This window comes from Glandiceps talaboti, chromosome 1, assembly GCF_964340395.1.
Source record: "Glandiceps talaboti chromosome 1, keGlaTala1.1, whole genome shotgun sequence".
NCBI classification, from domain to species: Eukaryota; Metazoa; Hemichordata; class Enteropneusta; family Spengelidae; genus Glandiceps; species Glandiceps talaboti.
This window is the reverse complement of record NC_135549.1, coordinates 9,203,955-9,309,056: the sequence shown is the minus strand read 5'-3', so window position 1 is coordinate 9,309,056 and position 105,102 is coordinate 9,203,955. Positions and strand designations below refer to the sequence as shown.

Genomic DNA, 105,102 nt, shown 5'->3' with positions numbered 1-105,102 from the left:
CCAATGATGGCGTTTTTGTGTTGTTGCACCCTCTAGCAATTTTCCTTCCGAGGTCATGTGATGGTGCTATCACAGTGAGGCAAAACTACCATGACATCATACAGCCACTTAGATACACTGTGTATTTTGCTACTGAAAGTCCAAATATCTCAATACTTGTTAAACATACCAATTTTTCTATGATTCACACTTCAATGAATTTGTAGGTTTGCAGTTTCGAAGACAAGATTTGATTGAGTGCCATAGGTAGTCACCATTGCATGGCCTTATTTAATGGAACTGTTGCAGATTACGCCACCTTGACCTGTTTGAGGTCAGAACAATTGGTTATCGTCCATTGTTGTATGTTAAGACATGGAATATGCTCTGACGCAAATGTGAAGAGATGAATCCTAATCTCAGATTTGTATCCAATTTTAATCCAAGGGAGAAAAAAAAATGGAATTCTTAGGGAAGCAAAAATCACAATTTATTTGAGCAATTATTGTTATGTCTTTATCACTTTAAAATATTGGTGCAATGCTATCAGGAAATTGCTACAGTAATACAATAGCATAGCTGCAGTACCATAGAGACATTAATGCAATGTGGTTTTGACATTACTGCAGTACCATTTAGCCTCACTGCTGCAGAGCGACTGGATTATTACTGCAACGCTATTGGACATTTCTGCAGCCCTACTGCACCATTGCTGAAGTGCTACCTGACCATTGTTGTAGACTGTTGCTGCAGTGCTACCTGGCCATTGCTGTAGACCATCCTCTGTAGACAGTTGCAGCAGTGCTATAACACTGTTGCTTCAGTGCTACCTGACCATTGTTGTAGACTTGCTGCAGTATTCCTGACCTTTGCCATAGACTGTCACTGCAGTGCTGTCAGACTGTTGCTGCAGGACTGCTTGACCATTGCTGTGGATGGATTGGCCTGTTGCTGCAGTATTACCGGACCATTGCTGCACTGCTACCAGGACCATTGCTGCAGTATTACTGGACCATTGCTGCACTGCTACCAGGACCATTGCTGCACTGCTACCAGGACCATTGCTGCACTGCTACCAGGACACATTGCACAAGTGTCATTTCTTTGAATGAGAATATCATGAAAGACATGATTATGAACAAGATACAAGGCCATTTTAATATTACCCATAATTTTCAGTTTTCTGAAAGTCTAAACAAGTCATGTTAATTTCCCAATGGAAATGATACTTTGAAGAGGCAGTATGGGTAAGAAGGGAAGTGTTTTTCCAGTCTATTTAGTTCTAAAGTGTAATTTTGTAAGTGTACTGGTCAATGAGGTAGACAGTGTGCGTTGCTACTCTTGACGCTGTCAAGGAAACAAGGTCCATCCGGTTGTACTTCATGTGGAAAGCAAATTATCGACAAACTAAGATAAACAGAAACTAAACCTATTAGTGCAATGCATTGAAATAAGCTAGCAACACATGTTGATGTAATTATATTCACAGTAGGATGGTGTCTCTAATAGCAAGTTTTCTTGAAATGACCCTACATTCGACTTCATTTAGTGTTTACACTATCTTGATGATTGCAGGGTGATTACACCCACATAACCAAGCCATCATTATCATTACTTCTATTACCTACTTGTGTAATCTACCCTGTCATGCAACAACATTAGCTGTAGCTTGAATCTATCTCTGTTAGCTGATAGCCTGTTTTCCATAGTAGTATCACTTGATGGACAATCCATAAGAGGACCAGGCAAATAGAAACAGTAATAAGAATTTAGAAATGCGTGTCTTCTCTTACCCATACTGACTATAAGAAATATCAAAAAAAATCCAAATAATATTTTGTAGTTTAACCATGTAGTAATTATTTACATGGCAAATAATAATATTCATGGACTGGACCTGTTAAAGTGTAGAATTGCAATTATGACAACCTATTTGTAGCGTTGCAACCATCACAACATTCACAGAATGTAATCTGAGAAGGTGTAGCGTTGCAACCATCACAACATTCTCAGAATGTATCTGAGAAAGTGTAGCGTTGCAACTATCACAACATTCACAGAATGTATCTGAGAAAGTGTAGCGTTGCAACTATCAGAACAGTCAGAGAATGTATCTGAGAAAGTGTAGCGTTGCAACTATCACAGCATTCACAGAATGTATCTGAGAAAGTGTAGCGTTGCAACTATCAGAACAGTCAGAGAATGTATCTGAGAAAGTGTAGCGTTGCAACTATCACAGCATTCACAGAATGTATCTGAGAAAGTGTAGCGTTGCAACTATCACAGCCTATTAATCCAGTTTACATCATGAGTAAAAGTAATTACAAATGCTTTCCTTGGCTGTCAATTGCACTCAGTGTGGTTGTGCAACATAGTTGCGTTGCCGCTAGAGATTGTAGCATTAACTTAATTGAAACCGTCAAAGTTATGGGTAATATTCCCTGTAGTCAAATGACATTTCACTCTATTTGACAGATGGAAACCTCACAGGCATTGAGTTTATCATGAAGTTTCATTCATCTCTTTTATCACCCTTAGTAGAATTGTTAGTTTTGTCAGTTTGTTTTAGTATAAACAATGGTTTGGTTTTTTTGTAATCACGCACATCAAACCAGAATCTGTACCTGAAAAGAATAACACACAAAAATGATCCCTTTACATGTTATAATGGTTTAGCTTTTTCCTGTACACTCTCATTACTTGTAAGTATAGACAAGGTACAACCATTCAGGACCATTTAGCCGATGCAAAGAGGTTGACCTAATTGCTGTAAATATCAAGAAATCAATTAGATTTGTTAGATTCCGTCATGATGTCTCCCCTTAGCACAGCTTTAATTCTGAGAAAGCATATTTGCTGACAAGCCTTTCAGAACATTGTTGTACAAGTCCAGTCACACATGCAACACACGAACAGCGTGGTGAATGCATGTTAACTGACAAGCCTTTCAGAACATCGTTGTACGGTCACACATGCAACACACAACCAATGTGGTGATTTGTCGTAATCAATTTCAATCAAAACAGTATTAAGAGACGATTGCTATGTAAATAAATAATATTAATCACCGTGGAAACCAGATGTGAGCAATGTATCATACTGTATTAGTACAGCCTTCACCTTGAGTGAATCTGTACACTTTCATCTAGTAAAGGTCAGATCAGGTCAAGTGAAATGAATTGATGTAAGTCACCCTTACTTGGAGAGAGGAAATTGTGCCAAATTGTATTCCATCAAAATCAAGCTATTATAAAGAAGGTAGGAGAATTTCACTCTTGCAGATGGCTTCTCCTCAATCTACTTTCAACCCCGGGTCTCTGATATTTCTCATGACCCAACCATTCTTTGGGTGAAATCACTGAACTAAAGATTAAACCTAAAGGGATGAAAGTGGTTTATTTCATATGACAAGAACTTGGTCCTGACCTTGACCTTTAACCTATTGACTACTTGCTTGAAAGTGAGGTAACCATCTTGGACATGTACAGTTAGCAAGTCTCTGATTGTTGCAAGCAAATTTTAAACAAATTCTATGCAAAAATTCTCACTTATGATTGAATGAAAATACTAAATACTTCTGAAAGCTAAGTTTTGCAAGGCTTGATGGCAGACTGGCTATATATGTCTCAGATTTGCAGATGTTACAAGTAGGTTTCTCTTTTTGGGCTGGAAAATGCTGACAACCTGAACCAATGTAGCCTTTCTGTAGTTTAATTTCATCACATTCATTACCGTCAAACATTCCTGCCAAGATGTACATTTTTCCCCCCAATGTTTGTGAAACTTTATTTTGTGCTAGATTTACTTGTGATACAAATCCAAGTCAAGAAGATGAAGAATTTGATGGGAAGAGGTTCTATTACTAGTAATGTAGGTGGGGAAAGTGTTATATATCAAGACAAATTGGTTTGCAAATATTCTGTTGTGTTTTGGCGGGAAATTGTTTTTGTAGTTTGAATGTTGAATTTCAGACAAGGCAATGAGCAGGATAGGAATATTAACACAGCACATTATGTAAATAGATTGTAATACTCTCAACACAAAATACAAAATTAAGACTTGTTTTTAATTGAAATACTGGTTTATAGGCCACAAATACTAGATTTTGTTGTGCACTTATTTGCAGCTAAAAATGAATCAAATTGTTCAATGAATTCATAAAGATGCCGCATTTCCATAAAACTAATACATTTTATAGAAATCTAATTTTAGATTACATCAGGATCAATTTTATGTGTTTTTATGGTCGGCTTATTTTAATAATGAAGTGTCCAAAAATTTGTGAAGATTTTGATTTTAATTTGTGCCATGCTAATGAGTGAAATTATGTCAGGTTGTGGTTTTTTTAAAACTAATATATGTATATAGTGAGTTTCAGGCTCAAAGAGAGAGAGAGATTATTTTCCTTCACAAATACATGTATTATTTCATTTAACGTCATTCCAAAGTTTTATAATTTCAAATTATAGACAAGTGATAGCAGATATTCATATACCTCCATTATTTTCATTTTTACTCACAAATATAAATAGGAAGATCAAATGACACAAACTATCACAATCAGTCATTCTGCTTGTATCTAGTTTTGCGCTAGGTTTCTAGTATGACATGACATTTTCCTGTTCCTGTCTTTCAAAATGGCAAGGTGACCTGTAGTCATTTGGCATTCAGTGATATTTCGCAGACAGTTAGTAATGATGAACAAAGGCAACTTTCATAACATATTCATGGAGCAAATTTTTGGGCATTTATAGATATTTGTAAAAACAAAAGTCTTAATGTTTAGGTGACTACTATTGTCAATGTTTAATGATGTTGTAATGGGATGACCCTAGTGTGGTGTGTCCTTTAATACACCTCTGTGTGTTAATAGAATAATCCACCCCAATTGAAATTAGGTTGTGGTAGGGTACCTGTTTAAAGTTGACCCAACATTCCCCAAAACAAAGCAACTAGTGTCTGGTAATGTTGCAGTCTTGCATTCTTGGCAAACATTAATCGTCTATAATGGTGAATAGGTCACCATGGTAATACATCTTGTCTACACTATTAGTATGATGGCACATGTAACATTTTATGCAAAAAGACTATAAAACATCTCTTTTTATCGAAAACGTTTCAGCTGTAAAATATATGTATTGTAGTCATTTCTATGGCAGAATTTGAGTAACATCCTCTTCAATTTAATAGCTTGGTCTGTGTGCCAAAAAGAGGGATGGGGAGGGTATTCAAAAACTACTGGTACTGTCAGTCTGTTCACGGTGGCATTTTGTGTTAGCTGGCCATACCTTTGAAGGCTAGAGGGTGTAACTGTAACATTCCTTAGTCTGTCATCCAAATGACTTATCCAGACTGTGATAAGGAATGTAAGCATTTAGCCAGATGTTCATCTATTGCAGGACACATATCTTTTCTGTCTTTCAGTGATAGTTTATAGCAAATGTCTGTCAGAAGTTTATAAAAATGTCTCAGTTAACCTTTTACAACATTTATAGTGTGAAATATTGAATGGTAATAACAAGATGGTAAATTGGTGTTGACAGGACTGAAAATCATGATAGTAAAGACTGATCAAAACACATCAAGTCACTGCTCAAGTTTAGTTAAACTAAGTCTGCCCTTTATAGTCAAATTGCCAATATGACAACTTTGAAAATATGACAGTAAGTCATTTCAGGAAGTCCATACTGTCTCGTGATTGTTTACATTGAAGCCATATTTTAAAGTCTCACCTTTTGCCAAGTTGGTGTAGCAAACTATATAAGGAAGTCATGCATGTTGCATACAGGCCATATTAGGAAATCTTTGCCAAGTCAGTGTAGCAAACTATATAAGGAAGTCATGCACATTTATACACAAAGGCCATATTAGGAAATCTTTGCTTAGTCAGTGTAGCAAACCATATAAGGAAGTCATGCACATTTATACACAAAGGCCATATTAGGAAATCTTTGCCAAGTCAGTGTAGCAAACCATATAAGGAAGTCATGCACATTGCATACAGGCCATCTCCGGAAGTCTTTCTGCCAAGTCAGTATGGCAAACCATATTAGGAAGTCTCACTTTGCCAAGTCAGTATAGCTAACCATATATGGAAGTCTTAGTCTCGCACTTCATCAATTTAGCATAGCCATCCATATATGGAAGTCATGCACATTGCATACAAGCCATGTTAGGAAATCTCATACTTTGCCAAGTCAGTATAGCTAACCATAAAAGGAAAAAAAATGTTACACTAAATACTGTCCAAATTATTCCATCAATCTGAAAGGCATTGTACAATCTAAGTAATATGTAGATTACAATTTAGAAGTGCCAATTTTGCAGTAATCAAGGAAAAAAACAGATTCCATCTTGAGTGGTAGCAGAGTAATGGAGTGATATAAAATATGTCATTTTAGAAGATGCTAGGTCTTTGCCTGTATTGAATGACATCAGTCATGTGGTTTTAAAAGCCATTTGATGTATGGATGGCTAACCTCGGTGCATTAACTCTGATCAGTAGCTAGTTCTCGGAGACATTGAATACAATAAATGGACCTAGGGTTGTACAGTTTAATGGTCTCATTTCAAATAACATGCATTGTATATGCAATGTATGACTTGATAGATGGGATTCTGTGTTTCATTTCACATTATTGCATTCACTGAGTTGATACTCACAAGGAAATGGGAAGCGTAGACGGCAGATGGACTATAAATCGAACCTGAGTCTGATAAAAAAATGACTTGTGCATTGCCGTGTGTCATCATTTTGATTTTATTGATTTTTTAGTTTACATGTATCATTGAGGAAAACTCTCTTTGTATCAAATTTGTGATCCATTTTCCAATACATCTATTGATCTTATGGAAGGTTTCAGTCCAGTTTATGTTTAGTCCGTCTATAATGATTATCCCGTATGTTATCATAGATAGTGATGATTGTAGTTTGGCATTATTTTGACACCGATACTGTGATATACATCAAGTACTTAGTATACTTTATACAACCAATACTACTGTACATGCAGTGTACTTAATAACGTTTTGAAAACACAGTGAGAGACAGAGGAACTGGGGAAATCAACTAAATTTGATATAATATACGTTAGGATGAATAATTTGTCAGGGGAAAACCCCTGACTACAACCTATAAAGACCTCCGATAAACTTTACTACCCACTCACACATGTATCATATAGGGGATGCATTCACTGCTTGGAAAACCATTAACACTTAGATTTAAAAGGCATGCATATGCCTACATGATGTGTTTGCTAACACATGCAAACACACACACACACACACACGCACACACACACACACACACACACACACACACACACACACACACACACACTCTCTCTCTCTCTCTCTCTCTCTCTCTCTCACACACACACACACACACACACACACACACACACACACACACACACACTTAGACAGGAACTTGCACATACAGAAACTTGTGTACAAACACACCCACATATACCCTAACTCATGCATTATAATTGTGTTGCATCTTATGGTGTGCAAGACTATATATCTATAAACTGTCTACCTGTTTTCTCTACTTTCTATGCCAAGACAATCCATGATACCTAGCACTTGTATGGCCTGCTGCTGTATGTTCATATATGATACGCAATGTTTGAAATGCGAAAACAGTGAGTTGGAAATCCATAGTAGTTTAAACACCAGCCATGGGCACAATAGAGATGTCTTCCTTTGAGGCTATGTAATGTGATATGATGGAAGTACAGATTTTAGTACACTTTCATTTGAGTGACCTTACTGTATACAGTATAGATGTATCTCTTTATGCATGGCTATTAACCTTTTACTAATCCTGTACTGTCTAGGTTGTATAGAGCATATATTAACAGACAATAGTATCTATTTAATACTGGGTCATGACCTTTTATAATACAGACTTTCACAGACGTATCTCTTTAATGCTGTGTCTTGACCTTTCATAATTTGACTTGTATAGATATATTGGGGTCACCGACTTTCATAAATGGCAATGTATCTCTTTATTATTAGGGTCATGAACTGTTCATACTTGGGTAGTTTTAATCCATTAATTGTGTGGGTCATACCCTGGTAAATAACGCTAATATGATTTTTTAAACTGCGGGACTGCTGATCACTTGACCCTTTTAAACCTAGTTCAATATTTTTACATGTATAATAAGGATTTGATCAGATATTGAAATGCAATATTTGAAATTTTTTTTTTAAGTTGTGTGTGAAATTATGTAAATTTCAAGTAGCTGGAGTGCTGGACATTGCTTGTAAAAAAGTAAACTGTATCTAAAAAAATGAAGAAAACAAATTATAAAATTAATAGTGAAGTGGAAGTAGAGACACAGAAACTAAAACAGAAACCATCTCAAGAAATATAATTCCAGTGTGAAAGTAAGAGTTGTAAAGCCGTGCAAGTGAGAGATAAAGAATCATGAATGGATAGTGAGTATTAACAGATGACCCAGTCTAGTTACTTATAATCACCGTGCCAACAATGTTTGCCTGCAATTCACGGAAATTGTCTACTGTACACCTCAAGTCTCTCAGAGTAAATAGACCATTCTGATGTTGTTTCTAATACCCCACTCTATTCATTGCCATCCAGTGCAGAGTCTAAATACCGACAACACATCAAGTACTTGTGACTAAAGTGTGAACTATTAATGTTCTATTTATATTGGCTCACAATCCAGGGATTGTGTACAGTATTGATTAATTCACACACTGTCAATGGCATTTAGCATTAGACTGTGTTAAAATTTAGTATAGTGGCAGCTTTATGTGTGAATTTAGGTCTGTGTTGCCATTAGATGGAGCTAATGACGTTGAAGTGCTGGACAGGGTTAGCATTTTACTACTTGTAGCTATAAATAGCATTCCAGTCTCTTCACTTTCATGTGTGTGTGTATGGTGTTACAGTGAATACTGCCCTCTAACAACAATCAGTGAAGAATTTGGTGATCATTTGGTAAACAGCAGCTGATATACATACATGCAGACATTTAAACTCTTCTAAAAATTCAGGTAAAATCCAAGTTCCAAGATGATGTGTCTTTGATGACATATTTTTTGCCTGAATAAACAAAATACCTCACTGTGTTACATTCTTACTGTTTTAGCTCAAGTACATTGTCCATGATCTCATTTAATACATCGGCATATTCTGATTATCAAGGTATAGTCTGATTATCAAGGTATAGTCTGATTATTAAGGTATAGTCTGATTATCAAGGTATAGTCTGATTATCAAGGTATAGTCTGATTATCAAGGTATAGTCTGATTATCAAGGTATAGTCTGATTATCAAGGTATAGTCTGATTATCAAGGTATAGTCTGATTATCAAGGTACAGTCTGATTATTAAGGTATAGTCTGATTATTAAGGTACTGTCTGATTATCACACATAGGGCATTGATTATTATACTAAAGTATTAAAATGTTGAACTTTGTAAAATACAGCAATTGCTTGTCATAGTGAAACAGTGAAATAAGGAATGGAAATGAAATGAAATGCAAATTATATGTTATCAATAATAGCAAAATACAGTATAAACATGAATGCTACCCTTTTTGCCATAATACTAATTACAATGAACATCCAATATGTAGCATGATAAATCCAGTGAAGTTTCCTCTCAGATGATTTACTGTTTGAATCTAGATATTAAGATATATATCTGTACAAATATTAAAAAAAGGTAGTATATATATATGCTGAGTTCAGGAACAGTTTGACTTTCCTTTCTCTTTTTAGATCTCACCATCATTTCATAAAATCCAGTTAGGTCATGTACAGTTCAAAGGTCATACATACACAGAGTTCAAAGGTTACACAGGGATGCATTTTCCAGCCTACTACCCCCAGTTGTAAATGGATGCATTCCAGTGCATTGGAAGAATCCATTTGCTGCAGGAGGGGAGCTGTCTATTATGTTTAAATTCATTTCAGCAGTTGGGTACAGATTTGGTTTTCAGAGATTTCTTTCTAATTTGAATAAGTTTAATAAGTCATTTGCAGCAAAATGAGAATACAAGTGATGTATTTTTTTGTGTTTTGTTTGTTATATTAATAAGTGCAAGAGTAGTAAATGCAAGCCAATCTCATGCCAAGATTTTACTGTGCTGTTATGCCGTGTTTGCTTACCTTGAGTTGTATTATTTTTGTTCTTACAGTACAGACACATGACTGTCTTAGACTGTACACTACATAATATGGTCACTTTGACTGTACTTTCTATATCACACAGTCACGCAATTCTGAAATATTCAAGAAATACTGTGTGTCTGCCCAATTTACAATGACCTTCCCATTCAGAGCAAAAAAAAGAATAAACAACCAAAAAAAAATGATAATACAGACTCAAATTTTCTCATGCAATTTCATAGAAAAATTGATGTAGAATTTCACCCCATCTTTCTAGGCGGTGAAGATTTTTTTATCACAGGTGTTTACATAGAGCGCACCCGCATGTGTACGAAGATTGGGAGGATTTTTGAAATTTTTCCTGTTGTAAACTTTTTTAAATATAAGAAAATTTTAAGTGGTTTTGAAAAACATCTGTCGATGTCTGGATAGGTTTTCTGGGTAGAATTGTGCAAATTGTGTGACAGAAACTTAAAATGACAAAAAAAAAGACTTTTTACTTCTCTGTGTCAAAAGTATTATGGATGAACCTTGACCTTTTGATTATCCAATCATGTGAGGAAATGTTAGGTGTCATGGTGTGAGGTTAAAGGTCAAAGAAACAATTGTAGAATGTAGTATGGATAGTTTGTAGACAGTAGATAAAGTCTTCAGTTTGGTGTATTATTTCACACCACAAACACCAAAACTTTGAAAATAAAGCTTGTATCATTCCTCATTACACATAAAATTTCACATAATTTTGGGGTTTGGGTGTAAATAATGAACCAAATAAAGACACTGTAGAACCATTTGTATGCAGAGTGTAAGCTGTACTGTGATAAACTCTGCTGGTACAAAGTATCCTATCATCATTAGCCTTACTGCAGTATTTGCCCATTTTGCTGGTTCATTTGCATGTAAGTGTACAGTGATGCATTCATATTGGCTAGCATTGCAGGTGAATACATTCAAAACACACACACAAAGTGGTACACAGCAAATCACTTCTCAGTCATGGAACTTTTTAAAAGATAATTTTTGTTTTTGTCACATTAACTTTATTTCTGCGTACTTTTTGGTATGGCCTTTTAAAAGCCTTTCACTATCATTTCTGTTTCACTCATTGGTTCTTTTTAAAAAGTGTACAATTTTCAGTATGGAGGCTTCTGTTACTTGCACATATTACAATTTGTTTGCCTTCTTTTTTGTGTAAAGTTGTTTCAACATGACTGTACTAATGTCTTGTGGACATGTTGTTGGTTTTTTCCAATAAATTGTACATATTTATTTCAAGAAAAATTAATGTCTCCATTTAGTTTTTCCTGCACATTTTATAAACAACCAAGTAAAGTTATTTCAAAATCGTTTATAGCATTCACATTAGGTGTAAAAGTACTGTACAGCTTCAATGATCTGATGGAGAGCTAAAATGTAATCATGGTTGTTATAGTGGTATCTTCACACTGTAATTAGTCAGATTGTCATCAGCTGGCAACGTTACAAATTGATTAGAAGGGCCACTTACAAGGGATTCTGTCTTATTTTGCACCTGATATGAATGCTATAAATGAGTGTGGCACACTTTCAAATCACTTTACTTGGGTGTTACATATTGTAAATAGACTATATATTCATGACCTTTTTAGTAGAACACTTTAGTAGAACCACTGTTATAACAGAAACGTTCAACCACATTAGATTACATGTGGATTGATAAAATCACTCTGTAAAACACCCATTACCAAAAATGACCGTATATCCTCCATTTGTATTTCTCTTCAATTCAGTAACTTAGTTTACCTATTGAAGATGAAAACAATTTGAAGATTGACTTAAATAGTCATTTTTGGAAAGTTACTGGTATTTCTGAAACAACAAAAATAGTTTGATGCAAAATTTGGATTGGACAGAGTGCCGTGACATTTATGACATATAGAATTTCATTCATCATACAAGTTACTTTGTCAGGGCTCCATTTTGATGTTACACTTTATAAAATTCAAGAGTAATCATGAAACAATAACCCTGTGAGAAAGGCAAGTATGCTATCCTCACCCACTAAACAGTTGTATGCTGTGATGGAAAGGTAAGCAGTTTTTCCTTTATATATGCATATCAAATATACTGTAACGTAGACACACTGCTCTTGTCTGTGGCTTTGGAGTTCAGATGAGGAATGATGGTCATCCATTATGATACATGTACATGATAAAACTTCATGGTCCACAATGGAATCCTTTGATAAATTGCACCCTCTAGAGGTGAATCAGAGAAATACAGGAATGAGTGAATAAAATGTTTTATGGTTGATAATCATATTTATGTAGTGATCTCATCCTTCTAAGCTCTATAGACCAAAGATTCAAAGGTGCAACCTGTCTTCTTGAACTTAAAAAACCCAACCCCACTGGAGTAGATTCATTATTTCGGTTTAATACAATGCTAACATGGTCAGGGGAACACCTCATATTTCCATCCATTATATCACTAGAAGGCATAATCTATATCAAAATGTCTATTGAAATGTGGCTGCTCATCTTTGTGATAAAAATAACCCAATATTTGCCCAGTTTATGGTTGCCTGCTTATCTAATGAATGAAAGAGACACTGCACTCAAACAGTGTAATAAAATAATGGTTACAACTTACTGATTAGAGCCAGGGTGGTCAATGCTCATGGAACAAATTTGGCAGTCAGACACTGGGATGAAATTTTTGGCTTTACTCTGAGTTTGACTAACAAGAGGTATCTGATTTGTTGTTCATCTTTCGAGAAAGGAAAATGGTTGCAGTTGAGCTACACAGCGCCCTCTATAGTTTTTTGCTGACCACTGCTTTTCTGAGGAAGCCTTTCTCCAACAGAACCACATCAACTGCTTGGAGTACTACACAGATAAGTGGGGCATGGTTTAGTTATTTGGTTACACCTGAGAGCATTGACCTGAAAGTAATAAATCTTCATAACAATGCAACCAATTGTTTTAAAAGTAATTTAATTCATTCAGGTAAAAAATACACATAAAAGTGTGACATATTTTTAATTGTATTTGAAAAAAAAAATAGACCGGTTTATATATATGGTAGGAAACATCAGATAAAAGTAAAAATACTGTCAATGTGAGTTTTTATCTAATAGATTTGATTGGCCACGTTGACTCTCTAGTTTTGTATTGTCAAATTTTTTTCTGTCTTGGTAATGATTGAAATGGTACAAAAGAGAAATAATGTTAGGTATGTTTCCTTTGATGTCATCTCGCTTCTGATGAGGATCTCTTTAGAAGCTCCTGAAATGGACACAAAATAAGTGAATGAATTATAAAAGTACATGACGTATAGTATGATACAAGGATTATTAGGTAAGAGTTGTGGTGGAAATTTTACAGATTATAGTGAACCCGGCATGATGAAAATTTTAGCAGTCACACCACTATGATTGATGTAATGTAAAACACAGTAACCACATTAAAATATTGACAGAAATCCAGTACTGTATATCAGTAAATTTTAATCAATTTATCAACATCTCAACTCTAAATACATAACCTGTTATTATTGATGGTGTGAAAGTTTTCTAACTTTGTGTTGGTTAGAAGAAGAAATTGAAGATCAGCAATCACACTGTCTTCCGACTCCCTCCCTCCCTAAATGAACGAAGTTCATTTTTTTTTGAAATTGTGACATCGTGCAATCAACCCTAAAAGTAGATCTGTTCTATGAGAAAGTCTTAAAACATTTTGTCTTACACCAGTAAAGTCCTAATACAGAACTTCAAAACATTACCTGCTGGATTTCAGCTGGAAATTCATCTTTATTCTCCTCAACACATGGCAAGCAAAATCTCTTAGTATAAAATAGACTGCAACCCTGCAAAGGTGGAAAGTTACAGTTACTGCATGTAGGATATTATCAATAATTTTGAGCATACTTATCGAAAATGGAGAAAGTTAAAAAAAATATACATTAAAGTGGCCATATGGCTGAGGATTGGGTATTTATTTTGGATTTTTAATTTCTAAAACAACTTTATCCTGGCTTTCTACTTGAAAAAATCAATGTGAAACAACATATGCCAAGCCCTTGTCTGTAACACAATAAATTGCACAAGATTATTAATGTGTAAAGTCTTTGTTACTGTACAACACAAACAAACATTTTACACATATTTTAGCTTATTGCAATGTATTGAGTTACAAACACAGACGTAGCCAATGTTGTTTCACATTGATTTTTCAAATAGGAAGTCATAATAAAATTGTTTTATAAAATTAAAAATCCAAAATAAATACCCAATCCTCATCCATATGGCCATTTTAAATAAATGTCTATAATAGAATATTGCCATTATTACATTATCAAGTGATGCTTTTTTTTTTCTTTTTTTTTTGGGGGGGGGGGGTTGATGATGAAAAAAACAGCATGGTCATGTACTCCTATAGTCTGTAAGTTAAGCATTGTTGGCCTGCCCTCATGCATTGACCAACCCTTGTGGGGGGGGGGGGGTAAGGCCGTCGAGGACCTGGTAACATTAAAATGTGGTAAAATTGGAAAAAACTGAAAGGATACAGTATTTTTTTACCATGGCAGGGAATACAGCAACATTATAATGACTGGTGAACTTTAGTACCAGTAGATATTATCTCTTTACTAACCATGACAAATACAATTCATGCTGATAAGGGTTATATGGCATGTTGTTATAGCGCCCTCTATTGGCAAACTTGTCAACAGTGAACATGCAGATACAAAATTATACATGCTACATGTAAATGAACAATGTCAATATGGAACAAATTGCTATCAATTTCCAAATTTATGCACCAATTTGTTCAAATTTTAAATATTACAGATTTCTTCAGAAAGAATTGTTATTTAATATTTTGCCAAAATCAATAATTCATGACATATTTACCTGACCAACACAGACAACTTTGTTGCATACTGAGCAATGTGAACCCAATGTGAGATGTTTGTATTCAGGTGTAAATGGATCTCTCATAACAAAGGCATCTTCCATCAGACTAGAGGGGAAAAAACATGGTTGCCATAGACATCATCATTGTCATTGTCATTGTCTCTCATCATCATCATCATCATCATCATCATCATCATTATCAGGTCACTATCAATTACTGCTTATGTATTCTCCTGGTACCACAAATGGCCCATTTTCAACTTCATCTGTACAAGTTCCATTTTGTGTCACTTCCATGTTGTACATATAAGCTACATGTAAGCGATACATGATGTTTTACTAAACAATACTTACATTACAGACTTTGCAAATGGTGGCATATTTCCATAATAATCATAGGGAGAAGTGAGATTACAAAGTTCACAAATAAAAGTTCCTATTTTCCTAGATTTCTTTTCAGGTGCCTCTGTTTTTTCCATTGAATTTTGATATAAAGTGTTGTAGTTTCATTTAATATACCTAGAATATAACGGAAACATGATAGTTACAGTCTGTAAATTGTAATTGATTTTCACCAGCAACATCAAAATATAGCGTTGAATGCTAACTGTCTTCAACTGTGAATTAGTCACTAGTGTCTCAACTGAAACTGAATATGGTCAAACTCAAAATCCCTTGAAATATATTTTAAATATTCAATTTATTGTCAAAGTTTCAAAAATGTCTTATCAAAGAAAGATGACGAATCCGCTCGTTACAATAATGATTTACCACCATACCTCTGTCTTCTAAATTATCTTCTTCAACTTTTCGAGCAAAGGAACAACAGCGTTTCTTTAGATCATGATCGAGCACATCGAAACGTCTCTCTCATCGAATGCGACTTGTTTATTTGACCTTTCAACATTGACCTGGGGAAGTACATTCGTTTTATTAGTTTATCAATGGATTAAGCATTCCGTAACAGCAGATATTGCTGTATAAGAAAATCACCACTCTTATAAATTTACGCTAACTTGACTTCAAGTAGAAAGATTTGTTGTAGTCGAGATGTGAGAGGTCAGATGGGTCATAGGTGACTCACGCATGGCGGGAAAACCAAAGATGGCGGAAGTGAATTTACCACCGTGCAATATCTAGAGCGGACACTTTTCCCAATTTTCAAAGAATTCTCTTCAGACTTAACGCTAACTGAAGGTATATCATGTTTGTTTTATCTTCTTAGTAGAAAGGCTCTTTGAAAAATGGCAACACCACTGAAAAGTTTATTTATCTGCCTTTGCCTTTGCCGAAGTTTGGGTTTGTTTACATTTGACTTGACCGGGGCCGGGGCACAGGCATTTGTTTCCCGAGTTATGGCTCAGAATATTTCTATCAGAATACATTAAATGACGATAATATCGTTAATATTGACGTATTAAACCAACACTATATGAAAGGGGTAAAATTACACTTGTTTCTGTGATCGCGCAGTTTCACTAAGTTTCATTTAGTGAAACTGCGCGATCACAGAAACAAGTGTAATTTTACCCCTTTCATATAGTGTTGGTTTAATACGTCAATATTAACGATATTATCGTCATTTAATGTATTCTGATAGAAATATTCTGAGCCATAACTCGGGAAACAAATGCCTGTGGGCCGGGGATGGCCGATGGCATTATAATTTGCAGTGTCTTGTCGCCGAATATTTGGTATGAATGAAGCAATGTTTATGTTGATGTATATATCGAACTTGTGGCTTTTATTTCTCATTTTTGCAAATCAGTGAAATGTGTGACATCAAATTCCGTACACTGACTGATTCTTGTACTTCTTACGCAACATACCCACCACCGATCGTGTTACATGACATGCAAGTTACAGTTTGGAGCGAGTACGCCACCAATTTTGTCTTGAAATTTTCTTTTCTTTTTCTTTCTTTTTTCTTGTAAGTCATCGATAGAAAAGGTCTATCTTGGTGTTTTTTTCTGACTACTTGGGGAATAAAGTTATTTGTTTTCAGTCTAATCCGGACAAGTATGCCAAAATCTCGTAGTAAAAAAAGACGAACTTCATCTGATGGAAGAGAAAATGAAGGACAAACATCACCAGGTAAGTTGAACAAATGTTTTACTAGCTTTGATACTCTGGTAACAGAGGAGGTAAAGTTGCATAAATTTCCACACCACAGCTTGATTGGTCCACCTAGCTAAACATGAAGTGGGTAGAATGATTAGATTATTTCCAAATATTTTTCTTTCGTTCAGCCAAGCAAAATATGAGTGACTCAATGGACTTCTCACTATGAGTTGCTAGATGAGTCGGTGCCAAACCCTTAGGGTCCTGAGTATTTTCTGACTGAATGGAGAAAAATATTGAGGAAATAATATATTATATCTCCTCAAGCATAATTTATGAAAATCAGAAAAAATAATGGTGATTTTGAATGTGACTCAATAACTGTCGGTAAACAAACCTGGTACAGTGGTAGTAGACACGGTATAGTCATGATGTAGAACAACCAGGGTATTTTATAATCCATACTTTCTGTTCAAAGCCAACAGCTAGGCCTGTGCATGGAATAACAACATGTACAATTATTTAGGACGTGAATTAGAAAATGATTAATGTATCTTGACTGAGTTTGATTGAAAAAGAAATCTTGTTAATTTCATCATAACACTTCTTTCTAAGTGAGGTTTGACAGCAAGCTAACAATCACTTGACCAAAATGTGTAAACCTGGTGATAATACCTTTCTAAAGTTAGTCTGGATGATTTATTGGAATTTTTAAAACTTTTATTTGGACTTATATTTCATATTTGAGTAAAGTATACATTGTGAAAAAGAAGAAAGTATTAATATTCAAATTCAAAGTGTCAAATATCAAATGATCCTTACAAATTTCTAAAAGTTCAAAGTTCAAAGTTGAATATTATTTTGATAATTTTTAACGTTATTTTGTTTCAGCTAAAAAGAGTAGGACTGGACATCATGGAGGTAAAGAGAAGAGAAGGCTGCTGGATGATGACTCTGTGTTTGGTCAGCTAATGAAGAAGACTGGTTTTGTACTGATGGCTGGTGATGCATCCAATGAAATCAGTGAGTGAAGTCTGCCATTTCTGTGCAATAAATCATGTTGACATTGTATACAATCTGATTAAAATATCCGATGTAGATGTTGGCTAATCGTTCATTGTTGTAGAGAAGACGGTCATCAGGATCAAAACATAAACATGTATCACGAAGGTCAATATTCAAGCAAAAATACCAACATAAAATAACAATGAACGATTAGCCGACATCTACATCAGATTTTAATCAGATTGACATTTGATATTGATGTACATGAAATGACTGACTGGATAATTAAAGAGAAAATAATTAGTCCTATACAATGATAAGAGTTCTCTATCTGTAAAAATTATTCAAAATGGTAAGAAAGCAGTTCCAATGAGAATCATTATATCTTATAAGAGTAAAAACAGTCAACCACGACATTTTTTGTTAATCTAGATAAAGATGAAAACAAAATGTCTGTGAATCAACATGAGTTATTTGAAAATAAGATGCAATAAAAATTTGTAATGCAATCACTGTCAGACTCTCACTAGAAATATTTTGATTTGAGAAAGAGATATTGTTTGCACTTGAATTTTTACTCAGCTGTTACAACAGGTTAACTGGATTTCACAAGTGTGTTGATTGTTGTATCAGTGATCACATATTTTACCTTCACAGATGTAGATCAGTCAGTGTTTCAGAGAGATCTGACCAAAGCAATCAAAAGACATCCTGATTACCCAGAGGTATACATTATATAGTTTTATATCACAATTTGTTTTATTTCCTGAGTACATCCTCTCAATTCTATGTTCTTGCAAGTGGTAGGAAAACATGAACTGGGAAGAAAATAGCATCATACATGATTGTATAAACATTCTGTAAGTTTACTTGTTCTTGTAAGCAACAAGAGACTCTCCCTCTATCTGAAAGATAACTAAATGATTGAATATTTCCATCATGGAGTGACATGTGGTAATGAACAACATGACGCTAAATAATATTTATTAATTAAGAATAGTAGTAGTAGGTATTGATTCAAGATATGGGTATAATTTCTACTGAATAATTAGCTACTTTACTTTACAATGGTAAATGATGAAATACCTTATTGATGAGAGAGAGACAGAGACAGACAGAGAGAGACAGACAGACAGACAGACAGAGTAAGAGAGCACACACGAGAGAGAGAGAGAGAGAGAGAGAGATAAAGAGAGAGAAAGAGAGAGAGAGAGAAAGAGAGAGAGAGAGAGAGAGAGAGAGAGAGTTGTATAGCAAACTTAAAATGTTAATATAAGTAGTTTTTCATTTTTAGTCTGAACATCTAGAATCTCACTTTTTCATTGATTTGTAGGTTGTTGAAGAATTCATTACTGCATTGCAAAACCACCTAGAAGACCCAGTCAGGTTAGACAGTTACTTACCAATTAATTGTATATTTTATATCCCTAAACTACAATACTTTGATCCATGTAGGCATAGAAACTTATGGAAGAGAATATTTTGTATTGAAAGATTTCATTAATATAAACATTTCAAACGTTAACCCTTTGTTGTAAAAGTAGTAACTCATTATTTGTGTACATCTATTCTTACTTTGAGTACTTGGTAATGTGTGCAAAGAGAAAGTTAAAGTATGTACTATATTACAGTAACTTTTTGTGTTTGTATATCTTGACTTTCGGCTAGGAATATAAAATAGAAATTATGTGTGGTAGAATTTGTGAAAAAGTTATTCCTGAGAATAACCTCACAATATTCTTGGTACATTATACATGTAACTGTAAACTATTAGAAGCAGTACATTACTTGCATGTCCAAGCATATGCTCTAGTTAGTAAAATTGTTGTATGACTATCTTTTCAGATTAAAGTACAGCCTTCTCCCAACTATCACATCCAATGAATGTGACAGGTAAGTAAAATCATATTGCTTTACACATGGTAGATTTAATATGCTGCTGTGTGCAAAAAGTATTGTGTATGTATAGTTCTACATTTGATTGTGATTGTTGAGAATGATGTAAGAGAGATGTTATGTGAAGAGGAGCTAGCTAGCTAGGGAGGGATGTATTTTATACTTATTATTGAAAAGAGCATTTGAAGGGAGTGTTTGACATTTGCTGTTGAAAAGGGCTTGGGAAGGGATTATATGATATTTGTTGTTTGGAGGGCTTAGGGAAGGATGAATATAACCGTTGTTGCTGAGAGGGCTTGGAAAGGGATGTATATAACATGTTGTTTGGAGGGCTTGGGGAGGGATGAATGTAACCTGAGAGGGCTTGGAAAGGGATGTATATAACATCTGTTGTTTGGAGGGCTTGGGGAGGGATGAATGTAACCATTGTTGCTGAGAGGGCTTGGAAAGGGATGTATATAACATCTGTTGTGATTGTTGTTGTTAACATCTCGCAAGAAATTCAACTCTTCAGCTTTCTATGTAAATACTAATTTTATAAATTTCAGTTCCCGAGGCTCAAATCAAGACAGTATGTTAAAGATACTTCTTGGCATTGATCTTTTACAGGTATGATATGCCTTCATTGATTTACAGTCACATATTTATTTATATGATTGTGAATTGAGATTTACATTTATCTTTGACTTGATACTACAGAGTCAACCATAGAGGATGAAGATTTATTGTGTCAAATAACATGTATTATGTCTTCCAGAACAACGTTAACAGTACTGACACATCACATATTCTTTAATGAACAAAGTGCAGACACTTATAGCAAATACACAATCGTGTAGTTAGACCCAAACTCTACCTATTCTCACGTAGCATAAGTAATAGTAATGTTGACCTGTGTCCACAAAGAAATACAATGTATACAATATATTGATATGTACTATCAATAGCTATATGTTCTCTATGTAATTAATTGGTAGAGAAAGAAAACAAAAGAGAAAAGATAGGTGTAGCCTAATTGTCTCTGTTTTGGTGTTTTTGATTTTTCAGTACTTCTATACACACACAGATCACACAATCTTTAACAATTGTAGAGATCCTGAAAATTGTGTATGATATTTATTTAATCATGATAAGAGAGTGTTTTGAGTTAATTCGTGAATATTCATGAAAAATCAAATTCCAAGAAATTGATAGGTATTTGTAAGTTGATATCATGAACAGTGGTTTAGTTCAACTTTGATGGTTGATTTCCCACACTATATGTGAGCCACATCATATATTAATTATAATTCATTCTTTCATCAACATATCAAAATAGATGTATTAAAACATGTTGTGGTATTTCTTCTTCTTTTCATCAGCCTCGACTTGCTAACTTACTATTGGAAAGACTGCCAGAATTCACTGAAGAAGAGTAAGTTGAATCCACCAGTAATTGCTACAATAAACTTGTCTGAATCAGAAATGGAAATGAGGCTTTCATACTTTATTGTGTTCTTAGAATACTATATCTACTATGATTTAAAGATTTTGCTACGCACACACACACACACACACACGCACACACATACACACACACACACACACACACACACACACATACATTACTTACACATACATACATACATACATATACATACATACATACATACATACATACATACATACATACTTACATACACACACATATGTACGTAGGTATGTACATACATGCACACACACATACTTACATATATAGATAGATACGCACATACATACCCACAGACATGCACATAGAGACAAACAAACAGACACATTTGCTCACACAATGAATTATATAATTATTAAAGTTTCTAATCAGTGCAGGGAGTAGACTGAGAGATAACCACTTCAGATCTGTGATCAGTGGTTTTTACGATAAAATAATCACTATCGATGATTACATATTTGACTCAAAATCAAAAACATGTTAGACATTTTGTTAAGTGGAATGCAAAGACTGCTGATATGGCATGAATTGTGGCTATTGATTTTATATACAAATAAAAAAAAAAAGGTGTAGTTAGACTTTTAAGGTTAGTACACTTGTAATTATTGAATACTGGAGAACAATTCATGAAAAAATTAGCCAAAGTGACAATGTTATCATAGCAAACAAGAAAAACTTAAATAAATGTGGACATGTTATAAGAGCTGCCATACATCTTTGGCATGTAATATTGACAGAGTGGTCTTACTGCTTATTTATTGGGTATGGTTCCAATAAATGATGAATTTCAGACTAGTTGAGGTAAAGCAATAATGTCCATCAAATAATTGCAAAGATTATAATGCAGAATCTTGGACCAAGACAGATGAATGTGCAATTTTAAAAACTTGAACTGCTTGTGCATTATAACATTTGTATTCAAGACATATAACCTGTCATGTATATTTTGACCATTATCACAGTCATGGAATCAATATACCACATCTTATTGATTTCAGTCAAGTGTTTGATCACAGTCATGGCGTCAATATACCACATCTTGTTGATTTCAGTCAAGTGTTTGATCACAGTCATGACATCAATATACCACATCTTGTTGATTTCAGTCAAGTGTTTGATCACAGTCATGTCATCAATATACCACATCTTGTTGATTTCAGTCAAGTGTTTGATCACAGTCATGGAATCAATATACCACATCTTGTTGATTTCAGTCAAGTGTTTGATCATAGTCATGGCATCAATATACCACATCTTATTGATTTCAGTCAAGTGTGTGATCACAGTCATGGAATCAATATACCACATCTTGTTGATTTCAGTCAAGTGTGTGATCACAGTCACCATCAATATACCACATCTTGTTGATTTCAGTCAAGTGTGTGATCACAGTCACCATCAATATACCACATCTTGTTGATTTCAGTCAAGTGTTTGATCACAGTCATGGAATCAATATACCACATCTTGTTGATTTCAGTCAAGTGTTTGATCACAGTCATGACATCAATATACCACATCTTGTTGATTTCAGTCAAGTGTTTGATCACAGTCATGGAATCAATATACCACATCTTATTGATTTTAGTGAAGTGTTTGATCACAGTCATGGAATCAATATACCGCATTTTGTGGATTTCAGTCAAGTGTTTGATCACAGTCACCATCAATATACCACATCTTGTTGATTTCAGTCAAGTGTTTGATCACAGTCATGGAATCAATATACCACATCTTGTTGATTTCAGTCAAGTGTTTGATCACAGTCATGGAATCAATATACCGCATTTTGTGGATTTCAGTCAAGTGTTTGATCACAGTCACCATCAATATACCACATCTTGTTGATTTCAGTCAAGTGTTTGATCACAGTCATGGAATCAATATACCACATCTTGTTGATTTCAGTCAAGTGTTTGATCATAGTCATGGAATCAATATACCACATCTTGTTGATTTCAGTCAAGTGTTTGATCATAGTCATGGAATCAATATACCGCATCTTGTTGAATTCAGTCAAGTGTTTGATCACAGTCATGGAATCAATATACCGCATCTTGTTGAATTCAGTCAAGTGTTTGATCACAGTCATGTCATCAATATACCACATCTTGTTGATTTCAGTCAAGTGTTTGATCACAGTCATGTCATCAATATACCACATCTTGTTGATTTCAGTGAAGTGTTTGATCACAGTCATGGAATCAATATACCACATCTTGTTGATTTCAGTCAAGTGTTTGATCACAGTCATGTCATCAATATACCACATCTTGTTGATTTCAGTGAAGTGTTTGATCACAGTCATGGAATCAATATACCACATCTTGTTGATTTCAGTCAAGTGTTTGATCATAGTCATGGAATCAATATACCGCATCTCATCATGAACCAGTTCAGATGGCTAGACAGAATTGTGAAAAGCAAGGTAAGGTTTAAAATGTGATAATGATATTTATACCATGCACGAGGCAAGTCTAGTTCCTATACATTATCGTTATGATTCATACCTTCACTCATACAGTATAGTCAAGACCCTGATAAGTTGAACAAAATATATGGAATATATACTCATTTTACGTCATGACAGCATGCGTCTATGATGTCATGACAACACGTGTCTATGTCACTGGTTCTGCTGTGTTCAAAATATGAGTCAAAACATTCAAAGTTGTCATTACTTTCCCTGATTTTTCTGTGATATTACTGGTGCTGGTACAATTATGTTGTTCTCCAATATTTGCCTTCATTCAGCCAGAAAATACACGTGACCTAAGGGTTGTCACTACGAGTCACTAGACTCATAGTGACAAGACCCCTTAGGTCACTCATACTTCATTGGCTGAACAAAGACAAATATTGGGGAATAACATCTAAATGTCTAAAATATGTAAATATCTGATAAGATTATACAAGTATTTAAAATGTAAATATCACATTTAGGCGTGGACTTTGATTTAAAACAATTCTCACTTTGATTATTAGAAAGTGATTTGTTGCGTAACATGTTAATAATTACCAAATATTGTGAATTTTTAGTTTCAATTATTTGTTGATAAATGAATGTGAAAAGTTTCCTCTTTATGAAAGTTATAAACTGATATTCATTTTAATTGGACAGGATCTTGTTGATAAGATGTTTGAGGTGATTGGAATAACCTCCTTAGACATACAGAGAGAAATTATCACCTGTATTCCAGAAGTTGTTGAAGATTGTGAACATGGTGACGTAGCCAGACAATTAAAGTAAGTTGAACTCCATATCAGTGTTTTATAAGGGTGATATGTTGGTTAGATTGATAGATTTGTTGTAGTGGGTGCTCTTTTAATTAATCACACACCCCCCCCCCCCCCCCCCACCTACAAGAGTGGGGAGGTGATGAAAGGCACCCACAATGATGTATCTTTCAGTCTGGGTAAAATAGTCTGTAAGGTACGCCATGATGATGCCCTCACACATCGGCCGACCCCTCCCAGAGAAGAGGGCGGTGAGGACTGAATGTCATGACATATCTTACAGTCTAGATAAAACACAGGAGGTAAAACCTACATGAATTCCACCAGGGTTCTTCATTTAAATTAATATGTACATGATATGGAAATGTATGTCAGTTTTACCAGATTTCCCTCGGGATGGAGTCAATAAACCTTTATAAACAGCTTGTGTATAAAGCTCTTTATTGCTTAGTACTTGAAAGGTGACACTGACAGGGTGAGGGGATGCAGGATTTTATGATACTGAAAGTATTCTGATGTATTTCCTTTTATGTGTTGAAGTGTGTTTTACACATTTCACCATGTAGAAACTTACCTATTTTGATGATCAGAGTTTTCAAGTTGACACCAGGATATATATAAAACGTTTGTCATTTATTTGTTGAAATACTTTTCGCTTCTTACATTATGTAGAGACTTATTACAACAAGATAGTCAGCTTACAGTACCAGTTTTAGATGCATTGGCTAATCTTAACCTACGCACTGACCTGATGGCTGAGGTGAGTGTCCAACAATATTTGATTATTTTAGGGTGTTCAACATCAACCATTATTCTGAGGCCAATGTCAGTCTAGGATTAACATTTGGGTGTATGTGAAAGACAGTAAGACGGTGGTGGGATGATGGTGTGGGATGCAGGGGTTCAAGGTTCATTTGAGTGAAAAACAGTAATCTACCCTACCTATTTAGCTTTGTCTGTACTACATTTTTTTTCATTGATTCTCTTTCTCCCCAGGAGGTACTAGTATTTGTACACAAATTAGGAGAAATAGAAATGATATGTTGAACCCTAGGTTTACAGAAAGAGCCTGAGCAAAATGCTGACTTTGCATCTTTTACAGGTGAGGTTGTCTGTATTACAAATGTTACCATCAGCAGAACTTGATGATTTACCAGTGGTTGTCAAGTTTATTTTACAGACAGTCACTTCAACTGATGCATTGGAGGTAAGTCATCAGAAATCACAACTTTTTGACATCCTTAGAAAAACTGGTGTGCACTTTCTATTGTGAGTTAATAGAATGATTATATGTGGCATGCATATACTGGGCATAGTTACCATCAATTTGTAAATAACATGTACATTTGATGAATAAATGAATGAATGAATGAATGAAATTGATTTCACCAGATAACGAAATAAGCTACACTTTCAAAGAACATGCATATGATACAAATATACAAAATGGATACAAAAGAAATACATTACAATTCTGCTGATGCTAAAAGTAACACCTTTTAGCACCTTCTTACACCTGTACCCATATGGTGAATAACGCCACCAGCCTATGCTTTGGGGCTATGTGTAAATAAAACTTGTTTGTCTAAACTAAGCATCTTGCTGGAACTCGTTGACACCTCTCAATCCGATAATGGTCAGTCGTTGTACCTCAGATCACAGACAAGAAACTGTGTTCCTTCTCTGTGCTCAGATGTTGTACCATGGCTCACAGTCCTGCTTGCAGACGGTGCACGCGTTTCGCTCAACACCGTCCTACGAAAAGTAACCGTCCTATAGCGAGTGCGAAAACAATATACTTTCGCACCAATAACAAAATAATTACATATAATTTTTTAAATAAAGCTATCAAATATTAGCAATCGGTCGAATATGTACTCATTTTAAATCTTTTTGACGATAGTAGTTGCTGGTACGATCACAAAAAGTGTCGAAATCGGAACTTTTCCAGTTCCGACTGATTTCAAAGTCCCGCCTTACAAACTCCGCCACATTTGATCGGGCGTCCACTTGGGCATAAATTTTACGATTGAACTTGTGATTTCGGGATTTCTCGTCCTCCGGACTGGGACTCGTACTTTTGTAGCCAAGGCGAGGTAAAATTACTAAATAGTCGATTTATTGCTGATATTTGAACACAGATGCGTTAAATCTTTAGTTACTAGCATTTCAGGTAAGCCCAGGTTTCACAACTGTCTCTTTGTAGGCGACTTACTCCGTATGCAAGCAGGGCGACATGGACCCTCAGACCACTAGTGGTCAACCGGTCTGAGATGGATCATAGACCCTACGAAATGGATGTAGCCTAGTAGATATGTCTGTATTTGTGAACAGTAAGGAATGTCTCTCAGATAGACTGTGTCCATGACTGTACAATCTTGTGTCAATTAAAGGCCTCTTCGCAGGTTTGTGAAAATGATGCTGGGGACTAATCTCCATTTCAAAAAGGGAAGTTTTTCTAACTGAAAAAGGTGTTTGTCCTGAATGTTCGATAACTTGTATTTCCGTCATTTTCTCGTGTCTGTTAATTTTAGCGACGAAGGGATATGATATTCTATAGAACGCCTTTTGTTTTATCAATTACAAACAATAGCATGTGAAGGGCGATACAATGTTGCCTTGTCCGAGAAACGGGAAGTACACTAGCTGTTTTCACTTCACTGCTCACACTTACATTGAAGAGCTATGTAGTCAGTAATCTTGGCTAGTCTATTCTATTGTCAAACAGAATTTTCCCTCAAATTCAACATCACTGTCAGAATATATTCGAGAAAGGTTTACAACGTTTAAACTTTATTCATCCTGGATTCAATAGCAAGTGTACATTCTTTGATCACGGATTTGCGAGTGCAAAACATTATAAAAGCACGGGACTGCAATTTTGTGTTCCTTGTCTGTGTAACCTCAGATCACTGAAAATATTCATTAGTGATCTGAGTCTGAGTTGGAACACATCTCCGTTTATAGTACTAGTTGTGTGTATTCACTAAGCCGTTTCAATATAATAATCATATGGACGTTTTATTTTCAACATCACGCAAACCATTGGCCTCTTTTCATGGTAGCGATTAGTCTATCTGCTAGACCACGGATGTTCTTCCGATACAATACGACACACGACCGAACATCGCTATCGAGGATGGAACATCCAAGGCAAGCCCTCACTGCGAACTTCGTTCGCTTATAGTAATTAATATCGAAAGAAAGCACGAACATCTAGCAGCAAGACTAGGTAGCGATTTGACAGACGCCAACAAAATCGAATTTTAGACTCTAATATTACTCTTCGCACGTACAGACTTCTTTTTATAGGATAATATCATAAAAAGTGAATCAGAGCAAGCATCTAACCTAGAGTCTAAAATTTGATTTTATCCGATAATGGATATTTGTGTAATGGTTCGTCTTCATGGGGTCAGGTGTAAAAAAGACGGGTCAAAGTTTGGAAATGTGCACTCAGAGAACTGCGACACAACTGCTGACAGAGAGTTCTCAAATCATATTTCAGAGCTAAGGTGGCTATTGTCCTGCGTGTTCATTATAAAGCGGCCAAGTTCGCGTCACAATTTGTAAAATAACGCTACGACATTATACTAAACAATAAAGAATAAATAAGCCTTTGAAGTTTCTGTGCTCCTACTATAAATACTTCCTATGAATCTGGCCACAGCTACTCATGTCCTAGTCTAGCTGCTAGACCTCAGGTGTTAACACTGTATTCCGAATTTACAATACGACAAGGATGGGCGTTCGCCATCACAGCGAACTTCGTCGGGAGAAAGCCCGAACGTCTAGCAGCAAGACAACTTTCTATAGTGGTCTGAGCGCACCATGCATACAATGAAAAGATGGAAAAGAAGATTATGCAAATACCCGACACTTCTTTATTTCTGTTGATATAGATGATGAGGCCAATTAACACATTTCTACCAGCTTAGCATATTAACTAACCTCGGATTTTCGAGGTTGGGAAGTTCTCAATTGGTCATACTTTAGCATCGGAGAGAATTGTAATGTACACAGTTCTTATCTGATGTGGACCATGGAAATAGTTCAGTGGAACTAGTCTTGTCCATGGCCTGTACATTTTTCTATATTTCAAAACAATAATGGACAATTTGAGTATTGTTCAAGAATAAAAATCTTTCTTGATAAACAAGTTTGATATGTGTGTTTTGTTAGAAATAGCAGTACTAGTCCAAGTATAGCCACAATGTAGCACAATTACATCTCATTTTTGTCCCAATGTATTTATGAGAGTTTATTTCTGCTCATTATGAAGGTGATCAGTGATGTCAGAAGTAACTTGGATTTTCAAGGCAGTTTTCAACCCATGTCAAGTTCTACTCAAAGAAACAGACACAGAAATAGGTATGTAGACTTTCATTAGGATTATCTATGCTGTAGTATGACAATATCAATTATAATTTTTGCATATTTTGATTTGTTCATATTTTTATATAGTGAGTACATTATTAGGAATAAACCAAGCATGAGTGATGCTATCAATTTTCAATATCATATTCATGACTGACAGTTATATACATGTAGGCAGTGTGTATGTCCCTTTATATATATATATCTCACCGATTCAATTTCTCATTTACATATCCAGTTTTTACAGTAATAGTTTGTTATATTTCTGTTCTGTTGAGTATTTTCTGTACAATGTACTGAGAGATAAGAAATCCAATGATACTTGTCATAATGTATGTATTTACCAATGCTTTGTCATCTGCTCAGATCCAGTACTGACCAAGATAAAGGTAGTGAAGTATTAACATTGGATGCTATAAGGTCAGCTATCAGGTTTCAAAAATGTATTGCCGAAGCCTGGATTAAGGCAATAGAGAATATATCTAGTGCTGCAGAACACCAAGTGAGTAGTACAGCTCTTAGAAGTTCAACTTCTGTCACAGGTTTGAAAGACAGACATTGTTGTCATAGAAGGGAAAACATGATAATATAGTGAATGTCTATTTTTAAAAAGATAACATTTTGGATGACAACATACAATATGAATAAAATAATGATAACAATATGACAGTTGTGGAAAAAGACACAAGAAAGTGGATGGTCTCAATAAAACTCAACTGTACATGTTTTTTAATGTGGCTTAACCTTGTATATTACAAACAAACTTATTGAAAAAGCCTGCAAATTTAGTTGAAGAGTCAAGCTGTTTTTGTTCTGAATTACTATAACAAGCAAAGTCACATTTTTGAACAGCCATGTCGTTGTCGTAGTCTAGTTCCTATTCGGAATCGTTACGATTTACACCTCCACTTAGAGACTATGTTGGCATCCAGACTGGTGTTGTCACCAAGTAATGCTAGTTTGCCCTCCACTGGCTGACATATTCAACTGTCTGAAACTAGTCACATTTCCCACAATTTTGCCAAGATTCTAGTTCACAATATTTTCTTTTTCCATAGGTAATTGATATATTTGTGCTGCTGATTCTGCACTCTACTGGAAATCGTAAGAAGATGGTGGAAAGTCTAGTAAGGAATAAAATCAGAGCAGGTCATTTCAATGAAGAACTTCTACAAGCTACATTTAGCTTACATGCACAGGTAGGAGATACTGGTTATTTGGATATCAATTATGAAAAAGTATCATTGCAATCCTCAATAAGGCTTGTGAAAAATGGTGGAACAAAATGTTAGAAAAACCAATGTTTTGATCAAGTGATATCTTTTGTTGACATGGTACCCAATTTCATCAATAACGTATAAGTTAGCACACTTCCCTAAAAATCATATTTTGTATCTACAAGTACAGTTTTCCCTTGATTAGTAACTATTGTTGGGGTAGACTACTCATCTTCTTAGCACAAATAGCTCTACTGACATGAACGCTTCATTATCCTATCAAATGACATCCTCCAAATGAACAAAACTGCTACTAAATTCTTACCAAGGAAATACAACATATAGTATTCATAGTCATGGTTACATGTACTACTCTTTCATGCAAAATTCAATAATAAAAATTTAGATTTAAAAATTGAAAAAATTCTCCCTTTCATTATAACTGATATTTTATCCAATGCATTGCAGGTTGTGAGAGAGTACTTCACATCTATTATATCATTAGCTGAAGTGTTACTGAGATCACCAGAACCACCTATCAGTCATTTTGGTTGTACATTGTATAAACAAGCCTTTATGTACTTTGATCTCTACTGTCAGCAGGTAAGGATTCACACTTTATCTCTCAATGCTATCATTACAAGTGTCTGTGAAAAAAACCCCAGGATTTACGATCTTCATTTTCTTCAACTTGCTTGAAACTTTAATAGAGATATGAGAATAGTCCAGGTCTTTTACTTATAACTAGTATGTTGATATAACAAGGTGTATAATTTGGATATCTCATCACGAGACACTTTCTAACTTTCTAACTTTCTAACACTGTGCTACATTCATTTCATGTCACATAGTATTTCCTGTTCAAAAAATGTAATCATCATACAGAGCTGGGAATCGTCATAAATTTTGAACACTGTAGTAGAACTATAATAAGTGATGAATTGCTGTGTGCGACAAAATGATAATTCATATTGATATGTAAACTAACTCTGAATACAATGTCTATCATATTCTTATTACAGGAGATTGTAGGCAGTCTTGTCACTCACATTGGCAGTGGATATGCTGGTGAAGTGGACTCCTCTCTAGATATCCTCTCCGACTTAGTAGAAAGTAAACCAGCTGCTATGGCACCATTTGCTATATTCATCAAGGTGAGTCTGTCTGTCTGTCTATCTGTCTATCTGTCTGTCTGTCTGTGTGCATGTGCATGTGTGTGTGTGTGTGTGTGTGTGTGTGTGTGTGTGTGTGGAGTCACTTCCAACTGTCAGGCTACAATAAATATTCCTAAAGATGCATTTACTATATTTTATTACACATGTAATCATGATTACTTGCATCAGTGTACACATATACAATTGGTATTTGTACTGCATCATAGTACTGAACTCATTATTGCATACCCGTGTAAATGAGCCTGTGATTTGTCCATTACATGAAATGAAATCTTTTTGAACATACCATTATTCTTTTAAGAAATTTCAGATAGAACTCAGATTTTCATATCAAATTAAAATACATATTAGCTGTAGTATTATAATCCAGCCATATAAGCTGTATTGTAATCCATCCATATTGTTATGTCTTTTTTCAAATGAAGGGTGTGTTGGACTACTTGGATAACTTATCCATACCTCAGATTAGAAAGCTGTTTTCTATGTTGAGTAACTTAGCGTTCAGAAATAACCATGATGGAAGTCTAATCCAGGTTAGTAGAGACAGAGAATATCAGATGAGCAGTGACTTTCTTAACACTATGATCTAATGTTTGCATAAATTAAAATATTTGTTGTTGTGAGTGTACTTTGTCGCTCACTCACTGCAGCATTATATAACAAACAAGTGAAAACACAAATAAGTCTGTGATATATGTGTTCTTTATACTCAATCATGTAGTCCGCATCAATCATGTCATTAATATCTAAACTTCAAGTGTTGTTTGTTACAGCAAGGTTGCTGACGAGTTTCAGCTCTGCAACTCTTGAGATAAGGTTGTCACTGCCTTTCAATGTCTTTAGTAAAGATTTGTTATATCATAGACATTGTCTATGATTATATGGACATACAGTGGGACACTGTGATAACAGAGAATCTTTTAGATGTGGTAGTGAACTTCAAAATTATAGAATGATAAACCTAGCTCAGTTCTGAGTGAAACAAGGTGGTTTCCAAATGTTTAAAATAGTTTTCAATAATTACTCCATACTTTTTTTACCTGATTATAGGTGGCATGATCAAATATTTCACATTCTATTTTTTCTTTATCTCTGAAATAAACACCACCTGGTAGGATGACATGCATATAGTGATACGTAAGCAGCTGTCCAGTAACACAGCCAAGTACAAAAGGATTGGTGTAATTGGTGCTATAACTATCATACACAACATGGCACACCACACCAAGACTGTATCACAGGCTGATGAACAGTCTGAATCACTCAATGTTTCATCTATGAGTAATGACAACTATAAACAGGTAAGGACAAGGTTGAAAAAGTGTTGAACAGTCACTGTAGCTGTGCATGCCTGGATGATACAAATTTATGCATCCTCAATTTATGTACCGATAATAGGGTTCGACCATATTCTTAACCCTACATGCTAACCCTAAGTGCAATTAAGATATTGTTGGCCAACTGGTTAGTATTTGGCCAGTGTTAGTTGGTTTAAAGTTTGGGTGTAAAAAAATAGTAGTTTGGGTGAGCTGTAGAAAAAGTTGGTCCCCAACAAAAGAATGATTCTATCTAAATCCGTACTGGTTCTCTTACAAGACAGTTGTAATTCCAAAACTGGGATTCAAGCAGTGGGTTTAATCCTTGAAACATACAAGTTCAAGTTTGAACTTGTTAATTTGAAATGAAAATTTGTGCAATCAGTTTTCATTGTTTTTATGTGTAGGTGATATCTCTATTGGAACTGGTTAGAAGTAGTAGTGGTAAGATGCCAGAGACTGCTGCCTTGTTCTTTGATGAGTTAGCAGCTGTTGTACAGAAAGGTGACTTAGATCCTCAGGTTGAGGTAAGTCTAGGGCACATGTTTCTACAACTACACATGATGCGTTGATTGGTTACTTCATCAGCTGGCTTGGATGAAGATAGCAATATTGAGTCACTGCTGGAGACAGACTGAACTATGTGTAAAATTGCAAAATTGTTGTACACTCACAGTAGTAGATGAAATATGATATGCACAGTATGAAACAAACATTTTAATTACTTTACATAGTTGAACTGTATGACTTTTTAATATTCAATACTTTTTAATACTGGCCGAAAGTTATATGATTTTGACAAAGGTATATATATTTGAGTTGATACTCGCTAACATTTATGTGTTGTTATTATTATTATATTCACCTAGGCATGTATAAGTGAGTCAATACTTGCTGATTTTCAAGATGACTTTATTATAGATGTAGAAGGAGAAAAACCAGAAAAGTAAGGCAAAATGAAAACAATAATTTTATTATTGTGTTTCCAATAACCTGACCGACCCTAGTTAAGCTGCCGACCCGAAACATATTTTAAACATTTACATAAGAAATTCCTCGTCTTCTTGATCTTCATGCATGTCTGTTTTCTTTCCCTAGTGGTGCCTAAACACATTTCATCAATCTATCACAGAAGGTGCATTTTGACCAACATTTCTTTTGTTTTTGGGTCGAAGCAATATTTTTCAAAATAGAACAATTAAAATGATCAAATCAAATCAAATCCAGACCTACCTAGCCTATTCTCTGAGGTCATGTTATTGGAAACACACAATTATTTTGTTAACGCCCAAGTGATAGTTTTCATATTCAATTTGTCAGTCAGTCATACACTAACTTTGATTGTAGTCTTGCTGCTAGAGCCCTTGGGCTATTCTGCTCACAGTGAAGGTGACCAAAGGTAGCTAGCGAGGGCGATAGCCCGGTGTTCCATCCTCGATAAAGCAACCTATGGTCACTTGTCTTATCATATCAGAAGAAAGCCCAAGGTCTAGCAGCTAGACTACTTTGATTGTTGATTGAGAACATGAATCCAGAATTGTACAAAATGTGTTTATGTTGTAGATATTACCCCTTTCTAGGTTTTGAGAAGTCAAATCCAGATATCCAGATCTCTAAATTGTATTTTGTGTGTTTAAGAACCATGGACCACCATGGTAACTGAAGCCAAGAATGGGATAGACTTCCCTCAGTTTCTAGATTTACAATTTATAGTTTCCTTTTACTCATATTTAAGCATGTGTTACAGGATCTGACTGTATTTCTATTCCTAAGTGTAACTCCCTGGCTGTCGTTGAAATATGCATTTTTTGTAGTCAGTCCAGTGTTCTACAATCTCAATTATAAATGCTGATCATAACTTACTTTGATCTTTGTGCATAGTGATGGATCAGTTCCACTAGAATTGATGTATGGTCTAGAGGAACAAGACAATGAAACTGGAATAGCTGTCAACTTAATCCCATTACTACAGAAACTAGAGAAGAACAAACGAAACTCAACAACACTTAATAAAGAGACAAAAGAAGATGAGAGGTAAGGGGTCTTGATATATCCCCCCTTTAATTTAAACTACAAAGACTGACGAAAAATAAATATGAATCTGTTTAAATTAAAACATGACGTCATGTATGCTGATGATTTTCAGTAAATTGTGTTTACTGGAAAGAGTAGTTGCCTTCATTGACTTAGATATTTCTAAAACTGTTTTTAGAAGAACTGCTTTCAAAAATATGTATAGAAATGTCAAGGTGAAAGTGTGACAGTCTATTGGATGGTTTGGTATGTTTCAAAGAGTTTAAAAATAAAGCGGGGGGGGGGGGGGGCATGACTGGTATATTTCATAAAATCATTGATTCTTACACATGACATTTTATAGGCTTCAAGGATACTCTTGCTGAGGGCTTTACATTGCCTTTTACATTTAGCTACCCCCTGGGCTGTTTTAGTTTTCTTACATGAATGCGTAAACTTTAATATTGTGTAATGTGTGGTGTTGTATGTTGTATGATTGTATGCTGTAATACTCCCTGGACTGAGAGAATGTACTAAATATTTGATATGGTTTAATGATAATGATATGGTGGTGAATTACCTCATTATTTTAGCTAAGATTTGGTAACCTAGTAACAAATGTAAAATCTGGTCAAATTTAGTATTTCCTGTACTGTCATTTTATCAATTAACCATGGTAAAACATCTTGGGAATGCAGGCAAATTTTATGAACTTGTTACCCCACACAGTACTTGTGTTTGATAATAGCGACTTACTTTGTATTTTGTCTTGTCAGAAGTGTATCACCAATCTGTTTGTCTCCACATTTCCGACTACTACGTATATGTGAACAGATTGAACACAATGGTGACTTGGAAGGTATTGATGCTTTACTGGGTTGTCCAGTGTTCATGTTTCCTGAACATTTTATTGACAAGATGGAATCTTTATCTATACCTGAAAGGGAACTTGTGTGCTCAGCAGTGTTTTACAGCTTGAATTGGTTTAGAGAGGTGAGTATCCAGAAATGCTGAATGGGCTTTTATCGTAAGGCAGTGCTCTCAAAAATCTTTCACAAGAGTGCTAGAAATATGCAGTCAACCACTGTTGCAAGAATGATTGAAGCTTAGGAAGGGAATGTGTTCCCATCAGAAGCTGATTAAAAAGCTTTTGACATGTGATATTTAGCTATAAAAATGGGTGTCCCAGCGGCGTTTGTTCTGATATTTAACTGATGTTTGATGTATGGGACTAGAAGTGAATTGATTGAGAGTAAGTTGTATACTGTGACAGTGAAATGGTTCAAAAGTACCTTTATGTTCATTTTGGGCACTGTCTTCTATGATAGTTGTTTTATACATACTGACTTTTAAGACAAATACTGTTTATGTATTTATGGGGAGGTATATAGTTGCAAGTTTCTCTGAAATTTTTGTGTGTTTGTGAATTCTATGTACATTGTATCTAGATCTCCATTCTTCTAATGATATAACCACATTTTGTACTTTCAGGTGATCAATGCATTTGCTGGTCAGACTGATACAGAGATGAAAGGAAAAGTGTTGACTAGATTACAGAATATAACAGAAACACAGAATCTGTTGGAGAAGTGTCTTGCAGGTTAGTTTAAGAACTATAAAGATATTTGTTCATCCCTTAATCTACCAATTCATTCGTCCATCCATTATTTTATTGATCCTTCCACCCACCCAATCACTCCCACCCTTCCACCTATTCATCCAACCAACAGACCATCAATAATCTATTCCCTCTTTGCAACCGTCCATCCAATTCCCATCCATCTGCCTGTAATCCCATCTATTCATCCACCCCACCAATTCATCCATCTAACCAACAAATCAATATCATCATCCATCCATCCATCTATCCATCCATCCATCCATCCATCCATCCATCCATCTAAACAACCATCCAATCATCAGCCCATCCTTAAATCAATCCCTCCTAAAAACATAGAATATTACTAATTATTACTATAGTTAAAAAGAAATCTGACATCAATGTATGTTTTGTATTACAGTTACCCCAGGATACATTCCACCACTGGCTAACTTTGACAGTGATAATGACATTGTTATATGGTTTCTTTTACAGTTACCCCAGGATACATTCCACCACTGGCTAACTTTGACAGTGAGAATGACATTGTTATATGGTTTCTTTTACAGTTACCCCAGGATACATTCCACCACTGGCTAACTTTGACAGTGACAATGACATTGTTATATGGTTTCTTTTATAGTTACCCCAGGATACATTATTCCACCACTGGCTAACTTTGACAGTGATAATGACATTGTTATATGGTTTCTTTTACAGTTACCCCAGGATACATTCCACCACTGGCTAACTTTGACAGTGACAACAATGAGACTCCATCAATTCCTGGTGGACCTAGTACATCAGGCACAGCAGCAAAGAAGGGCAGGAAACCAAAAGGGTATGTGCTAACTTATCTATTTAATATTGAGTTCTTTTTCTGAGAGTTTTTTAAAGTTTCATAAAAAAAACTCTGGTGAAGAACTAGGAGTGAGTGATGTTAAAAATAATGATTATATTATGGGGGCATATACATATAATGATATGAAAGATTATGTAAATTTATATATTAAGTGAAAAAAATGAAAACAGTCCCGATCAATAAATGCAATCCGACGTTTTGGCTAATATCTTAACAAGGATAAAGAGAAGATATAAGTAGATACAAAACCTGACTTACATCTGTGTAACTGAAAAGGAACGATACACCACAAGTTCTAATAAACGGGAAAGTATGCATAGAAAGATCTTAAAATCAAGTACACCATACAGAACCCAAATACATAAATAAAAAGCATGACAGGTTGCTGGAAGCATTTGATTGAATAAAGTAAACATTGAAAAATTTAAACAGTGAGGTACCCATGCTGTTGTAAAACTACACAAAAATGATATTAACAGCTTCAGTATAAAGAATGTAAAATGCTCAAAACTTGTTCTGCAGTATTTGTTGGATGCCAATTGCATGGCCAGGCTTTACAACAAGGCAGTAAATAAAATGTGTGTAAAAGAACTTTGTAGGTACCTAAACTGCATTATTGAAAATATCAAAGTAATGATCAGGCCACAGGCTTGCTTCGACTTTGTCTTAGTTTAAGAATGGATTAAACTTTAGCAAGAATCTTTTTCATGTCTATGTTCCCTACAGGAAGAAAGCCAATGCCGAGAAAGAGAAAGAGAATGCAAATATGACATGTAATGAGTCAGCATTGAATACTACTACCTGCAATACACAGGCAGAGAAGGACTCTCCAGTTAAAGACAACCCAGTTGAAAGTGAGAAACCAAGTGTTAATTTGACACAGTATAGAGCCTACTTCAGAGAGCTGGACATTGATGTCTTCTCTATACTCAACTGTGGATTGGTTACCAAGGCAGTCTTAGATACAGAAATGCACACCAAGGTAAGTTTTAAATTTTGCCTGAGTTTGCTTACTTAGTTTCCATCATTTCAGTGTTTCTCTCTCTCACACACACACACACACACACACACACACACACACACACACACACACACACACACACACACACACACACACACACACACACACACACACACACACACACACTCACACACACACACACACACACACACACACACACACACACACACACACACACACACACACACACCAGTCACCTTGAAAGACAGCTTTGTGAACTTGTGAAATATTAAATCTCTGATAAGATTAGATTAAAGATTAAAAAGATTTAAGAACCTATAATAACTGAAGAGGTTTATGGCAACGCTACACATATTATTAACTGATGGGCCAGGGTACTGAATTCCTCCTAGTCAACTTGGCTGAAATATGTAAGAGTTTATGTGAAGAGCTTCCCTTTCTATTTATTCCATTGGCAAGGGTATGCAGGCTTTCCAGGGTTGAAAACAAAACAGGTTCTGCAATATCAGTAGTCTTGGACAAATTATGATGGATACCTGCTCCATATTGAAAACTCTTCTTTTATTGAAATGCAAAAACTCCATATTTTGAAAACAGAGGGTCTTTGTTCATGTATATTATTACTGTCAAAGGAAAACTGTGAGTTTCTTTTGTAGCTTCTTTTAAAACACATTTCCAAGATCTTGAGAAGTTTAGGTTTTTGCTTTGCCATGAAACTTAGGTTTATGAACTGCATAAAACCAGGAGCTTTTTAAATAAGTGCTCAATCAGCCACTCAGAAACTGCATACATGTGTCAGTTTGCAGTCTTTGACACATTATAAAAAGAGAAAGCAGTATGACTTGTTTACATACTGCTTTACTATAATGATATGTAATCAAGAAAAAAAGCTGAAGGTCTTGCAAAATTTACCCTTTACCATGGCAAGCCTTAATAAGAACAGTAGGTCCAGTGTGTTGCCTCAAACTAAACAGGCAATATCAGGATTTGGGTTTATTTTATTATTTATTTATTTATTTATTTGGGTTTGTTTCTTATTTCTTATATTCCCATTATGTTGTATTTAGATTTGCAAGCAAAAACTGAAATCTTGAGTGACCACAAAATCTCACGTGATTGCATAACACGGTTTGTTGATGATTTTAGAGGGAGGTACTCCCGCCCATTGGTCTATACATATGTGCTGCCCTTTGGGGCATGTTTTCTCACCCTTTTGTCTACAATGAGGGCTGTCTTTGTCGAACTAGAGTCTAAAATGGGGTCCACTTTATACTATTTTCAATTATGTTTGGTCGAAAATGGGATCCCTGAAGGAAACGATATTACATCATATCATAAATTCTCACCTAGATCCCCTCAATTGCTGGTCAAAATGGGGTCTGGGGTTGGAAGTACTGGCTGCACACTGGGTTTTCACCAAAATCCTGACTGGCTCAGATTACTATGATACATGCAATTGGAAAAAAAATGACAGTAAATCTGCATCAATTATTATCCTGACTGAATGTTTGGCAGGTACAAAGACCAATCAGGTGATGCCTTTGGAGTAACATAATGTGAGCTTTCACCTCACAAATTACCATGGCAGCAATTTACATTTGATTCTGAACATGTGGCATTTGAATAAAGATTATGAAAATGGATAACAACATAGATTTTGCACTCAGTAAGTTAATTTTAGTCGTATTTAATCTGTCCAAAAGACTATTATCGAAGGCTACTTCTCCTGTAAAGATTTGTTTGTTTTATTCCACCAAAGAGTGGTACATTTTTTGGGTAGAAATAAGTTTCGTGAATAACCAGTGACCATGGAGTATAAGGCTGGTTTCAAAGAAAACAACTATCAACTTCGGAAACAATAACAATGCCGAAAGGAAAGTTACAAGGTGTCAGCGGGACAGTATCTGAAACAAAAACTATGCCTTAAGGAAAGGTATAAGGTATCAGCAATAGATACTGTACCTATATAGTGAAGTGATAAGATGTCAGTGGGACAACTTCTGAAACAAAACATGTGCCTTAAGGAAAGTTACCAGAGGGACGGCAAACAAGTTAGAGACCACACAGTCAGTGGAGGAGCCAATATATATTTTCAAAACTGAACTCATTCGACCATGATGTACCATCGATTTGTATCTTCTAATTAAACAGCTATCTCAAAAAAGTGGTAATACTACCCTAAAGTTTAACACTGTCAACCCCTGGATTCATAGATAATATCAAAGTCTTGCACATCTGTTTTAATGGTTTTGACAGTAATCCCTACAAGGGATTTGGTATTTACCAAAGTAGGGGAATTGGCAGTTGATGGTGGTCTACCCAAGGACCTAGCCTGTGTGATCTATGTGATATGGATACCTCATTCACATTGGGGATTTCATAGTGGAATTTATCATACATCTATCTTTTATCTGTGTTGTTAGGGTGTGAGACTCTAGTAAGAGGACAAAACTTGTTGAGATCAGAGTAGGTCAAGTAGACAAATTTTCAAAGCATTTCTCAGCTTAGTTCAGCAAGAAATATTTGTGTAGTGATCAAAATTTCATATTGTTCATGTGTTTTTCAAAGATGTACTTCTTCAGTGTTTCACACACAGACAGTTGATATTCACACCAGCCCCATAAGTTTGATGTAGAGTCCACATTCTTGTGTATTTTAATTCATAAGATTGATGTCTTGTGAAGGTGATATTTCATATGACAGCCATTCAATGTTCCTCATCAGAGACCCAAGTACAACTGCATGTCAACATCAGGTGGACAAATGGAAACTTTTTCAAATAGGGAAAGCAAACGACTGAATTGGATTAATAACACTAGGCACAGCATGTTGGACATACAAAAACTTGTATAACATTTCATAAGAACAGTTTTATGAACACTGTACGTCATGTTCACAAAAAAATTTCCAGTTCCCCTGCCATTTCATGTACACATTAAAGGGCCACTGCAATTCTATTTTTTGCTTTTCATCTAATCAATAAAAAATAGCCACTTAACACATTTCTATAGCGTTGAGGAGAAAAAAGTGACCACGAATAGTGAAAATCTCGTTAGAAATTATGCTGCTTCCACATTCATGACACCCTCTGCTGAGCGAGTATTTATATTTGCATATGAAAGCATTCCTGTTATGTCGTCATAGTAGGAACATATAACCTTGAACTTCACCTCCCTAACATGCATTGCTATGGAGGTTCAGTCACAACAACAAGTTCTAGAAACTGTATCTTTCGAACGGGACGGCGAATGTTCGTCAGATTTTTCAAGTGAAGAGGATCACAGCCTAGCTTTCATCTTTGACGGTGTTATTGAACCCTATTCCTTTGAACCGGACGGTACAAGGGAAAGTTCGGCAGGTACATGTGGTTCTGGCGATGATGATCAAGCCACCTACACAAGATCAAGACAGACTTTTAAACAAGAATTGGTATTAAAGTTGTCTTCTAAGTTCTATAGTGTCCTGTCCTGTCCTGTCTGGTACTAGTATGTCGTAACAATGTGTTGTGTAGTCGTGTTCTGCAGTAGTCAATTCACTCCAGTGTTTTCTAAGCAAAGTGCCACAACGAAAAAGAATGTTTGAGCGATGGCGATGCGACGCGTCCTTTGTTACATACGCTTACCAGCAATACAAATTGACCTTTGCTAGCTTTGGCTTCTTCAAAGTTGTACATACATTTCGATGTGTTATCTATATAGTATTGTGGGCGGCAATGCACCGACGCAAATGTTCGTATATCGTCTGGTTCGTCATGTTGTCACTGTTCTGTCACTTTCTACCTAAATACTCGTAAATTCATGTGCTGTTACTGTGATCTGCATGTATTGGAGTGTGTTTTGACATGACGTGGTAGCCTACATCATGTTCCCGGAATTGTAAGAGGCCTACACTGTAGTGTATTATGAATGCAACTCTTACATGCTTGATGCACTTTGGCGAAGGTCAAAACCCGGGTCCACATCTAGCACCTCGTACGTGATATTGACATTCAGGTTTGGGACTTTTCTGAATTAAGTCTGGGTTAATAGTGTAATTTTTCGTGTTTTGCACAATTATATTGAATAAATGTTATAGCATGAAATTTGCAAGTTGTCAAATTACGGTCGATGCTAATGATTGTAGCTGTGTTGTGTCTGTGTCGAACTTTGTCCTGCCGGCAAGGTGCGTTGCGAAGCTTGAAACAACACAGGATTTTCAGGACTGAAATTTTAGTTTATATTCATTATCTGTGCCAAATTTGGTGTCGCTATCTTATGGGGTCTATATTTCATACAGATTTCAATCTGACCTTGCAAGTTCTCAAGTTAATGATTGTGAGTACATATGTACGTCTGTGTTGAATTTAACGTGGCTGACAAAATAGGTTCACAATGCTCGAAACAACACAAAATTTGAAGACTAAAATTCCAGTTTATATCCATTATGTGTGCCAAATTTGGTGTCTCTACCTTATGTGGTCTATATTTCGTATAGATTTCAATCTGACCTTGCAAGTTCTCAAGTTAATGATTGTGGGTATATACATGTACATATGTCTGTGTTGAATTTACCGTGTCTGACAAAATAGATTCATAACGCTCGAAACAACACAAAATTTGAAGACTAAAATTCCAGTTTATATCCATTATGTGTGCCAAATGTAAGGTGATCGAATCACTCTTTGTGTTACTGCAGCCTCCAAAAACACAACGTCGAACCATTGTCGACTAATGCGGTACTGTCAAAGTGAACCGCTAGGCTAACAACACCAAGACCAGGTTGGCCTCAAGGATGACGTAATATTACAAATGTAAACAACACCTTTGGCTTTGCTAACACGTGAGTGCTCGGCATATTCCGGAAACACGAAAAAAGTCGAAGTAAGCAGGCTGGGAGGTACAGATTTTCCCCCTCCCATTTCTATATGACGCATGCAGTAAATCAATACATTCCTTTCATTAGGGGGCAGGATGAACATATTACTTATTAGTGTAAAGAAAGAAATAGAATTGCAGTGGCCCTTTAAAGAGTTCTTATCAAACCATAGTGTGTAGTTCAGGTCTCTGCTGTTCAAAATGTTGAGCCAAGTGCTATTATTAATCCAATTCAGTTGTTTACTTTCCCTGTTTGTAACAGGTTCTGTTTATAAATAGTCTGATGTCGGTAGTGGTATTTCAGTTTGATGAAGATTCTCACTAACTTCAAGTTTATCATTTCTTACAAAAGATTAGCCCACCAATGTTCCACATGAGGTTTGATACAGACACACAGGCAGACTAGATGATTGTTAACAGTAACAATTAATTAACTCTGTGTTTGCGTATTGTAAGTTTGGTTTCTTCTGAGAATTTTGTCTTTTCACAAAGTGTCGTCTGATGTCACAGTGATGTGATCCATTGTCTGCTTCTGTCTTCTTTCTTGTTAGTTCAGCCAGCTGTACACGTGTACAACATGTAACATTACATGTAACATCGTTGTTGCAAAGCATCAACGCACTAGAATTTACACATTTAATAGAGCCTAGAGGTAACTTCTGTAAAATTTACATTGACTCTAGACATGTAGTTCAGCTTGTAGCTCTTTTGATTCAAAACATGATGTAATCTGTTTATTGTTACAGGCCAGTCAGTCTGTGTGTGTTGTCATAGCAAAGTTAATCAACAAGTCAGTAGAGCCTGAATTAAGTAATTAAATACCCTGTAATTGAAATATTTACTTAGGTAATGCAAGACATGATTTAGCTGGAGGTGGTTCCTGTATTTTAATTGGTAAATGTTGAGAGTCATATGTGTGTAGGTTGGCAAATTAAAACACTTTTTGAGCTACAGATGTTTTAATGTTTAATTGATAAATAGAGAGACTTGCATGATTGTGTATGTTTGACAATTAGACACACTTCCATGATTAAATTGTTTATTTTTAAGTAAGTAAGGAAGTATTCTTATCCAGTCATTTATTTTATGTAAATATTCAAATGTTGTATAAAATAAACAATCATAAATCACTCCAGAGTCTTTGGAGAAAAAACTGATTTAATGAAGAACTTTGGTAGTAAATTCCATACCTTAGCAGTCTGTACCTTGTAAACACTGTGCTGTAGATTCCTAAATCAAATACTCTCTCCATACCCTTAAATGTGTCTGAAGTACAAATCTCATGTAGGCAGTGGTGCAGAATAGTGGACTGACTACATTATTATACATTGTATATATGCATTTTTGTTGAGTTAGGGAGTTTAGTTAATATCAGAATAGAAGTTGGGCATTATGTGTACAACTCTTACTGAAGGAAGATATTGGATTGATCTGATGATTTAATAAAAACAGTCGCTAAAGTTATATAAGTAAAACAGTGATTTGTTTTGAGAAACACCCTAGTGTCATGTTCAAATGGAAAATTAATTCATCTGTGCAATGGTAAACCATAGTATTTCAGGTACAATTTTCAAGTTGTGTTTTGAATACCCTATTGATGTATTGGGAGCATGGTTTCTATTTGCCAACAATTGCTACACTCACCACATTTGAAAGGACCATGATTATTTTGTAATCTTGCACTTTGAGTGTTTTAGTTTGATAACCTAGCTAGTAATCAAAGAAGCCAATAAAATCTGAGTACCATTGAGGTCTTTCCATTTCATTTACAGACGTGTTTGAACACCAAAACTACATGTTAGACTCATTGCCATTAAAAGTTATTAAATGGAGAGGCTATACTATATATCGATGTCTTTCTTTTCATTGAATAACTTTTGTAGTTCATTAGTTTTATTATGTTATGTAATGCTTCTTTGAGATAGTTTATTTGTTTTGTTATTATTTTCATGTTATATTTTGTAGCATTAACGACTCCCCAGTGTTTTGTTAAGTGTACTCAAATAAACATACTAAATACCATTAAAGTGAGAGGCTACATAGCTTCTGATAAAATGATCTGTTTTCAGTCACCATCTGTACTGTCACATATATCATTATATGTATTGTATAAATATACAGTAAAAAGGATTTGATGTCAACTGTATTAGTCTCTTTAGATGAACAGAAAAAATCTTATTTGGCAATTACATGCATGCAAAATATATTTATTATTCCTAAAGTTATTTATTGACAATACCTATCTTATTCATTCATTTCATGCATTGGTTTTTGCCAAGAATGCCAGTAATCAGAGGGGCAAATTTGAGGAAACTCTCCTGGTTACATTTTCTGAAATGGTTGGTTGGGCGGGCGGGCGGGGGTGGGGGGGTTGGGGGTTGGAATAAAGTGAATGTGACTTGAATGAATTTTACTCACTGAACATGTTATGAAACATTGTAATGCTAAAAGTTTCCAAACCTCTGTTAAATTATGCGATGGGTTGGAGGTGAGGGTAACATGAAAACTTCACTGGAAATGGTTCAGTCCCTTGATTTAATAACTAAATTATGTGTCGCTCTAGTTATTTACAGTACTACAACGGCCTGTATATGTTGTAAACAGTATGAATTAATGAGGCTAGACCATGTCATCATTTGTCAGTATGTTGTAAACATGTTGGATCTGGCTTTCTTGCAGTATATGTTGAACACAAATACAACCAGTCTGAGATGTAAACTGAATACCTTCCAGGACAAATGCAAGCCATTTGATTGTTGTTCCTACATCCTTTGTTACCATCTATGACTATACCAAATTTGAATATGAACATTTGAAATATGTATTGTTAAGATATATAGGACACATTCAATTTGTCATTGTTTAAAAGACACATCTATATGCTTTATAGGACATGTGCATTGTATCATCAATGAATTGAATGAAATTATATGAAAGTTGAAGCTTGCTTTATAGCCTTATTACCAAAATGATCAGTGGTGCGAGTGATTCATTAAAACTATAAACTACATCATTCTGTATGTAACATCAGCAACATGTTATAATTGATATGTGTACCAAATTATATGGAATTTGAAGAGTACATTCTGAAGATATAGCCAAATGATCAAACCCATTAATTATGCAAATGACTCATTTTTTAATATTCAGTGGATATTTACCAAAATCTAATCATCAGTTCTTGGCAGTATCATAAGATGTGTAGCAAGTTTCATTAGAATTGATGAAGTAGTTTTTGAGATAAATTGTCGACAGACAGACAGACAGACAGACAGACAGACAGACAGACAGACAAAACCACTACATTACATGTCCATTAAAATGATGAATAGCTCTGGATACAGTTACTGTAACTTGAACATAACAACAAAGGTACAAAGGGAAATTGGTAGTTATTTTGTAATATCAGTAGTCAATTGAATTTCAGAATGGGATGAGATTTTTGAAAGCAATATTACCACAAGGAAAGACAGAACAATTTGATAACATTATGCAAGATGAGTATTTATTTCAAAATAACTAACATTTGACAAGAATAATCATGCCATTATCAAAATCTTCTATGAAACTCAACTCAAATTTTGTAGAAAAAAAAATTTACATTTCTAAACTTCTTTGAATTTCTCACAGAGGTTGACATAAGAGTTTGTGTCCTGTAGATGGTTGCAGTAAAGGTTACGTGATTCTTGTGTAAGCTTGGAAAGAGAGCGTTATTCCACATGTTTATTCAAGCAGACAAACTGAGGTATGGTTCATAGCAAAAGAACAAAACAAAGTGAATGCAAATATTATGGTACAAGTAAAGAAGTTGGGACACCTTTGTGCACCCTTGAAGCCAATTCATGCCCCATTAGTCTAGTTACTATTTGTGGAGTTGTTCTCAATGATCTCCTTGTAACGTACGTATAGTCAAACGGACAAATTCTGTCAAAAATCTAGCTAACTTGTGGATGGACAGTGCATGTCAGTAGTAATCCACCACACATTGACAGGAAGTTGTAATTGATTTCATACGCACTGATGTGCGGACGTGAACATCATCACCATTGTTGTTGGTGGTAAAACAGAATTCTGTGCAGCTGCTAAATAAATCGTTTTGACTATGCAGTGGAGATGGTCATAAAGTGTTTCGGATTAGACTAATGTGCCATCCACACACAACCATTTCTTGTGATGCACCAAAATTGTGTTTAAAACCCTTATTATGTATTGACATGTGAGAAACATTTTTCGTGTGATGAGAATTAGAAAATTAACCCATACACACAACATAATTTGATAAGCTTCAAGCGCTTTGGACTTTATACTCTCAGTCTTGTTCACTCTATAAATGATGGCACTTCTTTCATCACAGTGATCCAACAACAAAAATGTTTGCCTTTTATTCAGGGCACACTGACACCAAGCTCACTCGATCAGTTGTCATGGAGGCTTTCTACCAGTTTGCATAAGCATGGAACATGCCTATTTCAAGAAACTTCTACTCTTTTTTTTAACAGGGGAATATTATAGTGTTTATCTTCACATGGATGGCAGCATATAAGCTTAATTAAGAATCACATGTTCTCACACACAAAACTAGTTTACTCCAGTTTTCTGAGTACACTCCTTTTTAAAGTCAGGACCAATCAGGAGGGGGGTCAAAAACATAGTCGTGTTTCCATAGACATAGACTGTCATAACTGTTACTTGAGGTGTCAATTGGGAGATTTCAACCAAAGACAATAGAAGGGGAGCTCTCTATCACCTCTGCTTAAATATTCAAGGCTGCATAGTGAGAATTCCTTTTTTCATTTGGGGGGACAAAAATAGAAGCAAATCTGTAAAAGAGAACAGATCAAACCAAGATATACCTTGAGATTACATGTAAATTTTCGTGTAAAATTCTTGTTTGTAAATATCTGAAAACATATGCGCACCACACGACTTCTGAGCTTTTAAGCATATCTGTGTGAACAAGGGTATTGATACAAATTTTCACTGTGTTTAATAGTGGGTCCATTACTATCCCTACATAAAATTGACCTTCCTAACCTGATTACAATTGCGTGGTAGTTGTCCACAAACTAGTCTTGCTAACAAGCTAACATAAATCAGAGCAGATAGTATATTTGATGCTATAGTATAGAATATTGATTGATAATGAAAATATTGGAAGAATTTATACAAAATAGTAGACAATATTTGATAGAATACATATATATTTGATTATCTACACTCAACTATTAAAGTTACTAACAATTGCAGTGTTCACAATAAAGTGTCGTCTACATCATTGCAACTATTGTTGTAATATGACAGGGCCACAGAGATGGGCATTTAGTCAATGTACATAATTTTACTTGGAGATATAAACTTTTCAATATGTTGATCTTCACAATATTGAAATTGAGACAAGTGCTGGTCGCTTTGAGGGAACTATGGACCTTTCTTAGGTATTAGGCCCTCAGGTGATGTACTGGGTTAATAAAACTTTACCAGAAATGAGGAAAGGTTCTCAGATTTCAAGCAATTGATATTAAAACTTCTGAATCATAAACACTATTTCAAACTTTGGATAATTTGACACATACACAGTGAAATGTATGTGTCACTATTCAACTCACCATTTTCTACATGACCAATTGTCATTTCAACTGATTTACATCACTGCGTTATTGGACCACCAAAGGGCATAATTTACTGGAAAGGTTTATTGATTTGTCTTTCAACCCATTTACATCACTGCTGTACTTGACCACCATGCCAGAGGGCTTAATTTACTGGAAAAGTCTATTGTGTTTTTCCATCAATTTATATCATTACTGTACTTGACCACCAGAGGGCATAATTTACTGGGAAGGTCTATTGAGTCTCCATCATTTACATCACTGCTCTACTTGACCACCAGAGAGAATAATTTCCTGGAAAGGTCCATTGACTTGTCTTTCCACCTATTTACATCATTTACATGATTTATTTGAGTTACTTCCACTGTTCTCCTTATTACTAGATTTATTGGCATGGTCGACCATCTTTTCAATCTTTTATTTTACATCACTGATCTATTTTATCACTAGAGTCTAGAGGGAATGATTTATTGGTAAGGTCTGTTTTATTTTCATCCATTTAGACTACTACTTGACCTGTAGAGCAAATGGTATATTTGAAAGGTCCATTCTTGCCATTTATTTATTCGTAGATCTAGAAATAAAAGGCATTTTTATGTGTGTGATATCTCTAAAACAGTGTAGTAGCTGGGTATAAATTATAATTTTAGGCTATTAAGTGGATAGCTTTGTTTGTACACGGTAAGTGTAAACTTTTCAAATATTTTGGACACAGGAGTGACCTTTTGAAAACAATGAATTTCACCATTTTCCATCTCAACTCTTTGAAAGAGGCCCTGAGACTTTTACTTAACAATATAAATGTTTTCTGGATTTTATTTCTATACAACAAGCTCTTGATCAATCTTAAAAACTGATTGATCAAATCTGCCAACGTCATCTCTGCCATGAGAAAACAAAATGTACTGAGTTCCCGTCTCTCCTTTGAAGACTTCACAAAACTCGGTGCTCTGTGTTGGTAGGTGACCAAGATAAACAAATTGTCCACCATTAAACCAAAACAAAGAAGACTTGATGTTGTGACTTTCTCCAGACCAGCTGTTGGCAATGATGAGGTAATGGTTATTCCGGAACTGAAATGAACACATCATGGTCGGTCGAACAGAATCCAGATGTTGAAATAGCTCAAAAAAGCCGGTACTCCAATCATATCTAAATATTGAAGACTGCACCGCATATTGGTCAACACCTGCCACATTCATACTGAAAACCGGTACTCCTAAAAATGACTGTTGGTCGATTTCAAAATAGCTGATGAGGGATGATGAGTGTTCTCCTTCACTTGCCAATGTCTGGTACAGTTCAAATTGCAGGGTTTGCTTATTGAAATGAAAGATTTGTTCTGGGGTTGACTGTTCCCAATATCGCATAGCCTGGATAATGTAAGTTTCCCCATGCATGTGGAACGGTGTGGCAGAATGGGCAGGTGGAAGGTGTTGAAAATGAACATACTCTTGTCCATCCCAGTACATCATTTCATGTAAACTATCATAGGTGTACACCATGGACATGAATTGCTTTGTTTCACTCCCTGTCTCCACTGCAAAGCATTGGACATCTTTGGTTCGTTTCCTGAGGTATGTCTTCCCATAATATTCAAAGCCTCTTTCATTCCATTGGTGGAAGGTTTTACCAGACCACTTGAAGTAATGCATGTATGGAAGAAGCAATTGAAACAGCAAGACGTAGTGTTCACCATTGATTTCACAATGTTTGCAGTCTGCTATTGAGGTACCAGTGGTGAGACGGTCCACTGTTGTAAATGAACCATCCTGAAATTTCTTGACAACACAGGAGTGTCTTGCAGGGAACAAAACAAATATTTCGCCATCCACTTTGAAAGTTCCAGTTGATATTCCAAAATGAGTGTTCTCTTCAAGTACCAGTGTCAGAGTCAGATTTGCTGAACTCGGGTCTGGAGTTGTAGATGGTATTAGTGGTGGTGTATGTGACGATGGTGATCCATCCTCCTCAGAATTTGCACCAAGAAAATTGTGGATTTGTTCCAGTAACATCTGAAAAAGTACAGAGTTGAGAGATTGATCAGCATTTTGAATGAGAAGTATTTGAATTGGAGGGAGATAAAGTCACTGCAAGACATATGTTGACATTTGATGACCACACATGACTATAAACAAAGTGAAATTTAAAAAAAAGACAGTGCCAATGGTAATGTAACACAACTGAATATACTTAAGATATATGTATTACTGAATAATTATCTCAGTTGGCAGTCTATAAATATCACATGATGACATTGATTAGATCATCTTGCCTTGGGTAAATTATCATCTGGATATCTACACCTACTTGCCAAGAATTTTCCACGTTTGACCATTAATTGCATATTTTTATCAGATTTGCAAGTCAAGGATCGGATTTTTTTATAGGGAATGGTTTACCATGAATAGACATCGACAGGCTCAGACCAATCTGCCAAGTATACATTCTTGGTCTAAGATTTTTGACTGAAAGTAAAAATCAAAATGTTTGACCCAATTTGCATATCAACAATGGGGTCATCATGACATAGAAACTCTTCATCCACACACACACACACACACACACACACACACACACACACACACACACGCGCGCGCGCACGTACGTACGCACACACACACACACACACACACACACACACACACACACACACTCACACACTTCCCCCTCCCTCAAACATCCCACTAAATTTTAGGCTAATCTGCCAAGCAGTTTTTTGAGTTCATGATTTAAGGTAAGGACTAATACTACTAAACTATTTCAGCTAACTGCAATTTTGATTTTGTTTATATTCATGACAAATTAGTCCTTCAAGACTACAGGTTGACTAAGTACATAAGTGCCTAGAGTTTGAATTCAGAAATATGTTGTGTTTAGCTTTTATTTACTCTAAATATGAGACCACACTCTGAAAGAACCTTAATATTGAACTTCTCCGTGATATTTGAAGTGGCCATATGGATGAGAATGGGTATTTATTATGGATTTTTAAAAAAAAAAATAGTGTACTATGTTTTTCTGCTTGAAAAAACCCCAAACAGTTTTAAATGACATAAATCATGTCTGTATTATTTTGTAACTCAATAAATGAAAAAAAAAACACCTAAAAATGTGTAAAAAGTTTACTATATTACAAAAGGACATGATTTGTAAACAATCTGTGTTAATATATGTAAAGGTATGCCTCTCTGTCTCTTTCCTATCTAGTCTTGCTTAACTGTGTGGCAGTTTCTATGATCTTTCGCCACATATAGTAATATGGACAAATTCTACTGAAAATCTAGCTAAATTTGCTACTGATTCATTACCCATTACAATGTAAACTTGCTAAATGCTGCTTAAACCATTTTTAACGAAGTAAGAAGTAATGTGCTGTGCACACTGTTTTAGTATGTATAGAATGTATCAAACTATTATTTTGTTATTATGTATATGTCTGACCAAATCACGCTTTGACAGGCACCAATTCATGCTGACTCACTCGGTACCAGTATGCGATGGCTCTCATGATCATGCATATTTCTCAACATGTATGAAAATTACATTAAGTCATCATATTTACATTTGTAAAGGGTAACTAAAAACTGAATTTGCATTTCAATAGGACCAGACATGTTTTCCCTTGCCTAGTTTTGTAAGATGAATTACAATGAAAAAGTTTTTTTTTTTTTTCGTTTGTATTCAATTTGTATGTAAAGTTAGAATTGTCAAGGAAGGAAGGCTCAATAACCCTGGGTTGTGATGTGATAGAATGGTATCCATAAAAGCGACAAACAACAACAGTACAACAATAAGCCGCTTGAGATCTATCAAATATGACATAATGATATATTTGTGGCCAAATATTTTGAATTAACAGCATTATTTTGTAGTATTTTAATTATAGTCACAAAATTGAATGTAAGGTTTGTACTCCAATGTATTTAACATGATAATATGTACAATTAGTCTAGAGGCTTTCTGTGGCTTCCAATCTCAAGATCTCTCATCACGTCACGCTCAATGAGGTTCTGAGATGAAATTTCAAGTTCATCCAAAGCCATCCACACAGTCATTAACATCATGTCTTTTGTTAATCAATCACAGAATTCTGCCCAATGATAAATTAGTGTTTATTGGGGCAGTTCCATAATATCCATATATGGTTTTACTCATTTTCATGAACAAGTTTTAGTTCATGATTTCTCTTTTAGCTAGATGGGGTGAAGAGATATCTTGGATAGCCTCTATTCTAGACTAATTTATAACAGCCAAATACAACATGAATTTCAGTACCATTTCCATTGACATTGAAACCTAATACATAACTTTATATAAAAAGTTCTATTGATATGTCATTGTAATAGAACTTTTTATATGAAGTTATGTACATGTAAATCTTGTATGACTCTAAGGCAAGTAGAGGTGTCATCATGTTGTTACAGTTCAAAATCAAGATTGGCTTTTCCAAACTACAGGAGAAATGAAGTTGCCTTGGTGTTTCATTCATGGAACATGATGTTTTTTATTAAACACAATGCAATTCTAGGCTAACAATTACAGAGACACGCCACAAACAGCAGGATCCATTACCCAGTCACATTAAAAAGTGATAAAGCATTGCTATATTCTTTACATTGTAGTAGAAACAAGCTTCCGCTAAAATATATTACAAGTGGACTTCATGATTTTTATAGTATTTATTGTTTACTGTCCGACTGTGATAATCAACATGGTAACTTGTCTACTTCTATATCCTGACTAGCTGTGCACTGCACCTCAGAAATCTTCAAGGCATCTACATTTTTCCTGTGTGTGTTTATAGCCTGAAAGATTCAGTCATGTTTCCACTTCACAACAGCAAGTGGTCACACAAGTGGACCAACGACTGGATCATGAGCTTTGCCAACTTGTGAGACACACCAAGAGTTCCAAGACATTGGTACTACTAACATACACTGACTTAGATAAATTTTAAATCCCCCCTCCCTCCCCCATCACCACCACCACCACACACACTTTTTTGTGCTTACCAGATAGAACCGCATGGACCTGTAGATTACAAATTGTTTACTGATACACAAATGTTTTTTATCATCAACAAAATATCACTGTGTCATTATATCATGTATTTGATTTGATTCTTGGTTTACTCAGAAGTGTTACTGATAGTTCATATCATAACTTTAAGTATGAACCAAGGACAAAGATACAACATGAGTAGGGTAGAATGATTACAATAATCAAGCTGTGTACTACAAATAAATAATTCTAGTGTTGATGTCAGTACTATAATAAATGAATTTAATATTACCTACCATGTAGAATTTCATTTTCTACATTCTACAAGTAAAATACAACTAATTAGAAATATATTTCATCAGTGAAATATTTTGTCAATGTCTCTGCTGTCCAGTGAATGGTATGCTATCAACAACGCACGAAGCCTATCAATAGATAGCAAGTAAGCTTGTAATGAAGTAAACAATCTGGACACTGGCCTCAAAAATATATTAGCCTTACGCTTCAGTAAAATTGATGTTACATATGTCTGCCACATGGAATCAGTACTGTTGTACATAACATGTACATACATGCCTGGATACTTGTCACCATGAAACCATGGTTGTTTGTGTAATCTCTTGATTTCTGAGTGGTAAATCTATTCAAAAGTAGCACCTCTGCATTGACAAAGTAAGACACTAAAACAATAGGGTAAGTATTTTATTTTTGGTGCAAGAAGATCACAGACAGATACGGTATCAATGTAGACACATTCATGCTGGGATTTGTGCTGCAATGTTTGGTCATTTAGACACACCCCTGGTGTGATAGCAGTGTGAGATCATCTGGTTAAATTACAAATTACAGATAAAGAGAGAAGTCTGATTTACTATCATGTTGGGGGGAGGCATTGTAGACAGATGCCCTTTTGATAGCTTTTAGTTTAGTCTAGTTTTAATAGTTTATTTGAGTACACATAACAAAACTGTGGGGAATTGTTAATGGTACAAAACATAAAACTTAAACTATCTAAAAGAAGCATTACATAACATAATAAAACTAATGAACTACAAAAGCTATTCAATGAAAAGAAAGAGAAAAATAATGTATGGTAATTAGACAGATTTATGGAGATGTATACAGTATATCAATAATGATGATAGCAGTCTAGTCTGTTGGTTGAATTTGTGACTGTAATATGCTACATTCTTCAAAATCAGGCTACTTAAGCTGGGATTCCCATTATTACATTTACTTAGATTGGTGTGTATATTGGTATATTTATAGTAGCAGGATTTGTACGATATTTTCCTTAGGAAAACAACTTCCCATAAAGGTAGGGGAAATGTATTCAAGTCAAAACATTAATTATTGTATAATACATTAATAGCCTGTAGACAAGGAAAACAATAATCTAAGAAATACCACATGTCCCTATGACTAGATCTTGTTCTTCTTTATTGTACAGTGTAGCAGAACACAGATGCAGCCAGTATACAGTCTTATGACTATGAAAATGTCATGGAAGTTTTTAATACATATTGTTTTATATATTAAGATATTCACTTTTGCCAAGTTGTCGTAATAGTTTACATAATATGGATTAACACAGAGTTAGTGAAATGAGTGGTAATTTTAATATACACCAGATTAGTAGTGTTTGTTGGCTAGGGTATCAAACTTATAAAGTCAAAGTTATGTGAATGAAATTTATCATTTAAAAAAGTTCCCAAAGATTTTTACCAGGGTTCTATTTCCTTTCCAAAATTATGATTATGTGTGAACTAAAGGTGTATGTACTTTCCAGGTATCTCCTGCTCTCTGTATTTGGTGTACATCTTTGCATTGATTTTGTTCTGTAAAACCTGCATTTAGACTGATGGCCTTGAAACATAGTAAACTACCCTGTCATTCATTTACATGTAACAGTCATTATTTTCACTAATCCCTGCTGCTTGGGATAGTCACTGTCAGTGAGCCCTCTAATGATAGTCAAACTTTGTTGTTGTGAGTCAAAATGAGAAAAACTGGGATTTCTTGTGCGTCACTACATAGTAAGGGATAGGGGAACATTAAATTTTGGTGCATCACTAGAAATTCTGTGTGTCAGTGGTGTGTCAAGTTGGCTTAGAGGGCACACTGGTCACTCTATTAAATACAACTGTAGTGGCTTCTATCATATCATGCCTTCCCTAATGTATTGTAGGAATACCCACGAGGAAAAGTTCACAACTTGTTTATTTTAGTTAAAAATGCATAGACACATTGAACTCTCTAAGCAGCACCACAACTTCAAATAAATGCAATAGTGTTCAGTAGTCATGACGACAGTATTTTTCTGCATTGTATGAGAGCATTAACATAGGATGATGGATCTATGTGTTTTTGTTCTAAAGTATAAAAAGATATACCCTGCACTAAAGTATTATGGACACTGTGACAGAATTTCTGTTATATTCATATACTCTACACTACAGAGGTATGTAAAAAAGCCTTTGTTGACAAAATATTTGGGTTGTAATTCACACTACAGAACCTATCCTGTCGGCTGCTTGGTACAAATGATTTGTAAATTCTAGAACAGACTATGGGAGCAAATATTCTGTCACTGTCACTGTCACTGTCATTGTCACATCACTTTGACAATTTGGGATGTAATCCAAACCTTTGATAAACATATTTTTGGCCTAGACTTGTTGTTAGCATTATAACCCACTTTAGTTAGGATCACTAGATATGCTGACATATTTTGTTTCGTTCAGCATGTTCATGATCACAAAAATATTTCAAATATTTACAAGGTATATTTTGTATAGAAATTATTGTCATTAAGCTCATTCATTGTATTATTTTTGCACTCAGTATTTGAATATTTGATTGCCCATATTGTACAAGTGGTGTTTTCATAGCTTTCATAACAGACACATGTCAAAGCTGTGGTCAAGATGTGACACTAAGACCCCAGGTGCTCACTCTTTGTAAGTTAATTTATACCACATTCAGTACTAAATAAACAACTAGTGTATACAATGTTTTGTCAGATGCAATTCTACCATGTGAACTCTGACAAAGATGATGAATTCTTAACCTAGTACCATTTGTATTAGGGCTGTTGTCAAACCTTGTACTCATTATGTATCAACAAAAGTTGCATGTTCAAGGAAAAATACTATAAACACTCCTCCAGCAGTTGGCTAAAGGATTGTATTGTAGTCACTTTATTTCTGTATATTATTTTTGTATGCTTTAACATGCTTGCTATGACATGTTGTTATGTAATAAAGCTTGGTCGAATGATTGATTGATTGATCGATTGATTGTAATTTCTCTTTCACCAACAGGTTGTTTCAACAGTTGAGTAATTACTGTTGTTCTTGACAATGATTATACATTCCTAACGTACCAGTGTAATAGTGTTGTCTTGTCTGTACTTGTACTCATAGCTATGTACAAAATCAACTAAAGCTGCAAGTTCAGTGAAAAATATGTAACTTTTCGTTCACTAAATGATTGAAGAAATTGTTGTTCTTCTAAGTTCTTGACAGGGATGATAAATTCCTAACCTTCCAATGTATTACTTGTCCATGTAGTCAAGGCTATGTATCAATAAAAGCTGCAAGTTCAAGGAAAAATATGTGTAATTTTTCTTTCACTCAATGATTGTGTTACCTCCAAAGTAATTTGTATTGTCATGGCATCACATGTATGTAGACTGGCTTTACTTCTTACTGCTGTTCCTATGTAGTACAAAAGTACAACGTTGTAAAAACTTTAACCTAACGTGCGATTTACACAAAGTACTTTTCAGAGAAGATTTTAATATCAGGAAAATGTCATTTTGGTCTTTTAATGGAGGCAAGCTTACCCATGTCACTTTTATCAATTTTCAGTTCACAGCTGTAAATATATATTTTTTTAAAAATATCCTCAAGGGACCAATTTGTTTGACAGTCAAGGTTGCTTGAATTACTCAACACTTACCATATGAAAGTTTTTTCGTGATGACAGAGTCTGGTTGTTTTGAAATAATGACAGAAATATGGTTGTTCATCTTGTTGTCAAGGAGTCGTCAAACTATAATTTTCCCCATAGAATTAACACAGTGTTTTGGTGTGTCATTTTGAAGTATACTGGTAATATGAATAAATTGTAATTTTGTTCTCTATTTCAAAAGGATGCATGGTCCTGTTCTCTTTGATTTTGTATGGATTGGAGTTTTCTTAAGTATAAAGTATCAGCAGAAGTTGCAAACTTATAATTCTGAGGCGTAGACAGAACATTTGCTGAATGTATTCAATAACATAAAATCTTAATAAAAAAAAAAAAAGTTGTATTTTTGTACACATTAGTAGTCACATGCATATACCCCAGTCAGTCATGTTTTTGAACCATAGCATTTACACACTGTTATGTTATGTTAACATCTTGATTCCTTGACATGTTGGCAATGTGTGTACATCTTGACTGTTTTTCACATCTTACTAACCTTTAGTATATACATAAACGATTCTTTTGTTGGATTGTTTATGGTTACTAGGCTGTCATCAGCAGTGAGTGTGTAATAGACTAAGCCTGCTATGTACACTGGTAATTCCCAGTTAGTCTAAATATTAGTCAGGATATAATCCACCTTTTTGTTTGAGACTAAACTAAGTTAATTAAAGGATGGGTGATTGGGTATTTTTTTTTTTTACATATATATGACATTTCTCTGTCTTTTATACTGTCAGGCAGATGGCATGGTTTCCATAGAGAGATAGATGGGCATTTTGGGGGCAATGTCTAAAGATCAACCTTATTAAGATAAAAAACAACACCTTAATTGCTTTAGTTTGGGGATGTGGGAGTTTTGTCCAAAACAAGTGTTCACCCTCAAAAAACTATTTCATTTCAACATAGCCAGGGTGTTCTTTGTGAATGTACTTCATTTTCTGCTTATTGTGGGAAAATAAATTTTCCAATCTTTCATAATTTCCCATCATTAAATGACAGAAAGTTGGCAATCACCCACCTTGAAGTTTTAAGTATTTTCATTCTTTACTAATAAATGGTGGCCTCATAATGTTATCAGAGGTACTATAATTTTGTATTTGAAATACAGAATTAAATTTCCAAAATATTGATATAGGCTGAGACAAAGTAGAGCAGTATAGTAATATATCTGACTTGATCTCTTGCTGTTGCCACTAAGTGTATCAATGTATCTATATCTGTGTAGTGCACTTTTTGACATAACCCTTCACTTGCCTGAACAACAGTGTGATAACATGTAGCCTGAACATGTATGGCAAAAAAACGGATGTTAACCCACTGAAAGTAGAGCCGTGAAAGTACTGTTTATTTTTGCACATATTTCACTGACAAGTGAGTTACTGATATTTATTAACATTTAGACATGAGAACATTTTTACTAGCTATTTTTATCTCAACTTCACCCAACTTGGAATTTTGATGCATTGGTCACTAATACTATCAGTGTATGACCACTTTACAGAAAATGACCTACTTGAAAACAGACAAATCAAATAAACTTACAACAAGTAAATAAAATGAATGCCAAAACTCCCCACACTCAAAGACTTGTGACAAGGCCATTTAAGAAGACGGTGTAAGTAAATAGAACATTCACTTCAAATACAATGTATTTGGAGCTTGAAAGACATAAAGCCTAAAGACAAAGTTTTTATGTGGTGACAAATTAAAAACTCAGAACTAAAGATCCTCGGTTAAGATCACCCAATGTTGAATATTCACAGGACAGTGTGAATACTAAGCTCACTAATTAAAACAAAACTTTTGTGCAGTTTTTACATTGCTGCTGGCAGTATTTAGTAGCTACAAAGCACTGTGAAGATTTGTCAATTTTGTCCAAAATGTAACCCGCCTCACCTCCCCCCCCCCCCCCCCAAAAAAAAATACAACAAAACAAATGATATGTCTAACATGTTGATAGTGAGACCATGAGCATGGTGCAGGTTGGAATTAAAAGTAGAATAATCCAGTACCTTGTGCATTTTCTGAAGATTACCAAGCCTATTCTCCAGTTCATTGTTCTTTTCCAACAGTAGGTCTAACTGGACGGCCTGCTTTCCGAAGTCCTGTTTCCTCATCAGGTTTCAGAACCATACAAACAGACAAGTTAAATTCCAGTAAAAAGTTCACAGTTTGACCTATGACCTAGTCAGCTACTATAGTTTTAAAGATCAACCCAAGTAAAAAGCTTGTGAATATTTAAGTCTACCTGCTTTATACTTCCCTACACAAAAATACTGGTTGACAAATAAAACAATATGTACTTTTATGGTATATCCAGAGTAAAACACTATTATAAAGTAGAAGTAAAAGTAATACCTGATGCATGTTCTGGAGGTGACCAAGTCTATTTTCCAGTTCATTGTTCTTTTCCAAGAGTAGGTCTAACTGCTCAGCCTGTGCTTCATAGTCTCTTTCCCTCGTCAACATTCGGTTTTTGAGATCAGCTAAATCTCTCTGAACTTTGATCTTTTTCCTTGTAGGTTTTTTTTTATCAGCCTCTGACATGACAACCAATAAGGCAATGAGAAGGAACAGAGCTCCAAGTAGTGTCTTGAGAGCCATGGTCAAGTCTGACCGACCTTTGAAGCCACTTAACCAGTTATAGCTTACCCCAGCAGCACTGCTTTTCTCTTGTGTATATTTGTATTGTATACTTAATGCAGTTATGTAACCCGACTGCAGGATTTTAACAAGTCAGGGGAGCTTAAAACTAAAGAGGGGAAAAGGTTTGTTTATTAATCTAGTGATTCATGAATAATGCTATAAACTAATACATACCTAAATTAATTTTAGTGATTTTTGTCTGGTCTCTATTATAAACTATACTATCAATGAAGAGAAGAATACCAAATATACATCACATATACTGCATTGGAACCTGTGTCAGAAATGATGATACCAAGATGTATAGAAATCAGATACACATGTAATATTTTACAGTTGCTTATATTAAAATAGACATTGCTTGAATTATCCGTTGCATAATTACAACATCATGATAATTCAGTACATCAAATATTTCAGCTTTTATTTTCAGTAACTATCAAATGACATTAATGACATTTTGACTCACAACTCATACTTTGTAAGTTTAACCCTCTGACCCCCACTTTCCTGTTTACGAGTCCGTCATCTCTATTGAAAACAATAGGGTTAAACTAAGTGGTAGGATCGTAAGTTGCATATTAATTTAAATACCAATAGCCTAGTGTCGTAGTAATTGGAGATCATCTGTCATTGTTTGATGAGAGCAATGTTTTAAAGGCTTTCGAATTCAGTACATGTTGTGCATATTTGCACTGTAATGACAAGTCTCTTAGTGTTCAAATTCACTTATTTAGTGTTTATCTCTCTTTTGTCACTTTTCTGTTAGTTTAATTAGTTTAACCTGCCTCCTCTTTTTAAAACCTAGGTGTCAAAATCTCGAAATACATACTTTGTTGACATTATGGTTTACAGACACCATTTGAACATTGATTGTGGGTCTTACCACCACTGATATAAATTAATTAAGATCAGATTATTCTACATTCAATCACCTGAATCTCACATCATGATTATATCTTGTCAGCAATCCAGTGTGTGTACTACAGCATTTATACTTAGTTAGCTGTACTACACAAAAATCCTGTTGTCAGTGTTACCATAGAGGTCCTTCTACAACCACAGTATTACTACACAAAGTGCAGACCCTGTAAACGTATAGGATTAAAGCATTCACATCGATAGTAACCTCTACCCAGGCATAGACAAAGACTAGGCAAACATTTCATCCATAAGAAATGGTAGCTTAGTGACTGTTATTTTAATATTTTAATAAGTTAACATAAAATATTGTAGACATTGTGTTTTGCAAAGTCATTTGTTTCATCTTTGTGTTTGTTCATGATCACCACCAACACTTCATTAAGGAGATTTCCAAACAAGTAGAGCCTGGCAAGATTAAAACCATGACATAACTGTTTCTTTGAGTGGAGGACTGATGAGATAGAGTAGTAGATAGGATGGACTTCTGCATAGCGCTGATACGTAACACCATATTGAGAACAAAACTATTAAAGGCTGTTTGTGTTTACAAAATGAGTAAAACATGAATAACAACACACACACATATACACACATGCATTTCACTCCACACTAAATGTTTTTATTTTCAACAAAACAAGTAAATGATGATGATAAAGAAAAATCACATCCATGGAAACTGGTACATTTAAATTCATGCATACACAACATGCCAATGTTCATGTATATCAACTATGAACCTCCCTGTTTCTACGCTGCACATATAACATTCTTCCTATGTAAAAAATATTCATTATAACTTGGTACACACATTTGCGATACCAAAGCGCACCTGTCCTGAAAATATTACTAATGTAGCTTTTAGTTTTAATAAGTTATTGGCATATTTTTGATTGGCCACAAAAAAGAAAAAAATAGTTTCTCGTCAGGAAATGTCGTCTAAAGTGGTGCAACTTTATCACCATTTTCTAAAACAGGACAGGCTCAATTCAAACGAAATTTATTGCATGTGTTCTGTAGGGTAGTGACAAGAACTGATTAGGTTTCGGTAAACATCCCAAGAATATTAACGAGAAATTTACATAATTAATGGTTTTCGGTAATTAGGCTATATCTCAAGAATGCACACTTCAAATTCAATATAATTTTGATACATGCATTTGCGATACCAAAGCGCACTTGTCCTGAAAATATTATTGATGTAGCTTTTAGTTTTAATAAATTATTGGCATATTTTTGTAGGCCACTAAAAAGGAAAAAATAGTTTCTCATCAGGAAATGTTGTCTAAAGTGGTACGACGATGCGCTTATTTTATTTTTTTTTACATTCTCAACAAATGTCACAGTACATGTTGTGGTTGGCCAGGAGATCACTAACAGCAATGAGCAAATAGCAATCAATGAGAAAAAATAACTTATTACATACGTTCTGTTGTATTCCAACAATTGTCTGTAGGAACGACAATCTCAAAACTTTGCCCTTACGGAAGACATTCAGTTTACATCTGGTCATTTGTTGAGTTATTTCATTTGATATAAATGTTAACAAGTTACGCCTTGGTCCCTATCCCTGTGATGTCACCCCGATGTAACTTCACCATGTTGAATCAACAGTTACAAGTCAGCGAACCATTAACACCTTAAAGTCATTTTACTGTGCCAAGTATCATCACAGTCCAGTGAACAATTGGCAATTTCAAGTAATCAAAGCACACAAAGAAGTAGTCAAAGACATTTAAAGTTTAATGGACCGTGTCAGTGTTCATCACACAGCTTTGTCTTTCTTGTAGTGGATTTCAATGTCATTAAACCGCACTCTGGTCTCAGAGGATCAGGATAATACCACTGCACCAGTGACAAGAGGGCTATACACAAAAAGTTGACCATTGCTATGTTACCCGATGCCTCCATCACAATCTTGCGATGATGTGAGATTTTAAAGTAATTAAAAAACAGGCAAAATGATCCTGAAGGGTGATTTTATTAAATGATGACATGAGATCTGTATCGGCTAATACATCTTTGTCTAGTTCCTATACAGTATTGTTACATTTCATACCTTCACTCACACAGTATAGTCAAGGCCCTGATGAAAGGTGTTAATTATGGTTCAACCCCATAGTGAGCAAAGCGCTAAAAGCGTATGTCACTAGTAATAACGGGCTGTCGTCACCGCTCATTAAATATTCATTTGGTACAACTGTTTTGATGATGTCCAATGTCCAACCAGGACTCCACCGCCAGCCAGTCCGTTTAAACTAAATCACATGGGGACGCAATAACACAATCATGTTTATATCAACACTGCAGGAGGAAGCACAGAAATGTGTGCTCATTGAGGCCATTTGACCAGACTGTGTTGTGGTTAGGGTACCCATTAGAAACCACGTGCACAGTACAGTCATCTAGACTAATCTTGGGATATCACATCCTATTCCTCTTGCATCATTACTATTTCTTATCAGTTACTGGCCTTCCCAACTTAGTAGGTGATAAGACAATGATGTAAAAGTCTTATCTCTGACCAGAGTTGTTGAGAGTCTACTAGTTATGAGCTTTAAGTACTCTAACTTGTAGAAACAGTGATTACAGGATTCAGTTCTCAAGGTTGTCCCTTCATTCTCAATCGTGTGCAAATGTACACAGAGAATGATAGCTGCAGGTGCTGGCAAAAATACAAGAAATATGACACATCCACCACACACATATTGCAAACTATTTTGAAGTCTACTCTGCAATGTTAGTATTTGCTAGGCTACATACAGATCAAAAAGACAAATTAATTGTGGGAAGAACTAGAAAGAGAAATATTTTGATTATTTTAAAGTCATATTTTGCAGTTTGTGTGAAATTTGACAAGACACTCTGTATGCTTTTTACTGGTTTATGTAGTAAGTAAACAATGCAAATTTATATGAAAAAGTACATTCATGATGTATTTGGAGCATGGTGTCGAATCATTACTGTGGCCATGTGCCAGCTTGGAATCTGCAAGTTGCTGGTTCAAGCCCTTCACTGCCATTTGTTTCTGAATGGCTAAAGTCCTTGGGCAAGATTTTAACCATGATTGTGTCCCAGTCAACCCAGCTGTATAATTTGGAACCTGGTAGGATAGAAGTTAAAATGTGAATGCATTAATCCTGTGTGCTTACAGAGTCTGCAATGGGTTGTATTCTTCCCAGGGAACTCAGATGAATAAAGGACTGTTGTGCCACTATAGATCCATGCCAGGGGTATTATTGTAGAGCGCTTTGAGCACAGCTGCTATATAAAAAACATCACAAAATTTACATTTTTATTGACAAAGACAGAGAATTTCAATGCTTTGCTTTATATCTAAGTCTTGTAGCGATGCAAATTATGAGGGTATGCATATAATTGAAAAATGAAAAATTTAATACTGGGACAAGAAATTTGATTGTTGATGTATGTCTAATCAGATTAACTCCAATGGCTGACAGGCCAAAACATGTTAGCGTTATGAAAACAAAACTTATCCATGTTACATCCTCAGTATACATGTATAAAGCAAAAAGAAAATGTAGACCATGATTGGTAGCAGGAACAAAACATGAATCTAACCTCACAATAGATACTAAAAACAAAAAATACATGTTGCAGTCACCGACTAATCTACACGGTGAACACTAGTCTTACAATGGTTATGATGGTCAAACTTTAAACCTGCACCAGCTACGACTAGAAAAGTGTTGTTTTTAAAAAAAAATATTTTGTTACTTATATTGGCTTAATCATAATCATACACCTTGCATATTTTAATAATCACCTGAAGTTGTACAGTCAATTTGTAGTGAGTGCTTGATACACAATAATGAAACTTCACAGTCTGAAGTCTAACATCACAAGCTACTGTAATATGCAGTAAATGAGATATACCAACCTTGAAAGTGACATTTACAGCTCAGTAACTAAAGTTTAATATAAAGTCAAAAGTCTCTCACAAACCATCTTTGAACAGTTCTGTAAATACAAGACCTGGCAGCTCATCTAATTTCATTCAAGCCATTACAATCCCCTCATTAAAATCACTCGTGTCATAAAATGAGATCAAAAGTTCTGAAGGCAAGTACATCTCACATGTGCCTTTTCACATCTTTCAAAAGTTGAGTTTTCAACATCCTGAAAGAGAATCAGGCCTGTCTTATATAGCTGACCGAAATCATCATCATGGGACCACTATCATCTTCTCATTGTATGTGACATCATGTAAAAAAAAAAGGGGGGGGGGATGGGGACTGCTCATAAATATCCACTTGTAACAACCCTGGATTGGAACTGGACTTAGCCAATTTCTTACAGACTGTAACTTGTAAGCAGTCTCAAAACTCTCATCATCAGGCCAGCGTAAATAACTAAATTACAAACACCATAGAGTCCTTGAAGGGGCCAGATGCTTTACATTCTTAGGACAAACATATTGCCTACAAATCACTTAAGTGTCCATTTTTCCTAATCCCAGATGAGAATTTTGGCTCATCAATGCTCCAAATAAAGACCCTGGGCTTAGTGATTGGTTTCACATAGCACAGCAGGACAGTAAATCTGTATATTCCAGGATAATCACTATCACTAGCAGGACAGATTCAAACCTAGTCAGTACCTTGGCAGTATAGATTCCATGCTACTGTTAATTGCTCATACAGACAGATTTGATTACAATGAAATGAACCAATGATCTTTGTATCTGTAAACCATTGATACATTGTGGGACTGAGCATAGCTATTATATCACTTTTTTTCACCTCCCAAGTACACCAAATGTGTCTGGAAATCAGCATGTATTCTCAAATGCATTCCAGACATTTACTGTAAATTATTATATGGCTTAGCCCAGAGACTTGTCCCGGTGTTAATACTGTAATACTAAAATAGCTCTACATTAAAACCAAAGCATATGTGCTTTGAAGCACAGGAACACCAATAAGTTTTGAATTTGAAATTACCACCAACAGCTCTACTGCAATCTAAGATTCTATTGGTACATTGACACAGGCACTTGTACTTTGCTACCGTCAGCATTGTCGTAAACCACAGTCTCCTTTACATCATTGTCCAAGATGCTCTGTTAAGATATTTCGTAGTGTAAGAAATATCAGCTGCTCTGGTTTGCAATATTGAATTTCAGTCATGGGGAGCCAAGATTTACATCAATGATGTAAATCTTAATATGTAAAATCCACCCAAATTGATTGGTGGTAATTTCAGTTATGGGTAGCCAAGATTTACATCATAGGTTTACATGTAAAATCCACCCAGAGTGGTTGGTGGTAATTCCATTTATGGGGAGCAGTGTGCCTGCTAAGCCAATTTGACGCACCACTGATGCACACAATTTCTAGTGACGCACCAAAATTTGGTGTTCCCTAGCTCTTACTATGTGGTGACTCACACAGTTTTTATCGTGACTCACAACAAAATTTGGCTATCAATAGAGGGCACACTGATGGGGAGCCAAGATTTATATCATAGGTTTACATGTAAAATCCACCCAGAATGGTTGGTGGTAATGTCAAATTTAGAACACATTCCACTGCATGGAAGTGCATTTGTCTTGATTTGGTATAGGATATTGAGCTAATAACACCAAAACAAGTCTGGGATATATACTGATGACTGGGAGTGGCATTTTCTGTATGGTGTTTTTGTTATTACTTTCACTGCGGTGGTACAATTAACATTCTAGAAGTGTGGTGTGATTGAATACTGAAAGGTGTTGGATATGTGTCTTCTGTAAAGACTTTCATTTTGTTCTAAGTCTTAATAGGCAAAAATAATAGGTTTTGAAAATGTGATTTTTGTCGGAAGACTTAACGTTATAAACAACTTTTAAAACACTAAAATTGTTTGGCAGATTGGTACAATATATTGAGGTAATGTGGTGAATGCTGTGATTCATAAAATAAATTACACTCTTCTCTCATACTAGTTGTTTGAACCCTGGTCTCAATTCCATTTAACAGGACACCTTTCCATTCACAGTACACTTTTTACACAATGAAACTGTCCACAAACTTGTTAACCAAGAATGAAACTGTCCTCTGTGTTGTTCAAGGGCAAAATAACAGACATGCCAAAAGTGTCTGTTAAAATCACTATTAGAATGGGCTTGGACCACAGGGTGCTCAGGCTCATTTAGTTCTGTTTACAAATATAAACAAAACAAAATAAACATACAAGTAAACAAACAAACAAGTAAACAAACAAACAAACAAACAAAATAACCTGACAAATGAGTAGATACATACATGACAACAAACGAACGAACAACCAAACACTGCCCCCCCCCCCCCCCCCCCCAATGGTCACATATGGAAATAACCGACAAGGGTTGAGACTGATCAAGTACTAGGAGTACTATTATAATTTTCATATCCTGAAAAAATGCCATAAATTGACTTCAGATCAGTCAAAAATCCACCTTGCTAGAACAAATATGCTTAGAACTCACATTTTTACCAGGCGAAATTGACAGTGTTTGGTTGTTCGTTGGTTTGTTGTCGTTTACTCATGTATGTATCTACTCATTTGTCAGTTTATTTTGTTTATTTGTTTGTTTACTTGTTTGTTTGTTTTTGTTTGTTTGTTTACTTGTATGTTTATTTTGTTTTGTTTATATTTGTAAACAGAACTAAATGAGCCTGAGCACCCTGTGCTTGGACCTGTACTATAATTATCCATTAAATCTGTCTGTTTTGTATTAAACTTGAACATTCAGATCACACTTTAAAACACTTTTCAGTATTAGAATCTAGAATCAATCTCACACAGTCCATTAAAAAATAAGGTCTGGTTTGCAAGAATCATCTCACATAAATTACACACTAGCTTGGCAAGAAGTAAACATTGATGAAAACTTTATCAGAGGTTGTTGGAAATATTCTCTGACACACCAAGGATTTAATGTATGATTGTTATTCATGCACACGAATTCCCAGAAGAATTACTAAGGAATAGAAAGCTATAAAAGCATATTGAATTTGAAGTATACAGAAAATTCATATTAAAGACAAAAACATTTTTTCACATAATTGAAACATTGGAGGATATAATACTCAAACTTTAAAGAATGGCATATGAACAGTATCCATTCTATAAAAAATGATTATGTGTAGATTTTAGTGTAAACACAGTGAGTGGTTTAATTGGAATTTAATGAATGCTAAGTAGCCTCAAATCTGCACTCTGAAATGTTGGCAAGGTATAAAAATCTTAGTCTGAGGGTGTAAATGCGCTACACTAGTTACATTGTATAAACATAGTAACCCTTGTCCTAAAACTATATAGCCAAATTGATGAGCAAATAAAAGATTGGCATTCTTATGAGAACCAAACTTCTCAGCTTATATATAAACATTTCAATTGGAGGCACCTATTGATGTTAGTTGATGATCTAAGGAATAAACATGATATCAAGAAAAGAGTTACAGAGCATTATAAAGCTATTTATTACATTATAACAGGTCAACTGTCAAATTCTATCAACAGTGATCCCTTCATGACATTGACAATGATATGTATGTCAATAACTGCAGTATAAATTTCACTCAAAGCAAACAAATACATGATAGATTTTTTAGCAAAAGTCTTTAAACATAAATTCATTACATTCTATGAAAAACTGTTTTTGGGGTTATTAGTTGATTTATTATCATTCAGTAAACCTCTATGGGGAACTCTATTGCAGAACATAGACCAAGCGGTTTTATGACAGTGATAAAAAAACAACTTTTCTATAAGTTATCTGTTATATGTATGGTTACACTTAAGGAGTGGTGAGCCATTAATTTAGAGTGGTAAGATGCATGAAACTGGTCCTACTCTAAATTACAACCCATAACACCAAAGTAAAGCGTTTTCTGTAATGTACCACAATCGTTTAAAGCATCCATATCAAATGTACAAGTATACTCTTTCATTTGCTAATTGACCACATTAGAAAGGCCACATGCCAGGCTTGTAAATAAAAAAATTGAAACAGTATACTTTGATACTTGATATGAATGCTATAAATAGTATAAATAAGAGTAACACATAGAGAAAGTGTTTTACTTCAGTATTACTCGTAATAAGTTCAAAATGTGGGGGTCTCATTGTGACAGTTTTGCAGATATCTAAAAGTCTAGGCTTTTGAGAGAAAGACATAGATTTTCTATATTTTCCTGTATTTTTGTTGTTTTAAAACATATATGGATATGTTACTTCTACCTTGCATTGAATTTATTACACTATTCTATAATACCTCTGTTTGCTGTGTACTTCGTGAATTAAATGCAAGTAAAAATATTTTCAATTAGATTTTCTTATAATCTCAAGTATCTTAATACTTTGCTATGTTTAAATTATTATATTTTTTACAAGTAAAATGACCACTTTTGTATTAAGGTGTACCATTTTATAGTCAAAAACACAACAATTGTGTTTGAGATCAGTAAAAATGAAAATGAGACACCGGCAAACCAATAAACTATTTTGAAACTTAAGTCTAGTATAAATCTTACCTGAAATTGATCCTGGAGATAGAGTATCTTACTCTCTATCCCTAAAGTTTGTGTCAAAATATCCTGTAATTTTTCTCCATGTCCTAAGCTGTCTTTTTCCCAAGTCTTCATTATGTGTTGTAGCTCTGCAAGTTTTTCCTGAGACTCTCTGACAAACTTTCCCTTCTTTGTGAACTTGTCAAATTCAGGGAAGACTTTGGTTGATATTTCCACTAATAGAAGTGACAATACAAGGATATATATCCTGACTGCCATTTTGGATATGAGGTGAAGCTCTTTCACAAAGCTTCACACCTGCGTAGTTAGGAAACAATTCATAAAGAATGACATCTCTTGCTGTAAGAAAGTATACTTGTGAATACTTTGCGATTAGTGACGCCCTTTCAAGAGCTTCAACTCTTATTTTGTGTCAGAATAAATCAGTCGGTATTTACTTAAGGTATACAGGCTCATTGTTGTGCATAGAAGAATTGTGTCTATGGGGGACTGTTCAAATGACTGCTGTATTGTAGCTTAGGTATAAAATATTGGGAGGCTGGCGTCATTAAACCTGCATTGTATACAGTCAGCTGACTTGTGTGCTTTTAAAACTGAAAAGGTATCAAATACAACCAAAGTCTAAGTTGCCATGTTTATTTTAATAAACGCCTCATTTTATGGTAAAATATAATTTAGTAGGCAAATGTAATTTGTGGGCTTAAAATGTGTTGTTTGACATGTACGTCGTGAAATTGAGAATTCTCCATATTTATTCATAACTGGGTCACACAAATGCCCATATCAACATCTTTTGAGCATATTATTAAAACAATGTATTAACTGAATATGCTATGATTTTGTATATTAAGTATTTTCATGTGGTTAACATAAATATGATTGCTTGAAATTACACATTGTTTTTAGAGATATAACACCACCTTTTAGAGACTGTACTTCCCAATCAACCTTAGCAGCAGCAACCTGTGTGACAACCGTTATATTGGTTTATCCCTTAAAACAGAGATAGCAGTGCCTATAGTAATGATATAAAGGAGATTCAAACTGTTTTTTACCAAATATTCCTCCTTTGTTGCCAGGGTTCCAAAAAATTAGCTAAAAACACTGTATAAATTGTCAGTGTTTTATCAGTGTTTTTGTTATGGGTGGTAAGTTGGTAAAAATCTACCTGAGTACCCCTGTCATTTTACTGGGATTCTGCACCAAAAGTATGGTATTATATATATGGGGAAACAATGCCAGATTTACTAGATTTCCCCCTTCCTGTTACCAGGGTTCCCAGACTTTAGCAAATGTGAGCAATGACCAATGTACAATACAAAGCCTCCACGTCACCTGTTACTCAGGTGTGACTTCACTGAAAGAACATAATCCAATCTAATCTAATTTTCTTAATATATATATATAATAAAATAATAATACTAGTATAATAAAATACTGACTTCACACCTAATTAATTGCTAATCATGTCTACACTATCCTTTACACATGTAATGTTTTGTAATTTGTCTGTATTTACTAGTAAAAAGTGATTTGAATGAGGCTGATTTATTTCTTACATCAGTAACAGATTTAGCTTTAAGAGCTAAACATGAAAGAAAGTATTCATTCATAACATGTTACGTGTAGGTTTTTTTTAAAGGTTGTTGTCATTTCTATACATAGCTTTAACCCATATATAACAATACAATAATATGTACATGCCCTGTGGCTGTTTAATATTAAAAAAGCTCCTTTCTGTTTGTTATGTACCACTTACACAAACTGTAATTATTCCCCCCACCCAACGTCAACCAAACCCCAATCTGGTTAAAATCTGCCGAGGTGCGTAATAAAAAATACATGTAATGATCATTCGAGCTCCTGGTCAACACCATAACTTCTGTTCCACGTGTTTCACATGCATTACTATAGGCACTATGTGAATATAAGTCGACCTTCTTGTTCTATTTGGACCCCCTAGCATGAGGTAAAAAGCTATTGCTGACATGCCTTTCCTTACTGCCCCTCCCATTTGTACATCTTTGCCCCACCCTTTACTTCCCATCACTGCCACTTCTTTGCCCCATCTTTCCTCCCCTCACTGCCACATCTTTACCCTATCCCCCCCCCCATTGCCACATCTTTGCCCCCACCTTCAACCACCCCCACTTCACTGTCCAATCAATGCTCTATCTTTTTATTGCTATGATAATTTTTGCTGCAGAAAATACAGATCTTACATTGTAAATATACATTATTTGTTCGTTCATTATCCAAACGATAAAGAAATCTATTAGTTGTCAATGATATGTACATGAAAGGAATCCTTCATTCTGTCTATTGTAGGAAACCACTGTGTTACAAATCCAACCACCTCAGCTGGAATTCTTACTGGAAGACTTGACTAAGAAACTGGACCATGTTTTGATAGCATCAGCTTCAAAACGGAGAACTTTTCTGAAGGTAAGGTCCCTGCCATTTCAAGTACAGAAAATGTGGGTTATGATTTATTGTAATATGATATGCAAATCAGCCTAATTAGTAAGTTTATTCTGGCGGTGATATCCCTGTCGTTTCAACTACAGAAATGTTGAGTCTAATTTGATGTAATATGAGCTAGTTTGTACATTAATTCTGAAGGTAATATGAATTTCAAGTACAGAAATGTTGAATATATGTTGATGTAATATGATATGCAAATCAGCTAATTAGTTCATTCTGAAGGTAATGTCCATGTCATTTCAAATACCTTGAGGTGAATGACTTTTACAGAAAGTATCGACATATAATATGCAAATTAGCTAATTAACATGTACACATATGTATATGCAAGAAAACTATTCTTGATATTGCCCTCTAAATGTGAACCATGGTTTTTTCAAGTTTAATTGCAGATGGCGAGAAATTTCTGAAATGGCAATACTACATGTATATATATGGGGAAAATTATATTTTTTAATTGAATGTGTATTTGATTTGATGAATTACATTCTTTATCTTCCTTCATTTATTGTGTCTCCATCCCATGGCTTTTCCCTCATCCTGCAAACACTCAAGACAAAAGGAGACAAGAACACAGGATTTTCTCACCTGGATCATCATAGTCCAGTAGAGATTGCAAAGAGAGCAGTCAAGTTATTACCTTCTATGTGTGATCATTTAGAAAGTGCCAGTGGATTCTTTCAGGTAAATTATTGTTTTGTAATCATGTGGATTAAACATGAATGCATAATGAAACGATAAAAATCACTGAATGCAATTATTTATATTTCCTACTCACATATCACTCAATCTGATTAAGTAGAAGGCTCAATTTGTTTTATATTTCATGTCTAAAGAGTACTGTGCTTGTATGTCCTTAACATTCTTTCTTGTTTAACTAATATGTGACCCTCTTCCTCATTGCCATCCGGTGGATAAACAACAGATAAAAGTAGAACATAAAGGACAAACACACAAGATGTGAAAATGCAGCCAATAAAGCAACTTGAGCTTTCTCCTTGATCAGCAGATTGACATACCCCTAAAGTAAAATTACTAGTAATCAAAAGGTAGATGCAAACAAAAAAGGCCTTCAAGCATCAGAGTTTTACAACAGTTAGTTCACTTCCATTGTAAGTCATCCTTTAAGGGAAAAGTCAGAAGGCTGAAGGAAGAGGAAATTATTTTCTGCCTCAGATTGTGAGAGCCCAATGTAATGAATGATGCCATGTACAGGATTCGCTACCAGCTAACTGTATATACCTATACCCTATATACCGACACTGTCTATGCTACAACCTATATACCTATATAGCTGTACTATTATATTTTAGGTGTGTGTGTGTTTGGGCTTCATGTTTGGTGCACATGGCGCTTTAGATTTTTCAACGTGTATGTTACCATATATTCATACTATTCAAAGTACTTTGTTCTTTTCACAATTGACCAGTGTCTTGTATACACAGTCATCGACAGGGTATTATATAACTCAAAACATTTTTTATTTTACTAATTTTATGGACTGATATCTATAATTTTTACACCATTATTCATCATAGTTCTAGCCAGCATAACTTACAACAGATTCCTACATATCAAACTAACAATAAAATATAACAATGAATTAAAATGTTTTTACAATAGTATCAATTTATGTGCTGCTAGGTATTTGGGGAAAAAACCAGCCATTGGCTATTTATACATTTGATACAATTAATACATATTGAAATGACATGTCCGAGTGAAGTGCTGAACTCTGCCCTAAATTCAACAGGATGGTTGATCTAAGTGTGGATTTCTGTGTTTGAATACTGATCTAAAGTTCCTGTCTCTGTGAAGGAATTTGTACAGATCCCGACATTTTGATTCTATTGATGCCCAATGCAATTAAGGGATATTGTGTTTGAGCATGTTTAATTACTGGCTAGGATTTTGTAGCACAGCTGAACCCCAACGCGACTTTAATTTCTAATTTAAAAAAAATTTAAATTAAGATGTTTGGTGATTGCTTTAACTATCAGACTAAATCTAATTTTAAAAAATTTGTAAGTTGGATATTTTAAATGATATGCTTTGATTTGAATTGATTTGATTGATTTGATATGATTTGATTTGACAGGCCTTAATAGCTGACAATGATGGTTTGGTGGATGGTCCTGGAATGCATACAGAAGAAGCCCAGCTGATGGCACGATGTTTTCAACTTTTACTACGAGCACTCATGTCTCTTTTCTCATGGTATGGTTAATACAGTTATACTAATGCTTTTCAAAGGAATTATCTTCTTTGTGAGGAAGGTTCGGTATCTGTGTGATTATAAACATGTACAGTGTACTGACAACTCACTGTAAAACTGGCCTGGCTTGGGACACGTGGAGTGTTGATAGTATTGAATGATGCTTTAAACCCTTGCAAATTTACACATAGGGGTTTTCATGGGGCAGATTGGTGCCTGAAAACCATGCAAAAGACACATGATGTAGGGTCACATGTTTATCGGATGCCATCATGTGACTGAGTAACTACCTTGCTAAAGACACATATGGCATGTTCATTTGGAAGGAGGGGCTTCTGTAATGTCCTGTTGATGTATTAAAATTGTTTAAAATCAGAGTGTATGACTACCATGTACCATCCAGCATTGAGACAGAAACATCCTACCTAAGATATCATGACTCTTGAAGACATGCTCAAGTCTCAGTGCTTTTTTCTCTTTATTTGAATGCATTTTCCAAAGCACAATTTTGTTTTTTTGTGTGAAATAACAATCTGAGTGAGTGATTGCAAACAGTCAGGTGAACACTTGGGAGACTATTAGTAACTGGGAATTTTTTTTAAAAAAAAACACTTTTCCTCACAAAATTTGAAATGAATAACAAATTCAAAGCATTTGAAGATTGTGTGACAAAAACAAAATCTCCCAAATGACTGCACTGGTGCCAGTCTAATTATCATGGTGATTTAAGAAATCACCATGATAATGCTAATTAATACTGTGCCAGGCCTAATTGAGAGTCTTGTCAAAACCTGTTGTGCAAGCATATTTTGCTATTATTGATTATTATATTTTGCTATTATTGATTAGAATTATTGATGTCCAACAACAAAACAAAATGGAAATAAGAGAAAAAAAGACATTGACACTAGCAAGGAACGGAAGTGAAATATGTTCCCAGCTGTATAGATGTAATGTTTAGTTTTGTTTTCACTTGCTTCTGTTGTAAAGACCTTGAAAATGGTGGATCAGTCAGTCAGTCAGTCAGTCATTTTAAAAAAAAAGTCACTCATCTCATCCTAAAATATAGTAATCTTATCATATTTTGTGTATCTGTACCCAAATCAATTCGCTTCTTTTAATCATACAAGTTTTTAATGTAAATTATGCAAAATAACATACAGTGGGAAAGTTTGACAAAGTAGCATTGTCCACTACACTCGACAAACCAAGTTGACCTTTTCAAATATCAAGGAATTATCACCAAGATGTGGGTGGGTTGGAATGATGAGATAAAGTCTCTAACAGATTTTTTTAAAAAGAAAGTATGAGTTTAAATGGTGTTTTTATCAACTTTCAGGAGTGGTTTTGTGATGAGTGAAAATAAAGGATTATTGAAGACAGCATTGGGGGTATTGACCTGCAGGATCAAAGTGACAGGCGCTTCACAAACTACATATCAAGAACTACTTAAGTAAGTCAAATTGTCTCTGTTCTTTACTGTCAATTGTCATCCACTGAACTAGAAGAATTTTACCACCTAGGTGAGTCAGAGAAATAAGAATCATTCAGTTTCTAGGTTGGCATCTTGGTTCCACACCTCACATGTTATTATTATTATTATTTAAACTTTATTACAGACCCATGGTCCAGAGAAGGACAAAAATATACCACAAGACAGCATAATTTTTACATAACAGACAAATACAAACAGAAAATATTACAACAGGTATTATTTTAAAAGAAAAAAAAAATCAATGTAAAATCTTCAACCAGTGGGTCTGAAGCCCACAGAACCGTACATCACAAGTAATAACACGATTAATCAGAACATTTTGGCTGTCAAAAAGACGTAGCATAAACCTAAATGCCGCCTTTCTTCTCAAAACAGAGAGAGAATTAACTGAATTGGAGACAAACGTATTAGATGCACTGGCAGTTATACTATATGCATGGGAAATAAGTTGATCATGTTCTATTTTGACATGCTATCACAGGTACGGGGGGGGGGGGGGATACTGAGTATTATTATATGTTGGAGAATATGTCTCCGATATCCAAGTCTGCACTGATATTACCTCGTCTTGTTTTGGGCAGTGTTAAAGAGATCTGAATTAGTAAGCGCAGTTTGGGACAGTAAGAGATATGAATTAGTAAGCACAGGTCATAAAGGTTGCTTGGTCTTTGCTATTGAAATAGTTAAATTACACTTGTAAAGTTGACAGTAGAAATGAATTTGCATGGTTTTGATAATTTCACTCAAATGACTGTAATTCAGTGAAAATGGAATTGTTTTTTCAAATCTCAGTGTCTTTAAAGATGGCAGTGTTTAAATATATCTATAAGCAGACTATTGTGAGGTGGCAGAAAAAAATTGATCAATTTTCTGATTTATTTTCCACATTCCTTATTGTTTGAGTAGAAGCTTTTATTTCAAACTATAACAGTTCTATGACTAGTCATTCTTACAACCTTTACACAGTTTGCCATGTACATTCCACAAATATGTATTACATGTATTAGTTGAAAAAAAAGTTAATATATGTATATTTCGAATGTTATCAATATTTAAATGCCATGTCGTCAAAAACAAAGAGGGATACTAGTATTATGCAATTCGTAATGTCATATAATGCTTGTATTTTGATAGCTTCTTTGTCTGTCTGTCAAATGTTATCAATATCAAAACAAAGAGAGGTGTTATATGATTGTTACGTATTTTGATAGCTTCTTTGTCTGTTTGTCTGTGTGTCTCAGGGCTCGAAATTAACTTTTTTCTTTGGTAGTTCTAGTGGGCTACCAATTTCAGAAATTGTTAGCCCAAGTATTGTGACCTGTAGTCCCATTAAAATACTTTCATGTCTATCAATCTTCCACCTTCATCACGTAATCAGTGGTAGCCTGAATGGGCTATCAGCTGCAAACTATGGTAGCCCCATGACAAGAATTGGTAATCTGTGGGCATGGGACTACTGTTAATTTTGAGCCCTGTGTCTGTCTGTCTGTCTGTCTGTCTGTCTGTCTGTCTGTCTGTCTGTCTCTGTCTATTTGTCTGTCTGTTTGTTTGTCTGCCTGTCTGTCATTGTCTATTTGTCTGTCTGTCTGTCTTGTATCTGTATACATGAATTCAGTAATGATAACTCTTTGAGTTTGCTCATCTTGTTCATTTACTTTCTGTGATGGATATCAGACAGTCCATTCAATATTTGGAGAACTTTTCCTCTACTGTAACCAACATCAACAGTGCAGTGATTCTGACCAAGTTGTTAGTTGCATTGAGTGAGAGAAGTGATACGGAAGAATTCAACCAAAAATTAGGTAAGTTTAGTTAGCTATTAAACCCCAAATGTGTTTCCTCATTCAGCCAAGGAAAATACAAGTGACCTAAGGGGGCTTTGCCTAGCATTTGTAGTGACAACGCTTGGGTCATGGGTATTTACCGGCTGAATGAAGAAAAATATTCAAGAATAACATAATGATACCATGGTACCAGCAACAGTAATATCAAGGAAAAATTGGGGAAAGTAGTGGCAATTTTGAACATTTTGATTCATATTTCAAACACAGCAGAACCAGTGTCATAAGCATGCGTTGTCATGAAATAGACTCGCATTGTTGTCACGTATATATTTTATATTTTATATTTTTATATTTTTGGTTCAACTTGGCTCGTTCAGGGTATAATAAATACTATACATCAGTGTTCCTTCTGAGATATACTGTAGTTGTGCACTCAGTGCTAGTAGAGTAGATATATTGTCTACTTTCACAGCCAGTGGAAATTATAACTTAAAGATACAGGGTCAGAAATATTACTTTGACCCCGTCATACAGGTATTATTTTCTTTCTATGGCTAAAAGTAGCTATATAATAGTGTTGAAAATTGCTTCAACAGGGCAACATGTCTACCATTTTCCATTACCACATATATTCTTCATTTCTAAATTAGCACTTCAAAAAAATTAGAGAGAACATGGCCACCTATTAAATGGAGTTTAGTATTAAAGGAAATGTGTGTTTGAAATAGTATGCATACACTTTACAGCTCATTAAAAGTGTCTCTTGAAGTCAACATTGTGTGGTAGACTTTATTTCAACATTGTGTAATAGACTTTATTTCAGTTTCTTGAACTCAACATTGTGTAATAGACTTTATTTCAACATTTCATAATAGACTTTAATTTCAGTTTCTTGAAGGCAACATTGTGTGGTAGATTTTATTTCAGTTTCTTGAACTCAACATTGTGTGATAGACTTTATTTCAGTTTCTTGAACTCAACATTGTGTGATAGACTTTATTTCAGTTTCTTGAACTCAACATTGTGTGGTAGACTTTATTTCAGTTTCTTGAACTCAACATTGTGTAATAGACTTTATTTCAGTTTCTTGAACTCAACATTGTGTAATAGACTTTTGTTTCAGTTTCTTGAGAACTGAAAAGCAGGGTTTATTCCAGTTATTACTGCTTTGGGATAGATAAAAAGGTCCCAGGATTTAACCTGTGACTAATCTTCTTATGACGCAAATAGTTTCAAAACCTTTGCAAAGTAATCGTATGTCATTTACAATAAAAGGAATGTTGTCGTGCTGTCTGCACCTTGTTTTTTTCTTTTTTCTTTTATAGCTGCTTTATCAGAATCTTTTCTAAAACGTGAATGGGTTGCTACAGATGGACAGAAAGAAAAGGGATCAAAGTACAATGAAAATATACAAGTTCTACTCAAGTAAGTTTAAGTCTATGTTTACTACGTCATTAATTCAGCAGGCACCTCAGAAGACTTCAGAATATTCATGAAAAAAAACAACTTAGAAACTAATTCTTTTCAAATAAAAATGACCCAAGAAGGCTTACAAATGTTGATTTGATGAACAAAGACTCTAAAATTATACATTATGATTTTAAAACGATGACGAAATGATAACTCTGAAAATGACAGACAACAGCCGACATGATGATTCCTTTGAATCCAAGGTCATTTCAACCTAATTATGCAAAGGATTATAGGTATAAAATTTTTATGGGGACAATATCTAAAAGAGCAAAGTTAAATGTTTAATGCAAGTCAGATCCCAGGCTTTGTTCTTCTCCGAGTACAAGTAAAGGCAGTTTTCTCCCTCAGGAAGGTAACAAGGGACATTCCTGAAAACTAAGAAAGTGACAGCTTTGTTATCTCCCTTTGTAGGATCTATTTCTCCTACTCAGATGATGTATTGGCTGCTATTGAAAACATAGCAACAGTTGGAGTACCAGAACTTATAAATGCTGATAAAAACGGATGTTCAGAAACATTCCCAACCCTAGCCAGGTATGTTATGTCTAGATATAACCACAATAATTAGATTTGAAATAGTACAATGTCTCACAAAGCATTTAGAATTGAAGACAGGTTTCATTTGTCCTACTGTCTGCCATTTTGTTCATTTGTACATTTCTGCAACATTTCCTGGCCATCATGTTGTTGAGTTAGCTTGTGTGCCTCTTACCACAGTGAATGCAGTCTGGGTTCAAACCTGCCTAGTGTTGACTGGGTTTGATTAAAGAATATTTCCAGATCTGTATAAAGGTACAAAGTATCCTTCTGACTAACTATCATTTCTATGGCATTCAGACTGTTGCATGTAAACATATGATTATAACTTAAAAACATTAATACAAACATGCACACACACACACATTTACTTTTTTCTTTTCCCTAAATAAGCAGACCATTAAAGGTTTTATTCAAATGAGGAATATAAAAAGTAATAGGGTCACCATACAAGAGGCATCCCTACTGCAGGCTGTGAAACTGTGTTTGACATCAGCAGCCAAATTTGATATTAGTTAATGTATTCTACATTAAGTTAACAAGGAGTATTTGATAGAAGATAACACAATTTTAGAAGCAGGTTAAATCGTACTATCATTTGACAAAGTAGCAGACACCAAACTAATTCCATCGTTTGTTATCATCATACTATCGTACCAGTATGCAAATCGTTTCATATCCTGACCTTATCAAGTACATGACAAAGCAGACTTGAATTGATAAGTCAGGTATTAGAGCATAGATCTTTGAGTGGGTCCCCTCTAAGGTCTATGATTAGAGCATTGAAAACACAACATAAGCCTGTCTCGTTTCGACTATCAATGTGTACATTCCAGCTTATAGTATTTTGTTGTTATCGTCTTTACTATTAAAATATGAAAAGATGTGTGACAGTTCATTTCTTCTCCATTATAGAAATTCCTTCCCTAGTTTCTATCGGTTGATGTTGAGTGAATTGGTAGACATTGTCAAGAAGTTTCCTGTAGTTAAATCATCGGATTCTGACCAGGTCAAAGTTCAAAGATTAATACGATGGAACATGGCCATCAAAATACTTCATATCATGGTGAACCTTATCAAAGTGTTTGATGCTAGAACCAATCTAAACTCCATCCTAAAGGTTAGCAAACAGTTAAGACAAGAAAAGTCAAGTTTTTGAAATCTTACAATAAATAGAGTATACTGATAACAGTTAATTTGGACAGTTGTTTGATAGAAACACTGGGGGGGGGTGTAGTATGCATTCAAACAAGAGAGGGAGTGTGTGTGTGTATGAGTGTGTGAGGGAATATATGTGTACGAGAGACAGTATCTGTATGTCTCTAAAATAATTCTGATTATCAGACAAAAAAAACAAAAGAATGTATAGTTTGGCCACTTGGAGCACTCTTTGTAAGCTGGTATCAAGCCATGCGAGGGCTATGATTGTTGAGTACTTTGAAGTTTGAAATATTATCATTTCCAAGGGTTTCACAGCACAAAGCAGGTTGCAGTCTTTACAGTCAAAATACTGTGCTAACTTTGTCTTAAATCATGTTGTGTAGAAAAACTTTTATGTCCAAAACTGGAGCACTGTACTCTTATATTTTGGTACTCCTTTAATGGCTTTTTTAGTTTCTGGTAGTGGTTACAGGATGAACAACAGTCAGTAGAAATTGTCACCTATGTGTAGTTTGTATCTGTATGTTTAGCAATGCCAGAAACTGATTTAACCCTTTAAAACCTGACACCCTATATTTAGGGTGTATTTACATAGAATTTAACAGAAACCAAGTCATTGAAGGGTTAATCTATCCAATCGTCTAAATGATTCAGATCCTGTGAAATTTATTTTTCCTTTTCTATTTTAGTATGGCAGAATGTTTCTGGAAGTATTTGTACGTTTGGGTATGCCAATGTTGGATAACATCTTTAGACACCACAGAGAAGATGTCCAGGGTTTGCTGAAGAACTTACAACAAAGTACAAGAGCACTGCAACATATGTGTAGCCATTCCAAGGTAGCTAACAAGTCTCTACATGGAATCAGGGTGACAGGCTTTTTATCCATTTCTCATGACCCAACTAAGCCTAATTTTGGCTATGGTAAACATTTTCTAGAAATACATGACCACTGTGGCCTGATGTGGAGGGAAAAAAATGGTTGATGGCTAGATGGCAACACTAAAGTCTTTAGTATTCAGTCAGAAAGTATGATATGGTACAATTTTAGTCTATTATTCATATGTGTTCAGCTGTTATGAATCCATGCACTCTACCTACCTTTTTATAATTCTAACAACAAAAATGGGGATATTGTATGATTTTTATTGCAGGTATTGAAAGATGTATCTCTGACAAATCATGTGCCACCACTCAAGAAGTGTCTTGAGATCTTTGTCTACAGAGTCAAAGCTATGCTGGCATTACATAAATGTCATGAAGCTTTCTGGATAGGTAATCTGAAAAATAGAGACTTGAAGGTTAGATATACAACCTTCTTTGTATTCCCATATAGTATGTAACTTTCTGATAATTTTTCCCAGCTTTTCTAAGTTTTTAATAGAATTTATACGATAAGTAGGAAGAGAATGACCAATTGCACTATCAGCAACATTTCAAAAATACAGCATGAAGGAATATCTAATCTATAAAGTATATTTTACATTTCATGACTCAAACTGTACTGACTGCTTTGTATACATACCACCTTATATCCTCAGTCATGTCTCATTATTTTGCATCATGTTTTGTTCTGTTTATAAATATTATGACACTGTGTTGCTGTGTGTACAGTTTTCGATCCCTGAATACTCATCATTATTGGGCTATGTCTGTGCAATGATTTGTTAATAAATGGATAAATAAAATATAACTTTCCACTAGGGTGAGGAAATTTTATCTCAAGTGGGCAGAACAGATGGTGATGATGAAGAGGAGGATGAGGAACTTCCAGATGATGATGAAGATAGTGATGTTGTAAGTCTTGCTCATTGTTTATATTTGATATCGGTCACTTGTCAATTCCCAATCCCATGTGTGTTGAACAACTCAAATGATATAATGTCCCGATCCAACCTGGCACACCCCCAAACCCCAACCCATACAATTTGTCCTGCCAGCAGCCATTCAATATACATCGCAACTTCAGTTCAATGTTTCTCAATACTAATAGTGAAATATTACTATTTTGATAAAGAAAAAATATATAAGCAGTGAATTAGTGATGACAAAATTGAAGACATGTGATTGCTATATTTCATTTCTCTCTATTCATTGACATTTTGAAAACTCAAAAAACTTTCTGAAAGTTTAATGTTGATCTCTCAGTTTTCTAGGAATGATGATACCAGATTATTTTCTGTTTTAACAGTTTAGTTCAGTCGTGTTTAAAATCACACAGGTAATTTAGTAAGCATAGTTTCACTTGTATGTATTCTCTGTCAGGCAATGGATGAAGAAAGTGTAGCTAGCAATGAGACTGATATGCAGCAACCTGATGGAGAAAATGAACTCAGTGAAATTTACTGAAGAACTGAGGAAATAGTGAAAAGAATGTTAGACTGTACTGTACTGTACTGATCACGATCTCCAGGTTCCCTGTAATTGTACAGAGATTGATGAGTGAGGTGAAATAAGTAAGCAACTATTTTACGAGTTGTGAGTAAAAGGTTAGATCCTGGAGATACTCCAAGGTTTATGGTAGACGTTTTAATATTAGGTCAATTTGTATTTACAACAAATATCATCAAACATATACACTATTAGTCAAAATTATTTGTTTATAAATGAAATCACAGTATTAAAATATAATTTAGCTTTCGATGACTCAAGGTCCTCAGTCATTTCCAAATGACCACTAGATGGCGCTGTGACTACTTAATGTCTCATTGGTACTTTTCACATGGAAACTGACTTGAGTGATTGATTGCAAACTCTAGTATTTTACTGAATCACAGTTGTGTTTATATCCCTTGCATGCCTGTCTTGTATTTCAATATTTAGAAACGACAACCAATAACCTATATTTATCATAGTAATTTCAATCATCCAAACTAACAATTTATAACAACAACAACAGGAATAGGTGATACTAATAAATATCCTTCATAAACGAATCCATGTTATACATCTGCCGACATCAGACAGTGGACGAACGAAACCAGTTACAAACAAGGAAAGTAAACAGATGAATTGGATTTGATAACACTTGTCAAGGCATGTTGGAAGTAGAGAGACTTGTATTACATTCCACCATTTGATAACAGTTTTGTATCTAGTACTTTACAGAAGCAGTATTGTAATCTCAGTGTGTTTGTCATTAGTAATTTTTTGTTCCAAATTTCCCACCTCAAAACACTTTAATTTGTGAAAGACAATTCAAACACTGCCATGTACTATGAAAAGAATCTGTTGAATAGTATGATCTAAAATGACAATGAAATACAGAATCCGTTTTTTCTTTAGTTTGCTTTGTTTTGACTAATATCTTTAATACTGCCATGTGTAATTTGTATATGCCACCAAAAAAAGATATACAATATACATATTGTAAATAGTGAAGGTTACAAGAAATAAAAAACAAATTGTATGACATTCAGTTTCAAAGCTTACATTTGGATCATTAATAGCTTGAAGTGAGGGATGGTTAATGTAAAGAAACCAAACATTATCACCTGATAAACCATAATATCCAGGTAATACATGAACTATTGTCTAGACTATCATTAATTATGTTTGATTTTAATATTCAAGTGGTGTCTGGCTTGGCCGTCCGTGATGTAGCAGAAAACATGCGTATAATTATATAATATGTGCAAAAAACGTATCTATGCATAATTAATTTCAATGTTGATGTCATAGAAAATGAGCTTTAGTTGAATACAAAACTCTGAAGAAAATCAGATATCCTTTAGTGAACCTTCATCATATATATTTTTTAATTGACAAAAGATCGGACTCGGCAACTGCCACGCATTGTTTAAGATTTGGTGTGATCAAATCATTTCAATTTTATTAACTCCAAAAGAAAAACAGCAACTTTATGCTATCAAAATTACTGACTTTGTTAATCAAATCAGAACATTGGAACATTATTACTAAACATTCTTAATATTTATATAAAGTCATTATTATGTAATTATAGAATCTGCAGAAGGCTTGTGACATGGAGGAAAGAGGAGTTAATATATGGACATCAGTGGGTTCTACATCTACCATATTTTGCATCAAAGCTGTGTAGTCACAAAGCATTCTATAATGTCTCTCAATGATTTTTTATGGTATCTTGTTGTTACATTCATATGGTTACCCTAGAAACAGTAAATAGTGGTTGGTTGGGGCATTATAATTGGGTGTAACAATATTTACTATAAAAGAAAATAACTTTAAACATACACCATATCAGAAACAGACAATGCAAGGAAGGAAGAAAATCTTCCTTGTCGGTGCCAGAAACCAAGATGGTTACCCCTATTACAGTTACTGGAGGAATGGTCAAACAAGCATAACATAACAATGTAATTGTGTATGTGTGCATGTATGTATGTATGTGTGCATGTATGCGTGTATGTGTGTGTGTGTATGTATGTATGTATGTATGTATGTATGTATGTATGTGTGTGTGTGTATGTATGTATGTATGTATGTATGTATGTGTGTGTGTGTGTGCATGTATGTGTGTGTGTATGTATGTATGTATGTATGTATGTATGTATGTATGTGTGTGTATATGTGTGTATGTATATATGTATGTATGTGTGTGAGTTCTAATAGTGTTATTAAATAATAACTTCTGTAAATTAAATCACCAACATATGGTTTGTTCATACCATTTGAAATATTGTTAAGTTGCTGGTGTTAGTAATTATAAACTTACATTTATATCAAAAGCCTTATGGACTTCATTGATGTGTTGTATATGAACACATACTGTCGTCATTAGTAATAAAGGGGGCCAAAATACATGTATATCACAATTTACAGATCAATGTCTCAAGAACAGAAAATCAAACAATCTCTTGTAAAGAAATAATTTCATAAATCTGCAAAACATATTTATGGTCAGGGTCACAAAAATAGTTGTGAAGAAGTTGTTGTGGTTTAACTCCAGAGTACATTTGTGATCTTCTCCAGTCATACACACCGTGTCGCACTCTACATTCTACAAACTACAATCTGCTTGCATTAAGTTGCAACAGACAAGTCACCTATGGAGGTTGTTCATTCTCATATGTCACTCTTTTCCATTTGACATTTATCAAGCCTCCAGCCTGGATTGTTTCAAAACAAAACTGAAGACTTATTTGTTCACCAAAGCCTATGGTGTGCTTTAGCCATTCAGTGCTACTGAACAGAACATTGCTCTGGAAATTGGCACTATAGAAATTTGATTGATTGATTGATTGAACTAGCCAACCAACCAAAAGTGGCACCAGCTGAGTTTGTCATCATTTTAGTATATGTTTAATAAATTACATCATGTATTATGTTTATATGTATTTATTCCAAAATACCAGCTTTGCATTTATCTCTCATACCACATGGTAGGAGAGATAAGTGATGTTCCATTTACCTCTCATACCACATGGTAGGAGAGATAAGTGATATTCCATTTCCCTCCTGTACCACATGGTAGGAGAGATAAGTGATGTTCCATTTACCTCTCGTACCACATGGTAGGAGAGATAAGTGATGTTCCATTTACCTCTCGTACCACATGGTAGGAGAGATAAGTGATGTTCCATTTACCTCTCGTACCACATGGTAGGAGAGATAAGTGATGTTCCATTTACCTCTCGTACCACATGGTAGGAGAGATAAGTGATATTCCATTTACCTCTCGTACCACATGGTAGGAGAGATAAGTGATATTCCATTTCCCTCTCATACCACATAGTAGGAGAGATAAGTGATGTTCCATTTACCTCTCGTACCACATGGTAGGAGAGATAAGTGATGTTCCATTTACCTCCTGTACCACATGGTAGGAGAGATAAGTGATATTCCATTTCCCTCTTGTACCACATGGTAGGAGAGATAAGTGATATTCCATCTACCTCTCGTACCACATGGTATGAGATATTAAAGTGATGTTCCGTTTACCACATATTAGGTGAGATAAGTGATATTCCATTTACCTCTCATACCACATGGTAGAAGAGATAAGTGATATTCCATTTACCTCCTGTACCACATGATAGGAGAGATAAGTGATGTTCCATTTACCTCCTGTACCACATGGTAGGAGAGATAAGCGATGTTCCATTTACCTCCTGTACCACATGATAGGACAGATAAGCGATGTTCCATTTACCTCCTGTACCACATGGTAGGAGAGATAAGTGATGTTCCATTTACCTCCTGTACCACATGGTAGGAGAGATGAGTGATGTTCCATTTACCTCCTGTACCACATGGTAGGAGAGATAAGTGATGTTCCATTTACCTCCTGTACCACATGGTAGGAGAGATAAGTGGTACTCTGTTTACTTTTCATACCACGTGGTAGGAGAGATAATTGGTATTCTGTTTACCTCCTGTACCACATGGTAGGAGAGATAATTGGTATTCCATTTACCTCTCGTACCACGTGGTAGGAGAAATAAGTGGTACTCTGTTTACTTTTCGTACCACATGATGGTATCCCAGTTATTTCTCATACCACACGGTAGGAGAGATAAATAGAATACCACTAGTGCCATAAACAAGTTATTTAATGTCAAAGTAAAGTGAAATGCAAAATGTTTATGAAAAGTTTTATAATGATAGGTGATGCAGCCAAAATATTGTTTTATTTGTACAAATGTATTGTATTTCTTTGTTTTCACAAATGTATGAATAATAATACGTTCACTTACAGACACTAAAGTTACAATAGTTAAGGACATGACAAATAGCTCCAACAGAACTAATGAAACGTCTTTGCCCCGTCACTTGATTAAACATTACCTCAATACAGTTTTAAGTGAATAATAACTCAGCAAGAATGTATTCAAAAACTTACAAATCTGAATATTATTTGTATAAAACAATTAATCAAAACATACTCATCGGAAAATCGATACACTTAGATGCATTTAGAACAAGCTATGTAAAAGTAAAATAAAACTTTATGTGAACATAAAATCCAGTAATTTCCTTGTAAAAACAACTCTGCAACTACTGTTGTTTGAGATCTGCTGGTAGGGAGTTCCATTATAATTAAAAGTATGTTGACCTTGGGTTAGATTTGCTCTAGGGATGTAATAGTAAAAGTTTGAATTGCAAACAGATCGTGTATCATAACAGTGCAGTATTTTATTGTGGGATAAAAGAAAAACTACACAATGAAGTATTGTTATCTTAATGAAATTTCCAAACTAATGTCAATTGGAAAATAATCATTAGTTTTCAGAAATTCAAATATACTTTCCACACTATCTCAGGTCTGAGTGTAGATTCTGCATCCTTGATATCAGTATTATACCTGGCACACCAAATTGACAACTTGACATCCTTCTTCATTCCATTCTGCTGTGTGATCAAGGCTAATGGTGGGTTGCTAACAATGAACCAACTTTGTAAATGAGATAGTCAAGAAGATACATTTCATCTGATGTGACTCCATGGACAGTTATGAGTGAATCTGAACAGCACTCTTTACCCTACAAAATAAAATTCTAATATCATATTATCTGAAATATTTGATAATTAACAGGTTTTGTAGAATGGAGTCTCTAAGTATTGAAATGTTTTAGTTATGCAGTAGATAATTAATCCGTAAGTTTAATAGCTTGACAGTCTTTTGATAATTGACCAAGTGCAAGTCTCAAGGCACCATGGCAGTTTGACTCTACCAAACACTGCAGCTTAATTACTAAAAATCATTGATTATGCTAATGAGTCATTTAAACTAAAAGCTTCATTATTAAACTTTATATGGTACATGAACTTTGATACCATCAATGTATGTACCAAAATTATTTTAAATTTGATGAGTGCTTTCTTAAGATATAGTCTAATTATTGAAAATCATTAATTATGCAAATGACTCATTAAAACTAAGTGTTACATCAGTAAGCTTTATGAGACATGGATGTACGTACCAAATTATATGGAACTAGAAGCTTGCACGCTTCATGTATAGCGTAATTACAGAAAATCCTTAATTTTGCAAATGACTCATTAAAACCAAAGCTACATCAAAGAGCTTTTCAGGACATGTGCCCTTTCTTATGTTTGAAGTATGTGTCAAATTATATTGCATCTGAATAGCTTAATTACTGAAAATCATTAATTATGCAAATGATTCATTGAAACTACAAGCTATATCATTAAACTTTATATAACACATGCACTTTCTTATCAATGTATATACCAAATTATATTGAATTTGAAGCGTGCATTCTTAAGATATTGCCTAATTGCTGAAAACGTTAATTATATAAATAGCTCATTAATATTCATGGAATGTTTACCAAAACCTAATCATTTCTAGCCACTACACTAAAAAATACGTACTAAATTTTGTTCGAATTGAGCCAGCCATTTTTGAGAAGAAAACGATGAGACAGACACACACACACACACATATATATATATATACAGACTTTGCATCCCTAATATATAACCTTCCTTACAATAGGTAACTCAAACTAACACAGAAATAAAGGAAAACAAGGGACTTGAGCAATATGCCTACATCAGATCTCAATTAGATTGATAATATAGTTTGGGGTAAGGGTGTAACTTTTTTCTTTAGTATACAAAATGTACATCTATCATATTGAAAAAACATTATGTTTGACTTACCGTAGTATATTGAAAGTGCTCGTGTGCTTTTATCCACTTGGGTAACTTCGTTTTGAAATAGTTGTCAAGTGACGAGAGTACAAATCGTTGTTTTCCAAGTTCATCCCTAGAATCACCACGTACTACACCAATTCTCTCTAAACACTGTCCTAAAAGAACATCTTCAGCTCCTTTCTCACCAGGTTGACATGTGTTATTACATATACCCTGTTTCACTAATTTTGTAAGTCCAACCTTATTTAAGACATATCCGGCCCCTCCACTCATGAAACTTTGGTTTGTCTTTGGTCTACGCAAGTGATGCCCAAAATAAACAGGTGTCGGCGATTTATACTGTTCTAGCATTAGTCGTAGATTATCAAGCACAACATATGTGTCATCGTCAGCTTTCAGGAACCAATCAGCATCATCCAAGTGGTATTGGTAGATGTACATGAACGCTGCTTTAGTTTTGCCCCAAAGTTGTTGATAACCTTCAGTGACAGTTAGACCAATGATTGATTGCTTAGAATCATTTACACTGCTGAAGAACAACATTTTGTCGCATCGTTTACTCCATGTATCTTTCACAGCTTGTAGTCTAGTTGGTGCTGTTTTTGGCGATGTTGTCACAAAACACAGTATCCTGACACTAGCTGCTGGATTCGTTGAAGGCACCGAAGACTTGGTTATATCTGTGCCAACTATGACAAATGTAGTAGAGTTGACATGTAAGTGAATAAAGATTCAAAAATGTATGCAATATGCCTAGCAACAAGACCATGCCCATAGCAACAGCCAAATACAGTTGTGCTATAAATGCCATTGGCGCTATTTTTTACCGATAGTCCTACTCATAATCCTTCCACTGTGGCCTACTATACCATACTAAAGTAATAAAATTCATGGATGAAATGTGTTATAATGAGGCGTAGATATTATTCAAATATGCAAATGGCAGACATTCTAAATGAGACCACAGTCCCTATACCAGGAAGAACTGTGCTGAAACAAAACAGAAATATTTGAACCTCACAAAAGGTGCCTAAATGGATCATGGTATTGCAACTTTTCTTCTTTCGACATATGGCACACTTTCTACTTTTATTGGCTTGGGAAAATATTGAATAGTTGACACCACAAAGACTGAAGACGTGACACTGACAGAAGTTCATCTATCAACACTTCATAGCAATGGATCGCGTACATTCAAGGGTGGTTGTGTATAGAAAAAGGTATGAAATGATGCTAACATGTTATAAACTGTGCAGTCAAAGTTTAGAACAGTCAGACTGAACTGGCAGTCAGGATGAGCAAGATATCAATTATCGCCACTGAAGATCAGAGAGACGCTTGAGGTGTTTTTTGCCCATTCTGATTGGGATTTGGTTGTTGTGCAAGATACAGAGTATCTGTACACGATGTGCCCATAACTTGGTTTCAAGCAAAGAAGACAGAATTGACGTCAGCAACAGTGGCATCGGGCCCAAACTCAACCCTCCAGAAATACCAAGATGAATGTCAGTACTGTTTTAGTCAACCATGTGTTACGGTATACGCAAGATTGGTTAGGTAGTGGCCAAGAAACATGTACTGACAACTGCACCATCATCCATCATCACCTTTATCGGAAACATTGGACAGACGGAATGTATAGAGTAACCCTCAATATTTAGAAAGGAAGCAACAATTGATGACGGCCTGAGGATATTGCTGACAGTGACTAGGAGAGAGGTCATGCCAACATGTGTGACATCTCAAGTCAGAGGTTTGTACTGAAATTTACCAGGTGTACCATATGTTGGTCACTGTTGGGCATGAGATAGTTCCTCACACAAATCAAACAGCCCTTTTCAGGGCCACCACATCCTCCAAAAATAGAATATCTATATACTAAATACCTAACACCTTTACAAACTATGTCAAATTTGGTCCCTTAGTGTTATCATCAGGACTTTCAAGTATCACCTCACATTCAAAATTGAATTTAACATGCATGCTATTTTCATACACTGTGATGGCAGATAGGCAATGCTTCAAAGTTCCGTTTTGTAACCATGGTACATGTGTATGGCACACTATCGCAGCATACAATAGATGCCAATGAATCGATCAAAACACTTGTAAAACAGCAGTTTGGCAAGACCGTTCACTGGGTTGTTACCTCTTCCCTCTTGTTTAGCAAAATGACCACACAGGGCGTTCGCCATTTAAATAGGGGAGGCAGGCCTTTAAAGTGGCCATGTGGATGAGGATTGGGTATTTGTTTTGGATTTTTAATTTATAAAACAAATTTATCATGGCTTCCTACTTGAAAATTCAATGTGAAACAACATAGCCCAAGTCTGTGTTTGTAACTCAATACCTTGCAAAAAACTAAAAAATGTGTAAAAGATTTTACACGTTTATTAATCTTTTGCAATGCAGGAATCCATCATAAAATTGTTTTATATATTAAAAATATAAATACCCAATCCTCGTCCATATGGCCACTTTAAGAGAGATTATCAACATTACCTGAAGTTGCATTGCTACTTTTTTCAGCTGCACTGAGGTTGTCACCTAGAAGGGATAAAAAAAAAACAATTGACAGCAGGTAGGTTCAATATTATCAACAAAGTCTACAGGCTATAGGTATAATAGAAAATCAGTACAAAATATACCTAATGATATTAGTACCCGGTACCCTGCTATTACTGATTTGATTTCACTGTCAACACATAAATATATCAATATTTACAACTGACCAGACATCAATGAGAATACATTATTTGTGTTCTATTTTTTGCAATTTACCCCGAGCACAAATTTGAAAGTGACCTGATGACTTTTAAAGCTGAGGTGCTTTTCACCTTAATGTTGTGTTTTTATTAGTTCAAAAGAAATCGTGCCACTAGCTTTCACAACATCACATATTATCAACTGTGAACCTTTCATATTTCATTTCGTTTTTTCAAAATTTGTACCATACCACACTCTCTGGAAGTGTGTGTAACGTAATAATAAAGATTATGTCCCATATCAATCAGATTGCATAGTATCCGGATCCGGAGAATGTATTTCAATCACAGTCACTTGTGAGCTAATTTATACTTCATTCAAGGAGCTAATATAATCCATGACAAAGTCCATCTACCCCTTCTGAAACCTTGAACGCTGCATGAGACATAAGCAGTAGCCCCCTCTTATTTCATATTGAATGTTGAAAAGCAACAAAGCAACCAGATTTAAACAATGCCTTCCATAAGGGTATACTGAAAATGTTCAAATGCCTGCCTCCTATTCTCAGCACAGGAAAGCATGCCATCCTCGACTTCACTTGGCTTTCGTGATCCTCTTCATACCCAGGATATGCACACCCGTTTCCATGTAGCAAATAATAAACAAAATTTAAACCTACATAACATTGCTATGATTACACATCAGAAAGTTTACATACTTCATGGTAAGCATCGTAACAGTTTAATAACTTCAATACAGTGAAGTGATACGGTATTATCGTCACTGGGTAAAGTGTATACATTCCTATTTCGACCGACAGACGTACCATCTGCTCCAAATCCTATAAGTTTCTGCTGTACTAACACAACCATCAGCATGTGCGTGTTGAAATTCCTTCTGTCCCACCAGGAGTTTACAAGTCGGTTGTCTACTCGTTGCATGTAGTCACACTCCTTTAATCACTACAGGAAAATTGTCAAGATTTTGTTGAGTGGTACATGGTCAGCCCTCACTGTACACTAATTACATAGAGGTCAATGTATAGGTCACCATCATTGATACATTGTCACGAAATTTTCTTCATACGCTAGGCTTGGTCTATTTTCCATATTTTGACCACATACATTTCAGTATAAAATATAGATTATTACACTTGATAAATCCATTATACACACTGGTTTTTTCCACTTGGTTGGCTCTTTGGTAACCCTAAAGATCCTAGGATTACAGCTAAGTGTTGATTTATTGTCTCTCTCTTTGCGATTGAGATTTGTTGTGGGTTTTTTCTTCTCCGTGCAGACGTTCCTTATAAACGGACGTCATTGCCTTACCGTGTTGTTGTTTTTTCAGTCATTCGTTTCGTCATGACTAAGCCTAAGAAGAAGGGTGCGTGTGGTCATGACATGCCTAAGCAGGATTGTCATTCTGTTTGTTTTTCTTGTTGGACGTGTTCGCAGTCCAAACCCTGTGAAGTTTGTTCTAGTTGGTCCGATGAAAATTGGCATAAACTAGGTAAGCAGTCAGACAAACAACGGTCATCTAAGCCGAGTGCGAGTGCCCAGGCTTCTGTCACTACTCATGCCAGTGTACAGGCTTAGACTATAATGGTAAGTTCTTCCGTCACAGCAGAACCAAAGTCAGGTAAGCATTCTTCCAGTTCTGTTCTTTTAAACCGTCCTTTTCATGACCAACTGGGTAATAGTGCTAGTGGTATGTGGTCCTCTCTCGGAGAGGGCTCGACGACCGTAGACACTTTACCCCCCACCCTCCCAGACCAGAGCTGAATTTCAGAATCCCCAGTTCATGCCGATGCCTACTGGTGGATGTTTTTTCTGATCCACAGCAATTTTCTGGTGACTTTGGTTTGCCTCCGGAGACACCATGCCCCCATGGGGTGTTTTTAATCCTCAGGTTGGTTGGCCACGGCAGTATTGGCAGTACCCCTGGCCATCCCTCCCTGCTAATTACAGGGCTGAGGGTTCAAGGCCTATTGCTAGGAGAACACAACGTGATTTCATGTCTCCTACCTGGGATTCTCCCTCTTGTTCTCGCAGACATTTGAGAACACAGAGGTCAAGAGACAGTTCGCCTTCGAGTGAGAGTAGCCGTTTGAGGTCACCCAGGCGTGTACCCAGTCAATAGGAGGTCTCCCCAGTTCGATCTAAGCGTCAAGCCAGGAGAGACATAGACGAAATGTCATTAAAGGCTCCCAGTGATGCCTCCTTTGGGGGAAATGAACCAGATACCCCCAGTGTAGAGGGTACTTTGCATTCAACTTCCCCTCCTCGTGATGAGTTCTCCTTCCACGAGTGCATTCAATGGGTTTGCAATCGAACCCTGAGGTCGGAGTTGTGCATGGCTTTTGAAGAAATGGAAAAGTCTCAACCGGTCAAGGAACCATCTACTCTTCCACTTTCTTCAACTGGACAAAATAACGTCAGAGGTTTTAGGTGAGGGCAATAAAGCTGCTGCGTTAAAACCTGGTCATTTTCCATGGTTAAAGAGTCGGTCTCATGCATACAAGACTCACACAACTGATCCATGGATTGGTTACCCCAGCCTAGACACTTATGCCAAGGCTGTGGACACCTAAGCCAAAACTTTCAACTCCGTGTCTATCCCCGGCACTCAGTTAAAGCAGTTAGGGGAGATGCACGCAGAATGTATCCGTGCATGTTCTGTCATGGATTGGTTTCTAGCTGTAGCAACATCTGAACTACAGCAAGAAACCCCAGAGATGCCTAAGGTTCTCAGGCTATTACGCATTGCAATGAAAAGTCTCTACCATGTCTCCAAATCTTCAACGAGAGGACGGGCAGCACTTATTTTGATGGAGAGGGATGCCTTCCTGAAACGAGAGTCTAACTCATTAACACAGGAACTGAAACAGGAAGCAAGAGGCTCAAGTGGGCAATCCCTGTCAAGATTGCTCACCGTCTGTTTCTGCATTGGGGAGAACCAACTGTAGATCTGTTCGCCACCTTCATGAACAGAAAACTGCCTCTCTTTTTGTCTCCGATTCCAGATCTGAGAGCAATGGCAACCGACACTCTGTCAATGTCTTGGAAAGGACTGAGCGTGTATGCATTTCCCCCCTTTGCACTTCTTCCAGTTGTACTGAGGAAAATCCAAGAGGAGAGTTCCTCAGTCATTCGAAGTTGGTTCCCAGTATTGCTATCCCTTCTGGTAGACTTTCCAGTAGTTCTCCCAGATCAAGAGAACCTATTGTCTCAGGGAAGGGGCATTGTTCACCCCAACCCGAGCTTGTTCCACCTTCATGCGTTCAGATTATTGAACGATCCCTTCGTTCGCAGGGATTTTCTGAACAAGCTGCCTCAGTCACTGCCAGACCACATTGAGACAGCACCCTCCATACCTATGGAGAAAAGTGGAAAAGATTCTCTGATTGGTGTCGTGGAGGGCAGAACGATCCTCTCGATCCATCTCCCCAGACAGTAGCAGACTTTCTCTTATTTCTGTTTGAGGAGAAGAAGTATGCAGTTAAGACTATTATGGTGTATCGCACGGCGATAGCCAATACGGTCAGACGCATTGGGGGACCAGATTTTGGTCAGAATAAGATTTTATCAAACATGCCCTTACCTTTAAAACGGTTATTCTCCTAGCCCTTGCATCAGGCCGGCGTAGGAGTGAGATCCATGCATTGGATACTCGTTCGGGTTTTATTCAGTGGAGCGGGGATCAGGTGATCTTGCGCACTGACCCTAGGTTTCTGGCCAAGAATCAGGTTCTAGGCTCCTTGGCTCAACCAATCTGACAATCATCATTAAAGCTACTGATTCCTTTGTGGGCTCAGACCGCTCAGAGCGTCTTCTCTGCCCCAAGAGGTCCTTACTTTGGTACCTTAAACGTATCAAACCTTTTCGAGGTAGTAGGACTAGACTCTTTTTGCCTATTCCTCCATCATCCTCTGACATTTCTCCAGCCATTATATCCAGATGGCTGGTAGAAACTGTCAATTGGGCTTACAAAGTAAGTTCCAGCTCTGCTTGTAAATTAGAGAGAGTCACTGCACATGAAGTCAGGGCTCTCTCGGCATCATGGGCTTTGTTCTCAGGGGTACCGGTAGCACAGATTCTACAGGCGGGAACCTGGTGCTCCCCAAACTCCTTTATAAGTTTTTATATCTGGGATATGACACAGGAAGCTAGCAAGCTTCAGTCATTAGGTCCCTCAAGTGTCGAACAGTCGGTAGTTGTAAATCAAAGATTTTCAACTAGAAATTGATAGGGTATGGTGGTAGACTCCCACCTCCTTTCAGTCTGACACATTCAGGTTTTTACCCATCAGTATTTTGCCAACAGGTAAGTATCAGTCAAACAGAATTGAAGTTTCTACCGAAACTAATTTCTGTGAGACATGATACTTACCTGTTGAGCTCCCTCCCACCTTCCCCACTGTCTCCTTGTGAAATGTTTGTCCTCCTTGGAGTGATAAAAGACACAAGTACGTATGCGCTAAACTGCCACTTAGGCGGGAGACTAAGCTAACCAAATATGGAGCCAGGTATGGTGGAGGGGGTAGGGCCAAAATTTTCTTGGCATGGATTGGAGGAATTAATGCGGGTTAACCATCAGTATTTTGCCAACAGGTAAGTATCACGTCTCACAGAAATTAGTTTCGGTAGAAACTTCAAGTCCATATATGGCAAAATTGAAATGATGATAAATATTTCACCTGTTTGTGAACTCCACGTCCATTGTAAACCTATTTTAAGGCCAAGAAAAAAAAGAATTGTTTTCTGGTGAGTTTGCATCACTTAAATACCCCGCCTTGATCTTCTTTTTTCTAGTGTTTGTCCAGCCAATGCAGAGTGCAGATCCAAGGGAAACACAAAGTAACTCTCCCTACATCAATTGCTACTTCAGGGAAGACAACTGCAGAACTAATCATGAACAATTCACAAAAAAATTTAACAGAATGTTCGTCTCTGTTGACAAAGGAATAAAGTAGGAGCAATATAATATTACACACATCCACATACAAGCTACAAAGTGCCAAAGTGTGATCAAGGTAAATAAAGCATTTGAGCTGTAATTCTACACCAGATTTTACATGTAATCAGATTGGTACAAAACAATCACAATGTTATGAGACGTAAAATAAATGTTACAGTATATTGGAAACGCACTGTGTTCACATATCAGTGCACGATATGTTCATCGTGATCATGTTCTACTCACATGGACGGGATGTGGAGTCAAACAAATATCTATGATAAAGTCACAGGTCGATTTATCAATGCATAAGATATTTTAAGACTAAAACGTTACGGGAAATATGTCTGTTCGAATATAGGCTGAAGCAATAGTGAGCACCAGTGTTGTCAACGGGAACAAGTTCATGAAATCATGGTGGTCAAAGTTGTACGAAGCCATACAAGTTGAAGTGCGTTAACACTGTACCAGTTGGTGAGTATTTCTGGGACGGGAAAATACTGCAATCAGATTCAAAATAATTGTTATTTGGTCTGGTTTATTGCATTTAGATTTGAATTTCTGGTGAATCTGTTTCATGTGTTTTACTTCTCATTTGGAACGAAGGTAACAATGACAATGTAAGTGAGAATGCAAGCAGTGCTGCGACAAAACACATTTTCTCAAAAATGTACATGTGAAAAGAATACAACCTTTAACCTTTTGCTAACTTGGAATTAACATCAAATATGCTTCAGATCTTTACCATGATGTTTGCTTGTGGCGCCATTATTCTGTGCCAACATCCATGGCTGTCACACAAAATCATAGTGGCAACTTAGCAAAAATACACGTTAATGTAAAGCAGTGTGTATTGCTTGAGCATATACGCAGATGCATTTTTTTTTATGTATCATTCTTCCTTAATATTCATGGGATATTTACCAAAACCTAATCAGTTCTTGCCATTACCCTACGGAACACGTCTACAAAATTTCGTTTGAATTGAGCCAGAGGTTTTTTTAGAAAATGGTGATACAGACACACAGACACACAGACTTTTCATCCCTAATATATAACCTTCCTTACGGAAGGTCAAAAGGGTGTTACTGCTTATGTCTCATGCAGTGTTCAAGGTTTCAGAAGGGGTGGACACAATATGTCATGAATTTAATACTAATCTGCCTTTTCATCGATACTCTTAATTTTTTAATTTTACCCTTTTTAGGAATTGAAATCATTAGGTTGTCCTTGTAAAGTGTATTTTATGCTTTTTATCCCTTAATTTCCTTATCATGTGTCTGTATGTTTTTAATAATATACTAGTATTTTCCGATGCAGACACCGATGACGGTATTTTTTTAATATGCGTAACTACCTAATAACGTCATTATTTTATGACTATCCTTGAACAGAACATTAGCCCTGTGAATGAAGTATTAGCTGACAAGTGACTGTGATTTCAATAAACGTTGGTAGAATACAGAGGAGGCCGAAAGGGTCTCGCATGACACCCATGTGACCGTTTCGCGATAGAGCATACGCTGATGACCTAGGTGAGTACCTCATGCTTTTATCCGTTTTATTACCATTTGCGTCATTAGTCTATCATTCAGACGATCACTATTTGTTTAAATGACCATTACGAGTGTAATGCAACATGGTGTTTTCAGTTTTTATAGTGTGACTAAAACGAACACAAACTTTGGTACTTGACAAGTCAATGTTATCGATATTTACGTTTCCGGGTTTTTCATCTAGGTCGTTTTAACACAAAATTATGTTTCTATGTATGCGTTTGTCACTTTTCTATTAATTATCGTCATGAATTTCATGGTTCTAGCAGCGATCTCCCGAATACCCCGCTTTATAGTGTGTGTAAATTGTCACTACTTTTTGTTGATTTTGGATGTTTTCAAGATGGTGACCCATTGTGCGTGCATATAACACGCAAAGTGGCTTGGCCTTTGATGGCTGTCCTTCACTTGCTGGCTGGACATGTTTATGATTGACACTCTTGTGTCATGCAGTGATCGTTACACATAATGCTAATTGTCAGCATTTCCTCTTGTATCCTTAAAATTTTGTCCTTTTCACTCTTACCAAGACATTTTTCTGTTTATTTTCAGATTCGTCGCTATCGCTAGTCGATTTGCTGTGCCAAATCTGGACTTTCTTCTGTTCTTCATGTAACATTTTGTCTCATATTAAACCATCTCTGTGTTGATTTCTATAAATTTGTCTTGTGTGAGAAAAAGACCTGAATGTAATTTAATGTAAACCCCTTTCCTACCCCCTGATGATAGCTAAAGAAATAATTTAGCTTACATCTTACAAACTAATTGTTAAAAAAATTAATGTACAACAACGTCATGTATTACAAATTTGTATGACAGACAATTGAGACCTCCAACCAAGGCCTATTTTATGTCTAAGCTTTAATATGTTTAGAAAGCACTTGTATTACGGATCCATGCAGTGAATATTTTCCTCTTCACATGGCTTTCATGCCAGTAACTCAAAATATCAAATGATATATGTCGGTATCTACAAATCACGCAAGTCCAGCTAAAAATTACATATATTACATCTACCTTGCTAGTTATATAATATTTCGCAATGCTTACATGATCAAAAATACCTCATCATACGTTACCACAATTTACGTGGCCTGAGCATATTTTGCTACATGTTTGTCGCATCGCCAGACAAGTGAGCAAAACCATGTCGGATTAAGATATGCGAAACTGAGAGACTCGCACAATTTGTGGCAATAGATAACTTTATAATACAAAGGCCGAAGTCTTGTTGTAGTTGTATTTATTTATTCATATATTTATTTGTTTATTTTTTATGTTTCTGAGCAAATGTTTGTATTTTGGAAGGTAGACATCTAACATTTTAGTCAGTTAGACTGAATAAAGTTGAGGCGCTGTACTCAGGACACTGCACTCAAAAATACGACCTGCTTACATGAGTTGCCTTCATTCTGGTGTCACTATTACACACAATTGCAGGGTGATATCGAATTTGCAAGTTACATGTTTACGTGAAAATATCTCAAACATGTGCGAAATCATATACCCTTTCGTGTAGGGTCAATGGTGAAATTGGGTGTGCACGGTGCTTTAAATTATGAGCTTTCACAATTATTTTTATCCATCATGCTCTGCACCCCTTACATTGTCGCAAACCACGGCCTGTTTTATGGCAACGTTCTTAACGAGCCTGCCACAGGTAGAAATAATACCTCTGGTTTGCGAGAATGTTTTGTTGATGTTTGTTTGTTTGTTTCTGAGTGTTCATAAGCTAATATCATTAAGCATTTCCTTTTTCATAAATTAAACAATTGCTAAAAACGTACTAACATCATTAACTTTAAAATACCTTTATGTGTGCAATAACCATTCCAATCATCATGGAGGTGGCTTGGTAAGATGTCACTCAAGATGTCATCTTCAGTCCCATGATTGTACAATACCGAAATCCCAGCGATTGTCGCTCCCAAGACAATCGCAAGTAGACACGTCGTTTTCTTTGCTGTCCTATTGCGAAAACGTTTAAGTTTACACGTACACAACGTTTTCATAGTCAATGTGATCATGAGGAGAAGTCAATTTAAAGGAAACACGATTTTTACACATGTACACAATGCATGCTGTACTAAGGCAAACCTCCGGTTTCCTTCTCTAACTTCGGGTCACGCACTTAACCTCGTCCAAAGAAAATAGTTTGTGTTGCGCGTTTACGTTGCACAGGGGCAGCGAAAATGTTAGTGATGATTTGGTTTGATTTGAATTTTTTGGTGGTTTAATAACACTGATTTTTCTATTGTTTTCCTTTCCCTAACTAGTCTTTTCCGCGATATTCACCTCATGACTAAGTTAGCACGGAGTGCCAGATATCATATAGGCCTACTAGTACTACAGTCAGAATGAATCTATGAATCTATTTGAGTTTAATGCAGGGGTCATAATTTTTTTCGGGGGGTGGTAAAGGGGGCATGTAAAAAATTGAGGGTTCACAGGAGGTAGGGCCATGAAAATTCTGATGTTCTGAAAAGGAAGGCCTACAAATAATTGCTTACACCCTCCCACTAGTAGCTATCATGGGACATGCTATTTCTGCCCAGAATCAAGATCAAGAAAGATAAAAACCTGCTAAGTATCTCTAAGTACAGCCCAATGAGAGATCTTTATCGCAAAGCCCACATAAATCTGTAATTTGTATAATTACAAGTTAAAAATATGTGTCGCTGGGAAGGGGCTGCTACCAAACTTCTTGGGTTCATTTCAGGCGGGCATGACATTTTTTGAGAGTGCGAAAGGGGTGCTTATTTTTTACCAAGATAATTTCTCCCCAGCCCCCCGCTGTAAATTCTGACCCCAGCCTAAATCTGTAGTCTGTCACGCCCACCTTAGTTACCATTACTAACGATAACTCACTTGTGCCATATACTATAAATAAGGGAGCCTTCAGTAACTACAAGGGGGTAGGAAATTAGAGGGTCAATTTTTAAAAGTCAGTCCTCGGGGGAGGGCCATATTTTAGAAAATGGAAATTAGGGGAGGCTCACACTTTACTTTGACTCGTTTTTGTTTTATTCAACTTTGCATTGTTTTGTGATTTTGGCATGATCCCACTGCTAGTTTCGGTGTGAGGAGAGGAGCGGCTCTCATACTACTAAGGGACCGGTCAGTTTCTTCGGCCTGGGGGGTCCGGTGGATTGGGAGGGGGTCACTCTGTTTTTGAAATTGGCAGTAGGGGGGGGGGGGGTCATGCTGTTTTCAGAATTGTGGATAGGGGGGTCATTGTGTTTTGGATTGTGATGGAAGAAAAAAATCCTTTTTCTACAATGGCATATAGCCTTGTCTGAAATGTGGTACATGTCAATATTTGTTCTTCTCCCTGTTTCTTACATGAATTCTTTATATTACTTATTAGTTCAACTTCAAGCATAACTATAAATATACATATACATGTATTACCTAGCTACCACACCACATGGACCCCCCACATGAGGTGGACATATCCCAGTCTCATGTTCTTCCCCTCTTACTGTCAAGATGCTATCAAAGTATGTTTCAAAAGTATTTCAACCCTGTGTAGTTGCTTTTTTACATGTTGATGCTGTCTTGTAAAGCTTGGAAATTATTGTCTGAAAGGGCCCTGAATAGTCTCAAAATTGACTTTTCAGAGTAAAAAACCTCCAGGACTTCTAGGGGGACACCCTAGGACCCCCCCCCCATAAGAGATATACATATTCCCTGCCCAAGCTTTCCTATACCTTTCACTGTCAAGATGCTATTACAAACTCCTTTTGGAATATATTTACCTTGTGTAGTCAATAATTATAATTATGATAGTGCTAACCCGGGATCTTATAAAGTAGATGCAAGACAGTCAAGCAGTCCACACTGAAGAAACTGACCGGTCCCTAAGTAAGTAGTGAAGGGGTAACAGCGTGACAAGATATTGGAGATACATAATGTGGTGGAGTGAAGACGTTTACCTGTTCCTGATGTTGTCAGTTGTCTCTGGGAGTTCTGGCCCTGAGCTTAGCCAGTAGACCTCACGAGACTCGAGACCCCATTGAGTGCACAGCAACCAGGTAAGGGTGGTCACACTGAAATGTCAAACGCTAAGCAACACCATTGTTCTGAACGTCATCGCACATATAGTATATGACAGATCAAGCGAAGCTAATTTTACTCTTAAAGAATGGTTGTAAAACGATGTGCGTGTGTGGAATGTAAGTGGCCAGGTGTTTCATTAGGGAGCCTTCAGTATTTACAAACAAGGGGGGAGGGCCGGAGGAAATCACACATGGTCTGTTAAGAAAAATATGACCCTCCCCCATTCGCCATTTCTAAAAAGTGACCCTCCCCTTTGTCCCATTTTGTAAAACATGACCCTCCCCATAACAATTTGCATATACTGAACGTTAATCAATATTCCTATTATATGATATTGACTCTGTTAGAAGGCAATATTGACAAACAGTAAAAAACTGGCTGGTGACCTTTCCCTAATAATCATACGTAATCTAGTTAATATCTAAAACGTACTTTCCATGTTGTGCATACCCTGCCTGATCTGGTCACTTGTAAAAGTTCCCTGATATTATTGTCATCATCATCAGCACCTTCACCTTCAGTATTGCCATTATCAGTGTTACTCTAATCTGACTGACTCTTACTACTTGAGTCAGTACATGTCATGTATCACTGTCCGTGTTCTCTATATGACATTCAAAACTAAATCATCACCATCATCATCATCATCATCACTGCTACCATCACCATCATATTTTAACAACATTCACGGACAATGTGAGTGATAAGGTACGATGGTACACTCAACAAAATGCATCGTTTTATTAAACAATTTTCTTACAATATGTGTATTTTTATTTTTGTAAAAATAAATGTTGAGTGCTCATCTCACTTTCACATCTCAAAACACAACACAAATTGATAATAACTGAATCTTCAATTTGGTCACAAAACTACGGATTGTAAAATGTGACCCTCTCCCAAATATTGTAAATGCAAAATATGACCCTCCCCCAAGAACAGGTTTGTAAAATGTGATCCACCCCACCCCTATTCCTCTGCCCCCTGTAAATACTGAAGGCTCCCTTACACTATAACAGACGTGAGATGGCGATTATATTTATGACCGTTTGGGCGCAGATGAAGAACCAGTTGTTTCAACACAAACTTTTCAAAGCTTTGAAAATATTTCATAATGATTTTGAACTAGAGTTGGATCCTCTCGAGGGATCGCCAGGCCCTGAATAAATTCTCCGTCTCGTGGGTTTCGAACCTATGACCTCCTGTGGAAATGTGTGGCGCCCTCATCAGTCCATAACAGCGTTATTCCCACAATGCATTGTGGTTTAGTTCGAATTCGTCAGATTTTGGATTTGCAATTTCACTCACCCTTTTTAGCACAACTGAACTTGTTCAGTAGTGCTACTATAGGGATCGCCCGGCGTCTGTCTGTCTGTCTGTCTGTCTGTGTGTGTGTGTGTGTTTGTGTGTGTAAACAACTTAAAGTCAAAAACCGCTGAACCGATTGCCATGATAGTTGATGGGTCCATTACCTTGGGTGTCTAGTTGGGAAATTGTTCAAATCAAAATGATCGCATCACAGGTGTGTGATTTGGGTCAAAAAATGTGATTTTTGGTCAAAAAACTTAAACTCAGAAACTACTGGGCAGATTGGTGCGAAATTTGGTGGGAACATTCTTAAGGGGGTGTAAAGTAAGATTTGTTCATGACATGATGATTCCATCACTGATATGCAAATTAGGGCTAAAATGTATCTTTTTGGTTAAAAATCTATAATTCCAAAACCACTGAGCAAATTGGGCTGAAATTTAATGGGAATGCATCTAGGGATGTATGGACGAAGAAATATTAAGCATACCATGATTCCATGACTGATATGCAAATTAGGTGTAAAAAAGTTCAATTTTGGTCAAAAACCTATGTCTCAAAAAGTACTTGGTCACCGAGTCTGAAACTGGGTGAGATGTTTCTGAAAGTGTTATTCTGCACATTTTGACAAAATTGGCCCTAGCGACCATGACCACGCCCTTAGCAACAACCAAATGGCAGTATATTTTGGTAAAATAACAACATCATCTGGTAGGCAATTGAGTAAACATTCAAAAAAAATGTATGCAAATACCCTAGCAACCATGCCCATGCCCATAGCAACAGCCAAACGGTCATCTATTTCACAAAGATAACAACAGGGATTAATAGACAATTGAATAAACATTAAAAAAATGTATGCAAATTTGCCTGGCAACAAGACCACGCCCATAGCAACAACCCAATAATCAGGTGTATTGCAAAGAGAACAACAGGAATAGAAAGGCAAATGAATGAACATTCAAAAAATGTATGCAAATGTGCCCAGCAACAAGACCA

At 35.6% G+C, this 105,102-nt stretch overlaps 3 protein-coding genes across 3 annotated transcripts; 1 reads left to right on the top strand and 2 right to left on the bottom strand.

The window, feature by feature from the left end:
- Positions 1 to 13,272: 13,272 nt before the first annotated feature.
- On the bottom strand, positions 13,273 to 15,909 carry LOC144442234 (cysteine-rich DPF motif domain-containing protein 1-like). The gene is made up of 5 exons (XM_078131517.1): positions 15,810 to 15,909; positions 15,385 to 15,549; positions 15,028 to 15,136; positions 13,899 to 13,982; positions 13,273 to 13,402 (listed from the first exon to the last, which is right to left on the bottom strand). Exons 2-5 carry the CDS (start codon positions 15,507 to 15,509, stop codon positions 13,367 to 13,369), a joined length of 354 nt encoding a protein of 117 aa, XP_077987643.1. The 5' UTR covers positions 15,510 to 15,549; positions 15,810 to 15,909; the 3' UTR covers positions 13,273 to 13,366.
- A 1,142-nt stretch (positions 15,910 to 17,051) lies between these two features.
- LOC144432817 (Fanconi anemia group D2 protein-like) lies at positions 17,052 to 83,370 on the top strand. Its single transcript, XM_078121103.1, has 37 exons — positions 17,052 to 17,124; positions 17,983 to 18,114; positions 18,754 to 18,821; positions 19,430 to 19,482; positions 19,942 to 19,989; positions 20,541 to 20,601; positions 21,354 to 21,406; positions 23,801 to 23,888; positions 24,582 to 24,706; positions 25,370 to 25,457; positions 25,800 to 25,904; positions 28,980 to 29,068; positions 29,441 to 29,576; positions 30,133 to 30,273; positions 30,760 to 30,894; positions 31,314 to 31,445; positions 31,892 to 31,999; positions 32,582 to 32,767; positions 33,190 to 33,309; positions 33,652 to 33,728; positions 34,664 to 34,816; positions 35,572 to 35,788; positions 36,287 to 36,395; positions 37,116 to 37,236; positions 37,984 to 38,239; positions 72,092 to 72,208; positions 72,803 to 72,931; positions 74,346 to 74,464; positions 75,802 to 75,915; positions 77,632 to 77,759; positions 79,067 to 79,166; positions 79,626 to 79,748; positions 80,667 to 80,871; positions 81,602 to 81,751; positions 82,067 to 82,213; positions 82,617 to 82,709; positions 83,178 to 83,370. Exons 1-37 carry the CDS (start codon positions 17,052 to 17,054, stop codon positions 83,259 to 83,261), a joined length of 4,383 nt encoding a protein of 1,460 aa, XP_077977229.1. The 3' UTR covers positions 83,262 to 83,370.
- Positions 83,371 to 88,204: 4,834 nt separating this feature from the next.
- Positions 88,205 to 93,100, bottom strand: LOC144432797 (glycoprotein-N-acetylgalactosamine 3-beta-galactosyltransferase 1-like). The gene is made up of 4 exons (XM_078121079.1): positions 93,049 to 93,100; positions 92,019 to 92,063; positions 89,523 to 90,205; positions 88,205 to 88,375 (listed from the first exon to the last, which is right to left on the bottom strand). The coding sequence occupies exons 1-4, from the start codon at positions 93,098 to 93,100 to the stop codon at positions 88,259 to 88,261; spliced, it is 897 nt and encodes a 298-aa protein (XP_077977205.1). The 3' UTR covers positions 88,205 to 88,258.
- Positions 93,101 to 105,102: the final 12,002 nt, after the last annotated feature.

What these genes read in the sequence shown, in the direction of transcription:
- LOC144442234 (XM_078131517.1), bottom strand. Translation starts at nt 15,509, where the DNA reads ATGGAAAAAACAGAGGCACCTGAAAAGAAATCTAGGAAAATAGGAACT. An exon ending in CCATTTGCAAAGTCTGTAAT is followed by an intron (nt 15,137 to 15,384) that starts GTAAGTATTGTT and finishes TTTCCCCTCTAG; the next exon opens with TCTGATGGAAGATGCCTTTG. An exon ending in TTCCAGCTGAAATCCAGCAG is followed by an intron (nt 13,403 to 13,898) that starts GTAATGTTTTGA and finishes TGTCCATTTCAG; the next exon opens with GAGCTTCTAAAGAGATCCTC.
- LOC144432797 (XM_078121079.1), bottom strand. Translation starts at nt 93,100, where the DNA reads ATGCTGATGGTTGTGTTAGTACAGCAGAAACTTATAGGATTTGGAGCA. An exon ending in TATAGGATTTGGAGCAGATG is followed by an intron (nt 92,064 to 93,048) that starts GTACGTCTGTCG and finishes TATCCCTTCTAG; the next exon opens with GTGACAACCTCAGTGCAGCT. An exon ending in AGCACTTTCAATATACTACG is followed by an intron (nt 88,376 to 89,522) that starts GTAAGTCAAACA and finishes TTTATTTTGTAG; the next exon opens with GGTAAAGAGTGCTGTTCAGA.
- LOC144432817 (XM_078121103.1), top strand. Translation starts at nt 17,052, where the DNA reads ATGCCAAAATCTCGTAGTAAAAAAAGACGAACTTCATCTGATGGAAGA. An exon ending in CTAGTGCTGCAGAACACCAA is followed by an intron (nt 29,577 to 30,132) that starts GTGAGTAGTACA and finishes CTTTTTCCATAG; the next exon opens with GTAATTGATATATTTGTGCT. An exon ending in GTTGGAGAAGTGTCTTGCAG is followed by an intron (nt 36,396 to 37,115) that starts GTTAGTTTAAGA and finishes TTTCTTTTACAG; the next exon opens with TTACCCCAGGATACATTCCA.